General features: G+C 36.9%; 1 protein-coding gene across 2 annotated transcripts; it reads right to left on the bottom strand.

The window, feature by feature from the left end:
• Positions 1-45,078: 45,078 nt before the first annotated feature.
• Positions 45,079-124,032, bottom strand: LOC149826702 (Flavin containing amine oxidoreductase family). 2 transcript variants are annotated; one of them, XR_016434786.1, is made up of 9 exons: positions 123,417-124,032; positions 118,305-118,490; positions 118,091-118,175; positions 65,780-65,927; positions 65,626-65,706; positions 64,608-64,779; positions 62,325-62,484; positions 46,180-46,400; positions 45,079-45,533 (listed from the first exon to the last, which is right to left on the bottom strand). XR_016434786.1 is itself a non-coding variant. In XM_090018949.1 (9 exons), exons 1-9 carry the CDS (start codon positions 123,888-123,890, stop codon positions 45,234-45,236), a joined length of 1,710 nt encoding a protein of 569 aa, XP_089875075.1. In that variant the 5' UTR covers positions 123,891-124,032; the 3' UTR covers positions 45,079-45,233. The 2 variants fall into 2 exon arrangements, 1 of the variants encoding a protein (XP_089875075.1); XM_090018949.1 differs by having other exon boundaries at positions 46,180-46,283.
• Positions 124,033-144,179: the final 20,147 nt, after the last annotated feature.

The following is a 144,179-nucleotide window of genomic DNA, read 5'->3' as shown; positions in this document are numbered from 1 at the left end:
TCCGATAAAAATTTGGGGCATTACACTTGTGCTCTGTAGAGGTCATTGATCTTGTAAGTGATTAATTATGATTAAGCAAGTATGTTAAGAGAATTTAATAATAAAATATGTATACATTAATTCTCTTGTAGTTTACAATAAGAGGGTAAGTAGGGATGGTTGTGGACCGGGGCGGGGGACAAGGTCTCCACCCCCACCCCATTTCAAAATTTGAACCTTCATCCCCACCTCCATCCCTTCATGAGGATGGATTTTAACCTCCACCCCCGCCTCCATCCTCGTTTCATGTCCTCCATCCCCGGTCCAAACGGGGGCGAGGTGGGGCAGGGCCCCGTTTCCCCTTAGTCTACAGTCATCCCTTAAAGGATTGGGGGCGGGGCGGGGATTGGAACGGGGATGGGGCAGGGCAGAGAAAAGCGTAAGTCCATCCCCACCTCCATCCCCGCACGGGGATAAACTTTAACCTTCATCCCTGCCTCCATCTCACATTTCATGCCCTTCATCCCTGGTCCAAACGGGGCGAGGTGGGGCAAAGCCCCATTGTCCCCCGGTCCACTGCCATCCCTAAGGGTAGTGGTACATTAGGTTCCGTGGAATCTTGATAAGCACGAAGGGTTGCTTCCCCAGCTACGAAGATAGGGAATAGCTACCACTAATACTGCAGGATGAAAGTGAGATTGTTTCAGCTGGAATTGAATTCTGATATATTAGGTTGGGGTGTTGGGGTCTCTCTCTCTCTCTAGACATGATCATCCCTCACTCATAACCAAAAAAGATGAGTAAGGTTACGGTACTAAGACATAGATTGATTGAATGTACACCTGGGTCACATCTCTGATTCGAATATTATATGTGTTGTACCCGCAGAGTAATGTTTAAGACAAACGAATGTGTATTATGCATATAGTGAAGCATGGTATGCATCATTTAAGAAATAAAAATATAAATAAAAGAATTATAAGTTATATATGCCTAACATAAATGCTTTGCTTGCACTGATAAGTCATGCATAAATTGAATGATCATGCATGAGTAATATTATTGCATATGATATTAAATTGGTATGTTACACTTATTCATATGTAATTGCTTATTTATATGAAAGTAACATTAGTTCATATATGCATATTTCTATGAATGTATGTTTTCATTGTGTTCTTACTGGAGGCTTGTGAATATTTGACCCCCAAAAATTACATGTACAAAATAGTCTACTGGAGCGGTTGTGAGAAGTTGTGGCAGCATCGAGGGCCAATCATTTTCTTTTCTCGAAAACTAAATGTTGAGTACTTATTAGTATTGGTTTTTTAAAAAATATTTTGGTTTATTCTAGAATGAAAGTACTATAATTTCTATATCTGAATCATTTTAGAAATGTTATCTGTATTAAGGATTCAGTCTTGCTTTTACTGTACAATCTGTAACCTGCCTAAGGTTTTTAACCAAAGTTGAAAAGGTTTTTGTAAAACACCACAAATTTTCCACCTTCGTTCACAAACCCTTTCCTCTTGCCACTAGGGCCCACTGTCCAAATCCTTCAGGAAACCAGCTGGTCGATATCTGAGCCAGGGCCAATCAAAGCTCGAATTTTGTCCCAAATTCAAATATTTCAAAATTCATTTTCCATTTTGGCTCAATTTCAATCATCAATTTTTACCTTCGAACATAAATATTCAATTCTTTGTCTCTGCCAGGGGTCTGGGACTTCAAATCCCTCATTCAGGGTCTGCCTTTTGCATCTCATTTCATATCATTTCACATCATTTTGTATCATTTCATGTCATTTCATTGCATTGCATTGCATGGCATTGCATGACATTACATGTCATTTTTGAGATCCAACACTTTGGTTTTTCAAAATCTTTCAATCCAGATTCAATTTTAAAATCAATTTCAAATACATGTGTTTTAGACCAATATTTTCGTTTTGTTAACCCCCGGATCTTTATTTCAAAATATTTTCTTTAGAAAGAGATCTAGATTTATTTTAAAATCAATTTTTAACTGATCTCAATTCTCAGATGAGACCTATTTAGGTAGTGTCACGTCTGGATCCCTTCTTTCATCCAAATTTCTTGAACTTTAGAGTCCTAGTTAGATCAGGACTCTGTCTTTTTACATTTTTGGACATTTTCAAAATTCTATTTTGATTTTAAATTAGAAGAAGTCTTATCCCTAGTTCATTCCCTTCATTTTGACCAAAATTTTAGAGTTTTAGTTAGACTAGGACTCTGTCCCAGAGTTTTAGTCGGATTAGGACTCTATCCCAATTTCATCATTTATTCTTGTTTTTCACTTATTTTCAAAAACCTTCTCATCTACTTTCAAAAAGAGCCAAAATCTTAGAGTTTCAGTCGAACTAGGACTCTATCACAGAGTTTCAGTCGGACTAGGACTCTGTCTTCCATCACTATTTTTACTTGCTTTCAACAAAATCTGTCAAAATCTTTCATTTTTGTCAAAGTTCTAAAGTTTTAGTCGGACTAGGACTCTATCTCAGAGTTTCAGTCAAATCAGGACTTTATTTTTCACCTTTATTTTTACCTGTTTTTCAGAAAATCTTTCAAAATCTTTCATTTTCGCCTAAAATTTCAGAGTTTCAGTCGAACTAGGACTTTATTACAGAGTTTCAGTCGAAACGGGACTTTATCTCTCATTGCTATTTTCACCTATTTTCATGAAAATCTTTTAAAATCTTTCGAAAGAAGTCAAAATTTTAGAGTTTTAGTCAGATCAGGACTCTGTTCCAGAATTTCAGTTGGATTAGGACTCTAACCCTGACTTTAATTTTGAGAGAATCTTTCAAAAATCTCTTCATTTATCTTTTCAGAAACCAAATTTCAAAGTTGTTATGATTTTATCACAGAGTTTCAAAATTCTGGGACTCTATCATAGAGTCCCAGTTGATTAGGACTCTGACCCTGGTCTCGTATTTTGTTTATTTACACTAATTTTTTAGAAGATCAGTCAAAATTTTTTCGTTTGTCTTTAAAAAACCAAAAATAAAGAGTTTCAAAATTTCAGGACTTTGTCCTAGAGTCCTAATCGGGTTAGGATTCTATTCTGAATCTCATTTCCACTTTCAATTTCACTTGTTTTGAAAACTTTTTCATTTGTACTTCAAAATTTAGTTCATTTGCAGAGTCCCAGTTGATTCAGGATTCTATTTCAGAGTTTTGGTTGATTTAGGACTCTAACCCCGACTATATTTTCTGACTTATTTTCATTAGTTTTGATAAAATTCTTTAAAAACTTCTTCGCTTAGCTTTCCAAAACCTAAATGTCAGATTTCTAGTTGGTTTAGGACTCTAGTCTAAAGTTTCAGTACGTTTAGGACTCTATTTTCAAAACCTCTGATTATCATCTGATGATTTTAACTCTGTTTTAAAACCCTCTCCGGTCTTTATTTCAACTTTTTTTCCAAAACCCTGATGTGGGGCCCACCCAGTTGGTACCACATCTGGATGAGTCTCGATCCATTCAGAACTTCGATGGACTCAAAACTTTCAATTTCAAAACCAATTCCATTCTAAACCTCTTTTTAAAAATCTGTATTTTCAAGTTTTAAAATCATTTTTTGAAAAATCAAGTGGGGCCCACTCTAGGTGGCGCCACATTTGAAAGAGTTAGGGTTAGCTTAGGGTTAGTCAATGTTCTAATTAGGTTAGGGGTCTAGAAGAGTCAAAATTGATTTTAAAATTTCATTTTACTTTGGATTTTAACTTAGGTTTTTTTAACTTTTAAAATGTAGGGTTTAAAAAAAAAACAAATGTGGGCCCGCACATGTGGCGCCACATTTGAGACTCTGTAAAGATAATTAGGACTCAAATAGGTTAGTTAGAGTTGTATTAGGTTAGGATTATTCAAGAAAAATCGCCCCCCTTTTGGTTTCCCAATTAATAGCTAATTAAGCCAATTAGTCAACCTACAATCCCTATCTCTAAACCTAACTTTTCCCTCTATAAATACCCCACATGGGTTGGACGTCCAACCCATGTTCTCTCCTCTTCTCTCTCTCTCTCTCTCTCACATATCCCCAAGTCCAGCAACTTCTCTCCATTGGAGCTGCAGCCCAAGGTAAGATTTCTTCTAGTTTTTGTTATTATCTTTGTTAATTTTTAATGCTTTAGTTGATGTTTTAGCCATTGCAGCCCCTTGCACGTCGATTTCAAGCATGCCTTTCATCCAAGAACCATCAAAGCAATTCAAGAAAGCAATCTAATGTTGTATAGGGACGATTTTCATGTTTTTAATTCATTGAAATAGTGTAGGTTATTGATTTTTATGTATATGCCAAATAAAAGATGAGATTTGATCCCCTTTATAGATCGAATCCCTCTTTCAAGGGCTAAAGCAGGTTTGATTTCATGTTTCCTGTATTTTTCTGATTCATTCAAGCATTTGGATGGATATTTTCATTGTTTAATACAGTGAAGCATGCCTAATAGCCTTAGTTTTATTTTTTTCATTATTTATAATGCTTAAATCAAGTTTATTTCATGTAATATCATCTTAGTTATCTGCCTTGATTTTTAGCCATTTGTTTTTATATTTCTTTCACATGTCTATGATAGTCATAAAAATCTGAATTTTTTATATTAGCATGATGCATATCCTCCCAATTTTCAATAAAAAAATTGGATTTTCTAGGGTTCTGTAACCTTATTTTCAAAAATAGAAGTCGGGTACCAGTTTCTGTAGGTCGTCAGACCGAATACAGAATTAGGGTCAACTTGTTTTAGTTGTATCTCCGTAACAGAAGATGATTTTTTAAAACTGTAAAAACCAAAAATTTTGTTTACATGTCTAGTATTTACCTTGAAGTTTTTATAATTATTGGAGTCAGTTTGACCTCCTTTTCGGATTTAAAACCGAGGCTATTACAAAATCCAGATTTTGTAACAGGCTTATTTTCAAAAACAAAAAACCTGACTTCCCAAAGTCACACAACCCTAACCTCAAAGTGTTTTCCAATGTTTTAAGTCTTGATAGATCTATTGAAATGTCAAAAATATTTTCCCAAAATTCGGGAAAATATTGAAGACTTTTAGACTCTGAAACATCAAAAACATCAGAGTTTGTTCAAAAAGCCTATTTCCTATTTTGAAAACTTTCATCTTCAATGTTTTGGTCATAAATCATATTTTATAAATTATTTTTTCAATTCCGTAAATTTCATCTGATTCCAAGGGATGTCTGGGATCTTTAGCCTCAATCTGAGTTCGATCTGAGCTCTTTTTTAACCTCTTTTGGCCAAAACACCAAAATCGATTTTTCCCCTTTCTTTATTTTTATCAAAAATTCAATTATTTCTATAAAATATCTTATTTTCCTAATTTTCCCAAAAGTTTTCCTAATTTTCAGATTCTAGGATATCCCTAAGGCCATTAGGAGTCTTCAAACCAGTTTTGAGACTTTTCTAAATTTTTTTGCATATCATTCATGTGTTTTATCAAAACTAATTCTTAAAAAACCCTAAAATAAGGGTAAAATCATTAGTTTTATTTAATATTTCTAATTTCAGGCAATATTGCTTTATTTCAAAACTTCAAACATGTCAATCACCTTTACCATCAATTTTATTAAATTATGAATGCCCAAATAAGAGTTATCTCAAATTTATTTCAAAAACCCTGATTTCAAGGCCATAGTCTTGTTTTCAGAGGTATTTTAGTCATTTTACCTAAATTTCAAAATTCAATCTTTCAAATAAAGTTAATTTTCATATTATATTCAATCATACATGCATTCAATACTATATTTCATAAATTTTCATTTAAAGAAGTTTTGAAAAGGTTTATATCTTAATAAATCCATCAATTTCTAGATATTGTTAGATAAATCCTGAAAAGCCGACATTTTTGCCACTAACAAATTTTCTAGTTTTGCAGGGATATCCAAGACTGTATTTTATTTATTTTTCTTTATTTTCTTTCAATTCAATTGATGTAAAAATGTAATTGTAAACTTTGAAATAAGAGTTTAATTTTCTGCTTAGATTAACGTTTGCATTTGCATATAGTTTACTTTTAGACATTAATTGTGTGGTGAATGATGATTCATGCATATTCAAATTCACCATGTTCTACACGAATAGCACATGCACTAGCTTATAAGGAGTTGATAAACTTGGTGGGTTTCGTATTTGTGGTCATAGTCAGAATATGAACAAAACCCAGATTTTTCATCTTCTTTCAAGCCACAATCGGCCTACACTCTTAGGCTATCTTAAAAAACCATTGCATATTTCAAGGATTTCTAAATATTTTTCTCTTTTTAAAATCAAATGAGTTATATTCAATCCATATTTGTGGCCATAGTCAAGGATATGAGGTGAATTTATTCCATTGAAATTCTATAAGGCACATAAACTTCCTTTTTCAGAGAATTTTCTCAAAATTTCTTCAGAAAATATCTTTTACAATATTGCATTCATGCATCACTTAGGTTTAGAATACATCATGAAAAGTATTTCACAAGGCTACACACCCCTCTTTTGATCAAATTAAAAATCCAATCTTAGAAAACTGATTTCTCAAAGTTATCCTGATTTTTCTTCAGAAAGTGATTTTCTCAAAGCATTAAGGTTTCCCTTCATTAAAAATGATTTTCAAAGATTCTCCAAGTACCTTTATAAGTTCAATTCATGATTTTCTAAACTCCAATTTCGAAGTTCAAGAGAAATCAACTTTCTAAAAACCATTTGAGTTTTTCTCAAAAACCTCAGGATTTCTTCAGAAATCAATTTTTCTTTCATAAAAAAGACTTCTCAAATGTGATTCACGATTTTCAAAATATACACTTTTACAAATATTTTCAAATATTTGAAGCATATATCATATTTTCAGTCAAATTTTTTCAAAAATTCATAGCACATGCCTGATTCTTTGTGCATTTAGAAATAGAACATCGATTTAGACAAGATGAGCAAAGCACCAGATTGATCCTTGGCTTGATTACCCCTGGTTATGGTGCCAGGAACGGTTGAACCTCGTACCGATAGGCGAGTCCCATTCTTCGAAATTATCCTGTATTTTAAAATGAAGGCGAGTTATTTTCAAATGTCAGTTTGACTTTCAAAAATAAAATTTTGCAATGATAATAGGTTTGGCGACCGTGATGGGACCTGTCTTCGTCTGATCAATCTAATTCTTTGCTCTACTCAACTTGTCAAAATTGTATTCTACAATGTCAGCTTTATTTCATGTGAGTTTAGGAGCCTAGAATCAAACCCAGCTGACATGGATTTCATGTAGACTTAGGCATGGTTTGGTAGGACCGATTGAGGAGGCATTATTCATGCTCACCTAGACTTAGGTCAAATACAATCCTCCTCAATATAAGGTTTGATTGAAAGCAATGTTTGCTTCTTATAAATATTTCAAAATTCTACTTCTTTAGGTCATTAGAGCCTTCTGTTTTCTTGTATGTTGATCATATTTTAAAAAACAACCCCACCTACCTTTACTTGGCCACCACGTTGATAAGCTTTCTTCGAGAACCATAGTTTGGGATAAAGCCTCACAAGTGGGCCACCTATTTGGGTTGATTCCCCCCTGCCACGTACCGAGGACCATAGTCTAAAGTATATCGGCAGACGCTCAAGGATGCTGGAAAACATGAGCCTAGAACCAGCAAAATTCTTTTATGCCACGTACATCGAGTCTCAGCTCGAGTATATCGGCATAGCATGATTGGACACAGATGATCTGAGCTTTAGAGTTAGGGTTAAGGTCCTACAACTATTTCAAAATTTATGCATCTAGAGTCAGCTTTTAGGGATTGTTGTATGCAGATACTTGACTGTGCAGGATGTGATTGAATGCATTTTTAGTTTTTTTCTTTATTCCTTTTGTTTCCCTATATTTTTCTATAATTTTTCTCAAAATACTAGATGATTTTCAAAATTCCATATTTTTCATTTATTATCTAACATTCCCTTTTATTTTATCAAACCCAGGAAAATTTTTCAGAAAACTCCTTTGTTTTTCTTCAAAACTCCAGGTGATTTTCTATCCATCCTTTCCTCTGGATCTCGAAATTTCAACATTGTTTTTATCCTGCCTGTAATTTTTCTAAAAAAATCATGTATACTTTTCAAGTCTTGTCCTTACTTCTTCTTTATTTTTCAGTCTATCTTGATGGCATCCAGTCAGCTTGATTCAGTCTTTCCTGAGGGTCATATCTCTTATGAGGTACGGCAAGGTCTCTCTGATCATCGGACTCTGAACACCAGATCTTTTATTCCTAGGTGGTACTATTCATAGCTCAAGAATTTCTCATGTATGTTCTCGGACCATCTGAGTGACTGCGGATTGGAACTTGCATTATCAGTGGGAGAGCATATTATCAACGACAATTTGATTTAAGCATTAGCAGAGCGGTGGAATCCGCATACGTGTACCTTCTGGTTTCCATGGAGAGAGAACTGACTCTACTACTAGATGAATTTTCAAAGATTATGGGTCTACCTGAGCCAGCTGGTCAGCCTGAAGATCCATTAGAGCAGCAGTTTTTATCAATGTCAAGAGACTTGACCCTCGAAATGCTTTAGCCCATATGACTGGGCGCAGATCTTAGCCACTGATAGAAGTCTATGAGACTCAGTGTGTTAACTTGTTCAAGCTATACTGACAATATGGAACTTTTAAAGAAGTCGACTCCTTATCCCGAGCAACACGAGAAAGGATTCAGCATGCGATAGTCTTGTGCACAGTAGGATTAGCCTTATTCTAGGATAGACAGAACTACGTTGACATCAAAATAGTACAACTTTTACGAAGATGAGGAAGTCGACAGACCAACCGTCTCTCAATCGCCATGGCCGCACTTGCCTCCTTATACCGTAGATTAACCTGCTTCACGCTCAAAGATTCGATCTTAGTAGAAGGGTGCATCTACGCATTACAGTCTTGGTTCTTCTGGCATGTGTCAACTCAAGCCAGCTCATTCAGATATAACAACAAGAAGCCACTACCTACTTCTCGGTACAGATTCTTGATCAAGAACCTCCATGAAGAAGAAATCGTGTGGAACTACTTCAATCATCAGGAGTCACCCCCTCGGTATACTTATGTATATGGAAAGAGATTCAAGTTGCTCGGACCCTTTTTCTCTGTCTATTACCAACCAGATCGATGTGTTAGACAGTTCTCACAGCGGCAGAAACGCATTGAGGCTCGACTATTATCCGGCATTGTACCAGAGTTTGATCTAAAGTCTGCCCAGAGGTCTAGAACATACTATTCTGTCAAGCATAGCTGGGATTCTTTTGTTACCCTCACTATTTTTCCTGGTCCTTGAGTGTCTTCTGACTATCATGAGTGGTGGCAGATTGTTTGTCCACCCCCTCTTTGTCAAGTTTATTAATAATAAAATCATCTTCTTTCAATAATTCTCATTTTATCATGGTTTGACAACCTCGCCTAGGTAACAAAGCATATTTTAGTTGTTTATCTCTTTTACAAGAATATCAACACAATTGTCATAATTTCAGCGATGACCCGATCTCTGGTAATGGGATATTCTTCAAATTGTCAATCTGATCCTCAACAAATATTTTCCTCTATTTGTCTTTATCCCAAACTATTTTTCAGAGCCTAATAATCCTTCCTATTCTACAGAGAGCACCTATGATTCTACATGGTTCAGACAAGGTTCGGTAAGAAAGCAACACCCGTCTCGCAAATCAGCTATTCTTCTGCATCCGAACAAAAAATGTCGTCTCCACGATCTGTCTGAAACCAAAGTCGCAGGCCAATGATGACATTGATCCTCAGATGTATTCATTATTCTGAAAGATGATGAACAAGATGTTGACTGAGCAGACAAAGGCTAGTTCAGGCAAGATTCCCAGCAAAAAGAAGGTTAAGGGTTGGACAATGAAGAAGCATATAAAAATCTCAAAGAAACGAGTTCAGCACGAGGACACCTTTGACGAATCTGAATCAGTGGCTGACTCCGATGAAGAGTGTGAGGCTCAGCAAGCCTTTCAAAAGTCGACTCAGGGGCAAGGGTCGGCCAATAAATCCAAGAATCAGTCTGTTGATGATCCTGCTCAGCCACAACTCAAAGATGTGGTCAAAATGGTAAAGGGTCTACAGGCCTGTGATAAGGGCAAGAAGGTCTTCACAAGTGAAGACTTTTATGATGGTTTAGACGGGGATGGCAGTCTCGACAATCTCCCAAGGAAGTTTATCAAATTTGATGGTTTTGGCGACCCTAAAGCACATCTCGCCATGTTCTTCGCTGAGTGTTTCAAGTTCAAGAAAGACAATCGAGCTTTATTCATCTGCTTCTCTCGCAGTCTGGAGGGAACAACAGCTAAATGGTATTCAGAGCATATCAATCCAATCGAGTTGCGAGAGTTCGATAAGGTGGTTAACTTGTTCATCGAACAATTCTTTTTCAATACCAAAGCTTTACCAACCCTCAGTCATCTTTGCAACCTCAAGCAGAAGGAAGATGAAAACGCCAAGGACTTTATTCACAGGTGGAGATCCACTTGCAACAAAATGAGGAGCCCAATATCAGAGGAGCATGCATTATCAATCATTCTGAACAATTTTTCTCAAGCCTTGGCACAAAGTTGAGGCTAACAGAAAGTTATGACTACTTTTATGCTATTCTTGGAAAAGTTGAAACCTATTTTTGGAGGTTTAAAAAATACAGACCCATAACATAATTCTTAAGCCTTCTTTTGCAATTTTCAAGGGGAATCTTAAAAATTTTAATATAATCATAAATGAGAAGTTGCAACAATCTAAGTGTAAAACCCATAAATTTTGGGATATTTTATGAGAAATAACATTAAATTAAGGCTAAAAGTATTATTTAAGATTACGATGAGAATTAATTTATAATTCGAACATTTATTACGATTCAGAATAAATTTCTGGTGGAGAATTTATTTTGAATCAGGGTTTTGATTTTTAATTAGGTATGGATTTGAATTCAGATTTAATAAATATGTCTCAAATATTATAATTAGATTTGAGTTTGATTCAAATCTAAATTAAGACTTAATCAAATGTTAATTCAAGTTTGAAAAATACAATAATTATATTTTTGTTGAAATTGAATCTGCGATTTTAAATTTAGTTCAAAAGTAATACATGTGATTCTTGAGGGCATTTCTAATAAATAAATAATATTTTTATGAGAAAGAAGTGTAAAAATATGATATATCCTAAGAGGAATTATAAGAAATATCGTATGAAAACTTAAAGTTGATTCGAATTAAATTTTATGAAATTCACATTCAAAATCGAATTTATGAAAAAGATCAAAATTTAATAAAATAACTAGTAAATTTCACTAAAATAATGTTGAATATGATTTCAGATGAATTTAAAATAACTCGATATGTATGTAATATAAATTTGAATTTAGTTTTATGAGTTTGAAATCTAATCTACAAAAAAAATACTCAAAACAACACTAAGTCCTACCAACCCTGGTAGATATCGCTTTCGAAGTTCGTTTATTAGAAAACATCATTTTTAGAAAATAAATTAAACAACCTAGATAATGATAACTTACATTGAGTATAGAGTACATAGGACTTAGACAAAATTTTCTAAGTATAAAAAACACCCCTACACGCCCAAGGGTCTCATTGACTCTATTGAGTTTCAATTTTTTAGAAATTATTTTTGAAAATTTTAAATTAACTTCTTAAGAAATATTTAAAATAAATAATTTAAATACATAAAAATTCAAAATTTTATACATAAAATCTATTTGCATTTAATCCTAATTCAGAGTTATTTAATGTCATTTCATCTAATTTCATATTTAAATTGATGAAGAATTAAATTTTAATTTAATCATGCACGAAATTAGAATTTAATCATAAATAAAAAAATTATATGGATTTGGACCTTAAATTAGGTAGTAGATTTAACTAATGATATTTGAATCAAACCCAATTAAGTTGGATGTAATCTATAACATTTAGATCAATTTAAGGATAGATTGGATTAGATATAACTCAGGATATTTTAAATCATATATTATTAGATTGGACCCATAGGGTCGGATGCTTCAAAAAATGTCATTATTATTTTGATAAACATTTTGGTTAATAAGTGGCTTATCTATTAAATTAGAGTTGACATTGATGTTCATCATTTCGAGGGCATTGAAATCGACTATTTACATGCCCAAATTGGTGTTGATTTGAGCATTTTATCATCGACTGAAGTTCATGCCTAATTGTATGTCGAAAATTAACGTTCTTCAATGTCAACTAAATTTTATTATCGATATGTATGCATATGATTAAATCTAAAACCACCACAATGATCTATGTTTCAAGGGCTATCGAATCGACTATTTAAACATCAAATTCTAATAAATCTTTGGGTCTGTAGGCCTCCCAAAAAGTTACCATGTTACTAGATCCTAGTCAGGGTAAGAAGTCCCTACTTTTCTTTTCTAGTTTAAGTAATTTTGAAATCTAATAAATTAGGACCCCTAATTAATTTACTTATTTTATTAATAAAATATATTAATAGATATTAACCTCTTATATTAGAGATGAAACTCTTACCCAAGTCCATCTATAAATAGGGGCCCTCATAAGAGAGATTAATATGGTTAGTTATCCCTCATTTCCTTATTTTTTTTCTTCTTCTTTCTTTCTTTCTTCCTTCTTGGAGCTTTTCTAGCAGCCATTGAAGCTCCTCTAAGGTTTGAAGATGGGAGACGAAGGCCGATTCATGGTAGAAAAATGAGTTACATGCATAGGATCAATTTTTTACCAAAAAGGTAAGGAGTTCTATACTCTACAGGTAATCCAAGATTCATGGGTATGAATACCTTCAATCTTTCTTGAGTATAAATCATAAATCATGCCTCCCAGATGTAGGTTTGGTTTAGGGCTGTCAGATCATGTGGTTGGAAGGGGTTTTTGAAAGAAAAACCCTCTATAAATCATTTTTCATCAAACCGATTTCTTCAGAAAATAAAATTATAAAAATTGTAAAAGATTCATGGTAGCTAATTGTTTTTTTGAATATTTTGATTTGAGTTAGTAGATTATAATAATATTAATGTTTTATAAAAATTTAAAGAATTTCTATGATCATTTTTCTGAGAAAATACATGTTTTACAATTCGGGTTTCTAAGAAAAAAAATTTGTATCGTATTTCTAGCCTGACACTTGACTGGTAAATTGCTTGTATCTCCCTCGTCTAAAAAAGTTTTAATGAGCGGTTTATTGTGTTGGAAATCCAACAAAATTTCACATCTACTATGAAATTTTGGGTTGTATTCACAGACTGAACACGGATCTGTGATAGTTGAAACAAAAAAGTATAGGTCTGCACCAAAATGTTCGTAACTCCTTCATACATATAAGTTTTTACAAACGGTTTGTGGCATCGAAAAGTTGACAAATTCACTACGATCTATAAAATTTTCAAGTTTGTCCACTGTATAGAAAAAAATTTATAGTCTCTGTAACAGTCAGACAGAGTTGGGGTTTTTGCAGAATCCAAGATTTGGTTCAAGAACTGACCCTCGATATAGGGTTTTGGTCATTCTTGTTAAAGAAAGATTATCTGAGTACATAGGGTAGATTATTTTATATCTAGCATAATTAACAGCATGTTAATGTACAAAGAATCCATATTTCCATGATTGTTTAGGGTTTATTATGATTTTTGCATAGATATAATCTTATTCGAGTTATTTCTTAATGATTTTACGATTCTTGGATGTTATATGTTATTGTTTTAACAAGATTAGCATGGGTATGAACAAATATTTATTTTATGATGATGGGAACAAGTTTAGACCATCAAAAATCATGATTGGTATAGATCTTTACCTTGAGTCTTGTTCTTTCTTGGTGAATTTTGCATGAGTTTGCATCTTGTTCTTTCTTGTCCTCGTTTTGAACCCAACCTATTTTAGAAAAAAATCAATATCTCAGTGTTAACTAAGCCAATAAATCTAAATAAAAATACTGAAGTGTTCTACATATCCAGGGTTGAATTTAGAGTCTTATTTTGCTTCGTTTGGATTAGTATTGAGGCTGAAACATCCCTTGCAATAGAGTATAGATTTTCTACCATGTCTGCAGGACTGTTCCAACCCATGATTTTAAGGGCTATAAAGACCCAAGCAAGACTGATCAAAACAAATTAAGAAAAATCTAAGTGAATCTTAATATATATATAACATGATCCTATAAAAAGGGTTTTATGAAAAGATTTATATGAAAGTCTGGAGAATTTCTTCAATCTGGGAAATAATTTCTGCAGCAAACAGAAATTGTCTAATATTTTTTCTGAATAGGGTTTAGTCCCAGATTTTTTTTATTTTAATATAACAATTTTTTTAGTTTTGTTTCTTGGATTGCCTTCCTGAGACGTGTATATAAAAAATAATTGAAAAAGTATAATTCATTACCTGTAATTCCTGGTGAATTTTCCAAAATTGGGTTGACAGAACCCCAAAACTGCAATTTGTGATATATGTGATTTCTTATTGAAATTGATGCTATGCATGCAAAATTTTGGAAGCTTATCAGAATGGTTATGTATATGTGCACATGGTTACTGAGCAAGATGTATGAATGGATGATTATATGCCTATTCAAAACTTGCAATTTGTGGCCCTGAAGTGGCCGAATCAGTTTTCATAAATTTGGTTATGATACTGCATAGAAGAAATTAATGTAAATAAGTGGAATCATAATACTAAATCATTGGCTTACTAAGAGAGGGTAAGTTGTACATAGATAGCTTTGTGAAAATTTGTTTAAGCACGAAAGGTTGCTCCTTTTCCCACCTACGAAGAGAGGGAAAACCTCTGTGTAGACTGCAGCGTAGAGGATATAGAACTCATGAGGAAAATATGATGCATCAGGAATATGTGTTGTTAGGAGTCTCTCTCACTCTTGTCGTCCCGCACACCGACTGGTGAAAGGGTACCCGACCAAGCTAAAGTCACCTTTATATGAAAACATTTGTGAGCCATGGTCCTTCACCAGATACTCGCCTGTATTCGTACCCACATGGATAACAAGTAAAACCTAATTGTATGCGCATTAGATGGTCATGGCATGCACCATATAAGAAAGAAAAGATAATCAAAGATAAGAATTGATTCATGCATAAGAAGAGCTTCTGCATTGGTAAGTTCATACATATTTAATTGTCCATGTATTTTACTTGAATGTATGATTGATAAATGTTAATTTTTATAATTTCCTGCTTACTAGAAATAGTTTTAATACTTGTTAAACATTATCATATTTGAATTATAAATGCATGAAAGTCTGAAGAGATTCCTACTTATGAATTCTAGATTATTTGTTTAGTATAGCTCGACTCTACTGAGACATGTTTATCTGACCCTATGAATTTATAATGTTTTTCGGAAGATGATTGAATCCACATGTGATGGCAGGAGGTTGCAACGGAGAACGAGTTATACATTTTCCAACCCTCTAAAGTTAATGAATAAGAGCATATTAGTTGCTCAAGACTCTGATATATAAATTGATTTAATTCTTGATTTTTATTGTTATTGACGAACATGTAAAATTTTTTATTTCAATTATGAATGCTTGAATTTCTAACTCCAAATGTGATGGTGGATTTGACACAGCCGCTGATCCACGATCCGAGATCCAATTGGATCTCCACGCACGGAAGCTAAGTCTATAACAGACGAGTCCGACCATGACTCAAACACTCTAAGATGCAAGGTAGTAGTGCTTTGTTTCGACATATGGGGTAAACATAGAAAAGTTGTGCAACGAGCACACCTTTCCAATGGATTTGAGAACATTGAATTCAGATCTGTGTAAGTAGAGTTATGACAGATGCTAAGGGGTGGATGGACAGAACACCCAGAACAGACAGGTGACGAGTCTGACTGCTTGGAGAGAGATTTTGATCCCTCTGTCGATGGAGTTTGGGAAAACTCCTAATAGGTAAGTTATGTCAAATTCTATTAACTTTTTGACTAATCTAAATTTGTAATTTTTGGATCAATATGTTGAAACTTATGCCTAAAATACGTTATTGTATTTTCCTTTCTAGGCTAAACGAGATGATGAACAAGGTCTCAAGCATGCAGTAAAGTAATCAACTTTTTGACACAACAAACGATGGAATTAGCAAAAACTCAAAACATGAGGATTCTCAATCAGAATGTTACCTTTTTAGATCATGCTTCAGTTCAATAAACAAAGTAGTGATGACAAAGATACACTGCAAATACGAGATGCTATCAGGAATATAACAAACAGTCCAGATCCAAAATATCTTTCGCTTAACAGAGATTGTCTGCTATTTTTAGACTAACAACAGAATCAATTTAGGAAAAATCATAAACATGAAAGTTGAAGCTCTAGGTGCTAGCTTTCCAACAAGTTATAATTTGTAAATTTTTGTTTAGTAAACAAGAAGATATGATGAAATCACAGAACAGTAGCAGTGATGCAATGCACAAGACAGAACTCTAATCTTGTCAGGACGTCTAAAACTTTCCAGAAATTTTTACGGTCAAATGAAAATGATTCAGGAAAAATGGTAAACAGAAACGTTGTAGGGTAGGATCTTAGATTTTCAACAAGCCAAAGATCACCCGATTTGGACTTCTAGAGAGATATGGTCAAAACACTGGGACTGTATTTGATAATCCCGAATACAGAAACGACTTTCCTTAGCAGGAAAATGAGATTCAGAAAGAACAAGCACACTTCAACAATACGAGTTTCTGAACAACCAGAATCACATACACAATATCATTAACAATTTGAAAATAGTCTCTCAATCTTTAACAAGGAATCTAGCAGACGATGATAGTAAATACGCAAGAACATAAAGCAAAGATAACAAAGTTTCAGAAGATGTTATCTCGTTGTAGCCAACAAGATTAAAGGAACTCTTTAGCAACTTCCACAACACTGAACAACACCACACAAGAGTCGTCCTCGTGGTTGAGTCATAGCCACATGCACAAAAACTTCCTCTTCTCTAAATAAACCTTTCCTCTCTCACTGATCTGAGTTTTCCCTCTATCAAAATTTGAATTTCTCAAAACAACAATGGAGTCTCGTTTCCCTTAGTCGATCCCCTATGGCATTTAATATCATGGGGAAGGGGCCTCATAAAGACAGAGAGCCCTTCCCCAAGCTAGAGCTCTCCCAAGGCTTGACTAAACCATTTTTAGAACAAAGCTTTTAAAGCCCCTCAATAGCCATATTGACTTTCAAAGTCAACATGACATTCAAACCAGGGCTATGGATGTCCACTCTAAGTGGTGCCACCCATAGGGGTCCAATAATAGGTTTGGATCTTGGGCAAGATCCAAACAATGTTAAGATCCGAACCCACAAGCCAAAACACATTAAAATTTAAATGCAATAAAAAAAACTACCCTTAATCCCCATACACCCTCTAGTGCCACAAAAAAATCCTATAGGGCACTAAAACTATCTGAATCCGTAGAATCTGGTACTTAAAAAAATAAAAATAAAAATAAAATAAAATAAGAAAGAAATGTCACTATGATTCCAAGCTTACTTATATGGAATCAACACATCCAAAATGCAATTATCAACGGACAGGGGCTACACCGAGGGTCTAATTGGACCACAGAAGTCCTGCATGTGAGTGGATCACCTTGGGTAACAATGCCTGGATTGGGTATAAAGAGTTGGATTTAGATCCAACTCGTCTTCAGTGCTCTGCTCTGCTCTGTTGTATCTGGTGGATGCTCTGCATCAAAATGCATGTTTGAATGTGAATGTAAACGAATTGTAACGCGCCAAGTTTATTCTCATTTGATTTTTTGTTGCATTTTAATTAAAGAATTTAAAAGCAATTGAAAATAAAAATTCATGATTTTCGAGACTTAAAATTTGGGGTGTTACACTAAGGGTCTGACTGATATTTTTTAGCCCCTATATGACATTAGTTAGTAACTTAAGGGGTCGCTTTGAATTTTTTTTAAAAAAATATAAATAAAAAGAATGGAAGAGGGTCTCTCGAGTCTCGACCCTTCTCCTTCCTTGGAACGAAAGGGAGGATGGTTTTGAACCCCTCCTCCTTTGTTCTCTCCTTCTCACCATAAATACACCGCCTGATCAGTGATTGTAACCACCAACGACAACCTCTGACAACAGACAAAAATGCATTTAACGTCATATGGTGGCTTGGCACAAATTTAGGCTTGGGTGTCGGCATCAACCGTTGTGGAAAAATTTGGAGAACGAAATCCTTCTATTACTCTCTTTCTACTTTTCGCTCTTTCTATATATTTTGTTTTCCTTTTTTTTGTGTTTTTTTTCAGAGAATGGTTGAACATGTCTTTGTGTTATTCTTTTTCCTACTAACATAATACTCAAATCACGAAGAGAGGCTCTGAACAAACAGATAAGTATTCTTCTTATGTGTTCTTCTGATATTAATCTTTAACAGTATATCGACACTCAAAATTGTTGATTTTAGGCCTGAAGCAAACCAAGGGGGAATTAGATGCCTACCTCAATCGCTAATCCCTGGTTCTTTTATGTGATTGTTGGTTGATTTGGGAGGCCTTGCGCGAACCCCTGACCATTGGTGCAATTGTGCGGGATGGGTTTGATGCAAGCGGACTGAGCATGCACCAGACTTGACCCGGCGAAGAACTGCATGGCTGATGCAATGGGCCAGATACCACTAAAGGAAATGAAAGGTGCAGCCTAAGTGGAAGGTCAGGGAGTGCACCGTGATACTGGGAATCACCAAGAGTGATTTTTTTTTAAATGGCCTCTTGCTCTTCTCTTAGATGCCAATAACTCTAGAATGTTTATGATTGCATGATTGCTTGATTGATTGATGCCTCTGCATCTCTGTTCCATTATTCTCATAGCACATGAAGAGTGGCAAGACTTGGGATACACCTCTTGGGGGAAATTCCCCTTCCCACGGAGGGTTACACCCTTTCTTTCAACTAGGCATGTAATTGTTCATTTTGTCATGTGTTATTATCTTATAGTTTAGTTTATCATATTTATCAATTTAATTGTCCCATGCTGGCCACCAATACGCAAAATGAACTTGGTTGTTAGAAGCAGGATGAGCTAATACACTAGCCATTCCATTCTTAGATTTTAAATAAGCATGAAATCTGCACCTATTAAACAGAAAAAACTCACTTGGTTATGGTTTCCTCTCCCTTTCATGTGGAAGTTCAGGAGCCCGATCTGATCTTTGCAAGAAGTCTCTATTAGCAAGGAATTGTTACTAGACAAGTCCCCTACAATTCCCTCCCAACACCTCCACTCCTTTGCTTGGAGATTGTCCTCCACAAAAATCCACCCCACCATTAAAAACTGACCTAGATGATTGTTTAGGGTAAATCCCACTCTCCAGCTCTAAATGAAAATGTTGTAAACATTGAGTTTAATCTAGCCCTCCAGGGAATGGACCCAGTCGTCAAGCCACAACTACATGGCTAGTTGACCCTTTTATGATCCTAAGAACGTGAATTCTAACTGTGTGAGTACAATCAGTTTGAAGCACTGTCATCGTCTTGTGGGAACCTCCAAAGATCTGAGTATTCCTTAAGTGCCAAACCACCACTTGAAATACTACCATCCAACATGCTTATTCCTTAACTTCTATTTACTCCACTTTTCCAACTCAGTGAACTCAGATTGGCTTGGAACCTTCTTCTTACCATACATCTTAACCACTCTGATCCAAATTAGCCTTGTGAGTAGCACATTTGTGAGGCCTCTTATGATTGTTGTCATAATTAATGGCAGCGATTGGGGAAGGAAAAGAACATTTGTTGCAACTGGGATTGGGTAAGAAGCCGATCAAATGTAGCAAAGCGGCGAGATAATGCTGCCCTAGGGAAGTAATCTTTGCACTAGATAGCCTCTGTCAGTTGAAAAGGCTGACCTTTTTCCCTAAGCCCCATGTTGCTTTGTTGTTGAACTCTCTTGAAGCTATCCACTTGATCTAGCCCATTTGAGTTTAGTTGCAACTGTGGGGGCCTAGATGGACCGGATTATTTCATGAGGGATACATCTATGAGGATCTTTGAGATTGCGATGTGGCCAAATAGATAGTCATATCCAACTTGTCTGCTACTTTGGTCAAGTAGATGGAGGACCCTGGCTCTTTCTAATGCTCACGCTGAATACAAGTAACAATGGGTGAAGGCCCCATCCAAGGGTCCACCAAAACTTTGTATTTTCCCCATCACCCAAGCTCCATTGCCAACCTTGGCTCCCAACTTCTTCACCCCCTTCCATATGTAAGACTCAAGGAAACAGGGTCGGCCGAACCAAAGGGAGGCTCTATTAAGGCACTTCACCTCTACTAGTTGCACCCAAGGACTTTGGCCTTGGTTCATCACTGCCCATGCAAGCTTAGAAAGGTGAGCAGAGTTGACTTCCTCGATGGATTTAAACGAAGCCCTGTTAGAACGATATTCTAGCATATCACGATAGAAATGATCGTGACTGGAATAACGATGTTCTAGCATATCACGATAGAGATTATCATGATTGGGATAACGATAACCTTATCGTTATCTCCCAGCTATTTTAGTGGACATACACATGACGTGTAAACTTATAAATATATATGTCCTGTATATTTGTGTAAGCATTCAGAAAAATACAATTCTATTCTTCAATCTGTGTAAGCCTTCTCTCTTAGTTGTTATTTTTTAACCTGAGTAACCATGATTTTAATATGGTATCAAAGCAGTCGATATCCTGATCGGCTTGGGATTTTTTTACTTTTCAGTGCTTGTGCAGCTCGAGACCTAGCTCAGTCTTCTTCTCCTCCACCGGCTCAGATTCTCCGAAACAATAGAAGGTGTCGGATATCCTGTCGGCACTTCTGTCGCTCGTGGGCCTTGTGGTTCTGGAACCAGTATAGCACGTTCTTCTCTTCGATCTTGCCAAACTAGAAAAGCTGCACTGTGATATATATTGGATCTGCTCTGCCGTAGGCATCCAGGTGCCCCGCTTGTAGAGGTCCTCTAGAGTGCATAGTTGCTCTGAGGTCGGGTTTCACCTCGAACCCACTGCAGGCTGCTCACATCCCTTGAAATCGATCTATTGTGTCAATTTGGTTAGGTAGTCCAAGAGGATCGGTCTGCTGGTTCTATCCAGATATGATCTATAGTCAGCACATTCTAATTTACGTGCATCTTCTTGCCGTCTAAACCAACTTCTGCATAATACCCATGGTTGTAGAAACCGTGAAATCCTCCAACATCAAAGGAGATTCGTCGATAGAGTCTATTGTTAGCCCATATTTTTTACATCACTCTGACAACCCAAGTACGGTGTTGGTATCCCAAGTTTTAACTGAGAAAAATTATTCCACTTGAAAACGGGACATGTGCATGGCCCTAAGTGCCAAAAATAAACTCAGTTTCATTAATGGAACGGTTCCAAAACTGGATATTCACTGTACCTCACTTGTGGGATAGCAAAGATGCAATGACATAGTTCTTTCATGGATCTTAAACTCAATCCATGAGGACCTGTCTTCAAGTGTTATATATTCTAACACTGCATTTGATGTTTGGAATGAGCTTCATGAGCGATTCCCTCAATCAAATGCACCACGCATTTATCAAATCCAAATTGATATAAGCAATCACAAACAACATCATTCATCTATTGTTATTTATTATACAAAGCTTAAAGGAATGTAAGATGAGTTAGCTTCATATGTCTCATATCCGAATTGCTTTTGTAGAGCAATAAAAGCAATCCAAGACATGCAACAAAGAGACCGTGATGCAATTTTTGATGGAGCTCAATGATAGTTATAGCTTTATCCAAAGTCAGATCCTATTGATCAAACCAAGCCATTTTAGTGGAGATACACAATAGGTGTAAACTTGTATATATGTGTCCTATATATTTGTGTAAGCATTCAAAAAAATACATTTCTATTCTTCAATCATTGTAAGCCTTCTCTCTTCTTCAACCTGCGTAACCATAATTTTAATAAGCCCTCCATTTTGGGGCTTACCGTTAAAGATGGCATGCCAGTTTTGATTGAAGGTGAACACAGTGTGTTCCTTTGAACCATACCAAAGAAATCCACAAATGGTCTTTTCTTACTTTTTTATTACTGAATAGGAAATTTTAAAACAGGTCATCCAGTGCGTGAGCACAGACTTTATGAGTCACCGTCCAGCTATAGAGATAAGGTGACCTTTCCACAATTATAAGCAGCCTTGGAACTTCATTACGAGAGAGGCACATAGCGTTGCCTTCAAGGACCCTAAAAAAGGGGGAGCCCAAGATATGTTATAGGGAGGGGGCTCTCATTCCAGCAGCATAGGGACTTAATTTGGCACGCTCTTCTAGGAGTCAGATTGAAGTTAACCAAGTTGGATTTGTCATTGTTGATTAGGCCCTGTTTAGAATCTTGGCATCCATGGTAGCTAGGAAAGGAAGTATGGAATCCACAAATCCAGTGGACTTCTCACTTGCTTTTTTGGGAGCACCATCAAAATTTTGGCAAAAACTTTGAAATTCATTATTGAAGTTGTTTGGGAGGATGTGTGGATTTCATAGTTACCTCTTCAGGTCCACTAATTCCAAACAGGCATGCAAACGTGGTATTTGAGGTGATCTACACCTCTATATTGGAGGTGCATGAACTAAGTTCACGCCTTGACTCCACGGTATTAGGGTGAGCAGGCACGTACCAATAAACTTGAGCTAGCGTCTGAGAGTACAGTCTTCATAAAACAGAAATACAAACAAGCTTTGAATTTCTTCCGGTGGGTCGAGAAGACCAGTTTCTTTTATATGCAAATTCTTAAATCAACTTATACACTCAGTAAAATTATTAAATCTGAACCCAAAATGTTGAAGAAAGTCTAAAATAAGCAAATGCTTAAATAGGGAACCTAATTTTTCCCTATTTAAAGAGGCAAGAGGGAGGGTCGACCCCTATTCTTCACACACCTAATTCTTGGAGCTTCTCTCTCTTCTCTCCAGCACCTCTCCTTCCACCATTGCAGCTACACCCCCAAGGTATGGTTTTCATAAATTTTTTTATGCTTTTATTAATGGTTTTCCATGTTTTAACATAGATTTCACCATAAGCGCCCCTCTTTCATGGTTTTAACCATAGATTCTCATCCAAGAACCCCAAGGTCGACCCAAAAAGATGATCTAACCTTGTTTGGTATTGTCTTTCGAGATTCTAATCCATTAGAATCATTTACATTATTGTTTTTCATGTTCTTAACCAACGAAACATGAGATTTACTCGTTAAATGAGCTAAATTCGTGTTTTCAAAAGGTAGATCAATTGCAGCCATAGATTCCCTGTGTTTTTTTTTTATTTTCAGTCATATTTATGTTTGTTTCATGTGTTTCAACACTAAATTAAATTGTGTTTTGATGTTTAGTTTTTTTTATTGTTTTTCATTGTTAAATCATGTTTTTTTAGGGTTTTCGTAGATTTTTGTGTGTTTTGATTTTAGATCCATAGAACTCGTGCTATTTCATATTTAAATATTTGTTAGAACTTTTTTTATTTTTTTTATATGTAGTTCACGGATATGTTAGTGAGCCACTGAAAAAAATCAGAGGTTTTGGGATTTGAAAACTCTGTTAGAAAAATATAAAGTCGAATCGTGATTCCTGTTGGTTAAAATCGTTATTCATATTCAAATATAACTTGCAGTTGCATTATTTTTGTCATCCGAGATTCGATTCAAGATCCGTAAGTTGTAGTAGCTTCGTATTAAAGACTATTATTTACTATAAAATTTTCATAATTTTATGTCACTGTTTTATATTTTTCTCCTGTCAGAGAGTCAGATCAACTTTTAAGAACTCGTTATACTTATTTCAAACCCTAATCCAACTTGTGTTGATCGTATCTCCCTAACAAAAGATCTGATCAATAATCTGCAAAAAAGAAAGTTCATTATTTACATGTCTGTTATTCACTACTAAAATCTCAGAAATTTTTGATGTGTTTTTCTATTTTTTCCTATATTTGAAACCGTAAGTACCTGTTTTGATCAATTTTATATTCGTTATATTCAAGTACAGATTGTCGGAATGATATCTCCCCAACCGGAGATGATTATTCTGATCTGTAAAAAAAAGAATCTTTGTTTTTCTGTCTATTATGGCTCTGTAAAATTTTATGAATTTCCAAGGTGAATTGACCCCTGATTTGGGTCTGACACCAAAATGGGTACGTGCCCACGGGTAAAAATAGCATATTTTAGGGTTTTATGTGATTTTCATATTAAAATTATGTAACAATTTGATCCTTATGTTTCCAATCTGATCTTAGGGTTATAAGAAGTTCACATGTCGATTTTTATCAATTTTGAATATCATTTAATGCTTTGATGAGTTAAATTGCAAAACAGGATACCCGTAGGATCCCGGTGTTACGGATAGACTAAAATAGAAAATTTGGTGGGCATCTGAAAATTACTGCACAATAACCATTGTAGAGTATCCCTCATAATATTATCATGCTGGCCCCAAAACCCCATGTTGAAGACCGTGTTGGGATAAGCCATGATACGTGGCAGTTACCTACATTTTTTTATAACTTTTCCTTTTGGTGTTCCTTTCGATAAACATAAGGAGGAAACGATTACGCTAATTGTCCCCCTGCTGCAGCTATAAAGAAGGTATCCATGAGCAACTCTGATTAAGCTTGCATCAAGAGAAAAATAGTGGGAAAAGAAATTTACCTTTTTCTGAGTTTTTCGACTGAAGAGGAACAGAGGCATCCTGCTCACCGACTCTTGAAGGAGCCTGTGCTCATTGGAGGGTTGCAGTTCGGCTGAAGAGCGAAGCTCATCCCTTTCCAGCCACCACCACCAACTACCAGCCATCATCTGGTTCTTCGATGACTTCATGAGGTACGCCTTCCCTCTGTTTCGTTGTGTGTTGTAGGAGACCCCCAACATTGGGTTATGGGCCCACGTCATGCTTTCGTTGTGAAGGCTTGATGACATTTTTTTGGCGACAGTGTTTTCTGGCAGAGCGGAGTCGTCGTAGGGAGACGTTGCTGGCAGTCAACAACAAGTCATCGTGGGGTGACATGATGTCGTTGATAGATGGTGATTGTCGTCGTGGGGCGACAGAAAAAAAAACTGCATAAGGTTCAAATTTACCTGTGGCCATCGGGGCTGCAGGGTGATTAGTTGTCACCGAGGTCACCCATTTCAACGTTGGCATCTTTCGCTAGCCTCCAAAAAGGGGTTTTTAAAAAAAAACTTCTTTTCTGCTACTTTCCTCTGTCGTCAGGCAGTGGGGGTTGCCATGAGGGTGTGTCGCAGAAAAATAGTGGCCTTCAACGGCCAATTCACCGGTGTCAGGGCCTGTCTGACGACTTGCAACATTCGAGCATCGAATCCCCTTTTCTCAAACAGTTAGGGTTTCTTCTTTCAGTCGTGGGGCTGTGTCGGGTGGCAGGCATTGCCAGTGGAGCATCGTCGGCTGGGCTCTGTGAGGGTCGCTGGCAGGCGACGTCGGTCGTCGGCAGGCTGGGTGGGTGAAACCCTTTTTCAGTTTCACCAATTTTTTGTAACAAAAACCCTCGGGTTTCTGTTTTTTTGTTTTTATCAGTGGAATGGGATCGGGTCCGAGTATGGGTCTGACCCAGAAATAACTAGGTCAGACTCGGATCTTATCCATACTGGGTTGTGAAATTCCACTAGAGGGGGGGTGAATAGTGAAATACGATGCAGATCGATAAAATAAAATAAGGCAATAAGGCACAACACAATAAACACATGATTTATACTGGTTCGGCCGAGTTACTGACCTACATCCAGTCCCCAAGTAAAACACTTGAGCCTTCCACTATAACATCCGAGTTACCGGATAAATAGTACAACACCCTCTTCCTCAGAGGTCTACTTCTCTCAACAGAGAAGGGAAACACCCTCTTCCTCAGAGGTCTACTTCTATCAACAGAGAAGGGAAACACCCTCTTCCTCAGAGGTCTACTTCTCTCAACAAAGAAGGGAAAACATCCTCTTTCACAGAGGTCTACTTCTCTCAACAGAGAAGGGAAAACACCCTCTTTCACAGAGGTCTACTTCTCTCAACAGAGAAGGGATACAACAGAGATCAGAAAGTTACAACACTTTCCTATAGAACCTTCAGAATGATATGCAGAGTATGAATGCACGTATGAAGATTCTCAGAATGATCTTTTTCTTTTCTTACACACTCTTGTATTTTTCTGAGAGCTTTTCTTGACTTTTTCTCTTTCTTTTTCTAAGCTCTTTTCTCAGAGTGTCAAGCAGGAATTTTTCTCGTTGAAAGCTTGCTTGTCTTTTCACACTATTGTGTTTGTATATATATAGTCTTTAGAAAACTAGTCGTTGTCTTTTTGAAATGATTGTCCTTTTGGGATATGAGAAGTCAGGTCATTTCAAAAACAACTTAGTGTGAAAAAGATAAGTGTACTATATTGCTTTTTCAAAAAGTCTTCTTTCCATACGAAGCATTTTTTGAGTACACTATGAAATTCCACTAGAGGGGGGGTGAATAGTGAAATACGATAAAGATCGATAAAATAAAATAATCAGGCAATAAGGCACAACACATAAAACACAGAATTTATACTGGTTCGGTTAGTACCCAAACCTACATCCAGTCCCCAAGCAAACCACTTGAGCTTTCCACTATAACATTCGAGTCACCGGATAAATAGTACAACACCCTCTTCCTCAGAGGTCTTCTTCTCTCAACAGAGAAGGACAACACCCTCTTTCACAGAGGTCTTCTTCTCTCAACAGAGAAGGGCAACACCCTCTTTCACAGAGGTCTACTTCTTTCAACAAAGAAGGAATACAGTGAATAACAGAAAGTTACAATACTTCCTATAGAACCTTCAGAAAGATATGAATGCACGAATGAAGGATTCTCAGAATGTTCTGTTTGTCACTCAGAGGATACTCTTTGTCAAAGAGCTGGACTTGACTTTTTCTCTTTTCTTTCTTTTCTCTTTCTCTTTCTTTTTCAAGGCTCTCTTTTCAAATAATGAATAGAATTTTTCTCGTTGTAAGCTCACACGTCTATTCTATTCGTCTTGTTGAATAGTTTATTTGAGTGTGTTTATATAGATTAAAAAAGTAGTCGTTACATTTTGAAATCGTAGCCTTTTTGAAATGTGAAATGCTATGTCATTTCAAAAACATCTTTTAGAGAAATTCGAGAATGCCTTTTTCCATAAAAGTAAAATATATGGTACACTAGTCGTTGTAATATTTTAGGTAATACATATTTTATGTAAAAAGTCTATTTCTTACAATAGTACATTGAACGTTGGATTGTAGTTTTGTCTTTATTCTAATTAATGATTTGAGGTACATAAGTACTTCTTTACTTTAAATGAGTGTAAGTACAATGAGTGCTTTGAGATATTTATTTGTACATAGTCATGTCAAGTGTTTTCTTTATGTTGTGTTTTTCAACGTCTTCAGAGAGAATGAGGACTAAAAGAAGGTCGACATTCTTTGAGAAGGATATTAACAAGGATTTGTTACAGGAGGTATTTATTGCTTTGTACAAAAGAGAATGATGACTTCAAGTAAGTCGACATTCTATGGTTTTGTAAAAAGGTAACTAGAGTCCTTTCAAAAACATATTATATTTGTTTTTCTATGTAGTTGATTTTATGTTTTTGTCTTTTTCTTATATTAAAAACATTTCTTTAAAGAAGGTAACTAGAGTCTTTTCAAAAACATATTATATTTGTTTTTCTATGTAGTCGATTTTATATTTTTGTCTTTTTTTCTTATATTAAAAACATTTCTTTAAAGAAGGTAACTAGAGTATTTTCAAAAACATATTATATTTGTTTTTCCCTATGTAGCCGATTTTATGTTTTTGTCTTTTTCCTACATTTCTTTTTCATGTTGTCTTGTATATAGTGTAAGGTACAATTATTACATGACAAAATACTTTTTTTATAAAGGGTTGTAAGAAGGTACAATTATTGGTTTTCAAAAAGGAGCTTTTTGAAACTATCGTATACTTTTATGATATAGTTTTTATGAATGAGTATGTAATATGCAATATGCATGTTCCTGAAGGTTCTGTTACATATGACTCTAAAGAAGAAAAAAAGTCTTCATCTTGAGGTAGCCGATCTCTTCATTTGAACTTTAGGAATGCATGGCTCATCAAGCTTTTTCTTCAAGGAGTATGATTGCACCATAGTTGTACTTGAACAGGAAGTCTCCATCCTTATTGGGTGAGATATCCTTGCATCAAATACTCGTTAGATTTATGGCAAAACATATTCAGTCATAATATAACATTTTTCAAGAGGACATATTATCATATCATATAAAATCAAATACGACAGTGTATCATCTTATGTGACATCAAAACCGAGTTTCTCAACATTCTCCCCCTTTTTGATGATGACAAAATATGCTCCCCCTGTCAAAAAGACATTATGCATAGAAATAATAATATGATAAAATATTTGAAAAATGTTTAAAGAGAGTATTTCTCTAATAATGGAGACAGGTTTTCTCCCCCTTTGTCATGGACAAAAAGGAAGGGATCAGAGTAAGAGAGTTATTACAGACCAAAAGGAATTAAAGGTTATTACAGAAAAAAAAAACAAGTTTATCCCGAAGGTGGAGGAGGTTGATGTGTTCGGTCGGTACGATTCCGCTTGTGAGCTTGACGAGTCTGCTGCAACAGGGCTTGATTGCGAAGGATACGATCCTGAGAGCGCTCGATATCCATCAGAGCAGGGAAGTAATTGAAGGTGGATGTTGGATCTTCTTCATCAGAGTCGGGCATGTGCAGGGACCTTAGATTGAAGGTGGTAGCATCGAGGACCTGAGAGGGACGGAGGATGACTTCGTTGTGAAGGGGTACTTTGAAGTATTTGAGAATGGGAGTTATGAAACACCCAAAAAGAAGAGGCTCAAATTTTTGATAACGAATAAAAAGGTCGAAAAGAATGGAGGACCAGTTTATCGGAATAGAAGAAAAAATTGCGTAGATAAGGAGAGAGATTTTTCGTGGGACTAATCCCTTGCGGGGAAGCTTGGGATAGATGTTGTGGAGAAGAATCTGGGCAAGTAATTGAGCATGAGGTTGGAGATTCCTCATGTGCCAGGGTAGTTAGTAGCAGTTGGTACAGAGAAGAATTTTTCGAAGTACCGATCGTTCGATTGGTACTATGGTGTTAAGGTCGGTACCGGTGGAAGGTAGGTTTAGAATTCTACCTAGGTCGGAAGCATCGAAAATCATCAGCTTGCCTCGGACTTTGCTGGTGATTGTGGTTTGTTCATGATCAGTAGAGAAGTTGGTATAGAATAGTCGAACTAGTTCGGGATAATAGGCAGCTTGGGATGAAGATCCTAGTAGAGGTTTGAGTTCAGGGAGATAGTTGTCTAAGTCAAATAGCATGAAGTTGTCGAAGTTAACCAATTTACCTTCATGAATGGGGCGAGAGCATAGTAAGTTGTAGTTGTGAAACAGATCTGGATACCTTAGATCTGCTGCAGTAATCACATAGTTGGAGGAGGAAGAGGCCATTGCAAGTGTTTGTAAGGAAAAGAAGGACTAAGGAGAGCGAGTTTGAAGTGGGTAATAGTTTGTAGGAGAATTGATAGATACGAGTGGAATTGGTATGGGATGAACCAATCCATTAAATAGAAGAATGAAAATAATTTTGATAGGTTTTGAATGACATTAGAAGTGAGTGATTTTTAGAATTTAGTCAAATAAGGAAATCCGTGAGTAGTAAGTTAAGGGGCTTGTGATTGACAAATCAAATCAATGATGGAGGATAGTGTATCATATTGGTGTGAGAAGGACATAGTGTTGAAAAATATAGATTTTACTATGGGTGAGTTTATCGACTAGTGAGAGAATCCATTAATAGAGTATGGGGTGTCATGTTGAACTAAAAGGAGTGAATGATTTTAAAAATAATGGCCTAATAAAACAAGTAACTTTTTACTTTATGTGGAAGTATCCTCATTCGTGAAAGAAGAGTTTTAGAATAGGACGGCCCATAGGGTATGGGTGAGAGATAATAATAATTTTTATTTATAAATATTGATAAGCGTGAAAGGAGAGTGAATAGACATAAAAAGATGATACAGATGTGTAGAAAAGAGAGAAAGGTTACAAAGGACAACAATCACTTGATTTAGATATGACATAAAGTAGAGTTAGATTAGCCAATAGATAAAGTTTTGCTTGAAGACAAGATTTTTATGAATCTCGATTTAAGAGAGATATAAAATGAGAGAGAGTCATGGTCACGGATGGAAGGTCACTTCATATGAGATAAAAAAAATAAAAAGGGTGGTACTAGTAGTGCTAGAAACAATAGAGGACAAGTTGTCGACAAAGTAGAGTTTAAAATATTATTTTATAAATGATGTGACAGGATGATAATATATTATACTTAAGCTATGAAATAACCGATGATATAGTAAACGTTTTACGTGAAAGACAACCAAAAAGGTGATAAAAAAAATAATCACTTTGAATTTTTCATAAGAGGGTTTAAGATTTTCGAGAAGAATATTGATAAAAGGTCATAAAAGGGAATATATCACATGAATATAATTAGTTTAGAATAATAATCAAAGTCATGAGGAATATAATATCATGTTTGGAGGTCGGCTAGCTTATCGTATGAGAGGTTGCTACAAAAAGACAAAAAAGATGAAATGAACATGAGTGATGTGATCCAAGTCATGATGGCTTTTTACTTAAAGTAAATGGATATGCGTAAAAGGAGATAGGACAAGAAGTCATTATGAGAGTGTACTTGAAAGATGACAAGTTGAAAGACATAAAGAATGTGTCATAATGAATATGTTTCTATGAGTATTGAGAGTATACGAAAATATGAAAACATAGTTTGACTTTGAATAGTAAAGCAAACACACACAAAAAATCGATAAGAGAAAAGCCTTTTAAAATAAGATATTATCAAAAGCAATGATCTTAATAAGTGTGATTAATTTATAAGTCACTTAGTTTGCATATTCCTAATTCTCTTCTAATACGTGTGAAGTCTTCATGTTTTAGTGGTTTAGTGAATATATCCGCTAACTGTTGATTAGTGGGTATAAATTCGAGTTTAATAATGTTGTTTAAGACTTGTTCTCTTAAGAAGTGATGTCTTATTTGAATGTGCTTAGTTCGTGAGTGTAAAATGGGATTTTTAGATAAGTGTATAGCACTAGTATTGTCACAGAAAATAGTTGTATTTTCAAAATTTAAACCAAAATCTTTTAAGGTTTGTTTCATCCAGATAACTTGTGTACAGGCTAGGCTAGCAGCAATGTATTCGGCTTCAGTAGTTGATAAGGATACACAAATTTGTTTCTTACTGAACCATGAAACTAGTGAGTGCCCTAGCATGTGACATGTTCCACTTGTGCTTTTTCTATCAGATTTACTTCCAGCAAAGTCAGCATCGCTGTATGAGATTAGATCAAATGTAGAGGATTTTGAATAGAATAATCCAAAATCAACTGTGTCTTTTAAATATCTCATTATTCTTTTTACAGCTTTAAGATGTGATTCTTTTGGATTTGACTGAAATCTAGCACACAAGCAAACACTGAACATAATATCTGGACGGCTAGCAGTTAAATAAAGAAGTGATCCTATCATACCTCGGTATACCTTTGTATCAACAGACTTACCATCTTCTTCTTTGTCCAAAACAGTAGTAGTGCTCATAGGAGTAGATTTTGAAGCAGTTGAGTTCATGTTGAACCTCTTTAGAATTTCACGAGCATACTTAGACTGATTGATGAAAACTCCATCCTTGGTTTGCTTAATATGCAGTCCAAGAAAGTAGGTGAGTTCTCCCATCATACTCATTTCAAACTCTTTCTGCATAGACTTGAAAAATTCTTCACAAAGAGTGTTGTTAGATGATCCAAAGATGATATCGTCTACATATATCTGAACAATTAGGGTATAATCATACACTATTTTAACAAATAATGTAGAGTCTGCTTTGCCTATAGAAAAACCAGTTTTTAACAAGAAGGTTTTGAGTCTATCATACCAAGCACGAGGTGCTTGTTTTAAACCATACAAAGCACGTTTGAGTTTGAAAACATGATCTAGATATTGTTCATTTTCAAATCCTGGAGGTTGTTTTACATAAACTTCTTCATTTATAAAACCATTTAAAAAGGCACTTTTAACATCCATTTGATATAATTTGAAATCCATATAGCTTGCATATGCTAAAAACATTCTAATAGATTCAAGTCTAGCAACAGGAGCAAATGTTTCATCAAAATCAATACCTTCCTCCTGGTTGTATCCTTGAGCTACTAGTCTGGCCTTGTTTCTTATAACATTACCTGTTTCGTCTAGCTTGTTTCTGAAGATCCATATTGTCCCAATGATTGGATGATCCTTTGGTCTAGGTACAAGATCCCAAACTTCATTCCTTTGGAATTGATTCAGTTCTTCAGTCAATGCTAGCATCCAGAACTCATCGATGATGGCTTCATCAATCTTCTTTGGTTCAAGTTGAGAAACGAATGCCATATTTGCAATTCGTTCTAGCTGAGCTCTAGTTTGAACCCCCTTTGTCAGGTCTCCCAAAATCTGCTTTTGAGGATGATCTTTGATATCGACAAATGTTCTTTGATGATCATCTTCATTAGACTTAGCTGTGTTATCTAAAAATAAATCTGTACTTTCAATATCATCATCGTTAGTTTGCTTATGAACAGATTGATTAATAGATTCACAGAAACTAACATGCATAGATTCTTCAATAGACTTAGAATGCTTATTGAAAACCCTGTATGCTTTACTATGACTTAAATATCCTAAAAATATGCCTTCAATAGATTTAGCATCAAATTTATCTAGGCTATCTTTTGTGTTTAGGATAAAGCATTTACAACCAAAGACTTTGAAATAGTCTATTCTTGGAGTTCTGTCATAGAATAGTTCATATGGAGTTTTATTTAATAGAGGTCTAATGAGAACTCTATTTGTTATGTAGCATGCAGTATTAACAGCTTCTGCCCAAAAAGATTTAGCAAGATTATTGTGTTGGAGCATAGTCCTGGCAGATTCCTGAAGGGTTCTATTCTTTCTTTCTACTACACCATTTTGAGGTGCAGCTCTAGGAAAGGCAAAGTTATGAGAAATACCATGCAAGTTACAAAAATTTTCAAAAAGTTCATTTTCAAATTCTCCTCCATGGTCACTGCGGATTTTAACAATAGAACAAGATTTTTCATTTTGTAACTTTTTACATAAGATTTCAAATTGACAAAACGTGTCACTTTTGTTTTTCAAAAATATTACCCAAGTAAATCTTGAGTAGTCATCTACAATGACAAAAGCATATCTGTTATGATTAAGGCTAGCTACCCTAGAAGGACCAAACAGATCTAGGTGGAGAAGCTCTAAAGGTCTTTTACTTGAAATGACATTTTTTGATTTGAAAGATGATTTTGACAATTTTTCTAATTGACATGCATCACAAAAATAATCCTTTTTAAAAGAAATTTTGGGTAACCCACGTACTAACTTATCTTTAGCTAATTTAGACATGTATTTAGAATTGACATGACCCATTCTCATGTGCCATAGATGTTGAGTGTCATTATTAGCTATGAGGCAATGTTCTGTGATGTTTTCTAGGTATAGTTCATATATGTTATTCTTTCTTATACCTTTTAAGATGATGTTTCCATTAGTGTCAGTTATGAGGCATGCATCATGATTAAAGTTAACATTATAACCTATGTCACACATTTGACTGATACTTAGTAGGTTATGTTTTAAGCCTTTAACAAGGAGAACGTCTTTGATAAGAGGTTTATCTATGTTACCAATATTACCAATACCAATTATCAAACCTTTGTTGTTATCTCCAAAGGTGACAGTTCCTCCTTCTTTATGATGAAGAACAGCAAAAAGGTCTGGATGTCCTGTCATGTGCTTTGAACATCCACTATCTAGTATCCATCTGTTCTTCTTCTTTGGAGCCAGCAAAACATTAAGTAAATCTCTTTTTTGGTACCCGATCGGGTCCTTTTTTGTTAGACTTTGGAACCCATATCCATTTGGATTTGGGTTTGTCTATATCTTTAGAGGAGTTAAAAAATTATTATTATAATACTCCTTATTTGGTTCAGATGAACCTTTCACAAACGTGGTCTTTTGATTGATACAAGAAGGTTTGTTGAAATGAGAATAGCCAATACCATTCTTGTAGAAAGAGACTTTCTGAGAGGATAAGAGTTTATCCAAGTTCTCTTTACCTTTAGTAAACTTGAAAATCGTTTTCATGAGGTTCTCAGTTTTACTTTTTAGTTCTGAAATTTCTACTTGCAGATTTTTAGTTTTGGAGCTAGTAGAAGAGATTTCAGACATAAGCGTTAAGTTTTTCTTTTTCAACTCAGAGTTTTTACTACTGAGTTTTTCATTTTTCTGAGAAAGCTCTAGATTTTCAGATTTTAAGGCTTTATTTTTTAAACTCAATTTTCTAGATTCTTCAAATAATTCTTGAAAAGCATCTAGAAGTTCTTCAAAGGAAAAGTCAGAAATTTCACTTACAGAGCTTTCGTTTGCCATGAAGCACATGTTTGCAGTTTCAGCTTCATCATCACTTGACTCTTCACTGGTGGATGGTTCTGAATCATCCCATTGAGCATGCAGAGCCTTTTTCTTGAAGAACCTCTTCTTTGGTTCCTCGGTCTTGGATTTTCTTTTGAGAAGGGGACAGTCACGTCTCAAGTGGCCTGGCTTATTACATTGATAGCACATGGGATCTTCTTTAGGATTTTTTCTATCCTTGTGCCTGTTTGGAAGCCGGTTCCTTCTCATGAAGCGCTGGAATTTTCTGGTAAGTAGCGCAATTTCAGATTCTTTATCTGAGTCTTCATTCTCAGATAGAGCTGAGAAGGCTAGAGTTTTCTTTACTGGTTGCTCTTCTTCCCTTCTTTCTTTCATGTGGACTTCATAGGCCATAAGATTGCCTATTAAGTCGTCCAAAGTAAGCTTAGATAAATCTTGAGCTTCTTTAATAGTTGTAGTCTTTTTCTCCCAATCAGTTGTGAGAGATCTCAAGATTTTCTTCACCTTTTTTGTCTGGGAATATGTTACACCCAGAGATTTCAGATCGTTGGTGATGTTGGTGAATCTGGTGAACATCTCTGTGATGGGTTCATCTTTGTTCATTTTGAACAACTCATATTTTCTAACAAGAGATGAGATTTTGGCTTCTTTCACATTGTTGGTTCCTTCATGAATAACTTTCAAAGAATGCCAAATATCATATGCAGATTCACATATAGATATTCTATTGAATTCATTCTGATCAATGGCACAATATAAGGCATTCATAGCCTTTGCATTTAGGTTTGCCATTTTCTTTTCTTCATCAGACCATAAGCTATAGTCTGCGAATGGACATGTGTATGGATGCTCAACAATTTTCCATACAGCAAAATCTATGGATTTGAGAAATATAGTCATTCTGCACTTCCAGTATCCATAGTTTGAGCCATTGAAGAAAGGTGGACGAGATGCGTGTTGACCTTCAATATCACGAGCATAGGAGGTAGATGCCATTTGTGCTGGAAGACTTGTTACGTCGAAACCAGCAAACCTGCTCTGATACCAAATGAAATTCCACTAGAGGGGGGGTGAATAGTGAAATACGATAAAGATCGATAAAATAAAATAATCAGGCAATAAGGCACAACACATAAAACACAAAATTTATACTGGTTCGGTCAGTACCCAAACCTACATCCAGTCCCCAAGCAAACCACTTGAGCTTTCCACTATAACATTCGAGTCACCGGATAAATAGTACAACACCCTCTTCCTCAGAGGTCTTCTTCTCTCAACAGAGAAGGACAACACCCTCTTTCACAGAGGTCTTCTTCTCTCAACAGAGAAGGGCAACACCCTCTTTCACAGAGGTCTACTTCTTTCAACAAAGAAGGAATACAGTGAATAACAGAAAGTTACAATACTTCCTATAGAACCTTCAGAAAGATATGAATGCACGAATGAAGGATTCTCAGAATGTTCTGTTTGTCACTCAGAGGATACTCTTTGTCAAAGAGCTGGACTTGACTTTTTCTCTTTTCTTTCTTTTCTCTTTCTCTTTCTTTTTCAAGGCTCTCTTTTCAAATAATGAATAGAATTTTTCTCGTTGTAAGCTCACACGTCTATTCTATTCGTCTTGTTGAATAGTTTATTTGAGTGTGTTTATATAGATTAAAAAAGTAGTCGTTACATTTTGAAATCGTAGCCTTTTTGAAATGTGAAATGCTATGTCATTTCAAAAACATCTTTTAGAGAAATTCGAGAATGCCTTTTTCCATAAAAGTAAAATATATGGTACACTAGTCGTTGTAATATTTTAGGTAATACATATTTTATGTAAAAAGTCTATTTCTTACAATAGTACATTGAACGTTGGATTGTAGTTTTGTCTTTATTCTAATTAATGATTTGAGGTACATAAGTACTTCTTTACTTTAAATGAGTGTAAGTACAATGAGTGCTTTGAGATATTTATTTGTACATAGTCATGTCAAGTGTTTTCTTTATGTTGTGTTTTTCAACGTCTTCAGAGAGAATGAGGACTAAAAGAAGGTCGACATTCTTTGAGAAGGATATTAACAAGGATTTGTTACAGGAGGTATTTATTGCTTTGTACAAAAGAGAATGATGACTTCAAGTAAGTCGACATTCTATGGTTTTGTAAAAAGGTAACTAGAGTCCTTTCAAAAACATATTATATTTGTTTTTCTATGTAGTTGATTTTATGTTTTTGTCTTTTTCTTATATTAAAAACATTTCTTTAAAGAAGGTAACTAGAGTCTTTTCAAAAACATATTATATTTGTTTTTCTATGTAGTCGATTTTATGTTTTTGTCTTTTTTTCTTATATTAAAAACATTTCTTTAAAGAAGGTAACTAGAGTATTTTCAAAAACATATTATATTTGTTTTTCCCTATGTAGCCGATTTTATGTTTTTGTCTTTTTCCTACATTTCTTTTTCATGTTGTCTTGTATATAGTGTAAGGTACAATTATTACATGACAAAATACTTTTTTTATAAAGGGTTGTAAGAAGGTACAATTATTGGTTTTCAAAAAGGAGCTTTTTGAAACTATCGTATACTTTTATGATATAGTTTTTATGAATGAGTATGTAATATGCAATATGCATGTTCCTGAAGGTTCTGTTACATATGACTCTAAAGAAGAAAAAAAGTCTTCATCTTGAGGTAGCCGATCTCTTCATTTGAACTTTAGGAATGCATGGCTCATCAAGCTTTTTCTTCAAGGAGTATGATTGCACCATAGTTGTACTTGAACAGGAAGTCTCCATCCTTATTGGGTGAGATATCCTTGCATCAAATACTCGTTAGATTTATGGCAAAACATATTCAGTCATAATATAACATTTTTCAAGAGGACATATTATCATATCATATAAAATCAAATACGACAGTGTATCATCTTATGTGACATCAAAACCGAGTTTCTTAACACACTATTCGTTGGTGTATTTTAAATGAGTTATTCTTTGTATTAGGTCTTTTCTCATAATAAATATTCTGTAGTATTTTTGAACGTTGAAGTGTAGTTTATCATGTAGTTTTGTCTTTACTCAATTTAATGGTTTGTAGTATATTGAACGTTGGAATATATTCTATTATGTAATTTTGTCTTTATTCAATTTAATGAATATTAGTATATTAATATTTTTCTTACAAGTCATCACTTATAATAAATGTATGTAAGTGTGATAAATGTTTGTTGAGTACTTTATTTATAAATGGTCATTTCTTAAAAGCTTTTTGGAATAGCATTTAATGTTTATAGAAGGAATGATGACTTTAAGTAAGTCGACATTCTTGAGTATGGGTTTTATTTATAAATAAATAGTCATTTCTAAAATGCTTTTTGAGGTGGCATTTAATGCTTACAGAAAGAAATGGTCATTTCTTATTTTAATAAAATAATATTTATTTTCTCAAATCGTCAATTCTAAAATGAATGGTTATGAAGTACACTAAATGCTTGAGTAATACTTATATTACAAATAGTCATTTCTCAAATAAATGCTTGTGTATTATCTTTTCATAATTTGTCTTTTCTTACATAAATGTTTATGTATTATGAACCAAAACTTCTTACGTAAATGTTTGTGTATTATGAATTAATTCATTTTGTCTTTTTCTTTCATATTTGAAATCATGAGCTATTATATCTTGTCAAAATGTCTTTTTCATAAATGCTTATAAGAAAGTACTAAGAAAGTACAATTAATGCTTTTGAAATCATGAGCTATTATATCTTGTCAAAATGTCTTTTTCATAAATGCTTGTAGGAAGTACAATGATTTGTTTCAAAAAGGTGTTTTTGAAATGCTACAATATACATAACGTATCCTTTTATGAAAACTTAACTTTTTGTAAATAAATGGCTTGTATGATTTCAAAGCATATAGTCTAATATGAAATATGCATGCTTCTGAAGGTTCTGTTACATATGACTCTAAAGAAGAAAAAAATCTTCATCTTGAGGTAGCCGATCTTCTTGGATAATCTTTATGAATGTATGGCCCATCAAGCTTTTTCTTCAGAGTAGTATGATTGCATCAAATAGTTGCACTTGATCAAGTTGTCTTCACTCTTCTTAAGTGAAATAACCTTGCATCAAATACTCGTTAAATACATAGCACATCATATCCAGTCATAATATAACATATTCAGTTTCACATATGAAAGCATATCATATTTATCATATCTCATGAAAGCATATCATGTATTTATCATGTATCATATATATGCATCATGAAAGCATATCATATTTATCATGTATCATCAAAACATAGTTTCTCAACAGGTTGAACCCAAATCTGGTTCATGTCAGGTCAGACCCGGATCTGGTTAGTAGCAGGTCAGACCCGAATCCAGTTCATTCTGAGCCAGACCCAGATTCGGTTAGTAACCAGATCAGACCCGGATCTGATTAGTAAACGGTTCAGACCTGGATCCAGTTATAACCAGGTCAGACCCGGATCCAGTAAGGGTCAAGGCACTATTTGGCCTGAACCAGATCAGGAATTGATTCGGCTCTTTTCAGGACCGGTTCAGAGCCATTTTTGACCAGTTCTTTTCAATTTTTCACCGGTTCCGAGATGCTAAGACCCTACTTTCATGAATATAAGAATATATAGGGATTTTAGCATACGGTTATGGGGTTTTATGAACTTTTGTTCATACTTAGCACTGATTCATAAGGTTCAAAACTGGTTCAGACCTTTGGATGACTGGTTCGAGGCTGTTTTAGACCAGTTCAGAGTGTTTTCAAACCTGTTCCTGCTTGAGGACCCAGAGTTTTACCTATTTAAACTTGAATTTTGTTATTGTTCATGCATTTATTTATAATTATACATGCATAAATGAATGTATAATATTTTCATCAAGGATAGCTAGATGACTTAGTGAATTCATGTCACCAAAGTGATTGAATACACGTATGTTGTCAAATTTTTGTTCTATCATATAGCTTTAGTCAATATTACTGTTGTACTTAGATTCATGAAACGATAAACGACCCAAAAGTAGTTTTATCGTGTTTGAAATTTAGGTAGGGTAAAATGAGACAAATATGTTGAGATACATCACACATGTGTATCCAAAGGTACCTTGTGTAGATGGTCTAGCTTCACATGAGCCTCAGTTTTATCAACTATAGTCAGTAGGCATAGTGATTACGCGTGTCGGAGCTCTTACCAAAGTAGAACTCTGATGACCCCCTACACTCGCCCAGAAATAAGCATATTCAGGGATTTTTATTTATTGCTTTTTTCATCAAGCTTATCTCGTATGTGCTTTCTTTTGATACATGTCTTTTGTCATGCAGTTTTTAGTTCTGTGATTTTAGATGACTCAAGTTCTATACCTTTTCTTGATGGATCTAATTTTAGTGATTAAAAAAAAAATTGTTCTATTTACATTAGGGTATATGGATTTAGATCTGACCTTTAGGATAAATGAACATGCTGCCCTAACTTATCAAAGCATTGCTGATCAAAAGAGTGTTTTTGAGAAGTGGGAGCCCTCGAATAGACTTAGCATGTTGCTTTTGCAATCTAAGGTGACTAAGAATATTCGCAGTGCTATCCCACAATGTAGGACAGTGAGAGAATTTCTTAGTGCTATTGAAGCACAATTTGTGAGTTCAAATAAGGCAAGAGCCAGTACCCTAATGTCAAAGCTTATAACTATGAAATATTCTGGAGGGAGTAATATTCGCCAGCATATTTTAGAAATGAGGAATATAGTGTCTCAGCTGAATGACATGAAGCTGATCATTTTTTACTCATTCGTAGTGCATTTGATTCTGACATCCTTACCTTTGGAGTATGGACCTTTCAAAATCTCTTACAACACACATAATGATGAATGGACATTCAATGAACTTATGTTCATGTGTGTTGAAGAGAAAGAGACATTGAAAGGAAAAAAGGTACAAAGTATACATATGGCTTCTCATGACTCCAAGGTAGAACCAAAGAAGAATGCATTCAAGAAAAATGCTAGGAAGAAGCCAGCAAGGGATAAGACATTCCAAGGCAAACAATCTGACTCTGCTCCCATAAAGTGCTTCTTTTGTAAGAAGAATGAACATAGGAAGGCAGATTGCATAAAGTATAAGAAGTGGTTGGAAAAGAAAGGTAATTTGTCATTTGTTTCTCATGAATGTAATTTATTATAAATTCCTGAAAATAGCTGGTGGATTGACTCTGGTGTTACTTTTCATATTTTCAACTATCTATAATCGTTCTTGAACAGAAGGGAATCAACAATGCATGAGAAGAACATCTATTCGGGGAACAAGATACGTTCGCATGTGAAGGGTGTTGGGACCTGCAGGATCACTTTAGATACAGGCGTAGATTTGAATCTTTATGATGTCTTTTATGTTTCATCATATAGTAGAAACTTAATTTCAATTTCAATATTGGATAAATTTGGATATTGCTTTAAATTTGAAAATTCCAAGTTATTTATTTATAGAAATTCTATTAAAATTGGTTTTGCATTAGTTTATGATGGTTTGTACAAATTGAACGTGAAGATCCAATCTCAAGAGTCTTTGACTTCTGAATATGCATTGGTCGGGAATAAACATAGCATGATTAATGATAAATCCTACATGCTTTGGTATTTGGCATTGAGATCCGTCGAGACAAAGCAAAAGGTTTTCTAGGCCTCTCCCAAAGATCCTACATAAATAAGGTATTAAAGCAATATGAGATGGAGAATTGTTCTCTTGGTACATCACTCATATCAAAATGTGACAAATTGAGCTTAAAGGATTGTCCATATAACAAAATTGACAAAGCACAGATAAGTGCTTATTCATATGCATTAGTTGTTGGCAGCTTGCAATACGCGCAGACTTATTCACGTCCAGATATTTCCTTAGCAGTAGGGATGCTTGGTAGATTTCAATCTAATCCAAGCATATCACATTGGAAGGCTGCTAAGAAAGTCTTGCAGTATTTGTAAGGGACAAAAGACTATATGTTGACGTATCATAAAGTTGATCACCTTGAAGTCACTAGCTACTCAGATGCGAACTTAAGAGGATGTCTTGATAGTAGAAAGTCTACTACTAGGTATGCCTTCTTACTTGTTAGGGGTGCGATCTCTTGGAAGAGTGGGAAGCAGACAACCACTGTTGCTCACACCACGAAGGCAGAATTCATAGCATTGTACGAGACTACTTCGCAGGTCATATGGTTGAAGAACTCCGTATCACAGTTAAATGTGGTTGATTCCATCGAGAAGCCATTGTCTACTGTGATAATGAAGCTGCGGTGTCATTTTCGAATAACAATAAAAGTACTACGTCATGTAAGCATATGAAGCTAAAGTATTTTGTTGTTAAAGAAATGACAGAGAATCGTCTAATGCATATTGTCAATATTGGTACCAAAGAGATGATTGTTGATCATCTTACTAAAGAGCTAGCATCGATTTTATATTCTGAATTGAGGATGGGCTTGTTAAACTTTTTTTGACATATGCATATCAATAAAGTGATCACATTCAGCTTATTGATTCTCTTTATGGTTGTTTATTGTTAATCTCATAAGGATTAGATATTCAACTAAGGATCTGTAGAATAGATTTGTAAAAGCCAATCGATTCATCAAGTCATTCTCATAAAATTTTCTGATTACGAAACGGTTACGTTAATAGTTCCCATAAAAAGGGTATCCAAGTTTTTCAACTGAAGAGAGAAAGAGGGATCTTGCCAGCTCGCAGTCCGGCTAAAGAGACCCGTTTCAGCCACCAGCGCCAACTACCCGCCATCATCCTGTTCTTCCATGGCAGCCTCACCGCCTCATGTACGCCTTCTCTGTTTCATTGTGGGTTGCAGGAGACCCCCAACAGACCGTTCATTAAGAAGATGGAAGGTGCCATCGATGGCACTACCGTGATGCAGCACCCCCAATTCAATGGTCAATTAGGCCCTGCTTCAAGCCACCAACGTATACCAATTGGCAGCAAAAAAAGCACATGGCGGCGGTGGGAAAAAATCTCAACTTTCTTATTCCAAAGGACTGCAAACACAACTGTTCCATACAACCCTATGAGCATGGCGGCATGAGGAATCGCAGCCCTCCTCTCCATCAAATGCTGTTTCACCACCACCTTCAACAGCGAAGCGTAAGAGAAGGGCGACCACGCCAATTCGGTGAACGAATCCACGAGCAATTTGACAGTCCCCTCCATCTCCTCCACAGCCATGAGCCTTATCTGCAGACACCCATGACCCAATTTCCTAACATACAAGAAGTTCTCCAAAATTCTCAGTTTTTGCAAATCCTCTTCACCTAAGAACTCATTCACCCACCCTCTTGAGTTGGAGAACATCGAAAGTTGAGACCTTGGTATTATTCTCTTGAGTCCCTGGATCATGCTAACGAAGCAAGGGGAGGGAGCGAAGCAAGGGGAGGGAAAGAGTAGAGATGGGGAGGGGTTTTTCCAGGGTTTAGAGAGAGAAGATGGTGGTTTCTTGTGGAAATAAGGAAGGAAGCAGGGAGATTGTGGGAGATGGTGATGGCGTCAGAAGAAGAGGAAAGCAGCGTCGGCGTGGGCGTCATTGTGGGTGTTGTCGACTACCACCTGTCCATGGTGATAGTCGGATCGTTGAACTGACTTTGGTTTTTCCCACACCAGTTCCACGATTCAACTCCTTTCTCTCTTCCCAAACGAAGGGTTTCGTTGTGGATTCCACGAATCCACTCCGACGGCCTGCGGTCAGGAGATCCCAAACAGGCCTTAAGATGTCTGACTTATCCTCAAAGGGATGACGGCTATGAAATTGGCCACCGAGTGATGCTCATGTGTTGGGACGTTGTAAGTTCGAACCCAAATGGTATGGTTGTATAACTGGTAGGGATCTGCCCATAGGGGGGGGGGGGGGTTAGCCCAGTCCTGCCTCCCGGCCCAGTTAAAACAAAAAACAAGGATACTATTTAATCAATAGGCACACACACAAGACGTTGCAAGTTCGAATCCCAATGGAATATAACTGGTAGGGTCTGCCTAACCCCAGCTTTCTCCTAGGAAAAAAACGATGCCCTTTCATGCCATCTTTTAAATTTTCATAAAACAAGGCAAGTTCACGCCAAATTATCCTGAATCAACTTTAACTTTTGTGTCCCCTATCAAAAACTTCAACTTTTGTGTGTGTGTGCAATTTGATGTTTTTTATGATCATAACTTACCAGGCCCAGCTTGGTCATACCTTTTTTTTTTTATGATCATAACTTACCAGGCCCAGCTAAGGGATTAAGGACCCACTCCTTTCCAGTAGACAAGCCCTACTGGTGGCTCTACAACCAGACAGTTATTCAACCACCCGTACCAGTGGGGTTTGAACTTGCAATGTTACATCACATGGTGACTTCACAAACTGCTCTTAACCAAACAGCCGGAGCCCCATTGGTGGTCACGGCGAGACGAGCCATTTATCATCACGATAGGTGTCAAGTGGAAGTGCAGTGATGTATGCAGCTGAGGCATCCTAACAGACCGAGAGATTTGAACCTTGTTCCTACATGACCCGATCAATTCAATCAGGCACTCGCCATCTATTTTCATTGTTCCATTTTTTATAACATGAAAAAAACCAAAAGCTCTGCCCTACATCTCTATCTATCCAAGGGATGGAGGGGCAGGTCATACCTAAATATGCCATTAGGTAAAACAGTAAAATTTCATTTTTTTTTCCTACTTTTGAATCTTAATGAGTTGCACACAACCAATTAGGTATCAATGAGTTGCATCTCATTAATCATACATTTAAAAATAGATCCGATCATCTAGATAGATGTATCATGGTTCACTTATTAACAAAAATGATTTAGATCAGTAAATGAAAATATACTTTAGATAAGTGCAAAAACTGATGGTTCAGATTGCACCTGAATGCGAAAAAAATAATGAAAAAGTAACAATTAGATAAGCCTTATCCTACCAACCACAGAAATGTCAAGATGATGGGCAATGATCAGATCATTAGTTTTAAAGGTGCATTTGCTAACGGTACGAATTTTCCAAAAAAATTGTCCAACATTGTTTTCTGGTTATGGTTACATGAAAAATTCAATTCAATTTGATTACAATGAAGAATCTTGATCGATTCTAACAGCCCAATGTCCATGAATGAAAAGATGTTACCTCCTTTGAGAGGCTTCTGATCCTCCGAGATAAAGCCCTTCACAAGTCCCTCCAACCCCCAAATTTGTGTAAAATGCCATAGTGATCCTTTCAACACGTATGAACCACCAATGGCACACGATAGTTTACAATGAACTTCCAAATCTAGCTCCCCAAAAGAAAATTAATATATGTTTTAGTCTTATTCAGTTAGCCTATGTTATTATATAAACCATTGCATCTCCGTAACATTTCAGTCTATGAACATCCAGGCAGGCATTTCAAACAAGTCACGCAAAATGGCCAGCCAGATTGTCCGCTGATCAAAACCATGCCAACAAATTAGGTCAGATGTTTCACTCATTCAGATGATATAACTATTCGAGGCATCAATTTCTTGCTACAAAAGATTGCCCAAAGCAGATAAAACTGAATCAATCAAAACAAAACTGGAGCAAGAATTTGCTAAATCTAATCAGAATGTATGGTATCATTTATACACATAACTAGCCAAGTAATTTGACACTTCTGCAGCACTCTCGTAGGCACCTTCAACACATCGGCCCAAGGCTACACCTGAAACATAGTTTCCACCAAGAAAGAGCCCATCGTAGCCACCCTCTTTCAGTGCACCTTTTGCAGCATCCAGAAGATCAAGATGGCCAATCAAGAACTGGGGAATGGCCTGTGGCCATACTCTGACACCAACCATAAGGGGGTCCTTTGCGTCCGTCCTTATAAGCATTTTTCTAAGATCACGATCTACAGTCTCGACAAGCTCACCCTCACTCTGAAATTGCAGACAGAAAAGAATACCTTGGTTCAGCAACACAAGCAATATCAACTACGAGTTAAGTTCTTATAAGGCATTACAGTAACTCTGCTCATGGCAGGAGCATGACCACAATAAACAATTTCTCAGAGTTGAGAAAAAAAACAGAATATTTCTATGAAAAGATAATCCTAACATCATTATTAGTTTGAATCACAGAATTGAATAATATGAAACATCACTAACTTATACTTGAAAATTCTGCATAGAATCAAGGACTCAAGAAAAGCAGCTAATACCAGACAAAATTTGTGATGCAAAATCTAAGATAACCAATCGGGACCAATGCAAATACTTGTGAACAGAAACTTGTAAGCAAACCGTAACATAAGTAATAGTCAGATCCATAATCCCTTTTAAGGAATGTTTTGAGTTAAGAATCAAAACAACAAAGACTTCTAAAACTTGGCACAAGATATCAGCATACTGTGTATAGAATAGCAAAGTGTATCTCAGATCCATTTGAATATGAATAAATTTGCCTTGCAGAAAGAGATTATCAAGTGTCGTGTCATAAATTTATGCGGAGAGAAAGAAGTGTTAAACTGATTTTCCCACAATTTTGTGCTGATTATCTTAACAAAAGATGAGTCACAAAGTATACCTTGGATAGAATTCCAGTGTTTGTAGCACCTCCAATATAGTTAAGAAGCAGGATTTTCCCTGGAGGCGCCCGACCAGGAAAGAGTGATGAACTGTATATTGTACCTGCACCGACAGCAGAATGTGCCTAAGCCCATTGCTATTTTTGTTTTTTTGTTTTCCTGAAAGAATCTAAGCCGATTGCTATAGCATCACTGGTTATGCTATAAAGAATTAAAATAGCTGAGCAAACAAGGAAAATATCAGTTCAGTTGCCACAAAGTAATCTAACGTACTGATAATAATATGTATTATTTAACTTGCCATGTACTCCTGAAGTAACTGGAAAGAAAACATAAAACTATAATTGAAGCACAAATCTTATAGACAAAAGAATCTGAACTGATTTATAAAACCATACATGATACATGTGATTAAATTTTATTGGAAGCAAATTGTCCTTAGTCAATTGCATAACATAGTCGATATTCAACCAGGATCAAGATATGGCATGGGTCTCATCAATAATACCCATTGGGTACAAACAATGGCCACAAGGTTCACTTACAACAATTGCTCATTCTGCAACAATTTGGATTTCTTCATCAACAATAAATATTGATGATGGACAAAATGAAATGCACAAACTAGTATTTATCAAAAGGAACCATCTACACAATCTGAGATTTGAAACTAAAGCAAACTAAAGGTAGTCATTTCTTTTAACACTAGGCACCTTGGGCTTGAAAGCAGTCTCCAAACCAGTCGACTTCACAAATGAAGATGATGAACATAAAAAGAATAAGCTAAAATACGATCAGAGGACTTGCTGGACCTAACAGTAAACCATGAACTAGTTCACACAAAGTGGATCATGGGCTGTAAGCAACCTAGTTCCCTGGGGGACGAAAATTATAGTTTTCAAGTATGGCCCCTTAATTCTATGTTTATAACTTCTACAACTTCCAACCCATAAATATGGTATAAGCATAGTTTGATAACCTACATACACCCTGGCATACCAGGATCACAGGGAACCTAGTGAGCCATGACCCATGCCCAACAACCCTCAACCCCAGCGACCAAGGTTAAAAGTTAAAACTATAAGTTACTATAAAGTTACCACCTGAAAACCATACCAGCACACTTCAGGTCAACTAACCTTACCCAGCATATTGGGTCCTTCAGCATCTAATGATCCAAGTGATGTTTCACAATCATGTGGCATATAGGCCATGCTTATTATCTAAACAAGACTTCTAGCAACAGCAACAATCTAATGCACAAAGGAAGCAAAAGAAGCAAGAAGCAAGAAGCAAGTTACAAGTATACAAAAATGCCCATGGTAGAAAGGGGTACGAGGGAGCAATGTTAATCCTCATTAACATAACAGCCCAACATTATAAAATAGCCATACAAATTGCTTAGCACCAAACCATCTGGAGTTTTATAGAACCATACTTTAATTGAGCATGTGTTCCATATAAATGCTATAGGCGAGGACCCCTAAGTTGAATGAACAAACCAAACCCTAAGAAAACTCATACTCCTAAATGTTATGTGACAACATTTTACAATGCCAAAGCGACAATATGAGACATGTAGACTCAGGTACAATTGTACAAGGCTATGATACAAGCTCATAAAGGCCACTGCGTGCCACTTAGGAACACAAAGTTGCAATGTGTGACACATGTAATGCACTGAACAATAGAAATGCCAATAGCAGTGACTGGTGACAACTGCATGCCATGTTGATGAAAGCAGATTAGGCAGCAAGAAAGATTGTGGATTCCTCAAGCAGTCAGATGTAGCACAAAAAGGTGCCAAAGTATAAACCATCATACAAACTGGGCAAAAACTACCAGTGATGGGTGAACAACTATGCAATTCCTCCCATGCATGAATGACATGGGTACTCAAATGAGTGGATCATGGAGAATTATTGTTTGGCTCTGGTTAGCAGTCCTATTCTTTAGCCAACTAACTTAAGATTAGGGGTGATCCTTTGTGGATGTCTGCCAAAGAATCAACAAGCGAAGCTAGGTAAGAGGCACACACAATCAGACTATTATTTGTGCATGACAGCACCTTCAAAGTAACGTGGCATCAAAAAGAAGGCTATGTCCCCTTGCAGAATTTCTGTCCTTATGTAAAGGACACATCAGAAAGGCCACAGGTAAACACTTTCACTAGTTTGTGCATCAAGAGAATGGACAAAAATGCAAAAAGCTGGCCTTGTTCATTGGGTGAGAATGGACAAAGTGTCCCAAATTGCTCATCTCTTAGAACAAACACATGAGAGATGTCACTACCGAGTAATGTGAAAACAACGGGCATGCATGCCTTGAAAAACTTTAACCTATGTCACACGGACTCTTCTAACAGGGCACCGCACCCGCGTCGCACCACCCAGGCGGGTGCGACACTTGGACACAGCTTCCTTTATGTTAGATGAAGTCAACCACACCGAGGTCCATTTCTATCCAAAAGTAGATTCAGTTAACCCTAATCAAGTCTATTTTTATCTATATTATATATATATACATAAATGCACACAAATACACAGTGTTAACTTAAAACTGTTAAAAATTATATATATATATATACATATATATATATATATATCCTTCCCGCACCCCCGCACCCTAGCTTTTTTAAAGTGCCGCATCCGCACCCGTACCCGCACCTATGTGACATAGACTTTAACACTAAAAACTTGTTAAAATATTGTGTATATATTTATATCTAACTGATATATGTATATTTATACAATATACGTAATATCAGGGGTATTTTGGTCATTTAATAATATATAATTTAGTACAGTTCAATAGGGACTGTAAAGCCTTTTTTGTTTTATTTATTTTTGTTTTTTTATTATGTAAATTCAAAAGGACTGTTGGGGTGACAGTCCAACAACTGTTGGACTGCCTCCCTTCAAGGCACGTGAGGCTCTATAAATAGAGACTCACCCCTCTATGTAAAATATGTTTTTTCTAAAGCATTTTGTGTGTTAATAAAAAAACTATTTTTTGTATTGTGCTCTTGGGATTTTGTGCCTTTGTGCTCTTGTGGAATTAGTGCTTTTGTATATCTCTTTTATGAGATTGTCATCAGTCCATTAGAGACCATAGTATATTTGTGCATTTGTATAGCCCTTCGTTGGCATTGTAATTGTGCACTCTTGTTTCATTACATGGTATCAGAGCTAGGCCCTTCAAGTGGTGAAAGCTATCTTGGGATTGCTCACTTTGTGGTGGTGTTCTTCAATCTTTAGTCTTCAAACACAAGTCTTCTTCATTATGAGAGAGAGATTCCGCCTCTGTCATCTCTTAGAAGCTCAACGAAAACAACTATTTGATGTGGGTGACCGCTATGAAAAATCAAATCAAAGGTAAAAAGCTTTGGGGGTTTGTTAGTGGAACCACTAATAAACCTCAACTTAAATTAACAAGAAAAGCTTGTAGGAGAAGAAAAAGCTCTATCCAAAGAAAAAAAAGAAAAAGCTTTACAAGAATACCAAAACAAGTTGGAGGTTTGAGAAGCTAGTAGCAATGCGCAAATTCTCTCATGGTTCATGAATATCATGGAGTTTAAGATCGCCGCCAACATCATCAAATTTAAAAGGGCATATGATGCATGGATACTCCTAAAGAGCACATTTATTCAAAAAGCTATGGCTAGGCTATATTATCTTCAAGACAAGGTACGAAATACCAAACAAGAAGATAAAAGTGTAAGAGACTTTTATGGTATTTTATATCCTATTTAGGATGAACTAGCTATGTTAGAACCAGAGTTACCAGTCGAAGAAGCGGGAGCGGGAAGCGATACGGAAAGCGAGGCACTTTCAAAATATTAAGAAGCGGGAAGCCTGGGACCACTTAGAAGAAAATTACGAATCGTCTCAAAAGCGACCTAAGAAGCAAACCGGAAGCGAGGGGGAAGCGAAAAAAATAAAAAATAAAAATGAGAAAAAAATGGGGAAGCGTGGGGAAGCACGCTTCCCTTAAAAGGGAAGCGTGCTTCCAAAAAAAGAGGGATGCTTCCCAACACATTTCGAAAGCGCAACGTTTCGTGCTTCTGAAGCGCATATCGGGGAAGCGCGCTTCCCCATACGCCTAGGCGCTTCCGGTAACTCTGGTTAGAACCAAAATGGGAAGGTTCTGAAAAAGGTGTATAGTGTTTCGGGTCTGGATCTTATACCAGACCCGAGTTCATTCCATAGTGTTTCGTACCTTGTCTAAGTTTCAAGACAAGGCCCAGAAGTGTAGGTTTGTGGGATACGCAGATGACTACAAAGGATATAGGTGTTATGATCCTACCAAAAAACGTATCAGAATCTCAAGAAATGTTGTCTTTGATGAGCAAAATTTTGATGACAAAGCTGATGCAACCAATATACCAACTGAAGTTTACTATCCTTGGTTGAGTTCAGAACTTTTTGCTAGCTCCAGCGAAGCATGTTCACCAGATTGTGTGCAGCAATAAGAGATGTCTGAAAACACTGAGACGTCGGGGTCACAGAATTCAGAAAAAATACCTGGCAGATACAAAGGCATTGTCTATTCCAGACAGAGACCGATGACATCAAGCCATTCAGATCATGCTTCAGTCAGCAATCTGACCCCTTCTCACACTCCTCAGATCAGAAAATCAAGCCGCATACGACATCCCATTGATAGGTGGGTCAGCTATAACAACTTCTCCTTGGATCTTCAGTTGTTTTTAACTGCTCTCAATAAAGAAGATGAGCCCACTATGTACTACCAGGCAACCACTTCTACCAAGTGGGTAGAAGCTATGAATGATGAAATGCAAGCTTTGCATGAATGTGGAACTTGGGAAGTCGTTCCCAGACCGCCTGACAAAAATGTTGTTGGATGTAAATGGGTCTACAAGATAAAGTACAAGGCAGATGGAACTATTGAGCGATACAAGGCAAGGCTCGTAGCAAAAGGATTCACACAAGAAGCAGGGCAAGACTATGATGAGACTTTTAGTCCGGTTGTAAGAATGGGAACAATTCGGATTATTATCTCTCTGGCTGTTGAACATGGGTGGAAGTTGAGTCAGCTTGATGTAGAGAATGCCTTCTTGCATGGGGACTTGAAGGAGGAAGCGTATATGGAGCAACCCCCTAGATATCAAGAACACAATTGTAAAACCCATGTGTGCAGGTTAAAGAGAGCTATCTATGGTCTGAAACAAGCATCTCGCTCTTGGTTTGATAGCTTCTCACTAGAGATTCAGAAACATGGATTTTCGCGTTCCATGCTGGACCACTCATTATTCTTTTTTAGAAGCCAGACTGTGACCACTCTGTTATTAATTTATGTTGATGATATTGTCATCACAGGAAACTCTGTGGTTCACATCCAAGAAATGAAAGACTTACTAGGTCAGAGGTTCAAAATGAAAGATCTTGGAACTCTACGCTATTTTCTTGGTGTAGAAGTTGATAATCAAACTCATGGCTTGACACTCACACAACACAAGTACACCGTAGATGTTTTCCGTAAGGCAGGTATGAAAGACTGCAAACCTCTGGGAACTCCGAGTGTGCTGCATCAAAAACTTAGTGCCCATGATGGAGATTTGTGTGATGATCCCACCAGGTATCGAAGCATAATAGGAATGTTACAGTATCTGACCTTCACTAGACCAGATATTGTTTATTCAGTCAATCAAGTATCTCAATTTATGCATGCGCCACGTACTGGACATATGGAAGTTGTCAAGAGGATCCTTAGATATATGAAAGGGACTATTGGGGATGGATTGACATACTCACCACATTCATATGGCAAAGATGAGCATGGACTCACTGTATATTGTGATGCAGACTGGGTTGGGGATCCTGATGAACGAAGATCTACATCAGGATATTGTGTCTTCATTGGAAGAAATTTAGTCTCTTGGAGCAGTAGAAAACAAAAAGCTATCGCTATATCAAGTACCGAGGCTGAATATAGATCTATGGCTGCTGCCACTGCCGAAGTCACATGGATCAGACATCTACTGACTGAAGTAGGAGAAAAGATCTCTCACACTACCTTGCTATGTGACAACCAAAGTGCTATTAACATGTCATTCAATCCAGTACATCACAGTCGTGCTAAACACATTGAGATTAACCAACACTTTGTGAGACAGAAAGTTGAAGAAAAAGAGATTGAGCCTGGGTTCGTCAATACTGAACAACAAGTTGCGGACCTATTTACGAAAGGATTAACAAAGGATCGTTTTTGGATGCTCAAAGGCAAGTTGTGCATGGTTCATAACCATGATCAACTTGAGGAAGGGTGAAAAAGGTGTATAGTGTTTCGGGTTTGGATCTTATACCAGACCCGAGTTCATTCCATAGTGTAAAATTTACATGTATTTCTTTTTCTGGGTTGGGTTCGGATATTATATAAGACCCAACCCATGTACACTTAAGTGCTTATACAATGCATTAGGTCACAATTTCTGATATACAGAAATCGTGACAGCCACAGAGGCCCCTTTTTGGTTTTCTCTTCTCGTCTCTCTCCCTCTCTTTCTCTGTTTTCTCTCTTAATGCAGGTGCAGATGAAATTCTAACAGGTTCGACTATTGAAATGAGAAAATTACAAGTTAAAAGAAAAACCTTTTCTCTTTTCTTTATGGTCTCCGACCGAAATTTGAGCAAGTTAAGTCTTCTTTGCTTCATAAGACTTTGACTCCTACAAGTGAGGCTCTTGCTCAACTTTGTCAAGAAGAAACAAGACTTGGAATGCAAAGTCTAATGATGAGGTTCTTGCCATATCAAGACCCAAAAAATTTGTAAAAACTTATAAACCACCTCACTTTGAAAGAAAATTCAATGGAGAATGACATAATGGGAGAGGATACAAAGGTAAAATTACTTATATCATTGTAAAGAACTGGAGTATTTAAGACCAGATTGTCCTAAGCTCAAAAAAGTGGCTGTCGTAAGTGAAGAACCTCAAGAATCAAAGAAATGGTGCAACTTCAATGATTTAACAATTGCCCAAATAGCAGAGGCTGTGTTACAAATTCTTAAAGTCACTCCTTCTAGATCTGGTGTCGACATCTCCTCTTCTTCTCCTTCGGGTAAATCTTCTTGGATTTTGGATTCGAGATCCTTTTTTCACAAGACTCATAATGAGTTTCTATTATCTAATTATACTAACTCATATTTTTCATGTATATCTACCGCCGATGGTACTTCTTTGAAAGTTAAAGTATAGGAAACCTCAACAATATCTCAAAAAAAAAAAAATGTTCCAAATGTGAGGGTTATTCCAAAATTAGATTTAAACCTTTTTTCATATCTCAAATTTCCAATTATGGGTGTAAAGTATTCTTCGCATCTAAGGCTTGTAGTGTATAAGATCTCCAGTCAGGGAAGCTGATTGGGCAAGGCCATATAAGAGATCTTTACTATATGGATTCCTTCTGTTTACCCAAAAAATAATTTTTGTGATCATATCAAAGACATTAATTTAGATCTTTGGCATAAAAGATTAGGACACCCAAGTATATCCAAATTATCTCATTTTTTATTTTTAGAAAAATTTTGTAAGGATAAAGAATTTGTATGTGAAGATTGTATACTTGGAAAAATGCAAATGATGCCTTTTGGATCTAGAACTTCCTTGACTAATGAAATCTTTGAATTAGTGCATTCGGATGTATGGGGTCCTGCTCCCGTTACGTCAAAAGATGGTTATTCATATTATGTTACATTCATAGATGATTTGAGTAAACATACTTGGATCTACTTCCTTAAACTCAAATCCAAAGTTTTTTCGTGCTTTAAAAAATTTTATAATCTCGTTAAAAATCAATTTAAAACAAATATTAAAATCTTCTGCTCCGACTCAGAGGGAGAGCTTCTTTCAAATGAATTTCAATTTTATCTAAAAGCTCATGGTATTTTACACTAAAGATCTTGTCCTATGAACCCCCAACAAAATGGTATTTCTGAAAAAAGCATCATCATATTATTGAAACGACTAGGACCCTACTCATTTCAAAAGGAATTCCAAAAAAAAATTGGGCCAAAGTCGCTCACACCGCGGTATATCTAATAAATAGAATGTCTTCTCAAACTTTGGAAAACAAATCTCCTATTGAAAAACTTCTTAAAATCTCTCCCGATTTGAAAAGATTAAAGGTCTTTGGATGCAAATGCTTTGTGTTTCTTGAAAAATACAACAAACTCTCTCCTAAAGCTATAAAATATGTTTTTCTTGGATATGCCAAAAATGAAAAAGGTTATCAATGCTATAATCCAATAAATGATAAACTTTATGTCGCTAGAAATGTAACATTTCTTGAAAATGAAAATGGATTTGATCTTGAAAAAACTAAGGAAGAATCTGAGTATGTCTTCTTATTTGATTTTTTTACCTAAATCAAATAATGAAAGTATTGATAATAATGATATTGATAATTTTGAGTCTATTAATGGACCAAGTAAAGAAAGAGAACCAACTCATAACCTCTTACAATACTTCAGACGAGATAATGAGGAGCATCCATGTGTTTTTGAAAGGTATAGTCAACCAACAAATGTTGAAGAATCTAGTGTTAGAAGATCTGAACAGATACATAGGCCTCCAAATAGGTTTGTCTCCTATGAATCATTTTCTCCAAACTATAGGGCTTGCCTTCTAACAATTCATTCATATTATGAACCATCTAACTACAAAGAAGCTAAAAACATAAAAGAATGGGTAGAAGCTATGCAAATAGAATTAGATGCATTACACAAGGCCCATACTTGGGCAGTCCAACCTCCTCATAAGCGAAAGAAGACAATAGGATGTAGATGGGTATTTAAAGTCAAAACAAAGAGTGACGGGTCTCTAGAAAGATATAAAGCAAGATTAGTTGCAAAAGGATATTCACAGGAATATGGAATAGATTATAATAAAACATTTGCTCCAATAGCTCGCATGATCACAGTTAGAGCTCTATTTACAGTAGCATCCATTAGAAAATGACCTATATACCAGTTAGATGTTAAAAATGCTTTCTTGAATAAAAATTTAAATAAAGAAGTTTGCATGAATCCTCCCTCTGGTCTGACTATTGAAAATGGAATGGTTTTTTATCTTCAAAAAGCTTTATATGGGCTTAAACAAGCTCCTAAAGCATGGTATGATCGGTTTAGCGGATCTGTGTTGAATCTTGGATTTAAATCCTGTTATAATGACATTGCTCTTTTTGTAAGATCTACAGGTACCTCACTTATCATTCTACTTTTGTATATTGACGATATGATCATCATTGGGAATGATCAGAAGAAAATTTAAGAAATTAAAATTATGCTTAAAAAATCTTCTGATATGACTGACCTTAGTTTTTTGAGATATTTTTTAGGAATTAAAGTAGCATACTCACCAAGAGGGTACATTTTGTCTCAAATCAAGTTTGCAGCTGATATTGTTGCGTGTTCGGGAATCACAGACACAAAATATGTCGATAATTCTGAAGTGATAAATACAAAAATGAGATCTGAAGACGGAGTTTTATTAGATAATCCAACTTCTTATAGGCAACTATTTGAAACTGTTGAAACCACGATAGAGTACGCATGAATCGAGGCAGAGAGAGAGAAAACGAGAGAGGGAAAGTCATTTTCTATTAGGGTTTAATCTCTACTTAAATAGAGATTAAACAAGAGCACCAAATGAAAAAAAATACCCCTCCTACAATATATAATAACACGTAAACCCAAAATGCCCTTATAGCATGTCTCAACACTCCCCCTCAAGCTGGAGCATAGATATCAATCATGCTCAGCTTGTCACAACAGTAAGAGAAACTCGGCCTCGCCAGAGCCTTGGTAAAGACATCAGCTACTTGATCTTCGGAAGATACATGATCGGTGCAGATATACCCAGCCTGAACCAAGTCGCGAACATAGTGACAGCCAACTTCAATATGTTTAGTCCTTTCATGAAACACTGGGTTGTTGGCAATATATGTAGCAGCCCTATTGTCACACATCATCAACATAGGTAGGGATACTTTTACCTGAAGCTCGGTCAAAACTGATTTTACCCACATAATCTCAGTTGCGGTCTGGGCCATCGCTCGGTATTCAGATTCAGCACTTGACCTGGCTACAACGGTTTGTTTCTTACTCCTCCAGGAAACAAGATTTTCTCCCACAAACACAAAATCCAGATGTTGACTTCCTATCTTCAACAGACCCCGCATAATCTGCGTCAGTGTAAGCCACAACGTCCAAGGAGGGATTTCGTTTAAACAACAGACCTTTACCAGGAGATGACTTTAAGTACCTGAGAACCATCATAGTTGCATCCCAGTGAACTTTGGTAGGTTTGTCCATGAACTGACTGATTTTACTCACGGCTAATGAAATGTCAGGTCTAATAACAGTCACATATAACAACTTACCCACCAAGGATCTAAAGTTGGTACTATCCACATAGTCAGACTTTTCTTCATGTGAGTTTTGGGATCCATTGGAATGTTAGTTGGCTTAGCTCCTAGCATTCCAGTCTCTTTTAATAAATCCAACACATACTTTCTTTGTGACAAAACTAAGCCCTCTTTGTTTCTTGCAACCTCGATACCTAGAAAATATCGAAGGTGACCAAGATCTTTAGTAACAAAGTGTTTCTGAAAATGATCCTTTGTTGCAGAAATATCTTGGGCACTGCTCCCTGTTAATATGATGTCATCGACATATACCACCATAACAACAATTCCAGCATTGGTTTTCTTGATAAACAAGGAGTGATCTGAAGCTGACCTGACAAATCCAAACTTCGACATTACCTCAAATAATTTGTGAAACCATGCCCGAGGGCTCTGCTTCAGGCCATAAATAGTCTTCTTCAACTTGCACACCTTCTGACACTCCCCCTGAACCTCGAAGCCTGGGGGTTGTTGCATGTAGACAGTTTCATGCAAATCCACATACAAAAAGGCATTCTTGACATCCAACTGAAACAGGGGCCATCCATGGTGCACAACAACAGAAAGAACGAGACGAATAATGCCAAGACGAGCAACTGGGGAAAAAGTTTCAAAAAAGTCAACCCCATAAGTCTGAATATAGCCTTTTGCAACCAACCGGGTTTTGTACCGTTCAATTGACCCATCAGAGTTATATTTAATGCTATATACCCATTTGCAGCCTACAATATCTGCATCAGTGGGAGGATCAACCAAGTCCCAAGTGCCTCGAGACCATAGGGCATCCATCTCATCACGCATAGCCTGCATCCATTTGGAGTCGAGTAGAGCTTGACTGTGATGAAGCGGAACAGAGGAGGCAGACAGAGCTGAAATAAAATTCTTCATAGATGCCCCAAGATTAACTTCTGAAACAAATTGCGAGATGGGGTGGAGAGTGCACTGTCTCTTTCCCTTGCGCAAAGCAATGGGAAGATCATCATCAGGAGCAGAAACTGCAGTATGCTCAGAAATACTTACCTCAGAAGAAGGAGATAACAGAGGCATGGAGGTAGGTGGTACCCTGTGAGAGTATACTATGGGAGGGTTTCAATAGCGAGACATCCCATACGATGGAGCCAAGAACTGAGGAGGAAGCGACTCTAACGGAAAGGGAGGAATTGGCAGAGGAAGGGAATCACCAAGGCTCTCCTGTAATCTTATAGTAGTACTCGAAAAGTATGGAATAGACTCAAAGAAGGTAACGTCCGCACTGACATACTCTTTATGAGATATAGGGTCATAGCAACGATAACCTTTTTGGTTTTTAGGATACCCAAGGAAAACACATTTAATAGACTGTGCAGCAAGTTTATCTCGATCAGGACCCAGCTTATGCACAAAACACACACATCCAAAAACTTTAGGGGGGATAGGAAAGAGAGGAGCCTCCGGATGAAGAATTTGAATTGGGATTTGGTCTTCTACAGAACTTGAAGGCATGCGATTTATAAGAAAGTCGGAAGTCAAAACCGCATCGCCCTAGTATGAAGCAGGCATATTGGATTAAATCATTAGGCACCGAGCAACATTGAGGATTTGTCTATGTTTCCTCTCAGCCACACCATTTTGCTGGGAGGTATGGGGACATGTAAATTGAGGTTGAATCTCATTAGTAGAATAGAATTGAAGCAAGTCTTTGGATTTTAACTCAAGAGCATTATCAGTGCGAACAATTTTAACACGCGTCAAATTGAGTTTTTATCTCAGCAATTAAGATTTAAGAATAACAGGACCTTGAGACCGATCTTTTACCAGGAACACCCACGATAACCTTGAGAAGTTATCAACAATAGCTAGATAATAACGACACTGAATTTTACTCGGAATCCTACTCGGACCCCACACATCGACATGAAGAAGACCAAATAATCCTTGACTTGATGGACTTTGACTGGAGGGAAAAGAACTTCGACAATGTTTTCCCAATTGACATGTTTCACACTGAAAGGAAACTGAAGGAGGTATATGAGGAATGACACGACGAAGTTTTGTCACTGGAAGGTGACCCAGATGATGATGTCACAATAGAGGACTTGAGGATGATGAAGCAGCAGAATAGGCCGAAACCTCTGGTTGATGTAGATAATACAGACCACCTATCTCATAGCCGCTACCAATCCTTTTCCCCGTCAGCAAGTCCTTAACTATGCACCCCATAGGATAAAAAATCATCCTACAATTCAACTCTTTTGTCATTCGACTGACGGATAATAAATTCTGTGAAAATGAAGGAGTATGAAGAACATGCGACAATTGAAGGGTAGGGGAAATAGATATGTTTCCATGCCCTACAATTGGGGAAGAGCTCCCATCAGCAAGAACTACCCCTTTTTTATCAGTCACAGGATTTAAACTTAAAAAGTTACTCGAATTTCTGCACAAGTGTCTGGATGCTCCAGAATCAATGATACACCTACCACCTTGGCCAGATAGGCCATCACCTGCCAAGCTCGCAACCTTCGCAACAGAAGACTTCGAAGAGCATGAGCATAAAGCAAGAAGGTTGTTATATTCAGCTCGGCTAAGAGTTACATAATCATTGGAGTAATCTGCATCTGATTTAACCACTTGAGCCATAAGGACAAGTAATGGGTTAAAAACGAACAGGTACAATCACACACGCACACCAACAACCAACTATGAAACCGACTATATCTCGATTAGAAATTACCAATGAAATCTGAGATACACGATTGCTGCCTGTTTAGATCCACACTTCAAGTATAATTTTAGAGGAACTTGACCAAAACCTTCCACCTCAACAAAGGATTGCTATAGAATGTATATCAATACCACACATCAACATGATAAAGATGTGTTTGGTTCATACCTGAAACTGTGACACTTCCAACTGACAATGGTAGACTCAACTCTCCACCACAACAGTCAATCTGATATAAACTCAAATCAGATCCACAACAATAGACTGAATATCACGACCCATTTCATAACTGAATAATATGAATTCGAACTGATCTACTCAGCAGTTGCTACCATAGACAATACCAAGACCGTGATGCGACTAGTTCATGACGGAACTTGCAGACTTGTTCGACATCCAGGCTACCACCATAGATATGATCAGAAGATGCAAACACCTAAACCCCTTTCTGGATGATCTCAGCAAAACTATTGAGATGCTTATACTCCAGCAAATCAATATTTAAGCAAGCATATCAAGTTGGGAACCTAGGTGTTGGTCTGCAGTAGATGACTTCAATTACACCAAAAACAAATATCAGATCTGAATATGATCTGACTTAACATCACCACGTCAACCCACATGAACAACAACCCACGTCAACTCAGAGACCGTTGATCGCCAACATCACAACGATATTAACAGCAGAAACTCACGACCACACCAGATCAGATCTGATCACAGCATCTTTAACACACCTGCAATGAAGACTAATCTGGTCCACACCATGCGACAGGCTCAAAATCACCACCAACTGCAACCTCGTCAACGCCACTACTTCAACACACAGATATCAACCTGCTGCTCCAGCTTGCCAAATCACGATGATCCATATCTTTACACAAATTTGTGTGGATCTTATGCCCATAACTACCTTACCAATCAATCAGACCCACACCCCATTCAGATCAATGACATATGTGAGTCATGCAACTGCAAAGTCAGATCTGCGTCCAGATCTGATTGACTTCTACACTTTTCAAATCAGCGACAAGACCTTTTCACGACCACACAACTCACGACTACTGCACTCAGATCTGAGACTAGATCTGATCCACGACTTCAACCTCAACCACAAGATTAAGATTAGATGTTAGATCTGAATCACATCAACAACTTTCAGATCTGCGACAAGCCAGATCTGTATTAGGTCCACACGTTGACGGCGGCTGCAACTTTGATGTTCTCCAGACGCCACCCATGATGATCTTCAGCTACCCAGAGATATGCCAGGCTTTGGTACCATGTTGAAACCACGATAGAGTATGCAGGAATCGAGGCAGAGAGAGAGAAAATGAGAGAGGGAAAGTCATTTTCTATTAGGGTTTAATCTCTACTTAAATAGAGATTAAACAAGAGCACCAAATTACAAAAATACCCCTCACACAATATATAATAACACGTAAACCCAAAATGCCCTTATAGCATGTCTCAACAGAATCATTATTGTACCTATCTATTACCAGGCCAGACACTACACGTGCAATACATACTGCAAGTCTGTTTCAACACGCGCCCACATCAGTTCACATGAGTGTCGTATTAAGAAAAGCTCGATATATCAAAAAAACTATATCTAAAGGGCTATTTTTATCCTCTTCATCATCTTTAAATCTTATTGCTTATACTGATTCTAACTGGAGAGGAGATCCCAATAACCGTCACTCAACTACAAGTTTTTGTGTGTTTATAAGTGATTACCTCATCTCTTGGCGATGCAAAAAACAACAGAAAGTGTCGTTATCTTACACGGAAGCTAAGTATAGGGCGATAGCTACAACAATGACCGAGGACGTGAGAATGAGATCATTACTTTCAGATATGGGTGTTGATGTTTCAGAACCTTTAAAATTATGTTATGATAACAAAAGTGTTATATAGCCAACAATCGCACATTTCATCAGCGAACTAAACATATTGAGATGGATTGCCACTATGTTCGAGAAGAATACTTGAAGGAAACGATTACTTTACCATATGTTTAGTTTGAGTTTCAGATTGCGGACTTCTTCACTAAAGCCTTTCCTCTACCAAGATTTTTGTATCTTCTTAGCAAACTTTCGGTGATTTCACCGTAAGTTTGAGGGGAAGTGTTAAAATCGATGTCACAGAGATTCGGTCAGTAGAGTGCCGCACCCGCATCGACGCGACATGACTCGGGTGTGGGTGCAGACCCGATGCGGTCAAGCCGACCCTAGGTGCAGTCAATGCACCCAGGGTCATAAATGTCCAAATCTGGACTTTAAAAATAAAAAAATACCGTTAAAAATAGTGTTACTGGTGTTAATTGTTAAAATTTAGTGTTACTGTTCTTAACTGTTAAAAATTATATATATATACCCTCCCGCACCCAATTTTTTTGAAAGTGCTGCATTGCCGCACTCGCACCTGCACCTATGTGAGATATGTTAAAATATTGTGTATATATTTAGACCTAACTGATACAATATACGTATATCAAGGGTATTTTGGTCATTTAATAATATGTAATTTAATACAGTCCAATAGGGACTGTAAAGTATTTTTTGTTTTCTTTATTATGTAAATTCAAAAGAATTATTGGGAAGACAATCCAACTAGTCATTGGACTGCCCCCAACAGTCATAAATTTTGGACTTCCTCCCTTCAAGGCATGTGAGACTATAAATAGAGCCTCACCTCTCTATGTAAAATATGCTTTTTCTAAAGCATTTTGTGTGTTAATACAAAATCTATTTTTATATTGTGCTCTTGTGGAATTCATGCTTTCGTATATCTCTTTTATGAGATTGTCATCAATCCACTAGAGACCATAGTATATTTGTTCACTTGTGTAGCCCTTAGTTGGCATTGTGATTGTGCACTCTTGTTTCATTACAAAATTGACACTCAATAAACAAGCACAGAACCTCAAAGGATCTAGCATAAAAGTAATTCTACATTCCTTTAAACACAATAAATGACAACTGGAGGGGTTTCATATGGTTGCAAGAAATTACCCAGAGTCTCTACTCCTTGACTACGTGGATGCAACTGACCAAACCCCTTAAATTCACCATTTATCAAACACTCATTTCGGATTGCCTCCTTTGGATATGACAATGTAACTGCTGCAACAGGTGGATAATAAATTTTTGAGAGTGCATCTGCAGCAGCAACCTGAAAATGAAAAAGCCAAGGAAAAACCACAATAAACCAATCAGGTTCTACCCATTCATTGAAGGTTACAAGAACAAATAAGATATGTATGTGGCATACATAGAAACTATTATAGAACACAAATAAGAGACCCTGTATAATAACTTTTCATCCAGAGAAAAGAATGTCTAATGAACTATAATCACCACAAATCATGAGTGACCATTAATATCAGCATCTAGCATTTCTCATTAAAAGATCATTTTCTCAAAAAATCTCAGCAATTTCATGAAGTAGAAAACTTCAAACTTTCGGGGAAAAAAAAGACTAATGATGGTACTATTGTGATATTTTAAATATCATCTTGAGTACAAGTACAACTTTTCTCTTTTTGAATTAAATTAATTTTTCCCTTGATGCTCTTATATTTTTCAAATCAACAGAAATTAAAACTGCTAATAAGGCATTTTAGTCGTGTCAACTTTTCAGACATTTTAAAAAATTGCCAAGCCTTTGTTAAGAAAAATAAGTATTTGCAAATTCCCCCAAACAATTGTGACCTTTATCATGGTAACCATGGCAATTACACATCATAGGAAAGGCAGTCTACTAAGTTTAGTGCACATAGTGATCCTAACCAAGAATCAATGTATTGAATTTTTAAGTTTTAACTCTCAAAATATCATATTTGTATGAAGAGAGTACAATCCAAATGTTGATTCCTACTACTTCAACCATGCTGAACACCTCCATGGGGTCATAATTGCTTAAAATGACCACACCCTATGAGTTTCAACTAAGGGGTTTGGAACCCACGAGGGCGTATATATGTATATATATGGGAAAATATTGGCTACCATGGAGTGTACCATACCCTCTACTTGAAACAATCCGCTCTTTCACATTTTCTTGGTTTTTTTGTGAATCAGGTCTTACAGATGATTTATATGGTTTGCTTAGTCAAAAATATGTTTTAGATCATCCGATCATGTTGTAGAAGAAGATTTTCAAAGGGCCACAAAATTCAACAGTCTACAATGCTTCAAATTTTCAATATTAAGAAAATCATATTTTTACAATGAATACATGCAAACCAAAGTGCATTTCGTAGTAAATGGACCATACTGAACACAATCATGGGGTCAAATTGGACAACTAAAGCTCACGGCTATGAGATTCAGCTAGAGAGCACCATACTCTAGAGTGTAACCAATATTTTCAATATATATAAGTAGAGGGACACACACACACAGAACAATGCACAACTATACTACGTTTTACAAAATGCAAGTTATAGACTGTGGATATACTATCATCTTTGATGATCAGGACACTCATAATAAGAGTAAGGAAAACCAAAAACAGAGTTAAATGTACAGCATCCAACAACTTAAATATAGTTTCAAATGAAATTTAACTGGAACAGGGACCACACTTTTAGCACAGAAAAGTTTCTTAGGCAACACTTATATATTTAACCACATTAATGATGTACTAAGGCCATTTAAAGTAATCCCTACCTAACAGATTAATCATCAAGTCTGAACTTTCTCAGATTGGCACTCACCTCACTAACACAGAAATAGAGAATAACCAACTAAGAAAGAGATTATCTTAGAGGACAGCACCTTATTTGAAAACTAAACAGCAAATTATTTGAAATCTGAGTATGTAAAAACATGACTAATAAAACCTTTGTGGAGTAACCACCAGAAATGGAAGCACTAGCCTAAGCCCCTAAAAACAGTTGAAACATAAAACACCAGCTCTAAACACCAACGTATCAACTTTCCTACAAACCACCAACCATTTTGAGAGAGAGAGAGAGAGACAGTCCATGTCTGTGACACTTTCCACCAGTTGGTCCCAATATTCCCTTAAACATCCAGCAAATCCCTTAAACTTCTATCAATTAAAAATGACTCCATATTGCTAACAAGCAACAACCAGATCCATGATGTAAAGCAGGAAGTTCAATGATAACAACATAAGCATCATATACACCAAGACCAAAAGGAGGGGTCTTCCATTAGCTATTGAGATTTGATAAGGAAACTCCTAAAAGTACTAAACTTTGATGCTCAAATAGATGAGATGAAAGAACATGATTTCATTGATATCATGACACTTGTGAACAAACTTACTGATATAGGACGCAGAATGCTGCTTGCAACATAGGATGGTACAGTAAGAACAACACTCTTAGTCTGGACAGAAGTTGGTCCATCTGGTGTGTCATACGATAAAATATAGCCTCTTCCATCCAACCTTCTGATGCTCAATAATTTCCAAGAGATTTTGACTTTATCACTTAACCTAAATATAGGATTAAGCTCTAACATTAGTTTAAGCAGCAAAACTAATGGAAGAAACAAAAAACATAACCAAGTTACCTGAGTGGGAACAAAGTCAAAATGAAGCAAATTTGACAACAAATTGGAGCATGAACAGCAAAGTGATACACTCATATTAGCAGAACCATGGTTTACATTTACAACAACAAAGATATGCAAGATTTGGACGTCACATCATGGATACAGCTGTAGACACAGGAATACAGCCATTTTTATGAAGTTGCCCAACATGACTAGCATACAAGCAGATACAAGGCGGGAGTAAAGGATGAGTATCCATTGATATAGATTTGGAAGTACAGATCATAAGAACATACACAAGTTGGAGCCAAACTATTAGAGCCAAACTATTAGATGAGCTCATCAAGAAACTACATATTATGAATGTTAAGTGAAAACGGCCATTACAAAGATTGAGAAATCAAAGATAGCATGAATACGTGATGTGTGTTTAACTATTATTAGAATATCACATGCATAATGGAGTACATAGACCAAATTTTCACATTCTTTTGTGTCTAATTAAACAATTGCACAACCGGGCAGTTATGAACCATGCAAGTATTATTGTGAAAATGGTCAGGGGGGATAGGAATTTCAAGATGACATGCATATATCATAGAACATTTCAACATCCTGCCTAAATTGCCCTTTTCTTTAAAAGTTGGAATATAAGATCTTTTAAACTTAACCACCCGGTTATTTTAAAAAGTAAATAGCAAAGATCAAACACATCAACGGAATTTCCCACTAGTCTGAGCAAAGAGCATGTGTAATCCCCACTTGAAGTGCATGAGTTCATATATACCTGTTAGAAATGGCATCAGGCAGCATAGCAAGTCCTTTTCTAAAAGATCCAACAGTCTGGCCCTTTGGTTTTGGCAAACGTCTGCATATTAAGTGAATATCAGGAAATATTGTAAAATTAATTCAAGCAGAAAATTTTAGCTTATCATCATTACGGATCTCGAGGAGGTGGAGGATTTATCCGCCTGTCCTGAATAGCCTTTAAGGTACCACCAATGACGCTACCACCATTCTGCTCGAGTCTCCAAACCTTTCCAAATGCAGCCTTCATGCTAAGTTTTGCAGGATCCCCAGCATAAACACCTGCAGGGAAATGCCTGTTATCAGAATAAGAATGGCAGACGGTACTGGAAGCAAGGCAACAGTTTTTGCATACACCCACAAAAACACATGGTTACCAAGAAAAAAACAATATGAGACATGCTCCTACAGGTAAACGGTAAACCAATTCAGATGATCTTTAATTAGTTTCATTGTGTTAAATTATATATATATATACATATATATATATATATATTCTGTTTTTCTGCTGTATGTTCAGCCATTTCACCCGCATATAGGTGTCAGCCTATTAAAGGCTTATGTTTCTTTTTCTTATTTACCTTTTGTACTTTATGGCTGTTGGGACAGCCCAAATAGACGTTGGGCTGCTCCCTGCTCCCAACGTTAAAGGCACATGTTTCTTTTTCTTTTTTGTTTTTCTTTTTTGTTTTTCTTTTTTGTTTTTGTTTTTGTTTTTGTTTTTGTTTTTTACCTTTTGTACTTTATGGCTGTTGGGACAGCCCAAATAGCCGTTGGGGGCTAACCCAATGTCAAGTTGACCTGCCCCCTTCCCTCTCTCTTGTATTATAGATAAGGGATGAAGCCCCTTCTATCCTCAATGCTTTTCTAAGCATTCCTTAATGAAAGTATATATTTTTTATATTGTGTTGTGTGTGCCCATAGTGGCTATTGTGTATGCCCATAGTGGCTAATTATGTATGTGTGTTATGTTCTTGAGATTGTTCCCACTTCGTATTATTTCTTGGTGAATTAGTGCTTGTGCACTCCTTATGTAAGTGTGTTGATCCTTATTGGGATCTCGTTTGTATTTCCGCTTGTTTCATTGCGTGGTAGGGATTGCGTAACTCTTCTTCTCCAAAAATTCATGATTGCAAAGGAAGGTCCATCCACAAGCAAAGTCTCCCTCGATCCAAATGGGAGAAAAATAATCCATGACTGTGATTGTGATGCAGAGCAGGATGGGCCTGGGTTTATACCGCGTGACTCACGTAGGGGACTGGATTTGCACTTTGGAAATCGGATCCAAGCAGTGGATCCAATTCCCATACTGGTTCCAAAACGTGGAGGGGAGGTACCACTGTGTACCAATGCCGGGCAAGCATAGAGAGTATGGGTCGGACCGCTCCAGATCCAACAGCAGGCCAGAGCAGCATCGGCATCGGGTCCGGGTCCGGGGCCGGACCCACTACCCGGATCCATCCAAAGTCTTTAAAACCCCTCTAGGGTTTTGTGCGTAGGAGCAGATTGATTCCTTGGAGCAGCCTTATTTCTTCAGCAGTTCCTTTTCTTGCCTTTACCAGTGTTTTATTCTTTATTGCATTTGCTTACGTAGTTTATCATTCAGCCTATTGTCTCTTGTCTATTGAATCCATTATTTTCAAATAAAAGAAACAGACCCACTGATTTCCAGTGGGCCTTCCTCTCCATTTCTGAGCATCGTTCGACCATAAGAATCGGATCATTGCAATCAGTCGACTGGTGTCACGCTGCCAGCATCTCCACTGCATCAGAGTGGTATCAGAGCCAGCGCCTTTCTCCCCGACAGCAAGATGAGTTCGGAGGTAAGGGGCGATCCGGCGACGGTGATCGAGCAAGAGGATGCCGGCAACGCAGATCCGATGCTGCGGATGATGGAGATGATGACGAAGATGCAGGAAAATGTGTTGCGTATCAGTCGGGACGTGGAAAGCATATCACGGCGACTTGATGGGGTCGAAGGGTGAGTCGCTGCCCTTGAGTCGCCGGTGGAGCCCTCTGCGACCTCACGGCAAAGACTGGGGGTTGCGTTGGAGGTCGTAGCAGACGCGGAAGCAGTCCAGCCGACGCCCTGTCAGCCCGACTGTGTCGCTGCCCCGCAACCAGCATTCTCCCCTCCATTCCCGAGTTCGACAGCAGCGGCGTCACACGCAGTAGGTACCCCCCATCTGAACCAAGAAAATAGGGCAGGGCAACCCCACACACGGGGATGATGACACCTTCTGGAACGAGCATCCTGCAGGAATGGTGGGGGCCCGACAGCAGAGAGCACCAGAGTGCCCCTCCACGTATGGGGTGAAGTTGGAGCTTCCAGAGTTCGCAGGTCGGTTCGATGCAGAGCAGTTCTTTGATTGGTCATATGTCGTCCAATTCTTCTTCGACTACCACGATGTCGTCGAGCACCGTCGTGTCTCCCTAGCCTCTACTCGGTTGAGAGGCCTAGCACATACATGGTGGGTTGAGATGCAGCGGTCGAGGGAGCGACAGGGGTTAGAGCGTGTACAGACTTGGGAAGAGATGCAGCGGTTGATACAGTCTAAGTTTGTGCCGTCAGATCACGCCGAGAGAGCCTACAAGGAATACCTGACCCTGCGTCAAGGCACCAATACTGTGGCGGATTACACTGCGGAGTTCCATCGCCTTTCCCTACGAGTGCAGATCGAGGAGACCGCCTGCCAATAGGTCACGAGGTATATTTCTGGTCTCCGTCCTGCTATTTCTGACGACTTCAGTTGTATCACAGTCGAGTCACTGGATCAAGCAAGTAGTTATGCTATAAATGTGGAGGAGAAACTGAAAAGGAGGCAGGAACATAGGACATCCCGTAGTGATCAGTCCAGTCAACCCAAGTCGAGTTTCCCAACTAGGGGAGCGAGCTTCCCTAGGAAAGAAGACTCAAAGTCAACCCAAGGAGTCGACCCTAGCAAACCCGATCAGTCTGGACCCGCGTACCACACCCGATCCAAGGGTAAGCCCAATGAGTCCATTGTTCGTTGTTTTAGGTGTCAAGAGTTAGGTCATATTGCGTCCAAGTGTCCCACCATGAATAAGAACACTCATCTAGCAGAGGGCATTGTTGAGTCTGCATCCGATAGCGAGAGCGAGGGTGAGTCGCTTGTTGAGGGGAATGACGAGGTGAAAGTCGTAGAGTTCGATGGCAACATCGAAAATTTGTTAACCATCCGTCATGTGTTGACCACATCCTGAGAGTCGGCCCCCACAAAATGGTTGCGAAATAATATTTTTAGAACTCGGTGTAACTGTGAGGGGCGTGCGTGTGATGTTATCATTGATACTGGAGCGTGCGAGAATATGGTGTCCGAGAGTGTCGTGTCCACTTTGAACCTAAAAACAGAAAAATTGTCCCAACCTTATAAAATGGCATGGTTTAAGAAAGACAACGAGGTGCCCATCACCCTGCATTGTCTAGTTCGGTTCTCTATGGGGGAGCATTACCACGATGAAGTGTGGTGTGACGTGGCGCCCATGAGTGTGTGTCACATCTTATTGGGACGTCCCTGGCAGTTTGACCGTAAGACCATCCATGATGGCCGTAGGAATACGTACACATTTGTCTTTCAGGGTCATAGGATAGTTCTCCTTCCCACAAAGGAGACCGGGTTGCCCCGGCTCGCGAACCTACTAGACCGATCTTATCTCCTTGAGCTACCCAAAAATTGACATTTTTCTCCTACATTTATTGTGCCTGATCTAAGTGCTTACTGTAAGAACAACAAGTCGTCGGAGTCGACTTTTTCCCAACCAGGGGAGAATGATGCAGAGCAGGATGGGCCTGGGTTTATACCGCGTGACTCACGTAGGGGACTGGATTTGCACTTTGGAAATCGGATCCAAGCAGTGGATCCAATTCCCATACTGGTTCCAAAACGTGGAGGGGAGGTACCACTGTGTACCAATGCCGGGCAAGCATAGAGAGTATGGGTCGGACCGCTCCAGATCCAATAGCAGGCCAGAGCAGCATCGGCATCGGGTCTGGGGCCGGACCCGCTACCCGGATCCAGCCAAAGTCTTTAAAACCCCTCTAGGGTTTTGTGCGCAGGAGCAGATTGATTCCTTGGAGCAGCCTTATTTCTTCAGCAGTTCCTTTTCTTGCATTTACCAGTGTTTTATTCTTTATTGCATTTGCTTACGTAGTTTATCATTCAGCCTATTGTCTCTTGTCTATTGAATCCATTATTTTCAAATAAAAGAAACAGACCCACTGATTTCCAATGGGCCTTCCTCTCCATTTCTGAGCATCGTTCGACCATAAGAATCGGATCATTGCAATCAGTCGACTGGTGTCACGCTGCCAGCATCTCCATTGCATCAGATTGCCTTCAAGCTAAATGATTCCAACTATTTGATGTGGGCCGCCGCTATGGAGCACCACATTAAGGGGAAGAAATTATGGGGGTAGGTGAGTGGTACCATATGTGAACCTAAACTCATACTCACCAAAAAGGATGGTGACCAAGTGAAGATTCTCAATGATGAAGAAAGAGAGATTGCACTCAAAGAACATTATATCAAAGTGGAAGATTGGGAAACCAAAAATGCCCCAATTCTTTCTTGGTTTCTTAATAGCTTGGACCTCAAGATTGAGGCAAGCATGGTCAAATTTAAAAAGGCAAGTGAGGCTTGGCTTTTTCTTAAGCATATGTTAGTGCAAAAAGACTTGGCATGAAAATATTTTTTACAAGAAAAGATCAAAGGTGTTAAACAAGGAGATAAGAGTGTGAGAGATTACTATGATACTCTTCCACCTCTTTGGGATGAATTAGCTTTGCTTGAACCTAATTAAGAAGGTTGTGCAATTGAAAACAGGCAAAAGCAACTTGAGGAAGAACACTTGTTCTCCTTCCTATTCGGGTTAAGACCACAGTTACCGGAAACTCGCTTCGGAAGCGCGATACTCCTCACTTTCGAAACTTCATGGGAATCTCGATTCCCCCACGCTTCTTTGCTTCCCACACGCATGGTCTGTTAGAACATCAATTTCCTCCTAGGCTGATCTGCAAAAGAGGGAAAGGTGAGAAGAAAAAAGGTAGAAAGAAGATGAGACACTGAGTCGATTTTACTGCACACAGGCAGATGATATTTTTCAATGTGTTATCGTAGCCTGGTTTAATGTATTTAAGCATTAGATATTAGGTTACAACTTAACAAGTTACAATATTACATGTGTGCCCCAGTAAACACATCAATAGGATTTCCGACCCAAACTGGATGCAGGCCCAAACTGCCAAACTGGGTCCACTGGGTCCAGCATACGACACTTAATACTCTCCCTCAAGTTGTGCATGGTCTTGAACCATGGACAACTTGTTCTTCAGAAACCAAAATCTGTTTTTCGTCAAACCCTTTGTAAACAAATCCGCCACTTGGTCTTCTGTAGAAATGAAATGAGGTTCAATCTCTTTGTCTTCAACCTTCTGTCAAATGAAATGTTGATCTATCTCAATGTGCTTTGTCTTACTGTGGAAAATAGGATTAAAGGATATGTTAATGGCACTTTGATTGTCACACAATAAAATAGACTTGGAAATTTGTTCTTCCAATTCATTCAACAAATGCCTCGTCCAAGTAGCTTCAACAGTTGCAGCAGCCATTGATCGATATTCAGCCTCAGTACTTGATCTAGCTACTGCTTTTTGTTTTCTACTGCTCCAGGATACTAGGTTCTCCCCGAGAAAGATGCAATATCCGGAAACCGACCTCCTTTCATCAGGATCTCCTGCCCAGTCTGCATCACTGTAGACCATGACATCATGTAGGATCCGGGTACAAATCTTCATCCTGTGAACTGAGCTTTTGATGTAAGACACTCGGTGTAGACAAAGGCTTGCAGTCTTGCATACCAAATTTCTTCAATAAATCTAGTGTGTATTTATGTTGTGTCAAGGTCAGGTAACCATCCTTCCTGTCTACCTCGACCTCAAGGAAATAACGCAAATCTCCCAAATCTTTCATCTTAAACCTTTGACTTAATAGTCGTTTTATTTCTTCAATGTGATTCATGGAGTTCCCTGTAACTATAATATCATCAACGTATATCAACAACAAGGTGGTTATGCCTTTATCCTTGAAGATGAATAGGGAGTGGTCTAAGAGAGATTTACAGAACCCATGCCTCCTTATTTCTAAGGAGAAACTCTCAAACCACGAGCGTGAGGCCTGCTTCAAACCATATATGGCTCTTTTTAGTCTGCATACATATGTGCTCGGGTCTCCCTCAGCATATCCTGGAGGTTGTTCCATATAAACTTCTTCCTTCAAGTCTCCATGAAGAAATGCATTTTTGACATCTAACTAACTCAATGTTCATCCATGTTTGACAGCTAAAGACAATATAATTCTTATTGTCCCCATTCTGACCACGGGACTGAAAGTCTTATCATAGTCCTGACCATATTCCTGTGTAAACCCCTTTCAACAAGTCTTGCTTTGTATCGTTCTATAGTGCCATCAGGTCTGTATTTGTTTTTATAAACCCACTTGGAATCAACAACATTTTTGTTAGGAGGTCTGGCAACAATTTCCCATGTCTGACATTCATGAAGCGCTTCCACTTCTTCACTCATGGCCTCAATCCATTTGTTTGATTTCACAGCATGATGAAACCTTATAGGTTCATCATGCTTATCAACCTGAGAAAGAAAAAGTTGAAGATCCATAGAAAAATTATTGTAGCTGACCCATCTGTCAATAGGATGTCTGATTCTATTCGAACTCCTCAGGTTTCCAACAGGCATATAAGTATCTTATCCAATGTAAGGAGCAGGGGGAGTACCTTTTTCTCTTCTCACATACACATACCCTTTAAATTTTTCAATAGGATGCGATTGTGGGTCTGACCCTTCTTCAGTGTATGAAGCTTCACCGACCTGATCCCCAGATTGAGGTAAGCATGCTTGGCCTGAGTCAATATTATTTTGGTCAGCCGAGTTTGTTTCTTGAGTACACTGAGGTGAGCAACCACCATAAGTATCTGCAAATAATTCTACATTCATCCACGGATGATAAACTTCTTCTCTGGGAATCCTTTGACTAGTATTAAATGAAACATCTTCAAGATTATTCTCGTCAAACACAACATTCCTAGAAATCTTAATACGCTTAGTCATGGGGTCATAGCACCGATAACCTTTATAATCATCAGCATATCCCACAAATCTACACTTGGAAGCCTTTGGTTGCAATTTGTTCCTGAGAGAATCATCAATATGAACATAACAAATGCATCCAAACACCCGCAGAGCATTATAATCGGGTTGAATGCCGAAAAGAGAACAGAATGGTGAACTATTTTGCAAAATTGTCATAGGCAGACGATTTATAATATAGACAGCTGATGGAATGCTTTTGTCCACAAACTAATGGCAAGATTACTGTCGTGCATCATGCTCATGGCCGTTTCAACAATATGCTTGTGCTTTCTCTCAGCGACCTCATTTTGTTGTGGCGTATGTGGACAAGACACTCTACGCTTTATTTCATTACTTTGGAGAAAATCAGTAAAATCCTTCGATGTATACTCACCACCTCCATCACAATGAAAATGCAAAATATTGGTAGAGAAATGGTTTCGAACAAAGGCATGAAAGTTGCGAAATATGGAAAAGGTTTCAGACTTATGCTTCATAAAGAATATCCAAGTATAACGAGAGTAGCTGTCAATAAAGATGAGATAATATCTACTGCCAGAAGAAGAGCATACGGGCGCAGGACCCCAAACATCTGAATAAACAATTTCAAAATATCTTGAAGCTCTTTTATTTATAGAATCAAAAGGAAGTACATGACTCTTACGCATCTGACAACTGGGACATTTTTTATTACTGATCTCAAGGGCTAAGCTTAATTTAGGAATTAATTTGCTTGATACAAGTTTCTCAAGAAAAGAATAATTGCAATGACCAAGACGATCATGCCAAAGACTTGGCTTATTACATCTGGAAAGACTAAAAACAGACTCAGGACCTGACTTAGATAACTCAGACTGAAAAGACTTAGACTTCAATAAGGGCTTCAAGACGGGACTGGTACGCGCAAATGGATCTTCCTTGAAGATGTACATATTTCCTTTTTGCTCCCCTTCAGCGAATGTCTCCCTCGTTTGAAGATCCTTGACATACACAGAAGAGGGAGTGAATTCAACATAAGAATGTGTATCATCAACAAGTTTAGACACAGAGATGATGTTATTTTTTATGTTAGGAGCATGAACAACATTTGACAAATTGAGAGATGATTTTAACAAAGGAATGATTACATTACCAATGTGAGAAATGTGATGGTGAGATCCATCTCCAGTAACAATACTATTTTTACCAAAGTAAGAAACCGAGTTCGAGAGCTTACCAACATCGCCTGTAACTAGGGGTGGCAATCGTGTCGGGTTGGCGGGTCGACCCGACGGGTTGGCGGGTCAGCATACCTCAACCCGAACCCGACCCGTTTATTAAACGAGTCGGCTGTGGCAAACACGAACCCGACCCGTTTAATAAACGGGTAACTCGACACGACCCGCCAACCCATTTAATAAATGGGTTGGGTTGGGTAAACGGGTTCTCAGGTTCGCGGGTCGGGTTGACGGGTTGTCGGGTTGGGTTGGCGGGTCGACGGGTTGGCGGGTTGACCCACCCGCCTAACCCGTTTATTAAACGGGTCAGCCGGGTTGGCATACCCCCAACCCGAACCCGACCTGTTTAATAAACGGGTTACGCGGGTCAACCCGTTTATTAAACGGGTTGGCTTAAGCCCAACCCGAACCCGCCTAAGAGGCGGGTTGGCGGTTCGGGTTGGCGGGTCGTGTCAGGTTTTGCCACCCCTACCTGTAACATGGGTCGCTGCTCCTGAATCAACATACCATGATCCTTGATCATTCTGTTTCAAGTGTAACCCAGACAGTGCGGCCAACAAAAGTTGTTTCACCTCCCCATCAGACTTGGTAACATTATCTTCCTTCTTGCTCTCAGTATTTTTCAATTTGCCTTTATTTTGAGGATTAAACCAGCAATTTGCCTTAATATGTCCCTTTTTATTGCACAGGTAACTGAAAAGAAGTAATCACTGTGTATATGTCTGACCCGATCCATTTATATATTGGATCGGGTCCAGACCCAATTGGTGTATATGTAAACTAACATGTTTAAAGGGGTATTTTTGTACCCTAGTTTTATTCACTTAATATATTTAATAGAATGAGAGGTGCAGCTGATAATCAATTGAAACCCCTTTCTCTGAAATCTCTCTCTCTCTCTCTCTCTCTCTCTCTCTCTCTCTCTCTCTCTCTCTCTCTCTCTCTCTCTCTCTCTCTCTCTCTCTCTCTTTTCTCTGTGACAGGTAAGCGTGGAGATCGAAGGCTCCTTTCTTTTATGGTATCAGAGAAGTGTGACGACTGTGCGTGAAGAGCTGCCTTGGCTTCACGGTGGCTCGGTTTCACGGTAAAAGGCAGATCCCTTTCACGGTGACAGTCGACCCTTTCTGAAAATATTCCCTCTGCTGAGATCGTGTTTCTGGAAGTATTTCACTGTGACAGTTTCACGGTGACAGTCGACCCTTTCTGAAAATATTTCCTCTACTGAGTTCCTGTTTCTGGAAGTATTTCACGGTGACAGTTTCACGGTGACAATCGACCCTTTCTGAAAATATTCCCTCTGCTGAGTTCGTGTTTCTGGAAGTATTTCACTGTGAGTTCGTGATTCTGAAACGACCCTTTCACAGTAACAGTCGACCCTTTCTGGAAGTATTCACGGTGAGTTCGTGATTCTGAAAAATATTTCTGAGTTCAGAAAATATTTCTGCAAAGTATTTCTGTTGTTTCGTGGGTTCTGGAAGTTTTTCACGGTGAGTTCGTGATTCTGAAAAATATTTCTGAGTTCAGAAAATATTTCTGCAAAGTATTTCTGTTGTTTCGTGGGTTCTGGAAGTTTTTCACGGTGAGTTCGTGATTCTAAATATATATATATATATATATATATATATATATATATATATATATATATATATATATATATATATTTCTGAGTTCGTGATTCTGAAACTGCTGTTTCGTGCATCACGAAGTATTTCTGTTGTGTATCTCCCATACTCTGTTGTGGAATACCTAAGTGTCAGCCGAGTGCCTTGTCAGTCGAGTCCTCTGCTGTGATATACCTAAAATCCTGTTAGCCAAGTCCTTTGTTGTGATATACCTAAGTGTCAGTCCAGGTTTTCTCAAAATGGATTTCTCTCATGGGCAGTCATGTCTGTCCTCAAGCTTTCTCGATCAACTAGTCTCTGAAAAATTGAATAACTCCAATTTCTTAACCTGGAAAAGAAAGATCATTCTATTTATAAAGAGTCAGGACCTCTCTGGTCATCTGGATGGATCTGTTCCACCGCCTCCAGAATTCCTCTCGCAGGAAAAGGCAGACGATAAAGGAGAACAATCTGTTGTTCTTCGCAAGAACCCAGAATATGTTGCTTGGATGAAGAGGGATCAATCGTTAGTGGCCTACATCACTTCAACTCTCTCACAGGAGGTCCTTATTGCTCTTCCTGATGATTGTTTGGCCAAGGAACTGTGGGATGAGTTAGTTCAAACGTATTCACAAATTTCTGAGGCAAGAATTATGTTTCTTAAGCGAGAGTTTCAAATGCTGAAGAAAGATTCCATGTTTGTTACGGAATACTTGAACAAAATGAAAGGCATCACGGACTAGCTGGCTGTTGTTGGGTGTCTTGTCAGTGAAAAGGATAAAGTACAACAAACCTTGAGTGGATTGGGGTCAGACTATCATGTTATGACGACTACCTTATTATGTTTACCAGAACTTCCAAAGTTTGAAGATCTTCGTGCAAAATTATTGCAACATGAGATGACTCTGAAAGGATATTCTGAAGATTCTCATGGGAATTCAGGAACACAAGATGTGCTGGCTATGGGAATGAGTTACGGCCGAGGACGAGGAAGTTCTTTTCGAGGAAAAGGAGGCCAAGGGAGAAACACCTATGGAGGTCGTGGCATACTTCTGACACCCAATATACAAGGACAAAGACCCATTCTCACTTGTTTTCTATGCAACAAGAAAGGGCACATTAAAGAAAATTGTTGGTTTAATCATCAAAATAAAGGGAAAGCTCCACAAGCAGAGGCTAGGAAGGATGGGAAGTAAAGGAGTTGTTGTTGGCAGCCTTGGCAGGATTGAATATGAAGCAAAATGACAAAGGAATTTTGTATGTCGACTCTGGAGCAGCTACTCATGTCGCAGGTGATGCAGGTAAACTCTTGACTCTTACTCCTTATGTTGGTAAGAATAGCATAGTCAGAGAAGATGGATTTCATCACTCAATCTCACATACTGGAAATGCCATTATACCAATGTCAAAGTCCTCTCTTAAACTTCCAAGTGTCATCCATGCACCTAATATTCAAAAGAACATTGTTTCTGTCTCAAAACTTGTTGATGATGCCAATGATTCAGTTGAATTTACTCCATCTTCTGTTTATGTCAAGGATCTTCGCACGAGAAAGACATTCGCTGAAGGAAAACGATGGGGCAACATGTATATCTTTCAAGAAGATCCTTCCTCCATTCATTCTGACTATTCATCCTTGAAGCCTCACCAACGTCAATTTTTTGATCCTGATTTTATATTTAACATTTTTGAATGTAATAAGCCAAGACTTTGGCATAGTCGTCTTGGCCATTGCGGTCGTCATTTTATTGAAAAACTTGTCTTGAATAATTTTATTCCTAAGTCCAGTCTGAGTTCAGAGGTTGTTGATACCAAGTGTTCTAGTTGTCTTTTATGTAAGAGTCATGTCTTACCATTTGCTTCCATCAATAAAAGAGCTTCAAAGCCATTTGAAGTCATTTGTTCTGGGGTCCTGTCCCAATTCCTTCTCTTTCTGGCAGTAAATACTATCTTATTTTCATTGATAGTTATTCACGTTATACTTGGATATTTTTTATGAAGCACAAATCAGAAGTCTTTGGATTGTTCCAAAGATTTCATTTTTTTGTTCAAAATCATTTCTCTACCAACATTCTCAATTTCCAGTGTGATGGAGGAGGTGAATTCTCCTCGAGTGACTTTGTTGGTTTCCTTCAACATAATGGGATAAAGAGAAGAGTGTCTTGCTCACATACACCTCAACAAAATGGGATTGCTGAGAGGAAGCATCGACATATTGTAGAGACTGAAATGAGCATGATGCACGGGAGCAATCTTCATGTATCATTATGAACTGAGGTTGTTCACTCCACAGTCCATGTGATAAATCGATTGCCCATGAGTATCTTAGAAAATAAGTCACCATATTTCTCTCTTTTTGGCATACAACCTGATTACCATGCATTACGTGTGTTTGGGTCTGTTTGCTATGTTCACATTGACAGCTCACTCAGACACAAGTTCCAAGATAAAGCCTTAAAATGCAGGTTTATAGGATATGCAGAAGACTACAAAGGGTACAGGTGCTATGATCCTCTGAGTAAGCGTGTCAAGATATCAAGGAATGTAATCTTCGATGAGATGAACTTTGATGCTCAGGATGCTAATTCAACCCTTCATGTTGATAACTCAAGCCCCAGCATTGAGGTATACTACCCATGGTTAAATTCAGAACTCTTTTCCAATGGTAAAGTAGATTGTCCAGAAAATTGCAGTCAGAAGGAGACACATGAGGAATCAGCAAATGAAACTCAAACGGAAGAAATTGTTCCACATGTCTTGGAGCCAGCAAGGTATAAAGGTATTGTGTACACCCGGCGAGAGAAAGAGCCCTCATTCGTCTCTTGTACAAGTACGGATCCATCTTCACAGACAATGGATATCAGAAGATCCTCACGGATTCGACATCCACTTGACATGTGGGTAAGTTATAAAAAAATTTCATTGGATTTTCAGTTGTTCTTGACATCCATAAGTAAAGAGGATGAGCCCCTTATGTTCTATCAAGCTGCGAGCTCTAGAAGATGGGTAGAAGCAATGAATGAAGAAATGGAAGCTCTACATGAATGTGGAACATGGGAGATTGTACCCAGGCCACTAAACAGAAATGTTGTTGGGTCAAAATGGGTCTACAAGATAAAGTATAAACCAGACGGGAGCATTGAAAGGTACAAGGCTAGACTTGTAGCCAAGGGATTTACACAAGAAGAAGGCCAAGACTTTGATGAAACTTTCAGTCCTGTAGTTAAAATGGGGATCATTCGCATTGTGTTGGGTCTAGCCATTAAATATGGATGGACATTGAGCCAGCTGGATGTAAAAAATGCATTTCTGCATCGGGATTTAAAAGAGGAAGTTTATATGGAACAACCCACTGGATATGCAAAACGAGAAGCCAAAAAATATGTATGCAAGTTAAAGAGAGCACTCTATGGTTTGAAACAAGCCTCTCGTTCCTGGTTCGACAGTTTTTCTCTAGAGATACAATGGCATAGTTTCTCTCGGTCCCTTCTGGATCACTCATTATTTATTCACAATGAACAAGGAGTCACTACTTTCCTGTTAATATATGTAGATGACATCATCATCACAGGGAACTGTAAAAGTCACATTGAGCAGGTGAAGAAGTTATTAAATCAGAGATTTAAGATGAAAGATTTGGGAGAGCTGCGATATTTTCTTGGGGTAGAAGTTGATAAAAGAAATGATACACTCACCCTTACTCAGCACAAATACATGTTGGACATTCTCAGCAGAGCAGGCATGACAGATTGTAAGCCGTTAACAACTCCAAGTGTCATTCATCAGAAACTGAGTTCAAAGGAAGGGGACATATATGGAGATCTCACTAAGTATCGCAGCTTAGTTGGCATGTTGTAATATCTAACTTTTACTAGACCTGATATAGTATATTCGGTTAATCAGGTATCCCAGTTTATGCATGAACCTCGTATGTCACATATAGAGGCAGTCAAACGTATACTTCATTACCTGAAGGGTACAATTGGTGATGGGCTGGTATACAAGAAAAGAGAATTAGATCCAGGCGGGGGCCATGAGGGCCATGAGATCGTCATTTATGCTGATGTTGATTGGGTGGGTGATCCAGACGAACGACGTTCAGTATCCGGTTATTGCAGCTTCATTGGGCCAAACTTGGTATCCTGGAGCAGTAGAAAACAAAAGGCGGTTGCTAGATCGAGCACTGAGGCTGAATACAGATCCATGGCCACTGCCACGGACGAGGCTACATGGATAAGACATCTCCTGACAGAAATGGGAGAATCGATTGCTCGGTCACTGTTGCTATGTGACAATCAAAGTGCCATCAACATGTCCTTCAATCCCATCCATCATAGTCGAGCAAAGCACATTGAAATAGATCAACATTTTATTAGAAAAAAGGTTAAAGATAAAGAGATTGAGCCTATGTATGTGCCAACTGAAGAACAAGTTGCTGACATCCTCACTAAAGGGTTGACGAAGGACAGATTTTGGTTTCTGAAAGGCAAGTTGTACATGGTTCAGCACCATGCACAACTTGAGGGAGGCTGAAAAGAAGTAATCATTGTGTATATGTCTGACCCGATCCATTTATATATTGGATCGAGTCCAGACCCAATTGGTGTATATGTAAACTAACATGTTTAAAGTGGTATTTATGTACCCTAGTTTTATTCACTTAATACATTTAATAGAATGAGAGGTGCAGCCGATAATCGACTGAAACCCCTTTCTCTGAAATCTCTCTCTCTCTCTCTCTCTCTCTCTCTCTCTCTCTCTCTCTCTCTCTCTCTCTCTTTCTCTGTGACAGGTAAGCGTGGAGATCGAAGGTTCCTTTCTTTCAGTAACATGTCGGGACAACTCTTTGAGTTTGGTTCTTCGCATTAGAGTTGAACGACATATTGGGTGTGGGAAGCAAACCTGGACCTGCAAATCTACCACAACCTCTTCCTCCTCTGGAGCCATTTCCTCCACGTCCACGACCAAAGGAGAACCCAGTGGCTAAGACATCTTGGGAGTCAGATTGAGCACTAGAATCTTCAGCGATGCCTTTCTATAGCAGCAACATGGAGGAACATGTCGGGCACTTGCGTACAGTGTTTCAGGTGCTAAAGGTGAATGACTTTTGTGTTAAACGAGAGAAGTGACTCTTCAGTTAGGAGGAGATCAACTTCCTCGGCCACGTTATGGCACAGTGTGGTGTGGTGTGGTGTGTTGCGCATGGACGAGCGCATGGATGAGCAAAAAATAAGAGTCATCCAAGAATGGGTTCTGCCATGCAAAGTGCCAGAGTTACGGTCATTCCTTGGTTTGGCGAATTACTATCGGCGATTCATTAAAGGTTACTCCTTCATTGTTGCGCTCCTCACTGACCTATTAAAGAAGAATCGAGTATGGCTCTGGACAAGAATATGTCAAGATGCCTTCGACTGCTTGAAGAAAGCCATAATAAGGGAGACAGTATTGTGATTGCCTGATCAATCGAGACTCTTTAAGGTCCACACAGACGCTTCAGACTTCGACATTGACGGAATTATTATGCAAGACGACCATCCGATCGCATATGAGAGTCGTAAGCTAAAGGATGCATAGAAACGTTACAGGGTGCATGAACGTGAGATGGCAGTCATCGTGTATTGCCTCAGGACCTAACGACACTATCTTTTGGGTGCCCAGTTCGTTGTCAAGATGAACAATATTGCCACGAGCTATTTTCAAACACTGAAGAAGTTGACGTCGAAGCAAGCTCGGTGGCAGATATTTTTGGCTGAGTTCAATTTTGTCTTAGAGTACAAGGTTGGAAAGACCAATGTAGTTGCGGACGCCTTGAGCCGCAGGGTTGAACTGGTTGTTGTGTGTGCGGAGCCTTCCGAAGTACATTTGAAGGGTGTTTTATTGAGCTGCATCTGCGAAGGTACGCAATAGGATCTGACGGCGCAGCACCTTGTTTCTCTGGCGCAGGCAGGGAAGACTCAACAATTTTGACTACAAGACGGCTTTCTTGTGACAAAAGGAGGGTGCATCTTCGTGTCGCGGTGGGGAAGCCTCCACCAAGAATTGCTTAAGGAGTGACATGATACATTATAGATCAGTCATTCTGGTCAGGAGCAGACCTTAGCACTCCTTGAGTGTGGCTACTACTGACTGCAGATGAGAGACGACGTGGAGGGGTATGTGTGAACATGTCTCGCCTGCCAACAAGACAAGGGGACCAACTAGAAGATAGTTGGTCTCCTTGAGCCTCTACCGATTCCAGAACGTCCTTGAGAAAGCATCTCCATGGACTTCATTGTTAGTCTGTCGAAGGTAGATGGCACTAGCTCCATTCTAGTGATGGTTGATCATTTTTCAAAGTATGTCATCTTCATCACAGCTTCTAAGGAGTGCCCTGCAAAGAAGACTATCGAGTTGTTTGTAAAGAATGTGGTGAAGCATTGGGGCATACCAAAGAGCATTGTGAGTGATCGTGATGCTCGCTTCACGGGCAAGTTCTGGCGTGAAGTATTTCGGCTACTTGGCTCTGATTTGTTGTTTTCAACAAGCTTTCATCCGCAGACCGATGGGCAAATAGAGCGCATCAATGGGATACTTGAGCAATAACTTAAGCACTTTGTTAGTGTCAATCATAAAAATTTGGTAAAACTCCTTGACGTAGTACAATTCTGTTACAATCTACAGAATAGCGAGTCTTCAGGCCACAGCCTGTTTGAAATAGCCACGGGGCAGTAGCCGCTGTCCTCGTACACTCTTGTCGCGCAAGAAAAGTAAAGGTCATCCTTCGCCTATCAGTTTGTTCAAGACTGGCACGAGCAGAATGAGTTGGCGAAGGCATTCCTACACAAGGCGGCAAAGAGAATGAAGAAGTAGTCGGACAAGCATCGTCGGCCCGCTGGGTTCCAAGTTGGGGACCAAGTGTTGGTGAAGCTTTATCCTGGTCGCACAGGCATCTTCTGCGAGCGGCACCGTGGACTGATCAGAAAGTATGAAGAACCATTCACCATCACAAAGAAGGTGGGCAAACTAGCGTACAAACTGGAGTTGCCCCCAGATTTCAAGGTGCACTCGGTGTTCCACGTGTGCAACCTCAAACAGTTTCATACAAACGATGGAGATCTGGAACGTAGCATGTCATAACGTGCTCCTATCATACAGAGGGCCCCAACAATACAATGGGCCGAAAAGCACCTTAGTCAGATCTTTCGCCACAAGGTCAACTACTTGGGTGAAGCGAAGAAATACCTAGTGCAGTGGGAGGAAACAACGGAAACTACGTGGGAGCCAGCTTTTCGGATGAACAGTCGCTACCCGGCTGAAGTCAGGGTTTACCATGAAGTAGATGGCGCCGAGGACGGTGCATGATTTGAAGGGGGGAGCATGTTCCCTTGTGAATTACATTGTAAAGTTGTGTCTAGAGTATGTTTTGCTTTCGTTGAGTCTGATGTAAGCTGCCCGGTTCAGGTTAATCAATACCCCGAAGGGGTAGCCCGTATACTTGAACTGTAAGAGGCCTACAGGCTAAATTATGAATGAATTAAATGCGTTGAGCTTTCTTTTGTTCATCCTCATTGTGATTGCTTCTTGTGATTGCAATTCTTCTCCCTCTATTCTCTCTTGTTGTCTTGCACTCTGATTACAAGCTTCCGCGACTGGCAAGCGAGCGATAAGAAGGCTTGCGGCGGTAAGGAAGGACCGTCCCACCGTGATGGCCTATTGAAAGAAATAGGCATGTGACAGAAGCTACCTCTCTTGATAATGCGCTTGGAGAAATATACCAAGTCGAGACCCGACTTGATATAACTAAAGGAAGTGAGGAGGTTCTTATCGTGTCAAGACCCGATAACAATATCAAAGCTTATAAACCCCAACAATTTTTGAAAAATAACAATGGAGGAACATATAACAATAAAGGAAGAAGAGTAGTTATTTGTCACTTTTGTCAAGAGGTGGAACACATTAACCGGATTGTCCCAAGCTCAAAAGAAAGGTAGCAACCGTTGAAGAAACACCACACAAAAAATGTGGTGAAGGTACCATGAAATAAGGAAAACTTAAAGATTCTATTAAACATTTAACGGAAGCATTTCAACTATTCCTTAAGAACTCCTCAAATTCTACTTTTGGTGATGCTCTGTCTACTTCTCTTCTAGGTATGCTTTCTTAGATTCTTGATTCTAATGCCTCTTTTTGCATGACTCTTTTAGAATCTCTCTTATCCGAATGCACAAAATCCTTTTATAACTCTTGTGTTTCTACCGCCGATGGAACTAATTTAGAAATCAAAAGTATTGAAACATTTTCAAACATTTCAAAAAAATTCAAGTACCTAAAGTTAGAGTTATTCCAAAACTTAATTTAAATCTTTTATGTCTCTCAAATCTCGGATTATGGGTATGAGGTCCCCTTCTCATCAAAAGAATGTTGGGTGGAGGATCACCAATAAGGAAAGTAGATTGGGAAAGGCTATATGAAGGGAAACTTCTACTATATGGATTTTTTTCATCTTCCCAAAGAATCATTTTGTAATTTTGTCAAGGAAAAAGATATTTCTGTATGGCATCAAAGATTAGACCATCCTAATATATCTAAGTTATCTCTTTTTCCATTTTTAAAAAACTCTTGTAATAAAGAGTTTATATGTAATAAATGTATTTTTGAAAAAATGAAAAAGATACCTTTTGGTCCTAAAACCTTTATTTCTTCAAAATCTTTTAAACTTATGCATTCGGATGTATGGGGACTCACGTCAGTCATGTCAAAAGAAGGACTCTCTTATTATGTTATATTTATTGATGATTATACTAGGTATACTTGGATCTATTTCCTTAGGTAAAAATTTGGTGTATTCTCGTGCTTTAAAAAAAATCATAAAATTATGTAAAACCAATTTTAATCTAATATTGTTATTTTTCGATCAGATTCAGAGGGAGAATATTTGTCTAATGACTTCAAAAATTATGTAAAAGAAAATGGAATTTTATACCAAAGATCTTGTCCAAATACCCCTCAACAAAATGGCTTAGCTGAGAGAAAGCATTGACATATCATTGAAACTACAAGAATATTGCATATCTCAAAAAATGTTCCAAAAAATTTTTGGGCTGAAGGTGCCCTAACAAAAGTTTATCTTATCAACAGAATGCCTTCGTCATCTTTGCAAAACATATCCCCAATTGAAAAATTATATCAAAATGTTGTTGATTTAAGAATCTTAAGAATCTTTTGATGCAAATGTTTTGTACTTGTTGGCAAAAAAAACAAATTGTCTCCCAGTGCCATTGAATGTGTGTTTCTTGGTTATGCTAATAACCAAAAAAGGGTACAGATGCTAATGATAAAAAAAAATGACAGATTATATGTTTCAAGAAATGTTAACTTTCTCGAAAATGAAAATGATTCTGACTTTGATAAGCCTAAGGATAATTCTGAGTATTACTTTTTGTTTGATTTATTGTCAAAGAAAACCTCTGATGAGGTTATGCATGATAATGATGATATGCATCAAAGTTACTAGAAGCTTCTTAGATAGGTGGGAAGCCTGTTAAACGAAAACTCACTTCGAAAGTGTGATACTCCTCGCTTTCAAAACTTGATGGAAATCTCAATTCTTCCACACTTCTCCTATGCTTTTCACATGCTTCATATATTCTTCTTATATGTTTTCTCTCTACTTTTCATGTTTTTTATGTGTTTCCTCCCACGCTTCTCACTCACTTCCATGTGCTTTCTCTAAATTGGCAATCATTATTTTTATATTTTGTTAAAAAATTAATTCTTATACTAAAAAGTCATGAAATTTAAGAATAGTCACTTTTATTTTAGTTTTTTTGTGTTCTATTTTGATTTCCATTCAATTCTTATATGACTTTTTTTATTCCTCGCTTCCTGCTTCCTAAATATTTTTAAATGCATTGCTTCTCGCTTTCACTTCCTGTATAGTTTTCTGCTTCTAGTTCCTAGCCTGGCAACCTTGATATGCATATTGATGACTCTAGTATTCCCATGGAGGATACCTAGAATCATGATATTCAAACTTATTTCAAAAGTACTCTTGATCATCCTCCATGTGCACTTGATAGATACTCACAAAAACCAAAATCTAGGAGAAACTAGTATTAGAAAATCTAGTAGATCCTCTAGACATCTTAAAAGATTTATGTCATATGAGACCTTTTTCCTTAGATATAGAGCATGTTTTTTGTCTATTCACTCTTTTTATGAACCTAGAACCTATAATGAGGTAAGAAAATTTTTGAATGGATTGATGTCATGAGCTTAGAAGTAGATGCCCTCGAAAAAGCCAAGACTTGAGAAATTCAACCATTACCCATAGGAAAAAAGGCTATAGGATGTTGGTGGGTCTATAATGTCAAAACAAAAGGGGATGAATCCTCAGAAAGATACAAGGTTAGGTTAGTATCAAAGGTTATCTCTAAGAGTATGGAATAGACTATGAAGAGACATTTGCTCCCGTAGCCTGTATGACTAGTGTTAGGATACTCATTGACTTAGCATATGTTAGAAAGTGACATATTTACCAACTTGATGTTAAGAATTCATTTTTGAATGGTGACCTAAATGAGGTAATGTACATGGATCCTCCTCCCGGTCTTGAGATCTAGAGAGAAAAAGTTATTCGATTAAGGAAAGTTTTGCATGAACTTAAGCAATCCCCCCAAAAGCTTGGTAATGATAGGCTTAGCAATATTATGCTAAACTTGGGTTATAAATCTTATTATACTGATACTGCTCTTTATGTCAAAGATAGAGGCGTTGTTATTGTCATACTTTTATTATATGTAGATGATATGAATCATGACCATCAAAGGGAGTGACAAAAAGGGAATTTATACAATTAAAAATATTCTTAAAACATTTTGATATGTATGGCCTTGGTTTTCTAAGATATTTTCTAGGTATTGAAGTGGCTTATTCTCCTAGAAGATATGTATTGTCCCAAATGAAGCTGGCCAGAGATATTATTGCCAAATCTGGAATCTCTGACCATAAAAAAGTTGATAAGTCCGAAGTTGTAAATACAAAATTCAGATTGGAGGATGAAAATCTACTTGACGATCCAACTCCATACCGACAACTGGTTAGATCCTTGACCTACTTACCATCAACAGACCAGATGTCTCTCATGTGGTTCACTAAACGAGTCAGTTTCAGCATGCACCAACTACATCACCAAAGAGTTATTTTTATGCTCTCAATTTTCTTTAGAGTTAATTGTTTATATTGATGTTGATTGGGGAGGTAATCCCAATGATAGAGTCTCAACTACGAGTCTTTGTGTTTTTTTAGGAGACTCTCTTATATCTTGATGATGCAAAAAGCAACAGGTCTCCCTCTCATCCACCGAAGATAAATATCGAGCCATGGCAACAACAACGATGGAGATCATTTGGTTGAGGGGTATTCTCAAAGATATGGGTTTAATCATCTCTAGTCCTTTAAAGATGGGCGGTGAGAATAAGAGTATTATCTATATTGAAAGCAACCACAACTTCCACGAACGCACCAAGCATATTGAGATGCATTGCTACTATGTCAGAGAAGAATTTTTGCAAGGAACCATTGAGTTAGCTTATGAAACTTCAGAATGTGAGCTGACAGATTTTTTCACTAAGGCTTTGCCTTCACCTCGGTCTTTGTCTCTTCTTAACAAACTTTTGTCGATCACACCGTAAGTTTGAGGGAAAGTGTTAAATTATGTGCATATATATATTTTGTTTTTTTGTTGTATGTAAATTGGAATACCTATCAGGGGTATTTCAATAATTTGACCCATGTATAGTGTCAGCTTATTAGAGGCTTATGTTTCTTTTTCTTTTTTGTTTTTCTTTTCTTATTTTTTTTACCTTTTGTACTTTATGGCTGTTGGGACAGCCTAAATAGATGTTGGGCTGCTCCCAAGGACCATAAATATGACCGTTGGGGGCTAGCCCAATGTCTAGTTGGGCTGGCCCCCTCCCTCTCTCTTGTATTATAAATACGGGATGAAACCCCTTGTATCGTCAGTGCTTTTCTAAGCATTTCTTAGTGAAATTATATATTTTTTATATTTGTTGTGGGTGCCCATAGTGGCTATTGTGTATATCCATGGTGGCTAATTGTGTATGTGTGTTATGTTCTTGAGATTGTTGTCACTTTGTGTTATTTCTTGGTAAATTAATGTTTGTAAACTCCTTATGTACATGTGTTGATCCTTATTGGGATCTCTCTTTTGTATTTTCGCTTGTTTCATTACACATTGTCCTTTAAATATAGCTTCTAGTTTGTTTCCATGGTCTAAACATTGATCACTAGGAGTGGGAACTGCACTTTTTTTGGATTAACCCACATCCTGTGTATAGCAAGTAGTTTTGTCTTAGCTAACTATTAATAGGGCTGCACAGGAGCCAAGCCAGGCCTAAGTTTGTGCTGTTCAAAATTGGATTTGGTACATTGTAATACCAAACTCAAGCTCAGCTTTATCAACATGTTAAATTGAAAAAAATCATTTGCAAGTGCATTTAAAAGAGAAGGCAATTTGAACTTGTGATCTCTTACATGTAAGGAAGAACAATAACCAGCACACAAGCATCTATTTTCCAGATAGAAACTCTGTAGAGATATATTATGCACTTCTACAAAAATCTAATTGAGCTTGAGCTCAACTCATAGTGAAAGCCAAGCCCTTAACAAGCCTCTTGAAAGAGACTTCACTCGCTGCCCCCACCCTTAATCATCAAGAGAGTGCTCAGATGCAGCAAGTAATTAGGTTTGCTACAGTTATCACTATATGGCATATATTCATTCCTGAATCTAAAGTTTCTCCTGAGAAATCTATTTTTATCCATTCATAGAAGATTGTTTTACATTTCATTATGAAACATTACCTGCATGTTTTATGTTATGCTATCCCCTCAACCCCCTCCTTCGACCCTCCCCACCAACAACCAAGAGAGAGAAAGAGAGATTCATCTAAAGCTCAATGCAGCATGCAATCTTTATCAGATAGTCTATCAATATGCAATGGTGATGTTAGAGTTAGCTGGTTTCTAGTTGGATCATTCTGCCAGATTCTAAAGATTTTGCCAGCCACGTGCATGCAACATAGAGCATACACTTTTCCATCATCATTCCTAGAAAGATTCGTAGAAAAAAGTTACTAATGTGTTTTCTTCCTTCAGCATAGCCTATTTCAGAATACGTGTAGCATCCGCTCACTACAAGTGTGTCTATTCAGACTGAAAAAAATTGTACTTAATTAATTCATTTGCTTCCATATAGACCCCCAAAATGAGAATTCACTTAGAACAAATAAGAAATGTCATATGCAACTTGTTAAAATGTAAAACTGTACATATATGTATATATAATAATATTATATTATTATATATATATATATATAAATACATTTTTAATTTCTTTCTTTTCTGTATTTTTTTTCCTTTATTTTTATTTTTTGTCTTTATGTCATCTAGTTCAGTTTGAACTAGAATGACTGTTGCTAGTCAAGTCCTGTCCAGACTTGACTAGCAATAGAGCTGTTGGACTGACACAGTCCAACAGCTCTTAATAGAGCTGTTGGACTGTGCCCAACAGCTCTATTGAGTCCTCTTTCAGCTGTGTATATAAAGGGGTGCAGCCCCTCTTGTATTTCACTTCAATGCTTCTTAATCAATTGGTTTTTCATATCAATAAAGAATACATTTTTATTTTTATTTTGTTTCCAGTTATACCCTTTTTAAGGGTTATGCTTTAGTGTCATTCTTGACACTTGCTCTTGTTAATCAAAGCTCGTGTTTCGAAGATCCCCATTTCATTTCATGGTATCAGAGCCGCGGAAGTACTAAATCTTGAGGAAAAGCTGCCTCGGTTTCCGTGCCCGTTTGCAAAAGTGTTCGCCACTTGAAGAGAAGTGTTTTATCACTTCATTGGAGAAGATTTCACATCTTGTTGTATTGTTTGTTTTTTCTTTCTTTCTCATTTTCCTTCTTGTTTCTCTTCTATCCCTATTCTTTCTCTCCTTGTAATCGATGGATGACAATGATAAAGTCACCATCATGCCTATGAAACTAAGCGATACGAACTATGTAACATGGGCTTCAATCATGAAGCACCATATATGGGGAAAAGGCTTATGGGGGATTGTGGATGGTTCCGATTCAGAACCTAAGCTATCTCTTACTAAAAAGGAGGGAGATAAAGACGTCCCTCTATCGGAAGAAGAGAAAATCAAGGTTATTGCCTCATATGAGAAGAAATGGAAAGAATGGAGAATATCTCATGCGAAGATAATGTCATGGCTTATCAATAGCGTTGACATTAAAAAATGCTCAAGTCTTGCCAAATTTGATCATGCCGATAAGGCATGGGAATACCTTAAGAATATGTATTCCCTTAAAGATATTGCACACGTGTGCAACCTCCAAGAAAAAGTTCGAATGATGACACAAGGAGACAAAACTATTCGTGAATATTACAATGGGTTGTCCGAACTTTGGGAAGAACTTTCCCTTTTAGAACCAAAGTGGCATTGTGCCGAAGACATCGAGCTTCGTCAGAAACAACTCGATGTTGAACATTTTTACCAGTTTATCACTGGATTAAGGCCGGAATTTGAAACCACTAAATCGGCCCTACTTCACCGGGGAAAAATTCCTTCTATTGTTGAAACTATTGAAGAGTTAACAATGGAAGAAAATCGTCTCCGGAAAGGTTCTTTAAAAATTGAAGATGATTCCGTTTTAGCCGTGTCTAGACCAGGGAATCATGTTCGATCCTATAGGCCTCCTCACTTTAACCGACAAAATGGTGACTATGATAAGAAGAAAGTTATTTGTCATCACTGTCATAAACCGGGACACTACAGGCCACAATGTCCCAAACTTAAGGAGCTGAGAGAAAAAAGAGCTGCAATTGCTGGATCGGAGCCTAAAGATCAGGATGCACCAGTTTCCCAGGACCAACTAATGGAGATCCTTCAGCCTCTCATCAAAGGTGCCTCTTCCTCATCTGAAGCTTCAACCGGCGCAGCAGCCTCATCTTTTTCTGATTTAGGTAAAATTTCTTGGCTTCTTGACTCTGGTGCATCTTTTCATATGACCCCAAATAATCAAAGTCTATCCAAATGTGTTAAAAATAAAACAAGTGTGTCAAAGGTCTTTACTGCTGATGGGACTTCTCTTGAAATAGAAGGAATAGGAGATTTTGAAAAAATTTATAAAACAAAAAAAAAAATTATTCCAGAAATTAGACATGTTCCCAAATTAAATTTAAATCTTTTATCTGTATCTCAAATTTCTGATTATGGGTGTAATATTTCTTTTTCTTCTCATGGTTGTTGGGTACAGGATCGCCAGTCAGGCAAGCTGATTGGGGAAGGCCATAGAGAAGGAGGACTCTATTACATGGATTTTTTGGAAATGCCGAAGAAAGCTTTTTGTTATAATATTCAAAAAATAGAGTTGGAACTGTGGCATAAGAGACTTGGTCACCCACATATAGCCAAAATCCAACATTTTCTAAATCTAGGAAAATTTTGTAACTCTGAATCATTTGATTGTAAAGATTGTATTCTCGGCAAAATGAAAAGATTACCATTTCAGAACAGAACCTTTTTCTCTTCAAGACCACTTGAATTAATACACTCGGATGTTTGGGGTCCTGCACCAGTAATTTCTAAAGGAGGATTTGTTTACTATGTTATTTTTGTCGATGATTTCTCCCGACATACGTGGATGTACTTTCTCAAACATAAGTCTGAAGTATTTTCATACTTTCAAACTTTTCATAATATGGTTAAAAACAAATTTCAAAATGATATTACTATTTTTCGCACAGATTCAGGGGGAGAGTTTTTATCCACAGATTTTCAAAATTATCTTAAATTGCATGGCATCACACATCAAAGATCTTGTCCTTATACACCTCAACAAAATGGACTGGCAGAACGAAAACATCGCCATATTATAGAAACCACTAGAACTTTATTAATAGCAAATCAAGTCCCTAAAGACTTTTGGGCAGAAGCTGCCTTAACTGCCACCTATCTCATTAATAGGATGCCATCTTCTTCGTTACAAAATATCACTCCCATTGAAAAACTTATGAACATTTCTCCAGACTACTCTAGATTAAGAATATTTGGGTGCAAATGTTTCATATTTACTGACAAAAATGATAAACTTTCCCCTCGTGCGATTCCCTGTGCCTTTTTAGGATATGCTGAAAACCAGAAAGGTTATAGATGTTTTGACTTCAAAAATAATAAACTATATGTGTCTAGAAATGTTTCCTTTCTTGAAAAGGAGAGCTTCTTTGATTTTAGAAAATTAAAAGACGTCACTGAGTACTCCTTTTTGCTAGATCTAACATCAACATCTGATGAATATGACCTTGATTGTAACTTTGATGATGATCCAAGAATTATTGATCTTAATGTTGAAAATGAAGAAGTTCATAGAGATACTAGTATTCAATATTCCAGGCGACAAGAGTCTAATACTCCATGTGCACTTGAGAAATATTCTAACATTCCAACTAGACAATCATCCCGGATCTCGAGGCCTCCAGAAAAGTTTGTATCATACGAGTCTTTCTCACCCACATATAGGGCAGTTATTGCATTAATTCACTCATATGAAGAACCATCCACATATTTTCAAGCAAAAAATGATATCAAATGGATAGAAGCCATGAAAGTTGAATTAGATGCACTTGAAAAGGCTTCTACATGGGATATTCAAGATCTTCCTCCAGGGAAGAAAACTATAGGATGTCGATGGGTTTATAAAATTAAAACCAAGAGTGATGGTACTCTTGAAAGATATAAAGCCCGTTTAGTAGCCAAAGGTTATGCCCAAGAATATGGGATTGATTATGAAGAAACCTTTGCTCCGGTGGCTCGTATGACTACTGTCCGAACCTTAATTGCCTTAGCTTCTATCAAAAAATGGTCTATTTTTCAAATGGATGTCAAAAATGCTTTTTTAAATGGAAAGCTAGTTGAAGAAGTATATATGGAACCCCCTCCTGGTCTAAGTATTCCTAAGGGTAAAGTCCTTCGCTTAGAAAAAGCTCTTTATGGACTTAAACAAGCACCAAAAGCTTGGTATGATAGGTTTAGTCGTGTTATGATTGATATTGGTTTTCAATTCTGTTTAACTGACACTGCTTTGTTTATTAAGAATTCTGATGCAGGGATCATTGTGCTTCTTCTCTATGTGGATGATATGATCATCACCGGAAGCGATAAACAGGGAGTTGAAACAATCAAAACACTTCTTAAATCTCATTTTGAAATGACTGATTTGGGCTTGTTGAGATATTTTTTAGGCATTGAAGTTGCTTATTCTCCTAGAGGATATTTATTATCTCAGACTAAATTTGCTTTTGATATTGTTTTCAGGTCTGGTATTACTGATGATAAGAAAGTTGACACTCCAGAAGTTGTTAATGTTAAAATGAAGATTGATGATGGAGAACTTCTTGCAGACCCTACTCCTTACAGACAGCTTGTCGGGGCACTTTCCTATCTATCCATTACCAGACCAGATATAGCACATGCTGTTCATACAGCAAGTCAATTTCAACATGCTCCTACTTCTGTTCATATGGGAGCAGTCATGCGTATTATCAGATACATCAAGTCCTCTCTTTCACGAGGACTTTTCTTATCTTCCTCCTCTTCTCTTGATTTAATTGCATATACTGATGCTGATTGGGGAGGTGATCCCAATAACAGACACTCAACCACTGGCTTTTGTGTCTTTTTAGGGGAATCATTAATCTCGTGGAGGTGTAAAAAGCAGCAGAAGGTATCTCTCTCATCCACCGAAGCTGAATACAGAGCCATGGCAACCACGACCATGGAAGTAGTTTGGCTCCGACGACTGCTTGCTGACATGGGAGTTGAAGCAACAAAGGCTTCACAAATGTGTTGTGACAACAAAAGTGCGATCTACATTGCCAGTAACAGAACATTCCACGAACGCACCAAACACATCGAAATGGATTGGCACTACGTCAGAGAGGAATATCTACACGGGATAATTGATCTGCCATATGTCACTTCAGAATATCAGTTAGCAGACCTCTTTACAAAGCCTCTCGCTGCTCCCCGATTTCACTTTCTCTTAGACAAACTTTCGCTCATTGTACTGTAAGTTTGAGGGGGAGTGTTAAAATGTAAAACTGTACATATATGTATATATAATAATATTATATTATTATATATATATATATAAATACATTTTTAATTTCTTTCTTTTCTGTATTTTTTTTCCTTTATTTTTATTTTTTGTCTTTATGTCATCTAGTTCAGTTTGAACTAGAATGACTGTTGCTAGTCAAGTCCTGTCCAGACTTGACTAGCAATAGAGTTGTTGGACTGACACAGTCCAACAGCTCTTAATAGAGCTGTTGGACTGACACATTCCAACAGCTCTAAATAGAGCTGTTGGACTGTGCCCAACAGCTCTATTGAGTCCTCTTTCAGCTGTGTATATAAAGGGGTGCAGCCCCTCTTGTATTTCACTTCAATGCTTCTTAAGCAATTGGTTTTTCATATCAATAAAGAATACATTTTTATTTTTATTTTGTTTCCAGTTATACCCTTTTTAAGGGTTATGCTTTAGTGTCATTCTTGACACTTGCTCTTGTTAATCAAAGCTCGTGTTTCGAAGATCCCCATTTCATTTCACAACTGGTCATACAATCACGGTTATATAGAGGTTTCTTATGCAAAAGTCTGAATTAGGGTTATACAAGGATTAGCTCAATTGGCCCATTCTTTTGATTGAGTAATCAATGGAGGTTGGTGTTGCAAGTTTCTTTGAGGGAGGAGGGATGAAATAACTCATAATGAATGGGATATTTGAGGATTGTAATAGGGAGTGAGAAGAGATTGCCTTGTGCTCCTTTCCCCAGCCAACAAAGACATGAGGATGAGGGGAGGAATTAATTTTCATTAGCCGGTGAATTCTAGTGACCATGAATGGGCTCCTCCATCCAAAAAAAGTGTCCAGTAAGGTGGGGATGACAACTGCCTTAAAAATGTCAATCCCGTACTATGAAAGGCAGCTGACTGAAAAAACATGTCTACTCGTTAATCCGAAACAAGGTTTACTCCTTGTACATGTTAAGTTGTATATATATATATATATATATATATATATATATATATATATATATATATATATATATATATATATTTGGTTCATATTATACATATATATGTATATATTTTATTTATAATGATGTAATAGATAAATACTCATTAAGGGTATTTTAGTCATCTCAGTCCTTGCAATAGGTTGTGCTCATTAGGAGCAGATTAGTACTTTTACTTTATTCTTTTTTTGTCCTTTTCTATTTTTATAGCGACTATTTGGTCAAATACCAAATAAAGTTGGGTTCTTTTTTGACTAGTCAACATAGAGTTGACTAGTCAATATAGTTGTTAAAACAGTCCAACAGCTATAGGTCTTTTATCTATTTTCATTTCTTAATGCTTCGCTTAAGCACTCATGCTCAATAAGAAGAATATTTTTTATGTTTTGTGCTCTTCTCTTTAATTATTTAATGTCATGAATGCATTTAATGCTTGTGTTGTGCCTTTGTGCTCTTGTATTGTGCCTTACTTGGACTTATGTATATGCATGTGCACTTTGTGTTTATGATCTCGTAAGTCCTCATTTTGTATTTTTGCATATTTTATTACATGGTATCAAAGCCAAGAAATGCTTCTTGTTATTTTGCCTCTTTTGGGTCTTGGGATTCTTTGGTTTGAGTTTGTGCTTCGTGATCGTTGTGTGGCTTGGATTTAAGAGAAATCTTGATCCGGTATGTATCTTATATCTTTAAGTGTTACTTGCATTATCTATCTCATGCATTATGCATGAGAAAACACTCATTTTCCTTATCTTCAAAAAATTATTTGTTATTTTTATAAAAACACTAAAATCTTTAAATGTTTTTTTAAAAAATTTATTGTTGGATTTATTTTTATTAAATATTTTATAAGGTTTATAATATTTGTTTGATCTTGTGAAATTATATGTGTATGTTTTTATGAGATTTAGTTTGAATCTTAGTTTTTCAAAACTTGTTTTATTTGATATGCACGTATATGACCTAGTATTCTTGAGCATGTATTGTTGGCATTTAAATGCTTTATTTGAACAATTCATGGTTGTAAATGTCAAATCATGTTTGTATTTATTATTGAACTTTGTTTTGTTTATTTTTTAAAATTTGTCATATATTTTAAAATAATTTGAAATAGTGTTGTGTCTTTCACAAGTATGATCTTATGAAATTTTGCTTAACTTGTTTTTAATTTCTCTCTTTACTCTTGGTGTATTCTTATGTAAAAATTAAAGTAGCTTATGAAGTATTAAAATTTATGATATAGCTTATGAATAAATAATTTTTATATAGATATTTGATTATTGGACACTTGGGATTGCCTTACATGATGAATGAGATTGTCGAGCATGATTTCTTATGAGTCATTCACTTTAATAAGTGCCTTTTGTAGTCCTTTTGTGGGACAATAGTTATGTTATTGGGTGTTTCTCTTGTTGATCTTTTTGTAGTCCTTATGATTGTGTTATTTTCTTAGTCTCCTGGCTCTTTAATGAAAATTATCTTACATTTTTTGCATGAGATTTACATATGTTTTTATTGCATACTTAGTTTTTTAATAAAATATTGTTGAAAATGATAAGAAACTTTTTTATGTTTGCCCTTCGTGGGTGTTATAAGTGTTTTCCTCACGGTTAACTTTAGTACTTATCCATTATTGATGGATGTACTTGTCCACTTGATCTTTGGTGGACATGTGTGTTCGTGATTAAAGACTCTTGATTCAATGCATACTTGTTATTTATAAAATATTATTTTTTATATTGTAGCATCTTTGGTATATACACCCTTAGTGCCTTAATCTATCACTTGGATATATGCTTAAGCGTGTTTATATGCATATCTTATGTGATTTTTCATAGCTTTTATATAAGATATGTGGCTTTAAGTTATTAAGATTATTGCATATACATGAGTTTTTGATCTCTTTGTGAATATGCATGATTAGTTGTACTTGTGTATGCATTTCATTTTTTATATGGTTCTTTGATCTTGTTGTGCATATGATTGCACTATATTCATTCTAAGTTTTCATTTATCGTTATTGGATTTGATTTGAAACTTTGTTTTTTCAAATCGATTCTTATATATGAACTCACTAATTTGGAAATTGATTTCCGTGAATATTTATTGTCTTCTTATGACATTTGTTTTGTCCATCGCAGTTTTTTTATATGATGCATATTTTGTTTTGTCCTTGTTGCTTTTGTTGAACCAGAGTTGTTTGTTGGGGTGAGTTGTGTGCACCTCGGTTTTGTCAGTTGAGATTGTCAACTTATAGTTTGGCTCTAACTGACATTTGAATGATCTCTGATTTTGTGAGCGTATTGTATCACTCGTTTAGATATTTGGTCATTTATATTATAAATGCTTATAATTATGTTTATTTGTGATGGCTATTTATTTTTTAAACCATGGTGTTTCGAAAGGTTGTGAAATTTAATATTTATGCCTTGATTTGTAAATCTTTTTCTTACCTTCTTGATGACAATAGTTTGTTTTCGTTACAAGCTCTCTTACCTCAAGTGTTTTCTCTTATTATGCCTCTTATTTAAGTATCGTTTTATGTAGACAATAGATGTTTTTCAAATATGGTGAGTTATGTGCATCCATTGGTTATTTACACTTTTTTGTTTTTGTTTTTTTTTTTTTGCCCATATATGGTATTGTGATTGTGCTCTTGTTCTAGTAGTTGATACACTTATTTAAGTGTCATTTTATGTAGACAAGAGATGTCGGTTATTCAAACTTCTTGTGTATTTTTTAGCCCCATTAGTGGCATTATGATTATGATCTTGTTCTAGTAGTTGACACACTTGTTTAAGTGTCATTTTATGTAAACAAGAGATGATTATTCAGACTTTTTGTGTGTGTTTTAGCCCATTAGTAGCATTGTGATTACGCTCTTGTTCTAGTAGCTGATACACTTGATTTTTGAGGTTTGGAAGTCTAGTAAGGTGATTGCTTGTGGTAGTCGAACTATTATTGAAATTTGCAAATATCATTCATTTTATTATATGGGATATTTAAAATCGCTCTATAAAATTTTTAAACTTTTTCTACTTGTATGGAAAAATGTTTATTGATAAAATTTTATGCATCTTATGTGCATTTCATTAATAATATATATATATATATATTTTAAGATTGATGTTTGGTCATTTGTGCTTAAGCCCATTTTGGGTTGTGTGAATGAATCCTAATGGGTTGTGATTTGTGAGATTGTTCTCTTTCGTTATTATGCACATTAAATATGCTTTAATTGCATGTTGAGTATATATATATATATATATATATATATATATATATATATATATATATGTTTCATATTAATTATATTGTTTACATTATTGTATGCATGAATTTTATTATCTCTTTTTTTCTTGAGGGCTATTTTGAATTGTTATATTTTATATGCATGTTATCAGTGATGATTTGTTATTTAATTTGAAATGCTTTTCTAAAAATTCTTCACATATTATTCGTGCATAATTGTTTATCTTTTTTTGATGATTTATATGTCCTTTAATGATCGAATTCTCTTATGATCAATATTTATGTTTTTCTTCAAAAAAAAATATTGATTTTGGGTTTATGATTTGATTTCATAAAAATTTATCCTTTGTATGTTCATCTTATCTTTCTTAATGATTATCTAATGTTTCTCTTGTTCAAAAATATCTAATGTTTCTTAACTCCGCCTGTGTAGTTATACACTGCCGGTCCCAAGCCCGGATAAAGGAGGAGGGTTGCGGTAGGCCTGTGACAGCCAGCATAAAAACTTTGTCATATCCTATGAAAATGAACCAATATGAGAATTTCGTTGGGGCGTTCCCTACTGAGCGACGCGCTGTACTCTCTAGGCCCGGAGGCAGTGATAAATGTGCAAGGGTTGCTAGGTCGTCGCCCAGAAGCGACGCGTCACACCGGCGCCCGGGTGTGGTGTCAAATAGGCAAGGGTTCCCTCACTTTGTTGGACGGGTGGGGGTAAAGAAGTTAGTCCAAGACCATAAAATTAGGTTAGCCACTTGGAACATAGGGTCTTTAACTGGTAAGTTGGTAGAGTTAGTAGATGTTATGTGTAGGAGAAAGATTGATATTTTATGTCTTCAAGAGACCAAATGGGTAGGTGAGAAAGCTAAAGTGATAGAACCTTGGGGATATAAGATTTGGTATACAGGAATAAATAGGAATAGGAATGGAGTAGGGATTGTTATGAGTCGTCAGTTTATAGATAATGTAGTTGAGGTCTGTAGGAAGGGTGATAGAATTTTACTTATTAAATTAGTATTAGGTACGGATATTATTAATATTATTAGTGTTTATGCACCTCAAGTAGGTTTAGATGATTCCATTAAGCATCAATTTTGGGAAGATTTAGATGGAGTAGTACAAGAGACATCTTATGGAGAAAAGCTTTTCATCGGCGGTGACCTTAATGGACATGTAGGCATTAGTAGGGATGGATTTGAGAATATCCATGGAGGCTATGGTATAGGAGAAAGAAATGAAAGTGGAGAAAGGATTTTAGATTTTTGTTTGTCCTATGATATGATCTTAGCAAACACTTGGTTTAGGAAGAGGGAGTCTCACCTAGTAACATTTAAAAGTGGGGTTAATACGAGTCAGATAGATTTTTTCCTACTTAGAAAGAGAGATAGGGGTTGTTGCATCGATTGTAAGGTTATACCAGGAGAAAGTGTAGCTACACAACATAGAGTCTTAATTTTAGATCTTAGAATTAGACAATGCCGCAAAAGGGATAGACATAGGATAGATCCTAGAATTAAGTGGTGGGCACTGAAAGGAGCTAAACAAGGAATGTTTGTAGAGCAGGTAGTTAAGGAAGTTGATTGGTGTCTCGAGGAAGATTCAGAATCAATGTGGAATAAGATAGCGGGTGGTATGAGAAAAGTAGCTAAGGAGGTATTGGGTGAGTCTAAAGGCGGTGCACCACTAGGTAAGGATACATCATGGTGGAACGAGGATGTCAAATTAGCTATTAAGGTTAAAAGAGAGTGTTATAGAAATCTAAGTAAGAGTCGTGATAATGAGAATTTGGAGAAGTATATGATAGCAAAGAAGGAAGCTAAAAAAGTTGTTCGAAATGCGAGGGCTAAGGTATATAAGGAGGTTTATGACAAGTTGGATACCAAAGAAGGCGAGAAGGATATTTATAGGCTTGCAAAGATGAGAGATAGGAAATCGAAGGATTTGGGTATGGTTAGATGTATCAAAGATGAAACGCAAAGGGTTTTAGTCAAAGATGAGGAGATTAAGGAGAGATGGAAAGATTATTTTGATAAGCTATTTAATGATAGTCATGCTCAAGATCTTGGAGACTTCTCCATTCCTTTTCATGAGATAAATCGTGACTTCATGCGCAAGATTCAAAAGAAAGAAATTGCAGAGGCTTTGAAGAAAATGAAATCAAGAAGGGCAGTTGGCCCAGATGGTATACCTATCGAGGCTTGGAAATGCTTGGGAGAGAAAGGTTTAGAATGGTTGACAAATCTTTTTAACTTGATTTGGCGAACAAATAAGATGCCTAATGAGTGGAGGAAGAGTACTTTGGTGCCTTTATATAAGAATAAGGGTGATATACAAGATTGCACAAACTATCATGGTATAAAACTCATGAGTCATACTATGAAATTTTGGGAGAGGGTGATTGAGTCTAGGTTGAGGAAGGTTGTCATGATATCGGAGAATCAATTTGGTTTTATGCCTGGAAGATCAACTATGGAAGCTATACATCTTCTTAGACAACTTATTGAAAGATATAGAGAGAGGAACAAAGATTTGCATATGGTTTTTATTGATTTAGAGAAGGCATACGATAGAGTACCTAGGGACGTTCTCTGGTGGACAATGATGAAGAAAGGTGTTTCTCTCAAGTACATTAGTATAATTAAAGATATGTATGAAGGAGTAGTAACCAATGTCCGCACTTGTGGAGGGGTGACAACCAATTTCCCGATAACGGTTGGGTTACATCAAGGATCTGCTTTAAGCCCTTTCCTATTTGCGATAGTGATGGATGAGCTTACGAGATCAATTCAAGAAAATATACCGTGGTGTATGTTGTTTGCTGATGATATTGTTTTGATTGATGAGTCTAGAGCTGGGGTTAATGCTAAGTTAGAATTATGGAGACAGACATTGGAAGCTAGAGGTTTTAAGTTGAGTAAGAGTAAGACTGAATATATGGAATGTCGGTTTAGTAAGCAACGAAGTAGTGATGGGAGTGTAGTGAAGCTTGGTGAGCAAGATATATCGGTGAATGATTATTTCAAATATTTGGGATCCATCATTCAAAAGTATGGAGAAATTGATGGAGATGTAAATCATAGGATAAAGGTTGGGTGGATGAAATGGAAAAGTGCTACTGGAGTGCTGTGCGATCGTAGAATGCCATTGCGGTTGAAGGGAAAGTTTTATAGGACGACTATTAGACCCGCTTTACTGTATGGTACGGAATGTTGGGCTGCCAAGAGACATCATATTCAAAAAATGAGTGTAGCTGAGATGCGGATGCTTAGATGGATGTGTGGAAATACAATAAAAGATAAGATTCGGAACCAAGAGATACGTAAGAAGGTAGGTGTTGCACCCATTGAAAATAAGATGCGAGAGAATCGTTTACGGTGGTTTGGACATATTCGGCGAAGGCCTAATGATGCTCCAGTTAGAAGGTTGGAGAAATGGGAAAATACATTAGTTAAAAGAGGTCGGGGTAGGCCTAGGAAGACTTGGATGGAGATGATAGGAAAGGATATGAATGCTTTGAACCTCACCGAGGACATGGCGTTGGATAGAAATGATTGGAGGAAAAGGATTTATGTGGAAGACCCAAAATGAATTTCTTTTTTGGTTCATATCGCTGACCCCAATTGTTTTGGGATGAAGGCGTAGTTGTTGTTGTTGTTGTTTGTTGTTTCTCTTGTTCAAAAATATATATTTGTTTTAAAAACTTTATAACTATTGGGTTAAGATATTTTTGTTTGTGTAGTTGAAACCTTTGTTTTGTTCTCTCTGAATGTTCTTAAAGATGCGATGGATTGAGAAAGGAATATCTTTGATGCATCATATCATGAAGATGGAGATAGCCAATGAAGACATTCGGAGACTTGTATTTGCAAAATTCTCCTATGCAACATAAAGATGGAGACTTCCAATGAAGATACTTGAAGACTTTGGTCCTTCCAGTTGATTTTTTTTTGTATTTTCAAACTTTTGATATATCACACGATAAGTTTGAGGAGAAGTGTTTTGTACGTGTGTGTGTGTGTGTGTATATATATATATATATATATATATATATATATATATATATATATATATATATTATTTATATTGTACATATATACATACATATTTTATTTATAATGATGCAATAGTTAAATACCCATTAGAGGTATTTTAGTTATTTCAATCATTGTAGGAGTTTGTACTCATTAGGGATACATTAATACTTTTACTTTATTCTTTTCTTTTTATCCTTTTTTTGTTTTTATAGGGATTATTTGGTCAAATACCAAATAGCTTTGTTGGGTTTTTTTTACTTGACTAGTCAACATAAAATTCTTTTTATACTTATGTCCAAGATAAAAGGACATTAAAATTTAGCATAAAAGACTTGGACATACAAGCTACTCAGAGATGTATCTTCTTTTAAGGAAAAAAATTTGTAACGAAAAGATTTAATTTGCAAAGATTTTATATTTGAAAAGATGAAATACATTCATTTTCCTAATGGAACCTGTCTCTAAGAGACCTTTTGAATTAGTGCATTCGTATGTTTGGAGACCTTCTCCCATCATATCAAAAGGAGGATATTCATATTATATTACTTTTATCGATGATTTCACTAGATATGTATCGATCTACTTTCTTAACTTCAAATCCGATGTGTTCTCTTTCTTTAAAAATTTTCATATGATTGTGAAAAATCACTTTCAAAGCAACATTTTTATTCTTAAATCCGATTCAGGTGGTGAATACTTACAAATGAGTTTCAAAATTATCTAAAACAAAATAAAATTTGTCACCAAAAGTCATGTCCTAGAACTTCTCAACAAAATTAATTAGCCAAAAGAATACATAGGCATATTATAGAAACCACTAGGATATTAATTATTTCTAAAGATATTCCAAAAAAAAATCAGTTTGAGGCCGCTCTAACATCACCGTATTTGATAAATAGAATGGCCTCATCATCTTTAAAAAATATATCTTATTTGAAAAATTGTTTGAAAGAATAATCGATTTCAAGCGGTTGCTAACTTTTGGTTGTAAGTATTTTGTACTCTTACATAAAAGAGATAAAATGTCTCCAAAAGCCATAGGTTATGGAGAAAACAAAAAAGAATATAGATGTTTTTACTCTAAGAGTAACAAACTATATATTTCTAAAAATGTAACCTTTCTAAAAAATGAAAATGGTTTCGAAAGAACCAAGGAAAACAATGAAGTAGATTATACTTTTTTATTTGACCTCTTGCCATAAGAAGAGTTGACTTCTTGTGAAGATTCTTTGAATGACAATGGTGATAATACCTTAAATGATAATGAAAATGGTGATGATAATGTGCATTCAAATGATAAGAATGTGGAATCACCTATAAAAAATGATGATATTGTTGATAAACTCATACAAATATATACCCGGCGTGAGCAAAGGAATCCTTTAAGTGCTTTAAAAAAATATTCACAAAATTCATCTTTAAAAGAAAACTCTCTTAGAAGATTCAATCGTGTCTCCAACCCACCAAGTAGGTTTGTATCTTATGACACATTGACACCAAATTATAGATCACGTCTAATAACTTTACATTCCCATCACATTATAATAAAGTCAAAAATCTTTCACAAAAGGATGAAGCAATGAATATAGAATTTAAAGCCCTTGAAAAGACTAAAACATGGAAAATAGCTTCATTACCCATACGGAAGAAATATATAGGATGTAGATGGATTTTTAAGGTTAAAACCAAAAGCGATGAGACTCTAGAAAGATATAAAACTAAGTTAATGATTAAAGGGTACTCTCAAGAATATGAAATTGACTATGAAGAAACTTTTACCCCAGTAGTTAGAATGGCTAGTGTTAGGACACTCATAGTCGTTGCATCTATTCAAAAATGACCCCATATACCAACTAGATGTTAAAAATGTTTTTTAAATACTGAAGAAGTTTACAGCCATGGTTTTGTATTGAAAAAGGGAAATCCTTAAACTTCAGAAAGCTTTGTATGGTCTTAAACAAGACCCTAAAGGTAGGCATGATAAATTTAGTAATGTAATGACTTATTTGGGTTTTCATTTTTGTTATACTCAAACTACTCTTTTTGTCAAAAAGTACAGGTTCTAAAGTTATTATTCTTCTACTTTATGTAGATGATGATAATCACCGAAAGTGACAAGTAGGAAGTTAATGATATTAAGAATATTTATATATATATATGTTTGACTTAGGTTGTTTAAGATATTTCTTAGGCATTGAAGTTGTGTACTCTCCCAGAGGGTACATTCTTTCTCAAATGAAACTTGTTGATATTTGTACTAAATATGGTATTTCATATAACAAGAAACTACAAACACCCAAAGTGATTAATGCTAAATTAAAGTTGGAAGATGGGACTATGCTCGAAGATCCTATACCTTACCGCCAACTTGTTGGGTCACCCACTTGTCTATCACTCGGCCAAATATAGCTCATGCAGTTCACTCTATCAACCAGTTTCAGTATGCTCCAACTACTGTACACATGAGTGTTATATTAAGAATTGTCAGATATATCAAGAGTACTATAACAAAGGGAGTTTTCTTATCCTCGTCTTCTTCATTAGATTTACATGTGTGTACTGATGTTGATTGGGGAGGAAATCTCAATGATAGAGTCTCAACTACAGGTTTTTGTGTATTTTAAGGTGACTTTGATTTTGTGGAGATGCAATAAGCAGCAAAAAGTATCTCAGTTCCAATAGAAGCTAAATATTGTGTGAGGGCTACGACAAATGTGGAGCTTGTATGGCTAAGAAATCTTCTCAAAGATATGGGGATAATAATCTCAAAAGATTCGAAGATGTGCTACGATAATAAGAGTGTAATTTATATTGCAAGCAATCACACCTTCTATGAGCAAACCAAACACATTGAGATGGATTGTCATTATGTTCGTGATGAATATCTTAGAGGGATCATTAAGTTGTCGTATGTTACATCAGAATACCAGTTGACTGATTTTTTCACTAAGGTTCTTCCTGCTCCTCGGTTTATTTTTCTCTTTAACAAACTTTTGATTTCTTGTTGTATGTTTGAGAGGGGGTGTTAAAACATGTGTATATATATACATATCAATGTTGTGAATTGTGTTGAGGCATAAGACTTGCTTGTGAAGCGAGGCGTAAAGCGTAAGCTTCACAAAAAATATTAAAAAATCAACTAAATAAAAAAACAAAAATAAATTTATAAGGTTTTATGTCAAGAACCGCTGATTTTATTTTGATCTAGGTCATATTCAGATTTGGGTCAGCAAACCCAAATTTGACTCACACCTGGGTCAAAGCAGGCCCAGGTCTAGTTTAGAACTGGGTCAGTTTTGACCCAAGTCTGATTCAGACCTGGGTCAAAACATTTCTGACCCAGGTCTTAATCAAACCCAAGTTTGGCCCATGATCATAAAACCTGGTTACCGATATTATATAAGGGAGAGAGAGAAAAGAAGCAGGAGAAAAAGGAAGAGGCGGAGGAGAGAGAGTCTCGTTGTATACACAACAAAGGAAGAACATGAGGCAATGGAGGATGAGGCGGCAGAAAAGGAGAAGCATGAGGGAGCAGACAGAAGAGGAGGAAGAAAAGGAGGAGGCAGAGCGAGAGAGAGGTACCTCGATATTGGGGCTCACCGAAAGGGAACATAGGAGGCAAAGCGGTGCAAAGGGTGGGGCCGATCCTCGATCCCTCTTTTCTTCTTCTTCTTTGTTTTCTTAAGAGAGAGAGACTGCCAGAATGGTCAGTCAGTCGGTCGGTCATCGAAAAGTCTTGCCGCACCGATGGAAGAGAGGTGGAGAAGGGGAGACGATGCCCTAAACCCTTCTCTTTTTTCATATCTTTTATAAAATAAAAATTGTTTTTTAATAACATTAAGGTGGTCAAATGAGGCCTTTGACCCCATTTGACTACCTTATATAAGAGGTGTGTGCTTCATGGGTGAGGCGCGCCTCGAGACAAAAGCACTCTTTGAGGGGCATGAGGCACACGCCTAATACCCTGAGCGCTTTATAGTTGCAACATCTAGGCATAGAGTGATGCGCCTCACTTCGAGGCGTGCTTTTGACAACATTGATACATATATTCATATATTTATTTTTTGGTCTTGTATGTAATAAATATTGTTTATTAAAAAGTAAAACCAATATTTTTTTCTTTATTTTTTTTTGTATTTTTTACTTTTTGTAATTACATAGTTCCTTGAGGGGTAGTTGGGAGCTCCCAACGACTCTAATTGGGAGCTCCCCAAGGTCTCTCCCTCTCCTCCTTTTTGTGTATAAATACGGGTTATCTCCTCCCTATTCTTTCAATGCTTTTCCAAGCATATTATCAATAATATCTTATTCTTTTACTTGCTTGTGTTGCCCTTTGTTGGCTCTTTGTATTGTCCCTTAGTGGACTTATGCTTATCCACTCTGTGCGTGTATTGTGCCTTTGTATTGTCTACTCTTGGACTTGTATGTGTTTTTGCACTTTGTTCTTGTAATTCCACTTATTTCATTACATCTACGAGCAATTGTATTGCTATTTTTTTTTCTCTTTCAAATCTAACTATAGGCGGTGAATTTGTTCCTAGGCCTTGTACATATTGCATGTCATATTATGAGAGCTCGTCGTGCCCAAAGTCATTGCCTTAGCCCCCTGATCTTTGTGTAAGGAAACGTGAGCCTTCACTTACGAAATAGCACACTCACAAAACCCACAATGGGCACACATAATAAGGCTCACAAATATAAAAAAAATATGTTTTATTAAGGCTCACAAATATGCAACAATGCATACGTAAAAAGAGGGGGTTCAACCCCTTTTATATATAAGAGAAGAGGCTCAAAAAGCCATTGGAACTAGTCCAATGGCTCAGACTTAGTCAAAATAATACAAAAGGAAAGAAAAAAAGGTTTTACAAAAAATATATTGCAAATATATGTACAATATATATACATATACAATACGTATATATGTATATTCGTTAGATTTTAACACTTTGGTGGCCTTTTTATGAGACTTTCATTTTTTGTCTATTCTCATTTATTCTCTCATAAAGAATTTGCATATAAACACTTGGCATAGTCATGGAAAGATTGGAAAATTCCATATCAAATGACCTTTTTTATTGATGATAATCATGAGATTTCCAAAGATCGAAAATCTTGATCAATAGAACAATATGCTAGCAATTTATATACGTTCAATGTACTCTATGGGTAGAGGAATACATAGAGTTGAACACGGCTGGTTTTACCTATTACTGGATTTGAATAATGACTCGTATGAAAATTGCTAATTTTCCTTTTTTGCAATATTGTCATAGGGCCGGCTGTGGTCATTAAAAAGGAATATTTACACGTTGGAGACAGTCGGCCCAAGCTTACAAGTTTTGGGCTACAAATGGTTGTGAGTTCAAGCCTTAGAAGGAGTGATATTCTCCCCTTATCCTAGAAGCTGCCTCTGCCATCCAAAAACGTCAAATAGAAGAGCCTCATCTACCAGTTTTTCAGCCAACTAGAATGAGCATGAAAGCAGTCATTGGGTACGGAGACTGGTATTTGCGAAAGAAAAAAACCAAAGGCATTGTTTAAGCCGTAAAGGGTGCCAGCATCCACTGGTAGGTGTTGTCAAGTCATATAAAAACTCCAATGCAACACATCATGCTGACAAGTAGTAAATCCAAATAAAGCTACAACATGACTCATGAGTCAAAGGAGATGAGCGCCCCCCGCCCGATATTTATGGGTTGGACCGCACACTACAATCCTATTCCTCCCATGATAGGAGAAGGGCAACATCATCATTGACATACCAGAATAAGAAACAAGAGCTAGTCGCTCCCTCCTCCACGCTCTTGCTTAGCATTCCACATGTGATCCTGGATGCAATGAAGGATTTGGATAAATGCTCCTGAAACTTCCTCCAGAGACCTCCATAAAACCAATAGTTTCTTTACCATCGAAAGCCTTGATAAAGAAGAAAGGATTGATATAGCCACACAACTGTGAATGGCCATACTAAGATTCCCAATATATCAAAGCAAAAGAGATCTAGGGCATTTTTGGTTGAGTCCCATGAGATTTGGACTCATGCAAATGAGAAAATGAATCTAATTGGCATTGGCTAAACAAACACCAGAAAATGAGGGGTGAGAAATGGACTCTCAATTGCCTTTACAAATGAGAGTTGCTTTCTCATTTATGCGAGAATCAAAATCACATGGAGCCTCATGTGGTTCTAATTTATATGACTCCAAATCAAATTTGATTTGGAGTCACATTTGGCCCAACAAACCAAACTTACCCTTAGTTTCTCATGGCCTTTGCCAATATAATAACTTTATAAGAAATGCCAACACGGAGAACAAAGGAACAGTTCAAATAGCATCCACTAATATCACCAAAAAATTATTAGTCTTTCATTAGAGGTTCTATCACAAATGTTATGAAGCACCAAGAAAACAGCAAACATTTTTTAGCATAACTTGTAACAAACGAGCAACAGTGAATCCCTCTAGGCCTAACTTCCATTCATCCTACTCATTGTTTGCTACCTTTATACATTTGAGAGAAAGAGAGTAACAAGCATGAGCACAAGAAGAATAGCATCTCATTACACTTAGAGGTTGAAACCTCTAGTTTTAATACATATTGCACAAAAGAAAGAAACAAAAAGGATGGATGCGTTCAAATAAACAGTGACTCTATATCCTTGTTGTAACCTTAGACAAAAAGATAAAACAAACAGAAAAAGACACCTATTTCCTAATAGGGGCAAAATGACCACTATGGTCCCGATACGAGAAAACAAACATATACACACCAAGCACTATTTTCCACAGTTATCCCCTTCACTTAGCCCTTACCCTAAAGTTTTGTGATGTAATAAGTGCATAATGATCATTGATAAACTTATACATATGGTATGTCATTGACTACCTTATGTCCTCCATGAAGAAGTTGACAACTAAGGAACTGACGGATATGAGCAAACCAAAAGTAATCATTAGCCAATGTCAATTCGAGACAATCTTGCAATAAATTAAAATATTCTTTGTTGAGAAAAACTCAAGAAAATATCCACATGCATAAAAAAACAAAAAGTAAAAACGTGTAAAACTATATTAAAAAATAAAAAATATAGAAAGTGTTCATCACATTAATATCATGATAAAATCACAATATTTCAAAACATGTGATATTTTGAAAATATCGTAACTTTTTGGCATTATATGGCTTTTAGAAAAATCAAGAGAGAATCATGACACAATCAAAATATCACCAATATATGTTACATAGTTGTTAACCAATAAGAACCACCTATAGTAAGAACAACGTACACTTTGAATCTACCAAACAAAAACTAAACTCAGAATAAAATCATCTTGACAACTGCATGTGTGTGTTGCGAGTGGATGGAACACGGCAAATATGACTGAATAAAAGTTAGCATCTCCCTGTACTTGTTAATATTGTTAATATATCAGTAAGAGACTTGTTCTGATGAGAAATCTTCTATAATGTTCATTGATATCTGAACTCATTGGTTCACCCCTATCAATCTGAATGACTAGCCTCAAATCAGGAGGAAGAACTGGTAGGCAATTGGTTGGAAGTTTTCCTCATATGGATCATTAGAAACTAATTTAAAGGGCCAAGAAGCTAGCAGCCTAAAGGAATTCACGAATTGGAGTTGGGTCTCATAAAAGAGAATGAATATGATCTCTTCCCCTCTCCAATTCCCAACTGCAATGTACCTGAGATTCTGGCCTGTTGATACTATGGGCAAGACGGGAACGAGTAAATCAAATAATATGCCGGAATAAAGAATTGAGGATTAGCAATCTTTTTTAGAAATTTAATGGATTCAATTTCAGTCATATACACACACAAGGAAGGTAATCAAAAAACAAAGAAAATGATTTCTTCCTACTTTTATCACTTAGAAGCCATGCAAGAAAAGTCTCAGCTACAGTTTTGAGTGAGAGAAAGGAGTGAGGATGCTCACTTTTCAACTCTGATTCTTCCACTCCAGTCATTGTGTTCTTTATGTTACTTTGAAAGTAGCTGCTTCAGCTTCAGCCACTCGAAATTTCAATATCTCTTTCTATTTTTCATTGAACGAATAGCATTTTCTTCTAGAATCCTAGCTATTCTTAGCACGATATTGGGGTATCTTATTGCTATTACTCAAACAAGCATGAAACCTATGCTTGCATATTTGTCCATAGGTCAAATCAAATATATAATTATTAGAATAATTGTTGGAGACTCCAACGATGGATATGAAAGCATGTAACTTGCATGTTATTATATATCTCCATGAGTCTAGGAACTTTAGCTTGCATTGTATCATCTAGTCCATGTATTAGAAGTGTTAACATTCAGGATTATATGTGAAAGTTCCTTTTTGAGATCTCTCTTTAGCCATTGTGTAAAACCCCATTTAAAAAAAAATTATTTGTTTGGACCCGGGCCGGGTCGGGTCCGGACCCGACCCGGGCCCCTTTTTTTTACGGTTTTAAGTAACCCGAGTTTTCGAGCGCCGCTCCTCCTCCCCTTCAGTACCGGGCAATTTAGGGAAACCCATCGAGGGTTTCCCCATTCGGTTGCCCCCCTGCGCCCTTAAGAGAGAGGTTGGAGGGCGAGGGGAGGCACGCCTCCCTCTCGCAGCCCTCGCCCCCATTTGCGCCGAGCTCCTCCCTGCTGTGCACGCCGCCGACGCCGGCCACCACTCCCAGGTACGCCGCCCTTTTTTTCCTCCCTCTTTTCTTCCTCACCCCCCTCCCTGTCACCTCGCCGGGAGGCCGACAGGCGGCTCACAGCCACTGCTGCGGCCTCCCACCACCTCCCTGTGTCATCGGGGCCCCGACAGGTGGCCTACGCGGCCCCTGTCGTCCCCTTCTCCCTCTGCGATTCGCCGGAGTGCCGGCAGGGGTCCAGTCACCCCTGCAGCACCCCTTTTTGCCTGTCTTCGTTTTGGGGTTGCCGTGACTCGGTCTGGCAGGGGCTGAGGCCCCTACCATTCGTTGACTCTACCAGGCAGGGGTCGAGGCCCTGCCACCTCACCGCCATCGGCAGGGGCTGGGCCCCTGCCGTCTCGTGTCTGTCGGCAGGGGCTCAGCCCCTGCCACTTGACGTTGCTGGCAGGGGCTCAACCCCTGCCACTTTTCTATTGCCGGCAGGGGCTCAGCCCCTGCCACTTAATCGCTGCTGGCAGGGGCTCAGCCCCTGCCACTTTCATTTTGCCGGCAGGGGCTCAACCCCTGCCACTTTCATTTTGCCGGCAGGGGCCCAACCCTGCTACCTTTTTATTTCAGGCAAGGGAGCCCCTGCCACTTGGCTGTTGCTGGCAGGGGCTCAGCCCCTGCCACTTGATTGTTTCTGGCAGGGGCTCAGCCCCTGCCACATTTATTTTGCCGGCAGGGGCTCAGCCCCTGCCGCTTCTTTGCGATTGGCAGGGGCTGACCCCCTGCCGCCTCGGTATTTTTTTCGACAGAGGGCTCAGCCCCTGTCACCCCGCGGCTGTCTGCAGGCAAGGGCTCGCCCCTTGTCGTTTTTCTGATTTCGGCCAGCAAGGACACACCCCTGCTGCCTCTCTCTTTTTCTATTGGCAGGCTTGTTCTCCGCATAATAATTAAAGTAGCACTATTGCAGACCTCGCATCGGACCCCCGCTCTGGCTCCGCGGCCCGAGCCTCGTATCATCTACACGCGTAGACGCACGCAGCTGCACGACATCCCGAGGTAGGGGAAAGTCGCACGAAGGGTTTGTATGAATGAAATAAAAATTATAAGGATTCTGTGATAGAATAGTTTATTTGGCATGCATTCTCACTCGTAGAATTTCCCAACTGGTGATTGTCTGTGTTGTGTTTCTGCATCCGTATTCTTTTGAAATTACATGCTTATTGTTGAGCTCTACGAGTAGACTCATTGCTAGAAAGACCTTATTTCTGTATTTTTGCCTTGCTCACTGTTATAAGTTACTATAGATGCCTTATTGATTATTGCCTGATGAATCTTGGATGCGACTTCTTGATTCTTAGTATTCGAGCATGCCAAGCATAATACAGACATTTATAAAACCTTGTGATGGGTTATCTATCGAGAACCCACAAATTTACTTTCGTAATTAGACCTGAAGATAAGTATGATACAAATAGTACGGGAGGTCATTGAGTACCTCGAAGTGATTAAGAAACTCCTTATTGATATCCATGAGATAATACCAGCCTCCACAGGCCCATCTGCTCAGAGAGCAATTCATGTCATGCATGAACCAAAAGAATCATAAAACTTTATATTGCCCTCTCATCGTAGTTGTACCTCTAGGAAGGTACGATCGTACTTTTGGACAAGTACGTCCCATGTGGGTTACGATGGTGGGATGATGAGGTTGTAGCAACCTCGATGAGTGCAATTAGCACAATGCTGAGATCACATAAATGGTGACCATTCGCCTTCACAGGCAAGATGCTCGAGTGGGTCTAATAGACCAGAGCATGCAGGATGGGGCGGCGGTTAAGAAACCCCCGTCGTACTCATCCGATCTTCACGGTTCATCAAGGGAGATGATGGATGGTACAAAGACTCCGATGGACAGGTTGTTAACAACCACCCCACAGGCAAAAGACTCGGTTTTCCCCAGTCATCGGAGTTAGGGGAATTGGGATTACCATAAATTATCCTAGGTGGTAACTCCCAGGCACTTCTGCAGAAGTTGGATGCATCCATGGGCCACGAATGCCTTTGGGGATTTACTCTCTTGGTCACTGACCGTCCCCTTAGGAGCGGACTCAGTCAGCCATCCGGGTTAATGAAAACACCTGACATAATAAACCCCCGGATCGGTCTCGGCTGTTTCTACGTTTCGCGTTTGTGCGTACCCACAGGCCAGTTAATATCAGAACTTAAGGAATATCTTCATGAATAGTTGTAGATGACTGAGACTTACACTGCTTCGACTAACAGCTCTTTGCACTTATTACATTTGTTAGAATAGACTACAATTGTTTTAATTGCTTAAATATCTCATGAATGTCCTGATTTATTTTCATTCTACTTATTTGTTCGTGCACCTACAGGTTTGTTATGAAACTGACCCATTTCATGGGCAGGTGAGGAGTAGGACTTCACTGGCGGCCGATGGCGTGGTGCAACATAGATCAAGATTTATCTTCTTTCTGCTGGCGGCTTGGCTCTGGGTCTTTTTGGAGTTTTCTTTAGATTTATTGAACTTTGGAATAAAATGCTCATTTTGTAATAAACTGCAGATTTTAATCTATTGCCTTATTTCTTAAATTCATTTAAGTTGTTGTACATGTGAATGATGGTTTTTCAGCTAACGTACCCAGAATTGTTGACTTGTGTTCCTTTCTAAATGTCTTCCGCTGTCGTTTTTTAAAAGTTAAAACTTTAAATCTTTGAAAGGTTTTTCGATAAAGTTTTCGAAATCACAAGTCGAAATTTTGGGGCGTTACACATTGTGTCTCATATCTCTAGGGGTATTCCTCCATTAGTAGGTGTTTTTGGAAAACTCTATCTTTTTCTGGAGTGCATGGCAGGGAGTGTTAAAATATGGTATGGGTATGTTATGTTTTATCTTTTAACACATGCTCAATGCCATTTCATTAATGGCATGTCTGTAATTTTTCCAACATTTGTATTTTTCCCTATTTATAATGTTTAGGGCTGGGAGGTTGGATTAACGTGCGCCGCCCCCAGCCATTGGGAATCTCCCTCTTCTCTCTCTCTCTTTTCTTAGTTCTTGCAGTGAAGGCTGAGCCCACAGAGAATCTCATATGGTATCAGAGCTCGGTTGCGGAACCCTACCAGTCAGCTGTTCAGCGAGTCCTGGTAACTTCTAAACAAACTATTTTGATACAGTTTTTTTTCTGATTTCTGATTTCCTCGCCCATTCCTCCTTCGATTCTTCCTCCTTCACGGTAACTTCTGCACTTCTGCAAACTGTTTTGATACAGTTTTTTTTCTGATTTCTGATTTCCTCGCCCATTCCTCCTTCGATTCTTCCTCCTTCACGGTAACTTCTGCACTTCTGCAAACTGTTTTGATACAGTTTTTTTTTCTGATTTCTGGTAACTTCTGCAAACTGTTTTGATACAGTTCTTTTTCTGATTTCTGGTAACGTCTGCAGCAACATTAACGACTGCAATTTTTCCCTCTTTAACTGCAGTTTCCCCTATGTCTGCAGTTTTCACGTCAACGACTGCAGTTTTTCCTCTTTAACTGCAGTTTCTCCTCTTAGATTGCAGTCTCCTTTTGATTGCAATCAAATCTACTGCAGTTATTTGGTATTTCTTTGATTTATTTCCTCTTTGATTACAGTTTATTTCCTCTTTGATTACAGAAGTTCCCTTTTCTATTACTGTTTAATGATTTCTGTGCAACGCCTATAGGCAGGTTATCAAAGTCTATATTCTCGACCCTAAAAAAAAGGGTCTATTAATATCACTGGTGCATTCCTTATTAAAGTTCTATTGATTGATTAAGTGATCTTCATTTTTCTTTTCTTTCTCTTCATTCGTCTTGTTCGTTTATTCGTTGTCCCATTAATATGGATTACTCTTCGTCATCTACCTTGTCCTCCGGTCCCTCTGCAAATTTCTTGAGTCAGCTTGTTACAGAAAAACTTACTCACTCTAATTTTTTGACCTGGAAGAGACAAATACTTCCTTTTATACGGAGTCAGGATCTCGATGAACATCTGGATGGTTTGGTTCCTATACCCCCACGGTTTATTTTGCAGGAAACCACCAATGAGAAGGGTGACACAATTACTATTTTTTTTAAGAATCCAGAGTATACAGTCTGGAGGAAGCGAGATCAGTCTTTGGTTGCTTATATTACGTCAACATTGTCTCAAGAAGTGTTGGTTACTCTTTCAGATGATTGCACTGCGGCGGATCTGTGGAGTAAGTTGTCTCAGACATACTCTCAGATATCAGAAGCTCGAGTTATGTACTTAAAAAATGAGTTTTAAAGTTTGAAGAAAGGTTCCATGCCAGTCATGGAATACATAAGCCGCTTGAAGAGTATTACTGATCAATTGGCGGTTATTGGAAGTGCTATTTCAGATAAAGATAAAGTTCAACAACTCCTCAATGGATTGAACCCTGATTTTGACATGTTTACCACAGCTTTGTCATGCCTTCCTCACTTGCCTACTTTTGACGATCTTCAAGCGAAACTTCTCCAGCATAAGATGATTATGAAACAAAGAGCAGAAGGAAATGAATCAGTTCGTTCTCATTCAGTTTTGGCCATGGACACTTCTGTCGGTTTTGAACGAGGAATGAAAATAAGTCTGCTACTATTGTGGACACGAAAGTGCCATCTACGGATATGCAACAACTTTTGTCATCAGCATTGTCACAGATGACGATCAAGCAAAATGAACAAGGCGAGTGGTATGTTGATTCCGGCGCTGCCACTCATGTTACGGGTAATGTCGGTAAGTTATCTCACTTATTGCCTTATTCTGAAAAAGGTAGTATAGTTACAGGAGATGGAACTTGTCACTCTATTAGTCATACTGGCAGTGCACATATCCCTATGTCAGAGTCCTCACTTCACTTGTCTAATGTTCTCCTTGCTCCTAATATTAAAAAGAACATTGTTTCTGTAGCTAAACTTGTTGACGATATGAATTCTTCCGTCGAATTTACTCCCTCTTCTGTTTATGTTAAGGATCTACGAACGAAGGAGACGTTCGCTAAGGGGGAGCGACAAGGAAACATGTACGTCTTCAAGGAGATTCCCTCAATGTCTTCACCTTCAGACCCAGTCTTCCAGTTGAAGTCGTCCAAGCATTCTTCAGTGTCTTCGCCTTCAGAGTCTTTGCTTTTCCCTTCGTTGGAAGTTTTTAATTCATCTCATTGTAATAAGCCAGACATTTGGCAGAGTCGTTTGGGTCATTGTAGTCGGGGCTTCGTTGAAAATCTTGTATCTGATGGTCTTCTTTCAGAGTCTAGTTTATGTTCATTTTTAAATAATAATAAATGTTCCTCATGCGAACTTTGCAAAAGTCATGTTCTTCCGTTTCATATTATTAATAAAAGGGCTTCAAAGCCATTTGAGATTATTTGTTCCGATGTTTGGGGGCCCGCACATATTCCTTCTCTTTCCGGTAGTCGTTACTATTTTATCTTTATTGATTCTTATTCCCGTTATACTTGGATATATTTCTTGAAACATAAGCATGAAGTTTTTCAAGTATTTCGAGAATTCCATTTGATGGTCAAAACAAAGTTTTCCTATGATATTGTGCACTTACAATGTGATGGTGGGGGCGAGTATTCATCAAACGAGTTTATTGTCTTTCTTCGGGATAAAGGAATAAGTCGACAGGTTTCTTGCCCTCATACACCTCAACAAAATGGGGGTGCGGAAAGGAAACACAGGCATATTGTCGAGAGTGCGATGAGCATGTTACATGATAGCAATGTGCCCGTTAGTCTCTGGACAGAAGTTTTTCATACATCTGTTCATGTCATAAATCATCTTCCTATGGCACTTCTTGATCAGCACTCTCCATATTATACTTTATTTGGGCAACATCCTTCTTACGATGAGTTGCGTGTTTTTTGTTGTGTTTTTTGTTGTGTATGTACATATTGATTCATCTCTGTGAAATAAGTTTCAGGACAAGGCCGTTAAGTGCAGATTTGTTGGGTATGCGGATGAATACAAAGGCTATCGATGCTATGATCCTACTACAAAACGTATTAGGACTTCTAGGAATGTTGTTTTTGATGAACAAAATTTTCAGGTAAATGACTCTGAAGCGTTGCCATCTCGAGAAGTAGAGGTATATGATCCATGGATGAGCGCAGATCTTTTTGCTAATACAGAAGAAACTTGTCAGGCGAATTGTACTTCCTTTGGCTTGAGCCGGGGGTTGGATGACTCACAGATGTGTGTTGAACCAACCCCAGTAGAACGCTTCTCTGGACAGATATACATTAGACAAGACAAAAATATAAAGCAGAGGAATGTGGAAAGCATCGCTAATGATCCGGCTCAAAGGTCGTCACGCATTAGGCATCCTATTCAACGATGGGTGAGTTATGAGACCTTTTCTCTTGATTTCCAGTTGTTTATGTCTCAGCTCACAAAACAGGATGAACCCACTTGCTTTAATCAAGCTCTTCAATCTCGTCATTGGACTGAAGCTATGAATGAAGAAATGAAAGCACTTCATGAGTGCCAGACTTGGAAAATAGTACCTCGGCCAGAAGAAAAGAATGTAGTTGGCTCAAAATGGGTTTATAAAACAAAGTATAAGCCTGAAGGAAGTACCGACAGATATAAAGCACGAACAACAATATGGTGAAGATTACGATGAAACTTTTAGTCCAGTAGTCAAAATGGGTACAATTCGTGTCATCATATCCCTAGCAGTCGACCGAGGATGGAGGCTTAGCCAAATGGATGTTAAAAATGCTAGAAGATCTTCTTTAAAATCAAATTGAGTATGATTGCATGTGTAATAGCATTTACTATGCCAGGAGTATCAATAAACCCAATTATTGAAATTGCTCAAGTTATCTTGTTTCAGCTTCTATGATTTATTTCTTAGTTCAAGATCTTTGCTACTAAAATGGGATAAAATAAATAAAGAAACAGTAGATCTGTCACGCCAAAAATGGGAATGGACTGAGAGACTGAGATTATGAAATTATAATCATTTATGTTGAAGAGCAATAACAATGAGGAGAGAGTATCCCTGCTTAGTAATTTCACTCTTAGATTTGGTTATTTGACTTGTTCTAGTGTACCAAAGAGAAAAATAAACTTCAGAGAAACCTTGCTATGATTTGTACATATATTTCATGCTAGAGCAAGAAAGATAAATTGCCCAAAATGTTCCAGGGTGCAACTGAAAGGTAATAGGAGTTCATTACAAGCCTTCCTGAACACAACCTTAATAGAAATTAAGCACCTGAAAATATCACTCAAAATTCAGCCTCAATATCAAGCATACTACAAGAAAATAATAGCAATGAAGAACACCACACAAATTTATAAAATAAGAGAAAAGGACAAAAAAAATAATATGAACCTGAACAAAAGGGCTCTATCAAACGTTCAAAAACCTCATCACCAAGATTACGACGAACAAATTCTTCAACAGATTCCTCACGATCCTAACCTTTGCCAAACTTTCAGGCATTAGTGTCACACCAAAAGAAAAAGGAAGAAAAAAATTAACTGTAAACATGCATTTTTTGCACTATCAATTTCACAACAATTAGCAAGGCAACAAGAGTACAAACTGGTGGAGGTGGTCGAAGACCGATTGCACCAAACCCTGCTCGTAGCTTCCCAATAAAGCTCATCAAGTCAAAGAAAGGCAAATCAGCAGGACTTGAAGGTACTGGCCTCAGTTTTCCACCCCATAATACAAAACGTGGAGCATTTGGATCACCCAAAACAAGTTCATCCTTCAACCCACTGTCAACCTGCCAAAACAAATGTCAGCAAGAGATAACCGTGAAAAATTCAGATGATGTAACAGCTATGTTCAATAAGAAAAATAAGTCAACTTCATTAACAAGCATAATTATGCATGGGAGTGGGCAGTGGGCAGCCAAAGTTTAGATGTTGGAGACACAAAATATGTATCAAACTACCCAATATGACAAATCATGAATTCATTAAAAGTAGAAACAACAGACACAGGCCTTATGTGTTCAAGAAATGCTGCAAAGTATCCAAAATATAACCTGCAAACAGAAAAATATATCAAGGTACCCAAGTCCAACCAATTCACAGATCTAATGCCTGTACGGGGAACAGGAAAATAATGATCCGTACATTGCATGGCCAATAACAGAATGCACGAGAACATTGGAAATAACCATGTAGGTTGACCGGATCAGCCAATTTTGGAATTTATAAAGTTGGCAATAGTACAAAGATACCCGTAAAGTCAACTCTTGCAAACGTAACAAATGCATAAAGCTAGTTTGACATGTCCATTTAGGTGATCAGAGCTAGCATCGAAACGTCCTTCTTAAGGATTTCTCAGCAAGGAAAATTTTGTATATTTAAAAAAATCAGAATAAGGGTCTTTAACTGGTTAGTCAAGACCATAAAATTAGGTTAGCCACTTGGAACATAGGGTCTTTAACCGGTAAGTTGGTAGAGTTAGTAGATGTTATGTGTAGGAGAAAGATTGATATTTTATGTCTACAAGAGACCAAGTGGGTAGGTGAGAAGGCAAAAGTGATAGAACCTTGGGGATATAAGATTTGGTATACAGGAATAAATAGAAATAGGAATGGAGTAGGGATTGTTATGAGTCATGAGTTTATAGATAATGTAGTTGAGGTCCGTAGGAAGGGTGATAGGATTTTACTTATTAAATTAGTATTAGGTACGGATATTATTAATATTATTAGTGTTTATGCACCTCAAGTAGGTTTAGATGATTCCATTAAGCGTCAATTTTGGGAAGATTTAGATGGAGTAGTACAAGGGATATCTTATGGAGAAAAGCTTTTCATCGGCGGTGACATTAATGGACATGTAGGCATTAGTAGGGATGGATTTGAGAGTATCCATGGAGGCTATGGTATAGGAGAAAGAAACGAAAGTGGAGAAAGGATTTTAGATTTTGGTTTGTCCTATGATATGATCTTAGCAAACACTTGGTTTAGGAAGAGGGAGTCTCACCTAGTAATATTTAAAAGTGGGGTTAATACGAGTCAAATAGATTTTTTCCTACTTAGAAAGAGAGATAGGGGTTGTTGCATCGATTGTAAGGTTATACCAGGAGAAAGTGTAGCTACACAACATAGAGTCTTAATTGTAGATCTTAGAATTAGACAATGCCGCAAAAGGGATAGACATAGGATAAATCCTAAAATTAAGTGGTGGGCACTGAAAGGAGCTAAACAAAGAATGTTTGTAGAGCAGGTAGTTAAGGAACAAGGAACCTGATTGGTGTCTCGAGGAGGATTCAGAATCAATGTGGAATAAGATAGCGGGTGGCATGAGAAAGGTGGCTAAGGAGGTATTGGGTTAGTCTAAAGGCGGTGCACCGTTAGGTAAGGATACATCAAGGTAGAACGAGGATGTCAAATTGGCTATTAAAGTTAAAAGAGAGTGTTATAAAAATCTAAGAGTCATGATAATGAAAATTTGGAGAAGTATATGATAGCAAATAAGAAAGCTAAAAAAGTAGTTTGAAACGCGAAGGATAAGGTATATAAGGAGGTTTATGACAAGTTGGATACCAAAGAGGGTGAGAAGGATATTTATAGGCTTGCAAAGATGAGAGATAGGAAATCGAGGGATCTGGGTACGGTTAGATGTATCAAAGATGAAACACAAAGGGTTTTAGTCAAAGATGACGAGATTAAGGAGAGATGGAAAGATTATTTTGATAAGCTATTTAATGGAAATCATGCTCAGGATCTTGGAGACTTGTCAATTCCTTTTCATAAAATGAATCGTGACTTCATGCGCAAGATTCAAAAAAAAAAATTGCAGAGGCTTTGAAGAAAATGAAATCAAGAAGGGCAGTTGGCCCAGATGGTATACTCGAGGCTTGGAAAAGCTTGGGAGCGAAAGGTTTAGAATGGTTGACAAATCTTTTTAACAAGATTTGGCAGTCAAATAAGATGCCTAATGAGTGGAGGAAGAGTACTTTGGTGCCTCTATATAAGAATAAGGGTGATATACAAGATTGCACAAACTATCATGGTATAAAACTCATGAGTCATACTATGAAACTTTGGGAGAGGGTAATTGAGTCTAGGTTGAGGAAGGTTATCAAATATCGGAGAATCAATTTGGTTTTATGCCTGGAAGATCAACTATGAAAGCTATACATCTTCTTAGACAACTTATTGAGACAAATAGAGAGAGGAACAAAGATTTGCATATGGTTTTTATTGATTTGGAAAAGGCATACGATAGAGTACCTAGGGACGTTCTCTGGTGGACAATAATGAAGAAAGGTGTTTCTCTCAAGTACATTAGTATAATTAAGGATATGTATAAAGGAGTAGTAACCAATGTTCGCATTTGTGGAGGGGTGACAACCAATTTTCCTATAACAGTTGGGTTACATCAAGGATCTGCTTTAAGCCATTTCCTATTTGCTATAGTGATGGATGAGCTTATGAGATCAATTCAAGAAAATGTGTCGTGGTGTATGTTGTTTGCTGATGATATTGTTTTGATTGATGAGTCTAGAGTTGGGGTTAATGCTAAGTTAGAATTATGGAGACAAACATTGGAAGCAAGAGGTTTTAAGTTGAGTAAGAGTAAGACAGAATATATGGAATGTCGGTTTAGTAAGCAACAAAGTAGTGATGGGAGAGTAGTGAAGCTTGGTGAGCAAGAAATACCGGTGGATGATTGTTTCAAATATTTGGGATCTATCATTCAAAAGTATGGCGAAATTGATGGAGAAGTAAATCATAGGATAAAGGTTGGGTGGATGAAATGGAAAAGTGCAACTGGAGTGTTGTGAGATCGTAGAATGCCATTGCGGTTGAAGGAAAAGTTTTATAGGACGACTATTAGGCCCGCTTTACTATATGGTACGGAATGTTGGGCTGCCAAGAGACATCATATTCAAAAAATGAGTGTAGCTGAGATGCGTATGATTAGATGGATGTGTGAAAATACAATAAAAGATAAGATTCAGAATGAGGAGATACGTAAGAAGGTAGGTGTTGCACCCATTGAAAATAAGATGAGAGAGAATCGTTTACGGTGGTTTGGAGTCTTGGACATATTCGGCGAAGGCCTAATGATGCTCCAGTTAGAAGGATGGAGAAATGGGAAAATATATTAGTTAAAAGAGGTCGGGGTAGGCCTAGGAAGACTTGGATAGAGATGATAGGAAAGAATATGAATGCTTTGAACCTTACCGAGGACATGGCATTGGATAGAAATGATTGGAGGAGAAGGATTCATGTGGAAGACCCATAATGATTTTCTTTTTTGGTTCATATCGCCGACCCCAATTGTTTTGGGATGAAGGCGTAGTTGTTGTTGTTGAAAAAAATCAGAAAAACGTGAAGAACTTTAAAATAGAAAATAAATAAATTTTATCAAAAAATAAATACAAAATAGAAAACTAAAACTATGTCCAAATCACAACAAATTTGCAATATATTATAACTGGAGCAAGTTAAATTTATGGCAGTTTTATCGTAAACTTATCATTTATGAATTCAAGACACCACCAATACTTGTAACATGGATCAGAAAGATCCATTTTCAAACACTTCACAATGAAAATCTGTACAAAACTTCCACCCAACTGCATGTAGATACACGCACAAACATGCACGGACATGCACACAAACACTTGTACCCTAATTCCACGCACAGACACATAATGCAGATCACTGGGTGAACATATGTGAAAAAATAATAAATAAAAGCATATTCAATTATTTTATATTTGAAAATTGTAATCAAATACTGCCTCTCTATATCCATATATCAGTTATCATCATGATCAGCCACAACAAGAATGCCCATCTGTTGCAGAGTCAGAAACTTATACCTACAAGGCTACAACCTATCTTATATTTTCAATTTTGTATAGTTCATAATCACCATCACCAACTATTGGACCATCCACATGCAGTCCCACTTTCGTGCATCGTTTATTTACTACAACTATTATTTATTTTCAACCAAATGCTCAAGACTTCCGAACGTTCCCAACAAAATGCAGGTGATTGTCGTTATGGCCATCATCAGACTCTGTTCAATCTACACGAGTGGGCAAAGATTTCAGAACTTTTCGTTTAGTATAAGCATAATTGACCACATAACACTAAAATCCCCACAATTTTCTTGTTCCACCCCACGCATCGATGCCCAATTTCCAACTTTGTACAAACTGAAAAAAAAAAAGTTTTAAATGCCTATACTTCCCAAATTTTGGCAATGCAGTAAAAACCTGAGGCATCAATTCATGTTAGGTGTCTAACCAATACAACAAAAAGCCCTAGGGTGAGATTAAGGTGGGTAAAGTTGAGTCCTTAAACCACCAGGACCCTACCAAACCCACCATGCTCCACAGCCGACGTCCTCAATGGCCCATTCTAGGACGACTTTCACTCTGGCCTCAACTCCAGGTAGCTATTTCCATTTTTTTTGCTGTTCTCACTCTTGTCCAGGTAACCCTTTTCCTAGGTTGTTCCTTCCGGGATTCGAACTTGAGACCTCGTGGTTGCTCTGATACCAAATATTAGGTGACCAACCAATACACCCAAAAGGCCCTAGGGTGATTAAGGTGGGTAAAGTTAAGCACTCAAACCACCAGGATCCTAACAATTTGCTACTTTTAAGAAGTAGATGCAACATCATCCAGAGCAGGATAATAATAATAAGAAGAAGAAGAAGAAGCTTACGGCCATGGTGAGAATGGCATCACTGGGCTGGAAACTGTTGGGGCCTTCTTCCCACAAATAACCGTCCCTCTCAACCGTCGTTATGTTACCTCCGACGCGCTCCCTCGCCTCGGTCACGATGATGCTGCCGACGGCATCCCGGTGCTTCGTGGCAAGAGCCTGCGCGATACTCAGGCCGTTGATGCCTCCGCCCACCACTACGCAATCCAGCAACTCGCCCGAATCCCTCTCCGAAACGACGTCCGAAGGAGAAGAAGAGGCAAAGGATTCCTTCGTGGCCGAGCAGCGAACCCTAGCTCTGCATTTCCTGCGCAGGAGGAGATGCTTCGTGCCAGCGGAGGAGGAGGGCTCGAAGCAACGGGAGGGGCAGAGAGTGGAAGCAAGAGGGGCGGAGAGAGAGAGGGTTCCGGCGAGTCGGCCTGAGAATTGGCCGGAAGACGGGATCCCCCGCGGCGGCACCAGACCGACGAGCATCGCGACGATGACGAAAGAGTCGCTGAACGAGAAGGGCTACGGTTTGTGGAAGGGACTTGCCGCTCTCGCTGGCATCCCCGGTTGGTTGTGGACTTCGACCGCGCGGAGAGATCAGATCATCCTCTCCGCCAATCCTGTCGGAGCATGTCGCCGTATAGCCTCATCATTTGTCAGACGCGGGACCCAATCAGACTCCGGGTGCTAACGGATCCAATACGGGCCGGGTCATGTTAAACTTGAATCCAAGTCTGAATCTAAAATAAATTCAGACAGGGCATGAGACCTGATACGAGCGAAGCAGGTTATAAGTCCCCCCCACCCCCAGGGCTCGTATCCCTCGTGTGTGTGTGCATCACTTAGGGTGGGAGTTTGGTGCACTAAGGTACCCTTTTCTATCATTCTCGCCATGAAATGATGATTTAAGAAAAAGACAAAAATATCATTCATCTAAAAAAGTGAAATGATGGTTCAAGATCCTTTATCTATAAAAGTAAAAATATCGATTTTAGAAAAGGACAAAAATGTCTTTCATGCAGAAAATGGAGGATGACGTTAACTCTTTAAAGTCCAAATGTTTCACTTTCGCCCTAAGCAGTAAACGTTTGCATCATTTATTGTAACTGGAGCTCTCTCTGACGATGCACCCTTTATCGTCTGCTGCAGCCGGAGCACCCTTTGTCATCGTCTGCACAATGAGAGCATCATTACCACCATCGCCTGCATCAACCTTCTGGGTGTTTCTCCTCCACTGTCGGATTACCAAAACTCATGGCGTTTCAGTAAGTTTCGTTTAAGGTTTCATTATGTAAATAAATCGATTTGTAAATCTGAATGCTAAATCTTACAATTGGTTATACTATTCATGCTAAATAAACATATTTTCATACTAAAACAAATCGATTTGTACTTATCCATCTTCTGGACATCAAAAAACAATTAGCACGATTTTTTCTTATGAAGACCAAACATTACAATGATATGTACTTATGAAGGCTAAATTTCTACAATGATTTATACGTTGGAATGCAACAATGATTTATATATTTAATGTAGTAGTGATTTGTACATTCGATGCAGCAACGATTTATATATTTGAAGCAGTAACGATGTGTATTTATGATTTATAAAGTTACCACGATTTGTACTTAAGTTTGCTAAATCGTACAACAATGTTTACTTATGAAGCTCAAACGTTACAGTGATATGTACTTATGAAGCTTGCGATTTCTACAATGATTTGTAAGTTTGAGGCAGGAACGATTTATACATTTAAAGCAGTAGTGATGTGTATTTATGAAGTTACCTCGATTTGTAATTAAGTTTGCTACATCTTACAATGATGTTTACTTATGAAGCTAAATATTACGGTGATTTGTAATGTTGGTGATTGTTTAACGAATGGGATAATTTGTAATATTATATACTTGGTGAGGCGGTTGTAACATATAATGATGTTAAATTTATGTGTTGTGCAGGTTAGCAATGACTAAAGCTTGTAAGATAAGAAAGCCCTCGTCGTTCAATTGATGACTATTGAAGAAATTATTCGTCAGTCCCATATATATGAGCGTTATGAAAGGTACCAAAATATAATGAAGATTGAGAATGATAAAGATAGGGACAAAGGATTGAAATTGTATAATGCAGAGCATTATCCATTAGATATTGAGATTGAAGAGCAAAGGAAGAAGGATGAGGAAGAACTAAAGATGACGAAGAAGAAGAAGGGCGACGAAGAGAAGGAAAAGCAAAGGAACAAGAAGGATAATGAAAAATAAAAGAAGAAAAGACAAATAAAGAAGGAGGATGGGGAGAGGGTAAGGCAAAGAAAGAATAAGGAGGAGGAAGAGAAGGAAAGGCAATTGAAGAAGAAGAATGAGGAGGGGGAAGAGAAGGAAAGACAACGAAAGGAGAAGGAGGACGAGGAAGAGAATGAAAGAAAAAGAAAAAATAGGAGGAAGAGAAGAAAAGGAAAAGGAGGGAAGAAATTGAAAAGCAGAAGATGGAGGTGAAAGAGCGAAGGAAGGAAGAAGTAGAAAAGCAGACGAGGGAGGCGGCGGAGCGAATGAGCAACAATAAAGGCAAAGGAGGAGAGAATGAATGTGGAACAAGAAAGGCAAAGAAGGGAGGAGGGGGAGCGAATGATGGAGCAACAAAAAAGGCATAGGATGGAGGGAGGGGATGAAGATGAGAAAAGTGTAACCAAGGAATGTAAATCGCTCATGTCTGTCATGATTTATTGTGACATGTATTATTATGTATAGTAATTATTGTGATAGTGATTACTATTTATAGTGATTAATGTGATAGTGTTTACTGCGAATGATTTACTGTGATAGATATTATTATGTATAGTGATTACTGTGATAGCGATTATTATGTATAACGATTACTGTGATAGCAATTATTGTGAATGATTTACTATTATAGGTATTATTATGTATAGTGATTACTATGATAGTGATTACTATGTATAGCGATTACTGTGATAATGATTATTATTGCTATTTATAGTGATTACTGTATACAATAACGTGTAGAAGTACAAATGGGACTAATTTTGATTTGATACTAATAATATGTTATTTTGTGTTAAAAGAAAATCAAAAGAGAAGTAGAGCACCAGGTGAAAAGCTCAGAGGGCAGTGTCAGTGGCCTGTAGTTCTAGCGTGATATAGATAGCTGAGTGAATATCAGAATGATCGATTACGAAATATATACTTCAACAGTCTTTTGGACCAATATTATTTTGAAATATACACTGGTATAGATGATTATCAATGGTTTTAATAAGATCGAAGGAACCAAGAGGCCACTGAGGAAAAGAAAAAGACAATTTATTTGTCATAGTCCATATGAGTCGTCAAGTGCCACTGAAGAAACATTATGTGATTTTTTTATCCTGATAATTATTTATTGTAATTCTATAATTCTTAGTTATAATTCTATAATATTTTTTTGTAACGTGACATTCTATAAATGTATACTTTTTTTTTAATAAGTGTAATACACAAGTGCCACTAAACAAATTGTTGTAATGTTCGACCTTCATAAAAAAAATCAAAGAAGTGTTTAGTGTTGTGTACTGCAAAAAATATGATTTGCTTTTATGTTGTCTTCCTATCGTGATTTACACAAGAATTGATAAAAGGTTGAAACGATTTGTACATATAAAGACTACGTGTTATAGCGATTTGCTTGATACTGATTGGCTTGCAACAAATTTTATAAGAGATCGCGATTTGTTTTTTAGAGAAGTGTTCTATCACGATCTTTACAGCCACAGACATAAAGCGAAAACAATTTGCATTTAAGAGCTTTGTCTATATGAACAATATGTCCTATCATGATTTATACAATGACTGATTCAAAAAAGGCAGAAAGAAAAAACAATAAACAAATTAACACGATGTTTAGAGTTAGTAAAGTACAAATTGAGGTAACTTCATAAATACAAATCGACTTCGTTCACAAAAACATATCATTGCTTGATAATGATTAGCTCATAACCTGTCATAATTTTTTTTTGTAAAAGGCAGATGAAATGATGATTTTTAAAAATGAGCGGTATGTGAAATGGCGTTTTCTTTATAAATGAATGACAGATCATACAAGTTCAGGAGGGTGTCACTTTGCTTTGTTTCATGAGTAAAGAACATATGAACTGACACTTCCTTTATAAATGACATGTTTATGGGTCGAACATATAACCTGCTTCGTCGCAAAGGGGGTATAGATGCCGAGGAAGGAGCCGATAGTTACATGGCCAGCGATGGCGAACCAGGCATATATTTTCTAAACCTTGTGACAAGTTTCTTCAAAATTTATCTCTTTTATGGCATATATTTGATTTGTGTTGTGTACTGTAGAAAGGAATTGCAATATCGTTTATTGAATATTCTGCTAATATTAGTGAAACATCCACAAAAAAGGGTGCCTAAAAACTTAGCAAAGAGCTCTAAGATAACATCAACCGGCTGTAAGATGAATTTGCATAAAGAAACACTATCAGTAATTTTGTACGTATGAAACCACTATCAGTTATATATTTTTGTATGCCATGGGTATGTATGTTAACATGTGCATATTTGTTGCAAATAGACTATGTACGATTTCGTCATGTATATTCAAATCAACGCAACAACCAATACTAGACACGTCGTCACCCCTTATTTCAAGGTATATTAGTTATCTTACATGTTTATTTTCTTTTTTGATTTACTTTTGTTGTTTCGTGTTTTAACCTTACTATTATCATTGTTTAGTTCAACAGAGTTTTGTCCGCCGACTGCCATACGCCATTAGATTTCAAGATAGACTACAATGTTGGGGTAACGATGATCACTGCAGAGACTTTTGGTCAAGTGAAAGGGTAAGTAAAGAAACTTATTGTCCAAGGTTTATGAGGCATAATAGTCTTAACATGATTTATAAGATATTATATTGATTTAAGACATTGTTTTGATTCTTAATATTGATTTGTATGTTGATTCTAAGCTATCAATATGATTTTTTATATCGATTTATAAGATATTTTATTATCAATTTGTAGATATTGGTTCCTACATTGTGACAATCTTCTGAGCATTGGGTCTTATACGTGATGGATTTACGGAAAAAATAACTATGGTACTATAACTCATTGGACTTTCACACTGATATAAAATATGACATTATGCATTTGGTAAGTTTCTATCTATAAGTGTATCGTATCTTGTATGGTGGCCCAAAAGTTACTTGCTTCTACATTAACCATATGAGGGATTCGACAAAGACATCTTGGGTGTCGACATTGGTGAGTAAAGGTTTTGTTGTGCACATGATACTCCTTTATAAAACAATGACGTCGATTGAGGCGTATTTGTAATGAAGTATATTGAAGCAATATAAAATGGACAAGCACCTAATTTTGACGTTGTATGCTCTACACTTAAACATGTTTTGTTATCCTCTATTATTGGGGACTCAATTTATATATTGGCGTCACATTACCTTTTTGTTGCAGGATGATATACATGGATTCCGCACAGAACTATGCAAAAAAATGATGGAGTATCTAATTACAAAAGAGAAAAAAACTCAACTGGCAAGAATACCTAGAAGGCAACGAATGACGCGACCCTCCAAGAGTAGACTGTGTATACAATTTTTGTAAGACTGTGTATACAAAATATGTAAATCTCTCTCGGTTGAAATAAAAATTCAATTTTACTAAACACGTCAATAAGTTGGATTGTTATTTGTAGCAAAGGCAAATCATTATTTTCGACATAGACGTTATTGTGTAAATAGCTATAGGACATTGTCTCGTATAACGATTCAAATATAGTATATGTACAATGATTTATCTTATCGCGATTTACACTATGACTGATAAAAGATGAAAAAGATAAAAAAACAAAACAAATTGACACGATGTTTATTGGTGAAGTACAAATCTAGGTAACTTGATAAATACAAATTGACTTTCAACTAAAATTCTTTAAGTTTCATAATATCACAATATTTATTCTATCGTGATTTGCTTTTACGAGCTTTGTCTATGTGAATGATATATCCTATCGTAATTTACACAATGACTAATTCATAAAAGGCAGAAAAGAAAAACAATAAACAAATCGACACGATGTTTAAACTTAGTAAGCTACAAATCGAGCTAACTTCAACGAAACAAATAGAGGTAACTCATATTTTTGGTAAACTCGATTTGTATGTCGTAGTCCATTAGAGTCGTCAAGTGCCAGTGAATAAACATTATATGATTTTTTTATCCCGATAATTATTTATTGTAATGCTATAATTCATTACTGTAATTCTATAAGTTTTTTTTGTAATGTGACCCTAAACCCTAAACCCTAAACCCTAAAACTCTAAATCCTAAACCCTAAACCCCAAACCCTAAACTCTAAACCCTAAACCATAAAACCATAAAAACCTAAACCTTAAACCCTAAAACCCTAAAAACCAAAACCCTAAACCCTAAAACCTGAAAAACCTAAACCTAAACCTTGAAACGTTTGTGGTTGTAAATCGCGATAGGATCTTCTATAATTAGTAAATTATAAATCGATTAAGTAATAGTTGATATTCTATATTTTGTGACATTCTATAAATGTATAATTCTTTTTTTAATAAGTGTAAACCATTAGTGTCACTGAACAAATCGTTGTAATGTTCGGCCTTCATAAATAAAAATCGTAAAAGCGATTAAAGTTGCGTACAGTGGAAATTATGATGTGCTTTTATGGTCTTCCTATAGCGATTTACATAATGATTGATAAAAGGTTGAAATAATTTGTACGTATGAAGGCTATGTGCTATAACGATTTGCTTGATACTAATTGGCTTACAACTAATTATAATTTATTTTGCAACGTAACATTCTATGATTATATAATTCTTTCCACAACATATCACGAATTGTTTTTCATAGAGGAAGTGTTTGATCATGACATGTACAACCACCGACATAAAGCATAAAAGATTTGTCCTATCGTGATTTGCTTTTACGGGCTTTATCTATGTCAATGATATGTCCTATCATGATTTACTCAATGATTGATTCAACAGTACAAATCGACGTCCCGTTTAGAATTAGTAAAGTACAATTCGAGGTAACTTCAATGATACAAATCAAGTTAACTTCTTAAATACAAATCGATTTCGTTCACAAAGACAAACAAGACATATCATTGTCGTGGTAACTTCATAACTACAAATCCACATGATTTACAACCACATTCATTTACAAAAAATATTAGTATTTAGTTATAATGCATCATGACTATTGGTTTGGCTTAGATACAATACATGACCATCATTATCAAAGAAAATAGATATCATCACCAGTGTCAAACCCATGTCCAAATAGTGATGTGCTTCGAATGCAATCAAGGTGTGCATGAAATACAACTTACTAGTGCATAAAGCTTTGAAGTTGTAGATTGTATGGGATACCAACACGTGGGGAAGATGAAACTCGCACAACTGCAGCATATTTGTCATGAAGCATATCAAAGATTAGACATATATTTTTTCAACTGTGAAGTATGGTTTGAGAACGATGGATGGTCTAATACTATGAATAGATCAAATAGATGGTCATCAGCATCACCCCCTGTCTATCATGCAGAATATATGTGCTTGCTCCGGTATAGTGGCAATGATTGAGGATGATTATAGTCGTTATATTTTACGTAAACTTCAATATACTTCACGATAAATATGATATAGTCGTACGTGTCATAAATATATTAATGTATACACAGAAGATAACCATAATAATCATCATCAAAGATTATACAAATCTTTCCACGTTGCATGAAACAACTACATTATCAGCATCAAACCCCATCTATCAAGTATAGGTAGAAGGAACACAGAAGAACAAATAAGAAAAAAAATACAAGAAAGAAGAAGAAAAAGGAGAAGAAGAAGACGAAGGCGGAAGAGAAAAAAGAAGAAGAATAAAAAGTTGTGTTGCCGCAGAAAAGAGGAAGAGAGGTTAAATAGATTAGGGTTTTAGACCTGGACAACAGGATGGGTCGGGTCGGGTTTTACATAGAATAGGGTTTTACACAGATTTATATTATGGTTTTATATAGAATAGGATTTTATGCACGTGTACACAAATTGACAGAATATTTATACTAAGTAAAGTACAAATCTAGGTAACTTCATAAATACAAATCGATTTACAACTTGATACCTATTTAAGTAACAGTTATAAATTGCTATCATTTTTTTATAGAAAAAGTGTTCTATCACGATCTGTACAACAATGTACATAAAGTGGAAATGATTTATCCTATCATTATTTGCATTTACGAGCTTTGTCTATGTGAACGATATGTCCTATCATGAATTATACAATGATTGATTCATAAAAGGCGAAACGAAAAAACAATAAGCAAATCGACACGATGTTTAGACTTAGTAAAGAAGAAATCGACAAGATTTGTCCTATCGTGATTTGCCTTTACAAGCTTTTTCTATGTGAACGATACGTCCTATCGTGATTTATATAAATACAAATTGATTTCATTCATACAGACAAACAAAGACATATCGTTGTCGCGGTAACTTCATAACTACTAAAATATGTATTTAGTTAAAATACATCATGACCAATTCTTTGGCTTAAATATAATACATGACCATCATGGATATGGAAAGAGTTTAGACACAAATCAGGATTTGGACCAGACCTTTAAGAGATTTGATCCATTTAAGAACCAAATAAATCTAATCTAATATAAAAAGTATTTTAGATCCATTTAGAGACCAAATTGGATCTTACTAAGAAAATAAGATATCGAATCTACTTGAAGACTCAATTAGATCCTATCATGTAAATTAACATTTGCACCCATTTGGAGATCCAATTGGATTTCAATAAGTAAATAAGGCTTTTGGATCTACTTAAGACCTAAATGGATCTTATGAAGGTAAAATGAATTTGTTTGGATCTAAAATCAATTCGTGACCCAAATAGATCAACTTAAGAAAAAAAGATTTTGATTCACTTATGATCTAAATGAAACTAGAAAACACTAGAATATAATAAGTTTTGGATTTATCTAAATTCCAAATAGATCCTACTTAAATAAATAGAATTTGAGACCCAAATAAATTTATTTTCAATATATATATATATATATATATATAAATAGTTTAGATTGGGTTTGGATTTGATGAGAGCTAAATGGGTCTCATAATCAATCCAATCCAATCACTCCCCCACCTAAACCCATCCCACCAAATTTGTTTGAATATCTTATTGTGATTTGCCTTTACAAATCGAGGTAACTTCATAAATACAAATCGATTTATAACTTGATATCGATTTAAGTAACAATTGCAAATCAATATCACAATTTTCCTTTACGAGCTTTATCTATTTGAACGATATGTCCTATATTTGTAGCAAAGGCAAATCATTGTCTCCGATATAGACGTCATTGTGTAAATCGCTATAGGACACTATCTGGTATAACGATTCAATTATAGTATATGTACAACAATTTGTCGTATAGCAATTTACACAATGATTGATAAAAGGCAAAAAAGGAAAAGAAAAAATAAATCGATACGGTGTTTATTGTTAAAATACAAATCGACTTACAACCAAAATTCTTTAAGTTTCATAATATAACAAAATTTGTCCTATCACAATTTGCTTTTATGAGCTTTGTCAATGTGAATGATATGTCCTATCATGATTTACATAATGACTGATTCATAAAAGGCAAAAAAGAAAAACAATAAATAAATAGACACAATGTTTAGACTTAGCAAACTATAAATCGAGGTAACTTCAACGAAACAAATTGGGGTAACTTCATAAATACAAATCAACATCATTTATAAAGACAAAGACATATCGTTGTGGCGATAACTTCATAACTATAAATTGATGTGATTTACAACCACATTCATTTACAAAAAAAAATTGAGTATTTAGTTATAATATATCATGACCAACGGTTTGGCTTAGATACAAGTGATTTACCAATGGTATCAAAATTGTAGCTTTGCATGCTAGATGAGACAACAATTTATATATGTGAAGGATACATATTACAACGATCGAATATGTTAATACAATAAAATATAATTATGTGCTGAAGAATTCACACACGATTCCTATGTTTCATTACTCACTTTTGAATTGAACTGAGCCTGTCATGAAACAAAATAATATAAGACACTACATTAAGTTTCACAAGAAATGCAAATATCCTTCCAACATTGATTACATACCAAAAGACTTGAAAAACTGATGCAATCGTTAAACTCAAACTGGTTGGGAGGATTAAAGGTTCCAACGTTGTAGTGCACGTCCGTAGGGTATTATTGCATGTTGAAAATTATACAAGTTAGATATTGATAAGCTACATGTAATGCAGTTTACATGAGAAGCAATATAATGTATTACATACATGTTTGTGCGAAGGGCTTGGCTGCTTTTGCTTAGGGGTTAGTTATTTCTTAGACCTTATCTTGCCAACCAATTCTAGTGCACACTTTGTCCTCCGACAACTACGATCAGAGGTAGGTTTTCTTTTGATACCATTCATTAGGTAAATTTTTTCATCACAATCTACAATGCTGACTTATGTCTTGTTAAAGATGATGTTTACGCGTTGGTGAAACTTTTAATGCGAGTCAGGAGAAGCATGATTTTTACCTACGTTCTTCGCTCTTTTTTCTTGGACTGATCTTCATGAGTGACAACACACTGATGGTGAATTAACTGCACATTTTCAAGTAACTTTCTTGACACTTTTCTCATGCATACATAGTTTTCTTCACTTTTCAATGTCAAATTTGCAACATGCATAAGTGACCTACATAGTTGTTGGTAACGGGAGGCTATATGACACTTCTCATCAACACCAGATAGACTGACACAATCTCTATCCAGCAGTTTAATCTTTGCTTATCTCGTTCATCTTTGCATTAAATATGACTTAGGTATTTATTGTATATTTTCTTGATTAAGTGCTTTTAATGCATGACCATATAAAATACCTTTAAATTCATATATTTTACATGTACATTTAATTGTTATGTTATCAATATTGTACGTAATATGTGCTTCTTGTCTTTTCGAATGCTCTTTGCCCTACCATACAATATGGTATTTGTGCATATTCTCGGTTCGCATACGTTCTTATATGTTGCAGTTCATGACCTGTATAACCTTCTTCTTAATTCATTCAAATTCAGTTAGTGTATACAGATCTGCAGGTCACATAAATATTTTCATGTCTAAAGTTATAAGGCGTGTATTGAAGCATTTCACATCTTGTTCAAGCTCATTTTGTCTAAGACCATCTACAAATAATTCATATTATTCCATGAAGCAAAACATTAAAAAAAATGAATACAAGGTTTTCTTCAGTGTGACATGCATAGATTCAACTCTTTATGTGCTTATCATATCTGCACAAAAGTATTGTCTTCCATTTGCTATTGCCCATTTCTCTTTGTCTATATATGAATTTTCTAACCACACACAGTCTTTCAGGTCGTACATCTGAATCATTTTCTCTCAATCAGACATAAAGGTGACCTCATCTACGCTCTCAAGTACACACCCTATAAACTTTTTATCAAATCTTGTCTTCTGATTAAATATGTGTCCTATGTTCTTTGTTGTATTTTGAAAGATATGCTACAAACATAGGTGATGATGTGCATCTGGCCATACATGAGACATTACAACTATAATTGCATGATCATCATCTGTAAGTACAACTTTAGGTTGTTCCTATTCATTGCCTGTGTAAATACTCTGTGAGTGATGATTTACTTCGACAAACTGTGCAAATGGCCACTCTTCAGTATTAATCTTCATTGTCATATAAAAAACATGCACATCATTGAAGCATTCATAATCTACTCTAGACTTTGAATCTACCCAAAACATATTCACAACATATCCATGTTCATCCAATTGCATTGCACTAAAAAAACCAGGGTCATTACTTGATTTCTTCTGTAAGTAATCAACTAAACAACATATTCCTCCATTCTTTGTGTTATCTGTCATCTTCCTTCTCAAGTGGTTTCTTAGATCTATAGGTGTGAATGACACATTCTCGTGATCACCATTTATGTGTGCGCACAAATTGTATGTTTTCCTTGGTGCAATGTCGGTGCTATCAGCTATTTCAACAATTGCAGCATGCACTTCAGTTTTGTTACGATGTGACCTTAACATAGTAGTCATAAATGAAGTTGCTAATTCATGGTTATGATCAATGATTAAATTATGAACTACATATTTTTCATTCAGAAGATTTCTTAACATCATTCTTACTGGACAACCACATCTTGAATCTGGCTTGCTCCATGTTTGATTTCCACTTGACTTCTTCCAACCTTCCTTAGAACAAACATATGTCTTTCTCACCACAATACCCTGTGCATTTTTTGACCAAGAATATCGTCTAACACTGAAACCAAGTTTTAAGGCATAATCATTGTAAGATTTATATGCAGCTTCCTCAATATTAAACTGTATTCCTTCTATGAGAACATAGTTAAGTGTACCATCATGTACATTTCCTGTGCCTGTACCTTTATCAAGTGTGTTGTCATGATCGTCTACCTCATTACTGAATTGCATTTCTTCTGCTGGAATATTCAAGTCAAGAGTGAATCCAATGCCTGCACCCTTCTTATCATGTGCATCATTAGTGCACATGTTCACTTCTTTAGGTGCATCATTAGTACAGATGTTCACTTCTTCATAACTTTTCAATAATTGAGATACATCATCTTCACTGCAACCAGATGATAAACTCACCACTGTCATAAGCAAGATATCAATTTGTGTTAGCCAGTACATACATTTACTATGACTTATTCAAGATGCATATAACAATGGATACAGATTAGTTAAGCAAGTTAAAGAAACGATTGAATGAATCACAATATAAAAGCAACAACGATTTGTTATTTGCTTATATTATGCATCGAGTTGTTCTTTACCATGCCAATAAAAGAAACGATTTATCGTATATTTGTGTTGAGGATATTGATTCACGTGACAATGATTTAATTATATCTACGACGTTGTAAAGTGATTTCAATAAAAATCGCTAAATGAGCAACGATTTGAATACGAAAATTGCCACCGCAAGCGCGCAATAATGTATTTCTGTACGCACATATTTTAAAATCATATTACAAATATCTTAGAAATCGATAATAGAAAACACATAACATCTTACAAATTGATATACATATCATATAATATACAAATCGATATGGTAATTCAGCATAATAGCTTACAAATCGACACTACAAAACACATAATACCTTACAAATCAATATACATATCACATAATATATTACAAATTAATATAAAAATTCAGCATAATAGCTTACAAATCGATACTAAAAAACATATAATATCTTACAAATCGATATACATATCACATAATATATTAAAAATCGATACAGAAATTCAACATAATAGCTTACAAATCGATATTAACAAACAAAACAATATCTCACAAATCGATAGTATGTTACTACAATTGTGATTTGCATTACATTGCATATACTGAGTGAATGGACAATATCGGATGGGGTAGAGGCCCTTCCTCGCATCTGTAAACAAGCATTCTTGTCAATAGGTCCTAATATCTTACAAATATCTTTAATTTTCCAATCGTAAAAAAGACAACATCCACCTGCAATAACAAAACAATGCCTTAATGGCACTCACGATGACATACATTCTTCAACAATAGCATGATGGCATGGAAAGGTACTCACAATGCTTTAATGGCACTTGTTAGAATGTTTATGTGTAATTGTTTTTTTCCTTACTGCCTAACAAAAATGAAGAAGAGAAGACTGTAAAAAGAGATGGCTGACAAATGCCCCTATGACGCCCACCAATGATCGAACCAGTCGATTAATTTATAGTTGTCTCCACGAGGTAGGAATGAACCCGAGAATATTTTGTAACACAAGGCACGAACGAGAAGGCGACAATGTGTTGTAACACAAGCTAAAAACCAAGGCAGGAACCTAGACTCGAGAAGATGATAAAGGGTGCTCTGGCGGCAACAGACGACGGTAAAGGGTGCATCATCAAAGGGATCTCATGTTACAACAGATGGTGCATCATCAAAGGGTGATCCGCTCGTAGCATAGGAGTTTAATGCTCAGAGCGAAAACAGAATGTTTGAACTTTTTGAAGAGTTAAGATCAAAACTCCCTTTTCTAGATGGACATTTTTGTCCTTTTTTGAAATCATTGTTTCATGGCGAGAATGGTAGGAAATGGTACTTAAGTCTTTGCAACCGCACCAGACTCCAACGCTAGGTGATGCCGACACATACAAGGATATGAGCCCCATGTGCTTATATATGTGGTGCTCGTTCAGACCCCTGAACATGCACTGTAGCAAACCCTACATCTTCGAGGGAGAACACACAACACCCTCCCTGATACGAGTGATATTCAATGACCTGGATCCGAAACATATATATGGAAATACTGCTCCTGCAAAAAAGGGTCTAAAAACAAGTCTTGTATATGTACAAAAGAGTGGATCTTGTTCATCTTAAAAATGGAAGACACCTATCAAAATTGTCAACAAGCTCATTACGAGCCATTCATTTTAAACCATTAAGATGGCATCCTTTCGAAAATACAGACGATATCGAAAAAAAGAGTAGAGTCTATTCAAGTGTTGGCATCTCATTCATACAAGTTTTGGATGTTGTTCATCTTCAAATCAACGACATCCAAAAGTGCTACGAAGGAATTATGTCAAAACACACTCTGACATGATCCCATCTCTATGTAAAAAATGCAAAAGGATCGTACCTATAAATAGAACAAAGACAAAAACATTGATCGAATCTGGTCAAAATTTTAAAGTAATTTGATTAAGTAAATCTCAATCCATTAAAAAATGCATATTCTGTAACACCTATAATTTTGATGTTTAACTTTTAAATTCAGGTTAAAATCAGGCAAAATTCAAGAGTTTAAGTTAAACTAGGACTCCAGTTAGATTCGTTATGAACCGTAGATCTCATAGAAAATTCGATTCAACGATTTTAGATTTTGGTTTTTTTTAAAATGTGATATTGAGGTTCTTCTCCTGGCAAAGGTTTTAAGGAGAATCCCCCATTCTACTTGGGGGTGGTATGAAGACACAACTATTGTTTTGGTATACCAAACAAGTGACATTATAGTTGTTGATTTCCATAATTTTCTGACATTAGATGTTGATTTCTAATATTTCGAAGGCTGTTTCGGTCGAGGGCTAAGCTACAACTGAGAATCTAACTTGACCTTAGAAAATTTTACCTGTTTGGAGTATCCACGAGCACAGTAATAAAAGAGAAACTTAAATTATGTGCATTTAATAGAGATATGCATATGAAGAGAAAATTTTGATAAAGAATAATAATTTATTCATGCATGTGCATTAAAATTATGCATATTATTGTTATGCATTAAATTATGTATATTTACTTGTTTCTTTACTTGTGATGTATTGGTGATTGTATGACAATTGCTTTATATTGCATGATAAATGTCTTTGTTGCTTAATTGATGTTCCTTACTGATAATAATTGTTCCCTCTTGTTTAACATTATTCTTTGTTGATTAAATGATTATTTGAATTATGAATTTGTCATGACTGTATCTCTCTAAAATATTGTATGAATCTTATTTGTATTTTTTTTACTTATTTGATTTATTAAAATGATTCGTACACAAATATATTTAGATTCTGACACCTTTACTTTTGTGTTTTTCGCAGCCTCAGAGGCCCAGTGAGGTGACTTACTTTTGAGAGGAGCTACAAGGGGACCACATGACTGCTTGGTAGATTCTTTTGGATAACGTAGCTATTCTTTTTGCTGTATTTATATTTTATTTGCTTATGTCTCAGACTTTATGCTCTTTAATAAATAAAGTTGGTTTGTTTTGAAAAATGGGTATAAGATCTCTTGTGGTGGTGATCGTGTTTAAACTATAAAGGCCCCGGGTTTCTGAGTATATTTTTGCACTTGAAAAAAATTGCTATTTTTTCACAGGTTTGAGTTGGGTCGTTACACTCATGGTATTTGGATCTAACCCAATTATGTTGGATGGTGTGAGCTTATTAAATGATTTTTTAAAATAGATTTTTGATAAAAATGACTTATGCAAGGCAGACACCAAATAATAAAAACCGGCTCACACTAGTGGTGGAGTCCGAGTCTATCTTAGGGAACAGGAAGAACACTTTGTATTTCACATAAAACTAATCTACTCTTTATTTCCTTGAAAAATAACAGAATTAATTAATTAATTAACTAAGAGTGCGGCCCTCTGTGGATGGCTTAAACAAATAAAAATAATAAAGTGGCCTTATTACATACCCAATGAAGAAAATAAATAAAATAAAATCCTAAGTTAAAAAATAAAAGAAGAAGGGTCTTCAATGCTTGAGTTTCTAATCCCTTTCTTCAATTTTATTTATGTTTTTTTTTTGTTTATTGAGGGCTCCCTTAGGGGCTCAAAGAGCCTTTTGAGGAGACATTTTGGGGACCTTAGAGGGCTTTTTAGAGACATGTTTAAGGGCTTACTGCACGTTGCTTTCTTGCAAAACAAAAACACAAAATAAGATAGAATAAAGGAAAAATAGACAAAGATTTAATGTTAATTTACTCAAAAATCTAACTAACCTATAACAAACTAACTACATATAACAACTATGAATTAACATGTAACAAACTAAAACACTAAATGACAAAATAGCAAAACTAACTAACAAAATAATCAATAAAGAAAATAATCAATGTAACAAACTAATAACAAATTTACGAGACTAATTAGCAAACTAACTAAATAACAACTATGAATCAATTTAACTAGATTGAAAATAAGCTAAACAAACTATTAAACTAATTAATTATGAAACAAAAAGCCATGGATAACACTAACTTAATTATGCATAAAATAAGCTAAAACTAATCAAAGATTCTAGTTTAAGAAAAATGTGAATTAAAAACTAACTAATTAAAACATGAAATATAACTAAACCTACCGAACCTAACTATTCAATTACACAAATTTTAACCAACAAACTACTTAAATAAGAATACATGAACTTAACTAAAATAAAAGAATTAATTAAACAAGCAAAACGTAAACTACATTAACTAACTAACTTGAAGCCACTACTAAGTAAGTTCAAAACAAATGGCTTGTAACAAATACAACTCAAGAAAATAAATTTCAGCGAACTAATGAAATCTAATTAAGACAGACCAAACTAAACTAAACTAAACTAAACTAAATAAACAAGGTTGTTACTAAACTAACAAGAAATTATAATTTAACTACTTGACATAAAAATCAACTAGTTGAATCTAACTACACTAATTGACTGTGGACTCAAGATAAACTATTCAACCTACGCTCACATCAACAAAGAGCTGATGCTACATAAAATAACAACTCTAACCGAATCAGAACATGTTGGTTGGATTTGAATTCAACATTAACTGCTTTCAGCCGCTCGTGTTTATGCCCTTCGTGAACCGCACAACATGCTGTATATCTCCACATATATATTTTTTTGGTATTTATATATATATATATATACTGATTCTGGCAGCTTGATATTTACATAAAAAATTGACACAAAGAAACAGGTCGTAACTTAAAAAATTGATATCTTATAGACTCGCAGGTTCACCCACGTCTGCACACACACGCACAACAAGCAAGTGCTGAGTGCCCCAACCGGTCTGTATGTTCAGCAGATCATTTAGATCATTAGATGGTTGCTGAGGTGATCACACTATGCGTGTTCCAATCCAACCCAAAAGACTAAAACAAATATTACTCACACGATGAGACAAAACGGCAAATAACAATCTACTAATCAGCTATTGCTAAAAAATAATAAATACCCCCTCTTGTGAATAATTTTCACGCATTTTAAGCTTGGGTAAGCTCTTTTACTTGAGTGTGTGTGCGCTAGTGGAGAATTGTGAGAGGCTACCTTCTTCTTTCTTGTCCTTTGCTTCGAGGAGTGGCCCTTTTAGGTAATTTTCTCCTCTTTTCATCTAGGCTTGGTAGCTTTTTAGGTAGATAGCTTCCTAGGTAGCCTTTTTAGGCTAGTTTTTCCTATTTGGGTAGCTCCTAAGTTAGGAAAAGAGTAGGGTGCCTAGCACTCTACGAGATCTAGGCTTCCTATATAGGAATTCTGGCTAGAGAGGGGAGACTCTGCCAGATTTGTAGCTCACAATCGAGTGGGGAGACTCAGTCGGTGCAACATGCGAGGGTTAGGGCTTCACGGTGCTTGATTAAGTATTTTCTCACCTTCTTTTCCTATAAATTCATCTTCCTATTCACTTATGCTAACTTGCACATATTATTCTTACTTTGTTTGAGCCTTGGGTGGGTCCACTACCCTAGGTTTGCTGCACAAGTGATCAAAGGAGGCTTCTTAAGGTCAACTTTCTCAAGAAACTCATAGCGTTGGTTAAATTATCCCTCGCCACTTGGGAACGGTTTGACCTCGTACCAGTGAGGACCCCATATCTCTTGAAAATATGTTGGTTTTTAAAAGAAATATTTTTCTAAAATATTTTTAAAATAAAAGCTTTTTGAAAATTTGGATTTTAGTGCTACAAAAAACATGAAGTGTCTTTAGTGCTAATTGGAGGTCATGATGTGTCATTACCATTAAAGTATATTAGTATTTTCTTAATGGCACATCATAATTGTCATTAACACTTATTTTTCTAGCAAGTCAGATTCCTTGGTGATAATTTTTTAGTGTGCATTTTCATGAATTTGCATGCATTCCCATGCATTTTCATGCAATGTTTTGTATTTTCTAACTTGTTTTATTCCGAAAAACTCTATTAACCCATTAAGGAATATGCCCAATCATATTTTAGGATCATCTTGTAGATAGTTTGAACATTAATTTCATAGGTTGTCCTGTGAATTGATAGAGCAATCTGAAACCCATTTGACGAGTGCATAAACCATCCTTATCTTCTAAGCATGTCTAGAACAAATGTGCCTCTATCATATTTAAGATGTCTTCGGCATATCTTGATGCTTTTGCCCAAATCCTTGTCTTTTTAAAAAGTCTGACTTTTAAAAAACTTATGAGTTGTCTATGCAATCTCACATGACAAGACACTTGTTTTGTCTTTTGTCGGACCTTGCTTTGCAAAGACTCTTCCCCACTTATCAGGCCGAGTTCAAGGAAAATCTCTTGTGTGATACAAGGTATTAGCTTAATCCTTGATCCAACTTTTCTTGTCAAGACCTCTCTGTCTATATAGAAAGTCATTGTAGAGAGACCTTCATGTTAAGCTATGTACATGCCTTTATCTATAAAGTGCACAATCTACTGCCATGTTTTTATCTTTCATAGAACCTTAAAAAAAGTCTAGTATCAAACTCAATATTTTTGTCTTTCCCAAATCGTTGTGTCTACTTTCTTTGTTATCAACCTAACTTCGCATGGGCATCTGAAGACACCCAATTTTTTACTGAATCATTTCATGTTAAGATCCAATGTTTTCGGGTCATTTTAGAGTTATTCTATCACAACTAAATCATGCAGCAACACAACATATAACACGTTCCACGAACAACCTCAAGCGACACCATACAAGGCCGCTATCGCTAGAAAGTCACCATTCTAGATGACCAACATTAGAGAATCACCACTCAAATACAACAAAACAAAGAGAATCGTTACTCATATAACATCGTTAATCATAACATCGTTAGGGAATCACCACCCTAGCAGCATCGTTAGAGAATCACCACTCTAACGACATCATCAGAGAATCACCACTCTGATGGCATTACTGAAGAATCATCACTCCAGTAGCATCATTAGAGAATCACCACCCTAATGACATCGTCAGAGAATCACCACCCTGACGGCATCGTTAGAGAATCACCACTCTAACGACATTGTTGAAGAATCACCACTTCAACATCATCATTAGGGAATCACCACCCTAATGGCATCGTCAGAGAATCACCACCCCAGCATCATCATTAGAGCATCACCACCCTAATGGCATCGTCAGAGAGTCACCACCCTAATGGCATCGTCAGAGAGTCACCACCCTGACGACATCGTTAGAGAATCACCACTCTAACAACATTGTTGAAGAATCACCACTTCAACAACATCATTAGGGAATCACCACCCTAATGGCATCGTCAGAGAATCACCACCCTGACGACATTACTGGAGAATCACCACCCCAACAACATCATTAGAGCATCACCACCCTAATGGCATCGTTAGGGAATCACCACCCTAACGACATCATTGGCACTACCAGGAATCACCATCTGAGTCAATTCTCCACAATCCTCTCGACAGTGGTTGGGAAAACAAAAATCCCCACAACGCTTTCTCAAGAGCAACAACATCCTGAAGATCGGTGTTATGCTATCCCCAAAGATGACCCTCTCAGGAGTCAAATGCCATCACTGGCAACACAAAAGCAACATGCTAAGGGAAAAACATCGTAGGTGTTCTCATCACCAAGAACAACTAGGGATCATCAGCATCCTCCAATGGGATACACAGAGGCTCAACTGGCATAGACAAAGCTTTAGCCTTCTGTCCAAAAAGGTCATATCCGAAAAGATACCCTTCGTCAAAGACAGGGTTACGAATAATTTTGACAAGTTGGAAAAGAGGGAAAACACTCACTTAGAGCCTCACACAACGATTTATATCAAACTACATTGTCTTTAACACGA

The sequence above is a fragment of the Nuphar pumila genome, chromosome 10 (genome assembly GCF_984573655.1).
Source record: "Nuphar pumila chromosome 10, dmNupPumi1.hap1.1, whole genome shotgun sequence".
Taxonomy (NCBI): domain Eukaryota; kingdom Viridiplantae; phylum Streptophyta; class Magnoliopsida; order Nymphaeales; family Nymphaeaceae; genus Nuphar; species Nuphar pumila.
This window is presented reverse-complemented; position numbering and strand designations above follow the sequence as displayed.

Bases quoted from the DNA above. Each gene is read 5' to 3' on its own strand.
- LOC149826702 (XM_090018949.1), bottom strand. From the start codon at position 123,890: ATGCTCGTCGGTCTGGTGCCGCCGCGGGGGATCCCGTCTTCCGGCCAA. The intron at 64,780-65,625 runs GTATATATGAAC...TCCTATATTTAG, and splicing joins CCTGATGCCATTTCTAACAG to GTTAAGTGATAAAGTCAAAA. The intron at 46,284-62,324 runs GTAATTTCTTGC...CTGTCGGTGCAG, and splicing joins TCAAGGAGTAGAGACTCTGG to GTACAATATACAGTTCATCA.